Here is a 144,179-nt window from a genome sequence, read left to right as displayed (position 1 = left end):
TCAACTTACTCCTGAAGTTACCCTGATAAGCCAGTAACCCCGCTTCGTAGTACAGGCCCCTGGTATTACTCTGTTCGATGGATCCCGTTGCAGTAGGGAGACATAAGTAAGTCCCTTCAGCTTCCTCCTTTTTCACTCGGGGTCACCACAGCAGACACAAGATGGATTTTCATGTTGATTTGACATAACTGCTCATTACACAGAGATTGATCAGAGGTGGTCTTGAACCAAGAACCTTCCACTGTGGAAACAAGCATACCAACCGCTTGGCCACCACGCTGCCCTCAGATGTAAGTCAGTAAAATGTATTTATGTAGCACCTTTCAAGATACGATTCACAATAACAAAGAATAAAACCAAAATAAAACACGGAATTAAGCAAAATAAAAACAGAAACAATGAAATGTGACTTGAACTTCAATTTTAAAAAGATGAGTCTTGAGCTGCTTTTTGAACAAGTCCACTGAGATGACAAACTGGATCTAAGGTCTAGAGCTGACCTGACTCTGTGACTTGCAGACTTCTTATTCACCTTAGGGACACAAAGTAGTCCTGCACCCTGAGAACGTAAAGCCCAGGCTGGTACGTAAGGTTTAATTAGGTCAGCTAGGTAGGGAGGTGCCAGTCTGTGAACAATTTTATAGACTAGTAGCAGAACCTTAAAATCTGATCTCACTGGGACAGGAAGCCAGTGAAGAGATGCCAAAATGGGTGTAATGTGGTTGTACTTTCTGCTTTGTGTCAAAAGTCTGGCTGCAGCATTTTGAACCAATTGGAGACCCCTAATGCTGGACTGCGGTAAACCAGAAAATAGAACATTGCAGTTGTCCAATCTTGAAGAGATAAACGCATGGATCAGGGTCTCAGCATCAGCCATAGACAGGATGGGACGAATCTTCACTATATTTCGCAGGTGGAAGAAAGCAGTCCTCGTAATATTTCTAATGTGGAGGCCAAAGGACAATGAAGGATCAAAAATTACACCAAGGTTCCTCACTTTGTCAGTGTGATGTATGACACACGAGCCTAGGCTCAGCGTTAACTGGTCAAATTGATGCCAATGTCTCACTGGACCAAAGACCATCATTTCAGTCTTATCAGAGTTTAAAAGTAGGAAGTTTCTAGACATCCAACTTCTCACTGATGCAAATGTGTTTTTAAAACTTGTACCGCTACAAGACTGTCAAAGAGCTCCATGTTATTGTTATTTCTGCATTGAGTTGATAAAACAGAGCAAAACTGCACACAGTTGATGCAAAAAAAAAAAAAACTGGTAAGCAAATGTGTATACAGTACACCGCGACTCTTGTGTAGCAGTAGTTGTGCTGACTGGCTGCTTGCTCCACTGGCGCCAAGCATACAAAACGAAATGCGAGCGATTGTACAATTTAATGACTCAGGATTAATTTATCCACAACCAATCAATCAAAATATGCCTGGATCAGGCCCAATTCCGGCTGCTTCATTGGGCTCATGACATCCTGACTTGACCATATAAAGTTATTTAGCTGAAACATTTCTCTCATTACATGTTCTGTCAATGCAAAGATGCAAAAAAATTTGAAGTGGTCCAGTGGGCCTCAGGGCCTACGTAGAACTGACTGAGATGGGTATCATCTCTACACAGTAGAAGTAAGGACTTGTATTATTCTGGAAAGGAAAGACCTGGATTGCAGCAAGTACACCATGACCCATTTTCAACTGGGTGGACTGGGACAATGCAGAAGTAGTGTTTTTCCAAGTTAGCATGATTGGGAACCAAACCCATGATGAGGAGAACATCAAAATGTGGGCAGAAATATACAGGAGAATGGGAATATGAATAAAAAGAACATGTAGAACATGTGCCTCGTGATGGTCCCAGAACTTTTCTTCTGCACGGCAAATTAGTGACGTCTACCTTAAAGCACTGCCGCGAAGTCTTTCTAAATCTTTGATACACTCATGTTTCAAACAGAAAGAAATACATCACATGATGTGCTGCTACCTGCTGAACACTGTCACCTACTGGATGGTCCAGGAATGTGCAGCCATATCATATTATGAATTTCATATTTAAATTCTACAGTCAACAGAGGCTCGGTCGTGCACTAGCACATGGACTCCTTGCAGATTAGTCAGCTATGTCTAATTCCTTCCTGTGTATTTCTCCTGTGCAGCAGCGCCGTGACTGACTCATCTGTAATTGTCGCTGATGCATAAGATACGAAGTGTTCTATTTATACTTAATGCAGCTCAAATTTTCCTTCCTCTAATAATTCATATTTGAGAGACGTTAAATGGTTTAGTCATTTGAAGTAAAGGTGTACATCATAACATACTATCCAAACTCTGACAGCACTGACATTTTCCATATTGTTCCATCTGAAAGCTGATCTCTGAGCCAGCGAAGCTGACAGATCAGCATCATCTGAGGAGGAGGTGGAGGACGAGGGATGGAGGTGTGAGAAGGTGACGGGGAAGCAGCGGGCGGTGTGTATGTGTGTGTGTGTAGGGGCTGGTTTGCAGTCATCATGATGTGTGGGTGTATGAAGCTTTACTGGTGGCTGTATTTTCTCACTGTCCACCACCTCAGGTTGTGTGACTCCCCGTGCACAGTTACAAACTACAGCACTGCACTCGCATAGAGTGCAAACCTCCGCAAACACTTGTTTCCAATTCCACAAAATTTTATCTTGGAAAAAATTGAAGCTCAACGTCCTGTTAGAATAAGATAAGATAAATTAGATGTGATCAAATGTCAGAAGGATGTATTTCATTCATGCACTTGAATCAAAGGTTTTTTGTAGTGTTCTCTGGGGTTTTTTGTTTGTTTTTGTTTTGTTTTGTTTGTGCTTTTTCAGTTTCTGAATTCTTTTTCAGATAATTTTCATATTATGATAATTTTCACAGAACATGCACCAAATGGACTTTTCAATGTTAAATTCCAATGTCCACAAAATCCACAATCTGGATCAGATCCAGATCAGACTTTGTCGGGTGATAATGAGTGCCAGTGTGCACATCACTTTCAAATATGAGAGTGATTGGGGCATGTTTGATTAAGATATAATGTAAAATATACATTAAATGGGGTTTTCAATGTTAAATTTAAATGGACACAAAATCTGTCATCTGGATCAGATCCGGATCAAACTTTGTCAGTCGATAAAGGATACCATCCTACAAAATGCTCCCAAATATGAAAGAAATTTGATCTTTTTTGACAGAGTTATGAATTTTTTAATATTTGTTCAGTGTTAAAGATAGGGATTTTTCCAAGATTTTTCCTGGTTTTTAACCTATGACCTTGAAAACTGAATCAGGTCTTGCCTATGAGGTTATAAATCTTCAATAAAATTTCAAAACGATATATGAAAAATTGTGGGCTACAGGCTGTTCACTAACAGACAAACAAATAATCAAACAAGGGCGAAAACATTACCTTCGCCATCTTTGAGGACATTTCTGACGTTAAACATGCTGCTGAAATGTGGTTTGAGGGCCAACCAAAGGAATTCTATTTGAACGGCCTAGAAAAGTTGCAACAGCCCTGTGCCAAGTGCATTAGTCTCAGGAGGTAATATGTTGAATAAATGTGTTATTTCATAACTCTGGCTCGCTTCTTTCTGGGCAAAGCCAAGAACTTATCACCACCCCCTCATACATAAACGTACCAAACAGCAAATGTCAGCTCTCCCCAGTTTCTGCCTGATCGAAGCCATACACACGCACTCACTCACACACACACACAAACACACAGAGGCCACTTGGCTAATTTAATATAGCCAAATGTTAATTTTAATGCATCAAATGTAATCATGCAAAATGTGAATTTTATAATGCATCAAATTTGCATGAAGGACTGATTTTGAAACAAACTGTTGGATTAAATTCTCACAATTCTGTGAAATGTCAAAAGAGGGAACTTTTTGATTTGTCCTGTTAAAGGGAACACTGAGTGGATGGGACTGACATGAGTGTGTGTGTTGATGTGTGCAGGGAAGCTGTAAGTCTGTGTGCAGAGAATGAGATAAAATCAGAGCTGTGATCATGTGAATGACTGTGAGGCATTTCACTGGTTCCACATAGGTTTAGTCCCCAACCTGCAGGTTCGGTCCCACGGCTGCTTAGGGAGTCCACAGTCACAGCAAAGACCACACCCACTCCACGGGAGAGAACACGCACAGCAATACAACCAGCAGAAGTGGCCACAGTGACCTCAGCCCAGCAGCTCAGCAAGAGACAGCTCCCAGTCCCCCCCCCCACACACACACATAAGCCGGATCAAACCAACCCTGTGATCACAATGACCCCAAAACAGCCCTCTTTTTCATTCATGAAAGAGATCAAAGTTTGAGTCTCCCGTGTGCCTTCTGGCTCACTGTAGCTGAGAGTTTACATCATCTTATTAAGAAAATCCTTCTCTGTAACATTCCATCACAAAGCTGTAACTGTTGATGTGCCAGACAAAAGTTGCACTGTGCGCAGTTTCTCCAATCACAGCCACAGAAGCCTATAACTAGAAAATACTGTATATACGAGGTCTGTCAATAAAGTAACGGTCCTTTTTATTTTTTCAAAAACTATATGGATTTCATTCATATGTTTTTACGTCAGACATGCTTGAACCCTCGTGCGCATGCGTGAGTTTTAACACGCCTGTCGGTGACGTCATTCACCTGTGAGCACGCCTTGGGAAGGAGTGGTCCCGCCCCCTTGTCGGATTTTCATTGTCTGGAAATGGCGGAATGAAAAGGACTTTTTTTCCATCAGAATTTTTTCAGAAGCTGTTAGAGACTGGCACCTGGAAACCATTCGAAAAATTTATCTGGCTTTCGGTGAAAATTTTATGGGCTTCACAGAGAATAAGGTCTGTTACTACAGCTTTAAGGACCCCTTTAAGGACGGTCGGTGCGCCGTGCTGCGATGATGCGGCACAAGCCACCGGACCATTTCTAAACGGATGGCTCTGTGGATACGAGACCATCGTGTGCACTTTCTCTGGTTATCACAAGAGCTGGACATCAGCCATTTTCCGGCAGATTTCACTTTTAACAAGAGATTTTGTCATGGAAAGCCGCGCGGAGGCTTCGCGCATAAAGACCGATTCGCTTTGGAAGCGAGACAAAGGAACACCTCCGTTTCGGCGTGTCAGAGGACAAGTTTGGACATGTCCAGCTCTCCACAATTTCACTGATACGTACTGGACTGGTCATTGAAAGCCGAGATAAACATGTCCAAACTTGTCCTCTGACAAGCCGAAACGGAGGTGTTCCTTTGTCTCGCTTCCAAAGCGAATCGGTCTTTACACGCGAAGCCTCCGTGCGGCTTTCCATGACAAAATCTCTTGTTAAAAGTGAAATCTGCCAGAAAATGGCTGATGTCCAGCTCTTGTGATAACCAGAGAAAGTGCACACGACGGCCTCGTATCCACAGAGCCATCCGTTTAGAAATGGTCCGGTGGCTTGTGCCGCGTCGTCGCAGCTCGGAGCGCGGCGCGCCGACCGTCCTTAAAGGGGTCCTTAAAGCTGTAGCAACAGACCTTATTCTCTGTGAAGCCTGTAAAATTTTCACCGAAAGCCAGATAAATTTTTCGAATGGTTTCCAGGTGCCAGTCTTTAACAGCTTCTGAAAAAATTCTGATGGAAAAAAAGTCCTTTTCATTCCGCCATTTCCAGACAATAAAAATCCGATGCGGGGGCGGGACCACTCCTTCCCAAGGCGTGCTCACAGGCGAATGACATCACCGACAGGCGTGGAAAAACTCACGCATGCGCACAAGGGTTCAAGCATGTCTGACGTAAAAACATATGAATGAAATCCATATAGTTTTTGAAAAAAATAAAAAGGACCGTTACTTTATTGACAGATCTCGTATAAACTGTGCAAACCTAGATGAGAGTATAGGTTGTCTTGGTGGCTTTCATCACTCATCTACTTCTTGCACTGTGAAAATTTAAAAAACAAAATTAAATTTAAAATTAAATTAAATGATTTTCTTTAAAACATGTGATGTCAACTGGTGATTATTAATTTATTATCATGGTTTTGGTTAAAAAAAAAAAAAAAAAAAAAAAGCAGGGTGAGCCTTTCAGGAGCAAAGACAGGCAACGGATCTCCAATTTCTCTACAAATGCATAAGAAAATGATTGAAATGTTTAAAAGCATTGGTCATCAAAGAAAGTTTGAAATTAATTGGCATATTCTTCCTCTACAGTGCAATATCATTAAATAATTAAAGGAATCTGGAGGGATTACAGTAAACAAAGGGCAAACCTAAGATGAACACCTGAGATCTCCGATCCCTCAGACAGCACTGCATCAAGAACCATCATTCATCAATAGCTGATATAACCACATGGGCAAGGGAATACTTTGGAAAACCTTCATCAAGTACTACAATAAGGAGTTACATTCACAAATGACAAAACTTTTCTGTGAATAAATGAAACCTCACACCATCATTTGTCCAGAATGGGTGCCAACTTCCTCTGGGCTCAGACACTTCTGGGATGGCCCATCACACAGTGGAAATGTGTGCTGTTGCTTTGATGAGTCAGTATTACAGATTGTTTGTTTGTGTGTGTGTGTGTTTTTTTTAAGAAATGGACACTGTGTGCTCTGGAACAAATACAGTATGAATAGAACCATCCAGCCTGTTATCAGCAACAAGTCCAAAAGCCTGGGTCTGTTATGGTATTAAGTCGTGTCAGTGCACTTGGCAAATGTAATTTACAATTCTGTGACGGCAACACTAATGTAGAAAAGTACAATGAAATATTAGCGCAACATATGCTGCCTTCAAGACAATATTTTTTGCAGGGACATCCATCTATTTCTTAACAAGACAATGCAATGAACTGCAATTCATTCTCACTTTTGGAATGTGTTGCAGGTGTTAAATGTAGGAATGGATGTATATTAACAAATGAAATGAAGCTGACCAGAAAAAAAAAACAGTTCACAGTTACTTGTGATTACTTAGAGCAGATATTGTTGCCAATATTAATACATCCACCTTCAAAGCAGATGGGGGGGGAGCAAAAGCAAACACACAGGTGAGCAGTGACAGATCCGTGCATGACATCAGTGGTGAACAGCAGTAAGTTTGACATAATGTAGGCCAGTATGTTCTAAAATAAAAGTACATCTCGCGGACCATATTTCTTCAGACTTTCTGTTCCATTAACATATTTTTTCCATTATTTTATTGCATGTTTTGAGCATGCTATGGATTGGATTATTCAGCAGTCTGATGCCACATTCACTCTCATTCAGCCTTTCCTCAACAAATTTGAATTTCTTGTAAAGTAACCAGAAATGATGAGATATGCCCAAGAGAGACTGCTGATCCATCAAGTCAGCTGGTGGGGACTTGTGCCTTTCCCAGAGGTCATTGTGTGAGAGGCAGGGTAGACCCCGGACAGGTCTCCAGTCTGTCTCACACACACCAGAAAGTGTCAAACTGACTCCAGAAAGCGCCAAGAGGGTGCAGGTTTTCTTTGTAACCATCAACTCCACCAGGTGATTTCACTGATTAATGTTACTTTGAGCAGATGGGTTGAGTTCATCAATGAAATCACCTGGAGGATTTGGTGGTTACAAAGAAAACCGTAGATTAGCTTAGATAGAACGTTATTAATCCCTTGGGAAGACTCCCTCAAGGAAACTGAAGTTACAGCAGCAATGTGTAGCAGCACACAGGGTAAGAAGCACACAGAATATCAAAAGTAAAATAAAAAAAAACATTTTGCAAATATAAATACACAAAAATATAAATACAAAAATACTGCTCACTACTGGTTTACTAGCTACTACTGTTCCTCTCCTTCCCGTCCTCTGTCTTCCTGTTACCCCCTCCCCCTCCCCCCGACTGAGGAGTACCTGCATCCTCTTGGCCTTTTATGGAGTCAGTTTGACACCTATGACATAGACAAACAATTCACAAACATTCACACTCTCACTTAGTCAATTTAGAGTCATCATTTCACCTAAGGTGTATGTCTTTGGAAGTGCAAACACGAGGCAAACATGCACACCAACCCAGTCTCACAGCAAGTCGTGATTCAGCAGCACGAAATATACATTAATCTGTTGGTTTGTGATACTGTGACAAAAAGCGCCTCATTTTCGCCACGGCAGCATGAATTCATTCTAATTCATTCCGTGATGGCTGTGCAAAATTAAAAGTGAAGCCGGGGTGGGGGGGGTTGTTGGTTAAGGTTAGGGTTGGGGGTAGGAGTAGGATTTGTGAGTTAAAAACAAAAAACCCATCACGAAAATTTGACTCATTTCGTGACGGGAGGACGAAAAAAAAAAAAACATGAGACTGGGCTGGCACACTCTACACAAATAGGACCAAGTCATATTTGAACCCAGGACCTTCTTGCTGTGAAACATTGTGCTACCTGTTGAGGACCTCAGTAATTGAAAAATGTGAGGGGACGCCTGCGTGTCACCTGGATGCAGCAGATAGACGACTACATCTTGGACGTGAGGAGGATGGACCTGTTATCTGCCGAGGTGGCTGTCAATCAAAAACCAAAACCCTGGGTGGTGAAGTGACACAGCGACATGCAGCACCATCTCATGCTTCCACAGACTTTCCCATAAAGCAATTGTGTTGATTTCTCACCTGAAGGAAGTTGTTTTTTAATAATGCCATTTTTCATTATTTTTCAGACCTTTTGTTCCACTGGTAACTTGCCGACAGTTACAAAGCTTATTTTATTCCTTTATTTTGTTGCTTTTTTGAGCATCCAGTGGATTTTACTAATCACTAATCTGATGCTCCATTCATCATCAGGTCATTCTTTCCCCAACAAATTTTTCAAAAATTGATTTCTCTTAAAGTAACCAAATTATGTAGGTTTCTCACCTGTGAGAAGTATGATGTAAAAACTGCCACATTTAATTCTTAATTTTTATTTTAAATAGTTAAAATTTCACATTTTTCATTATTTTTGTAATTTTGCATAAAGTGCATGTGTCTAAAATGTTTATAGAGTGTAGTTTGTAGAGTTTTTATGACTAGAAATATATGATACACTTTTATACAAGTTCTTTTGACTTCTCCCTTTTTGCTCAGTCACCACAAGAAGTCTGGTGCATAGTTTATGCAGAATTCTATTACTTATTACATGGTGAAATGGCACAGGTAGTCTTGAAATCACAACCACACACTGTCATGCACTTCTGCACATTTTTTTTTCTCCACTCCACTGAAAAGTGCCTTTACATCAGATGATTCTGGGTAATTTTTAAGTTTGAGGTTGAAGGTTTTGAATGTAGTTTGGACTTTCAGTAACTCTCCAGTGTCCCCATACCAGTTCCCCCCTCTGACAGAATCATGAACTGGGACTCTGATGTGCCTTTTTATGATATTTTTTGTTACTATTTCTCATTTATTGTTATTTATCTTTTAAGTATTGCCACAGTGATAACAATGACAATAAACTTTGGGTTAATAAGTTCTTACCACCTGCTGTTGCGCTCTACAGACTGCCCATCATGCTAGAATGTTACAGGTCCCTCTGTGTTTATGCATAACATTTTTAATGGCATCGCAAGAGCAGCCTTCACAAAGACAAGGAACATACAGATGAAAAATATTCACCCGAACAAAAGGAAAACCTTACAAGCATCAGAATAACCAGAATGTGCCTGAATATTAAAAACTTTTCTCCAATGCATTTATAAAACTGGCAGTTTTTTATAGATATTTTGGTGCCTTCTTTTTTTCTTAGCTTCAGAGTGATTGTTCATGTTTTATTCCGTATAGGGAACAGTTTAATCTTGCTCTTTTCTGCGCTCCTCTCTTCCAGACTTCAGCTCCATCAGCTCCACCTCGTGCTTGGCCGCGGTCTCCAGAACTTTCTGCTTGTTGTAGAAGATGACAAAGTTGTTGATGATGGGGTGGATGGGTAAAGCGATAGCGATCACCCCGCACAGAAAGCTCACGGCCGCGTTGCACTTGCCCAGCGTGGTTTTGGGGTAGATGTCGCCGTAGCCCACCGTCGTCATGGTGATGATGGCCCACCAGAAGGACTGCGGAATGCTCCTGAACAGGGTGTCCGGGTGGCTCTGCTCCATGGTGTAGGCCAGCGCCGAGAACACAAAGATGCCCACACCCATGTACATGAGGAGCAGCCCCAGCTCCTTCAGGCTCCTCTTCAGCGCGTAAGTCAGAGTTTGCAGTCCGGATGAATGGCGCGCCAGCTTGAAAATACGCACGATGCGCATGATGCGCAGAGCCTGGACCGCCTGCTGGGCATTGGCGAGCTCCATCATGGACGTGGTGCCCAGATAGGTGAGGGAAAGCACCACGTAGAACGGCATGATGGCCAGGAAGTCTATAACGTTCATGAAGGAGAGCGCAAAGCGCAGCTTGTGCGGAGAGGAGGTGAGTCGCAGGAGGTACTCCGAGGTAAACCATAACATGCACACCGTCTCGATGGCCTCCAGCGTGGGGTGCTCCACCTGTTTACCATCTGCGTCCGTGAGTTGGAGCTCCGGGATGGTGCCCACGCACATGACCACCGCCGAGACCAGGATGAACAGGAAGGACGCGATGGCAACGACGCGCGCGGGCAAAGAGGAACCCGGCTTCTCCATCAGCTTCCACAAGAACCTTTGGCACCGCTGTGTGCGCGTAATGCACCGATCTGCCTCCAGATCATCCAAAATCACCTTGACCTTCGTGGCGATCTCCCTGAGCTCCTCCTCCTTCTCACTTAAGTAACTTTTGCAGCACTCGTCCAAAACGCTCTGGTCTATTCTCCAGAACTCCATCTCCTTGATGAAACAGATCGGACAAATGCCTGGTTTGATGTGGATCTCGTCAAAGTAGTAAACGTCGACGATGCACTTGAAGGCATCGGGGTCTCGATCGAAATAAAACTCCTTCCTGCCGGGGTCGAAGTCATCGCACAGAGACGAGATAAGGTCGTGATTTTGAGTTGAGCAGTTCAACAACTCCGCCAGTCTGCTGTCCGGGTACCGGTTCAGAATGTCACCGAGGAGCACCGCTCTGACGCCGCCGATGTTCACAGAGATTTCACCCTCTGAGCATAAACCACGTCGGTATTTCGGTCTCGGAACGGTCCACATTTTACCAAATATCTGTTCCGTCCTGTGGTGTGAAAGGAACGCGCACTAACCGAACTGGACGCCCATAACGCCTGTGCGTAAAATGTGCTCTCTTTGGATGCGGCACAGCGTTAACGTTTCTCACCCCCCCCCCCCCCCCCCTCACTCACTCACTCACTCACTCACTCACTCATGCATTTTCTAGCCTATTTGATTACCAAAATTACAATTCAGCCTGTCGGTCGTTAAAGCAGCGGTGGCATCAAAACTGCCATCAGAAGTTAAAGGCATCAAAATGACGCTCCACACATATTATTTATGACGTCATAGAAAAGATTTGTATCTGAGATGCTGCTGAAATAAAACAACAGGTCATGAAAGAGCTCTGTCAAGTTCGTCACGCTGCATTTCGTATAATACAAAAAATGATCTTGATATCACGCATTAATCTATGATCTATTGATTTCCTAACACTAGATTTATTTTTTTTTCCTTTTCTTTTTAAACTGCTTAATCTCTCAGTATTCTAAATTGGTCATCTGTTAGGTAAACTGAGGGCTAATAATATAACTGCTTTAATGCAGACCATGAGGAGAGGACCGATACACCACATCACTCTTACAGTCCACTACATTCTTCTTGATGGGAAGATGGTGAACCGGATCCTGACCACAAGGTGGGTGGTGACTGTCAAGTCCAGTGACATCAGGACTGTGGAGGGAATCCTTCAGCTCTCTGTCTTTCAAATCAGATCATCTTTATTTACATGGAGTATAAAATAAATATTACAAATTACTTCATAAAATTGGGTAAAGTATGGAAACATGTAGAATATAGTGCAACAATAACAAAACATGTCCCAGGAGCAATACAAGAAGAGACAAATCTAAATCAATCCATGTGTGGGTCGAGGCCCCTCACTGTACGTCAATGTGTGGGTCGTGGCCCCCTCACTGTACGTCAGTCTGTGGCAGGCAGCTGCTCTCTGTGTCGTCCTCCTTTAACAGCTGAGGGATTTGATAGATTAAGGAAATCATTTTGTATTAATTCAAACTTTTCAAAATATATTTCTCCATTTTTTTTTATCGTGGTATATGTGTATTAAGCATATGTGTGTAAACACTGTATGTTTTGTCCTAATATTGGACTATTTTTTCCATTCAATTTCAATTTATTTTCATTTATATAGCGTTAGCCCAGGCAGCGCCACACACTGAAAAAAGACAAACAACTGAACCAACTTAATTGAATTGTTTCAATTGGTAACATCTAAATGATATTAAGTTATTTGATATTAAGTTAATAAGTTAGATTAATACAATTGACTTAAATCACATACACTTAATAATTCAGTTGCTCTCAAATCAATATTTTGCATTAATCCAACTTCAAATTAAGGCAAGTCAACTTAAAGTTTTCAGTTTTTCAAACTCAATAATTTGCATAACTCAAAAGTAAAATATTACCCTTTTCTAATCTAATACTATGGTTTCAGGTAAGTTACTTTTTATAGTAACCTTAAAATGAAATTGTAGTTTGTTTAGTTGAACTAAAAGTACATTTTTAAGTTGGGTGAAAATATATATATATAAAAACTCAAGTTGATTTTTTAAAAAATATAGTTTCTTGTATAAATGTAATGAACGATTAAATTTATGGCCACCAACACATCACATATTTGCCCTTTTTAAAACACAGATGTCAAACTGCACAAGTAACTGTCAGTAGGACCACAAAGTTATTTTGTCAGCAAAGTGCCAAGTAGTGCAACAAAGTATTACATAAATATGCCAAACAATCTCAACATATACGGTGTTATCACAACTATGAAAATGTGTGAAGAGTAGAAGCTTCTTTAACCAGCTATAGCTTATGAATATTAGGCATCTGAACAGCTGATCAATGGGGATGAAAAAATATGAACACTTCTTTTAGAGTTTTAAATCATACTGTTACAACAGTTAGTTGTATAACTGAAACCATTAAAACTGAAATACACTAGAGGTGGGCAGATCGATCCGAATATCGATAATATCGATACTAACACTGGTATTGATACTGAACGATCCTCATGTAAAAAGATCGATACTCAAGGTTTTTTTTCTCTCCTGCACGCACTGACTGCTGTGCACGTAAATTCATCAAAGTCTACTCTCTGTCTGTAAGAGCAGCGCTGCGCTGTGTCACACAACACGGAGCAGCGTACCCTTGTATTGTGGTTTGTCAGCCCTCTACCTCAGGAGATTTAAGTTGTGTTGAGTGATATTTTTTAAACAAAAATGTTGACTGTGATAATAAAGTATTTTGTTGTCATGTACAATATTTAGCAAAATTCTATTCTTGGTCTTTTGGATCCTTTTGATCTTTGAAGCTTAAATATGAAAAAGTAGCGGTATCGGTATCGATATTGGCGATACTGGACCTGTATTTACTTGGTATCGGATCAATACAAAAATTCCTGGTATCGCCCACCTCTAAATTACACCCTTACAAACAAATATGTCTGAAAACAACAATGACAAAAAAAAAAACTGTTAAAAAATTAGTGTAAAAGTATTTCAAACTGTGGTTTGAGGAATATTTGTTGAGTGTCTTCAATGTCTGTTGGAGCATAAAAAAAGCCCAACATCCAAAAGAGAGATATATACACTCTACACCATGCATCCGGAAAATATTCACAGCGTTTCACATTTTTCCACATTTTGTTATGTTACAGCCTTGGCAGTGGTGGTGGATAAGTGGTTAGTGAACTTGGTTTCAGTGCGGAATGTTCCCGGTTCAACTCCCACACCTGTCAAATTTTTCCATGTAATGTGGAGTTGCGTCAGGAAGGGCATCCGGTGTATAACTCTTGCCAAATCAACATGCAGATCCACCTTGGACCTGCTGTGGTGAAAACAAGGGAGCAGCTGAAGGGTTTCAGTTTTACTGTTATATTACAGTCTTATAACAATATGGATCAAATTTTTTTTTCCCTCAAACTTCTACACAAAATACCCGATAATGACAATATTAAAAAAAAAAGTTTTTTTTTTTGGTTTGTCTGTTTTATGCAAATTTCTAAAAATAAATAAATAAATCACATATACATAAGTAGTGACAGTCTTTGCCATGAAGCTCAAAATTGAGTTCAGGTGCCTCCTGTTTCCAATGATCATCCTTGAGATGTTTCTGCAGCTTAACTGGAGTCCATCTGGGGTAAATTCAGTTGATTGGACATGATTTGGAAAGACACACACCTGTCTACATATAAGGTCCCAAAGTTGACAGTCAGATTACAAACCAAGTATGAAGTCAAAGGAATTGTCTGTAGACCTCTGAGACAGGACTGTCTCTAGACACAAATCTGGGGGAGGGTACAGAAACATTTCTGCTGCTTTGAAGGTCCCAATAAGCACAGTGGCCTCCATGATCTGTAAATGGAAGAAGTTCATATCCACCAGGACTCTTCCAAGAGTTGGCTACCCATCTAAACTGAGTGATCGGGTGAGAAGCACCTTAATCAGGGAGGTCACCAAGAACCTGATGGTCACTCTGTCAGAGCTCCAGCATTCCTCTGTGGAGAGAGTAGGACCTTCCAGAAGGACAGCCATCTCTGCAGCAATCCACCAATCAGGCCTGTATGGTAGAGTGGCCAGACAGAAGCCACTCCTTAGTAAAAGGCACATGGCAGCCCACCTGGAGTTTGAAGGACTCTCAGACCAGGAGAAACTAAATTCTCTGGTCTGATGAGACAAAGACTGAACTCTTTGGCATCATGAGGAAACCAGGCACCATCCCTACAGTGAAGCATGAGGGTGGCAGCATCATGCCGTGGGGATGTTTTTCAGCAGCAGGAACTGGGAGACTACTCAGGATTGAGGAAAAGATGAATGCAGTAATGAATAGAGACATCCTGGATGAAAACCTGCTCCAGAGTGCTCTTGACCTCAGACTGGGGCGAAGGTTCATCTTTCAGCAGGACAATGACCCCAAGCACACAGCCAAGATATCAAAGAAGTGGCTTCAAGACAACTCTGTGAATGTCCTTGAGTGGCCCAGCCAGAGTCCAGACCTGAATCTGACTGAACATCTCTGGAGAGATCTGAAAATGGACGTACACCAATGCTCCCCACCAAGCTGATGGAGCTTGAGAGGTGCAGCAAAGAGGAATGGACAAAGACATGAGGCTGTAATTGCTGCCAAAAGTGCATCAACAAAGTATTGAGCAAGGAGGATGAATACTTATGTAAGTGATTTCTTAGTTTTTCATTTACAATAAATTTGCAAAAAAAACAAAACAAAACAAAAAACAAATAATAATAATAATTTTGTCATTATGGGTTGTTGTGAGTAGACTATTGAGTGGGAAAATTTTATTTACTCCATTTTAGAATAAGGCTGCAACATAACAAAATGTGTAAAAAGTGAAACGCTGTGAATACTTTCCAGACTCACCGTACGTCCAAACACCATTGTTCTTTCACAATATAGCACACGGTCATTTGTTGGATCAGAGGAGGAATATATCATTGTGTGTAGTTACTGTGAGCTTTGAAGTTTGCTCCAGGTTTTAGACTTCTTGTGCTGATCAAGCTGCATAAAATTTTTTGAAGCACTTCAAAAGTGAAGCGAAAGGGTTTTGGAGAAGCTATGCTGAGTGCATCAATCAAACCTAGAAGCAGGGCACAAGCTGAGGCAACTGAAATCAGTTCATGCAACACTTCCACACCCTCAGTGGTGATGCCAACGTCTTCAGGTGGCTCCTGCAGTCCCTCTGCTTCCTTCGGAATCACAAACGCTGCCATAGTGAGCTGCTCCAAGTCCCTCTGAACATCATTTGCTCCACAGACCTACAGAGGGGTGCAGGACACAAATACAAACTATCACTGGCCTCATATTTTACGGTGATGAAGTTTGTGGGTGTTATGTGCTGGGCTATATTTCTTGTCTGGGTGTCATCACACACCACAACCACCAGACGTAAATCAAACTGACCATCTAAGTGTAATTAAGAAAGATAAGATTTCCCAAAATGTCAAACTATTCATTTGAACTTGTGCTTTGCAAAAGTTTTTGGCCCCTTGGTATTTTGCACATTTTAATTTATTTATGCCATTTCCAATACCAAATTATCTTCCTTAAACTCAAACTCAAAGCAAATCTCTACAAGGTGATCTAAATTAATTAAAGATATAAAATCCAAGATGATGGGTTGCATAAGTAATGGGCCTCTTTGGTATAATACCTGTAAATAATCAGTTTTATTGACAGTTTTCTTCAGACAAGTCAGGTGATGGATACATGAACATTTCCACTTCACTAAATATGTCTTGGACTTTATTTAAATCAATTATAAAGAAATACAAACATTATGGCACTCTGTGGCAAATCTGTATGGAGCAGACAGTTGTCAAAAACTGAGCGACTGTGCAAGAAGAGATACAGATTCTTTATCGTCATTGTAACAAATACAACGAAAGGTAAGGTGCAGCCTTTCAGTGCAAATAACCCGAGTAACCATACGCAGACTTTAAAGGTCTGGGGATGAAACAAAAATGAACATAAAATTTAACACAATGAAAAAGTAATTTCCAGAGTGCATAAGAAAAAATTATAAGTACGTAGTTGCAAAAAAAAAAAAAAAAAAAATTACACATAACGTAAGACAAAAGTATGTACAAAACTGGATATTTTAGTGGCAGTGGATATTGCACATAGACAAATATTGCACTCATTTCAAGTGTGTCATGTGACCTGGCTGTTTGGTTCCAGTGGCATTCAAAGCTCTAAGAGCAGTTGGGTAGAAACTGTTTTTCAGTCTATTTGTTCTTGCTTTAATGGCCCTGTACCATCTGTCTGATGGCAGCAGCTCAAACAGAGAGTGTCCAGGGTGGGACGAGTCCTTTAGGATGATGTTGGCTCTCCTGAGACAGTAAGAGCCATGAAGGTCTCGCAGTGTGGGTGGAGGGCACCCAATGATCTCCTCTGCCATTTTGTCAACCCTCTGGAGCTGTTACCTGTTTGCCCCTGTGCAGCTGGCAAACCACGTACAGAGGCAGTATGTGAGGATGCTCTCATGGTAGAGCAGGAAAAAGACGAGCAATCTCTGGTTAATGTTATTTTTCCTGAGGATTCTCAGAAAGTGGAGTCCTTGCTGTGCCTTCTTTACCAAGTGTGTGGTATTTCTGTCCCAAGTCAGTTTCTCATCTATGTGGACTTGCAGGAAACAGAAGTCCCTGACTCTTTCCACACAGGTCTCCCCGATGATAATGGGCTGAATTAATGTTTTGTTTCTCCTGAAGTCTATGATCTGCTCCTTGGTTTTGGTTGTGTTCAGGAGCAGGTTATTTTCTCTACACCACACCTTCAGCTGTTCCACCTCATCCCAGTAAGAGGACTCATCTCCTCCAGTGGTACAGCTGACCACTGTGGTGTTATCCGCATACTTTATGAAGGTGTTGCTGGTGTTGGTAGGGGTGCAGTCAGAGGTGGGGGGGACTGCTGAGTATAAGACCTGTGGATACATGAAGGCCAGTCCTGACTCTCCGTGAGCCATCTGACAAAAAGACATGTGGAATGAGTTAGACCGAGGTTCAGCAGTTTCCTCACAAGGCCTTGTGGGAGGATGGTGTTGAATGTTGAACTACAATCCACGAAGAGAAGACGGGTGTAGTTACCCTTCTGCTCCAAGCAGGTCAGCATGGTGTGGAGGCCAACGATCACAGCATCTGCTGTTGCTGTTGGCCTTGTAAGTGAATCATGAGTGAGGAAAGCCACGAAGAAGACACCCAGACAACCCAAAGAAGTTATAGGCTTCTCTGGCTGTGATTGGAAAAATTGTGCATAGTGCATGTTTTGCATTTTGTATCCCCAGTTCTACAACATCATGATGAAGTGGCAAAGCGGAGGATGTTCCTTCACCAAAACATCAAATCGAGGCTTGCATCTCAAACTTTCCTTTTCGCTAAGGCTTATAGTTAGGGCTGGATCGGGTGACCCTGGACCATCCCTTGGTTATGTTGCTTTAGACGTAGACTGTGTTTCATAATTATTGTATGGCCTTGCCTTGCAATGTGGAGCGCCTTGGGGCAACTGTTTGTTGTGATTTGGCGCTATACAAGAAAAAAGTTGATTGATTGATTGAAATGCACCTTCTGGCAAATTGTAGCTGAACTTGCAGATCTTCTTTTTAGAAAGAGATGAATGAATGAATTTCATCCCTTTTGAAATAACACACAGGCCCACGTTGGACCATGGCCTAAATCTAAAATTAAATTATGCTTGTTCACTTGTATACGAGGTCTGTCCAAAAAATATCAGACCTTTTTATTTTTTGCAAAAACCATATGGATTTGAATCATGTGTGATTGCATCAGCCAAGCTTGAACCTTCGTGCGCATGCGTGAGTTTTTTCACACCTGTCGGTTGCATCATTCGCCTGTGAGCAGGCTTTGTGTGAGCAGTGGTCCACCCCTCTTGTCAGATTTTTATTGCGAATAAATGTCTGAACGATTTGGAGCTTTGCTGCATCAAATTTTTCCAGAAACTGTGAGAGACCTCCAGCTGGACACCATTCGGAAAATTTAGATGGCTTTCAGCGAATATTTTATGGGGATTACACAGATTAAGGAGTGCTCCAGCCGGTTTAAAGACCACCCACAGCGTCTGAGAGTGCGCCGCGCTCTGAGCGCCGATCGACAGGCTGACACCCCGCTGAAACAACCAGATCATTTCCAACATGAAGGCTTTGTTGATCCGGGATGTCGTCTGACTTTCACAAAAAAGGCAGAAGGCGTGGACATCAAGACTTTTTCGGCACATTCCACTGTTACAGGAGTTTTTTTCATGGAAAGAGAAGCGGAGGATTGCCCCACCATGCTGCTCATCACGCGGCACAAACCACCTCCGTGTTGGTCTCACAGGATGGCTTTCAGGTGGCTTTCAGACGGCTTCCGGTTGCTTTTCAGTCATGTGAGTATCCGAGAAATTGTGCATAAGCTGGACATGCCAGAACATGTCCTGTGAGGCTTCGACGGCGTTGCTTTGCGCCATGCGGCTCCACCGCGCCATGCGGCTCCGCTCCTCTTTCCATGACAAAAACTCCTGTAACAGTGAAACGTGCCATTCATTTCTAAATTGGACGCTGTCTTGATCCGGTATGTCGTCTGACTAGCACAGGAATTGCGGAAGACGTGGACATCAGCACTTTTTCGGCACACTGAGACAGACGTGCGGAGGAATTCCGTGTGTCGCGGCGGAGCCGCATGGCGCAAAGCAAAGCCGTGATGAAGCCTCACAGGACATGTTGGGGCATGTCCAGCTCATGCACATTTCTCGGATACTCAATCAATCAATCAATTTTTTTTATATAGCGCCAAATCACAACAAACAGTTGCCCCAAGGCGCTTTATATTGTAAGGCAAGGCCATACAATAATTATGTAAAACCCCAACGGTCAAAACGACCCCCTGTGAGGGATGGTTCAGGGTCACCTGATCCAGCCCTAACTATAAGCTTTAGCAAAAAGGAAAGTTTTAAGCCTAATCTTAAAAGCAGAGAGGGTGTCTGTCTCCCTGATCTGAATTGGGAGCTGGTTCCACAGGAGAGGAGCCTGAAAGCTGAAGGCTCTGCCTCCCATTCTACTCTTACAAACCCTAGGAACTACAAGTAAGCCTGCAGTCTGAGAGCGAAGCGCTCTATTGGGGTGATATGGTACTACGAGGTCCCTAAGATAAGATGGGACCTGATTATTCAAAACCTTATAAGTAAGAAGAAGAATTTTAAATTCTATTCTAGAATAACAGGAAGCCAATGAAGAGAGGCCAATATGGGTGAGATATGCTCTCTCCTTCTAGTCCCCGTCAGTACTCTAGCTGCAGCATTTTGAATTAACTGAAGGCTTTTTAGGGAACCTTTTAGGACAACCTGATAATAATGAATTACAATAGTCCAGCCTAGAGGAAATAAATGCATGAATTAGTTTTTCAGCATCACTCTGAGACAAGACCTTTCTGATTTTAGAGATATTGCGTAAATGCAAAAAAGCAGTCCTACATATTTGTTTAATATGCGCTTTGAATGACATATCCTGATCAAAAATGACTCCAAGATTTCTCACAGTATTACTAGAGGTCAGGGTAATGCCATCCAGAGAAAGGATCTGGTTAGACACCATGTTTCTAAGATTTGTGGGGCCAAGTACAATAACTTCAGTTTTATCTGAGTTTAAAAGCAGGAAATTAGAGGTCATCCATGTCTTTATGTCACACGACTGAAAAGCAACCGGAAGCCGTCTGAAAGCCACTTGAAAGCCGTCCTGTGAGACCAACACGGAGGGGGGATTCCACAGTGAATATTGGCTTTTCCTTCATCGCTATCATGCAGACTGACTGCAGGAGGAAACCGTGTGCGTTTCGTGAGGTTTTGAGATTACCTATGACTCAGAATTTATGTTAACATCCATATTTCTTTAAAATCACTTCCAACTCTTCCAAATGTTGCTCAGAACATCTGATCCCTTGAATCTCTCACCCTCAATTCTAAATTGTTTCCAGACAGCATGAATTTTTGATCATATTGGCAATATCACGTTATAAATCCTTTATCTAAATGCTAAGGAATAAAATTATAGTGGTGCCAAAGAAAATTATTTTAATGACTTAAAGCTTAAAAAACAACAACAACAAAAAACAGTGACACTATACCTTTAATGTAAATAAATTGACATTAGATTCATGACATTATTTTGCAAAGAAGTTCAAGGAATTCTACATGCTGTGGTGACCACAAGTTCAAACAAGGGAGCAAACGTGATTATCTGGTCAGAATTTAGTTTCTCCTCCACACAGTCCAGTGGTGGTGGTAATGTCCCAGTGAATTAAACATAAAGAAGAAGACCAATTAACTGACGTGGGCCACAGTGACATCCCTTGTACACGTAACATAACATAAGGGCCACACGCAAATGGGAGATTTCTGTTAGTTCACATTTGTCTGTTGAAGAAGAAACGGATCGAGTCTGACTCTGATGAAGCGGAGCTTGATTCCACTTCGCTTACAGAGCAGAATCTGATTCCTATGAAGCATTGCTTCATTTCGCTTACAGTAGAGATTCGGTGTCAGATCGGCTTCATTTAAGTGTTGAAGCCATGAAGCCTTTAAACGCTTCATTATGAAGCTTCTGCTCCATTTAGTTGTATTGATTCAATGAATCATTATTTAGTTGACTTTAACCTTATTTGAAAATTAGCAACTGACTTAAGCCCTGGTCCCACCAAATAATGAAATGATGAATCATGTGCCACATAGCATGTTTTTTTTTTTGTTTTTTTTGGTATGAGTCCAGTTATTCAACAAATGTGGGAGAACAGTGGCTCTGAGAGGCAGAATATTCGGCTAAAGAGGCTCATGTCTGAGTGTGGAGCTAATTTCAAGAAGTTGAAATTTTAGCAACAACAGCGTGGGGCAGTTTGTGTATGAGGTACTACAAGGACAAAGAGGCATGTTTGTGGTGAGGGCAAGGCTGTTAGAAGGCCATTATCTGTATACCTGGTGGCTCCGAGGACAGGACAGGCTATTTTGGACAGGCTCAGCCCTCTTGCGGACTACAGTTCCAACTGCTTTGTGTGCTGGATGCTGTATATAAAATGATTATTTTGTAGCAGATTAATCATTTTCCGTCATAGCTTGGATGTTGAAAACACCTCTAATCTCTTCTGGAATCACAGAGGACCATTTGGAGCTTTTTCCCTGTCTCTGTCTCATGCGCTAAGGTGGAAATCATTTGGAACAGCCTAAAAGGTAATTATTTGTAATGTTTACATTGTAATAACTTGGTAAAACAGTTGCATGTTCATTCCTTCTTTATAAGCAGCTGTAAAAGTATGTTTATGATAGATTTAACACCTTGTTATAATGGATCAGATGAGGGAACCCCTCTGTTAAACTCCTGAAGTTTGCAAAAAACACCACCATCATTGGACTCATCCAGAATGGTGATGAGGCTGCATACAACCTGAACAACCTGAAGCTGAACCCACTCAAGACTGTACAGATGATAGTAGACTTCAGGAGGAACCCACCTTCACTCCCCGCCCTCCATCCTCAACAACAGTGTGCCTACTGTAGACACTTTCTGGTTCCTGGGATCCACCATCTCCCAAGATCTGAAGTGGACCTCCCACATAGACTCCATCAGGAAAAAGACACAGCAGAGGATGTACGTCCTCAGGCAGCTCAGGAAGTTCAACCTGCCTCAGGAACTGCTCATCATCTTCTACACAACCATCATCCAGTCTGTCCTGTGCATGTCCATCTGTTTGGTTTCCCTCTGCCTCCAAACATGACAGGCACAGACTTTAATGAACTGTCAGATCTTCAGAAAAAAATCATTGGAGCCAGCCTGCCCTCCATCCAGGACTTATATTGGTCCCGGACCAGGAAGCGAGCTGGTAACATCTCTGCAGACCCCTCACATCCTGGACACACACTGTTTAAACTCCTCCCCTCTGGTCAATGTTACACAGCTCTGTACAACCAGAAACAACAAAACAACCAGACACAGGAACAGTTTCTTCCCACAGGCCATCACACTGATGAACAACTTAACCTGCCAAAAAACTCACTCATTCATAGACCTCATGTACAACTTCAATATGTTGGCTGTTTCACACATTCTTTTTTATCCTCTTATTGCACATTTCATTTGCACTTTTTATTTGTGATTTATTCAGTGTTTAGTGTATATTTATACATGCTCTACAGAGAGAGTGCAGCTCAAACCAAAGTCAAATTCCTTGTGTTCTGCAGATACTTGGTGAATAAAAGCTATTCTATTTTATTCTAATTATTCTCACATGCAGTGACCCTTTTTGTGTAGCCTCCTAGAATCTTTGTGCTGACCTGACTGGATTTGAATCCAATTATTATTTCAAACAATTTGTTTGAACCTGGCCCAACCCATCATGTCCCAGTGGGTCCGGTTCGGGTATCCACACTCTATTCTGCATAAAAAAGACAGAATAATTCAGTGTCAGAAATACTGACAAAGTGCAAGAAAATAACATCTTTTTATCCATGCTATACGTTCATCTGAGTCTTCTCAGGCAGAAGTTGAATCTGCACGTTAGAATGCTTGAAGAGGTTTTACTTTGTCATCTGATGGATAATTATCACATTATTCCCTTTGACCTGTTTGGGGGCAGAGTCAGACTCAGACACACCCAGAATCGATGGGGTCCATTATTGGAAGTAAGGAATTAAACCCTTCTTGTCCACTGTACTTTTTGGAAACCCTTTTTCATCATTACTTAATAATTTCTCCTATCAATCCAAGTCAATTTAGTAATCCTTTAGGTTGTTACTTTGTGTCAGGCCTATTTAAATCCTACTTCCCTTGCTAAGTTGAAGTCGATACCCTTTTCAGTGTAAAAATTACAGTAATACACCTAGTTTTAGCATTACCTCCCCCAAATAAAGTCACATTAATCAGGGTCAAACAGTTCCACGTATCAATATAAAATAAAAGGACAGAACATATCACTAGTATGTAATTTCACATCATGGAAGCCGAAAATAAATAAAAATCCACAATGACACTGGAGCTCGTATCAGTCTGTTGCACCAAACTCACTTTCCACAATGAGCTGAATAACCAATATAAATTCAATTAAACATCTGAGCTTCGTTTGTGCACCGATGGACAGTTGTTCAGTATAAATAATAAAATAAAATAAAAAATGGAAGGAAAAAAAGGTTTCAACTCACCAAATCTCCGTTCAACGTGAAAAAAATATAGAATCAAACTTCCTCCAAAACTTTGGGACAAAAAAAAAAAAAGTTACGGCTTGGTTTGTGTTTGTTGGCGTCATCCTTCATTTTTGTTTAACTTTTCTCCGGTTTTCTCCGTCGTCCGTCGTGTTTTTCCGTCGATGTCTGCCGCTTTTTTTCCGCTCTCTGATTGGCTGTCCCAGCAGCACTCATGAACGGAGCCGTTCACAATAATAAATAAATAAATAAATAAAATATTTTGTCCTTAAAGCTATTTTAACCTGTTATAGGTCATTTACAATATTTACAAACAAATATAACCTGTCTGCATTTATGGGTTTTACAGTCTTTCAAGCTGCGATCACGTTAGTGGGCGGGGCCACAGCGTTACGCATATTAACCCCGCCCATTTGCTAAATCGCTGCGCAAATGACGTCGGAGCTCAGAAGCGTTGTTACAAAGGGTTACCAACTGTCACAAACATTGAAATCCACAAAAGCCAGCAGGTGGCGTTAGTTCATCAGTGTGCAGCAGTTTGTCGAAGAGGAAAGACGTATATTGATCTTCACTGAGAAGAAGTTTGTTTATTGACATTTCAGCAGCATCAGGTTCACGATGGGTTCTGGTGAGACAAATGTTCAAACTCCTGACTTGTTATTCTGAATGTTACCAAATAATCAATAATAAATAATAATTTATTTTTATTTGTTTATTTTGGTGCAGGCTGATGATGAAGAAGTTAAACATGTTATTACATCTGTCAAGGATGGAATAAAATCAGCATTTATTTATTTATTTGTCTGTCTGTTAGCAAGATTACGCCAAAACTACTTCACAGATTTTCACAAAATTTTCACCACAGATAGATATTAGGCCAAGGAAGACTCCATTAAATATTGGAGGTGATCTGGATCCGGATTCTTATTCTGGATCAAGTTTCACATAATATAGGCTTTTAAAGATTATGTCAAAATTGTCACTAAATTTGCAACACAGATAAATATTAGCTCTTGGAAGACTCCACTGAATATTGGATCCAGATCCGGATTGGCGGACGTCAGAAATCTCCAATTGCTCTTGTATTTTACTGTTTTGTGTTGATCTCTGCCTCACGGCTCCTCTCGTCCCCCCACAGATGATTTCCCCGTCAAGGAAGGTGATGTGCTCCAGTCATTTTACATGGTGCAGGAGTTTCTGGGTGAGGGCAACTTTGGGAAGGTGGCCAAGTGTTGACACAAAGTGACCCATCAGGACGTGGCCATCAAAATCTCAAAGAACAAGCCCAGTATTATTAGAGAGACAAAGAAAGAGGTAATTACAGTCACATTCTTTACTTTCAAAGATAGTTTTATTTCAGCCATGAATTGTAAACCTTCATAAATGATTTTTCACGTCTTCCACAGCTTGCCAATCTTGAACTCCTGCGTGCCCTGGACCCAGAGAAGGCCAACATCGTCAGGTGGTACGATGCTTTCACACACGGAGACCTTATTTGCCTCAAATTTGAACTCCTGGTCCAGAGTCTTCATGACTACGTGGATGAGCTGAACTACGACCCTCTTCCCGTCAGTGATCTCCGAGCTGTTGTGCAGCAAGTAAGTTAGATTTTGTTTTTTGATTTAAAAAAAATGTCCACATTATATATGGAACTAAAGTAAGACATTTGGAGTTGTCATCTCTCTTAACAACAATAAATGTTTGTGTGACTGCAGATGGCCACCGCACTGCTCCACCTGCAGACCCTGGGTGTTATTCATTGCGACATAAAGCCCCAGAATATTATGGTGGTCGACCACAATCAGCCGCTGAAGGTCAAACTGATTGACTTCGGATTGGCGCAGCAGATCTCAGAGCCTCCATCTATTGCGGGGACCTTTTGGTACCAGTAAGTCCAAATACTGCAGAGAACATTTGACAGAGTTGTTTGTTTCTGCCCTGAAAATTGATGGAAAAATTAATCCTTTGGTAGACGATGTGTAATGCTGCTCTGTTCCTCTTTGCTCAGAGCTCCAGAGGTCCACTTAGGATTGGCCTACGTGGAGGAGATCGACATGTGGGCGCTTGGTGTGTCTGTGGCTGAGCTGGCTATTGGAACAGCCCTGTATCCCGGAGAACATCCCTATGATATGGTAAGTTCTTTTTTGTCCAGATTGTCCTGGATTTGTTATTAATCCATGGCCTTCGTAAACACAGACACATTTGCTCCTGCAAAGGCAACAATTTGTGAAAGAAACGTCCGTGTTTGTACAGTGAGATTTGAAGTTTTTGTTTGATGTCTTCAGATAAAGTTCATCGTGGAGACTCAGGGTCTGCCCCCAGACCACCTCCTCAGGTTGGGACCACACACCAACCACTGTTTTGAGAGACAGCGTATCAACGGTCAGGACACTTGGACACTGAAGGTACCAACAAATCGTACCATCACATCCATCACATTCATCCATCCATTTTTTTCTGAGTATTAACTCTAACACAGTCTCTTGCAGACTCCTGCACTGGTGAAGATGGAGACGGGACACAAATTCTCCGACACCAGACAGGTTGTGTTGACCTGTCTGGAGGACATCATGGAGGTAGGTGCTCACTAGTGGCCTCTCAGTCTTTCCTTCAACCACCTTCAACAAATGTATGCCTCCAATGTCTAATTCACTGACTGTGTGACCACCAAGCCCCAAACTCTGGTCCTGTTAAATGAAGCAAAATCAATCAATCAATCAATCAATTTTTTTTATATAGCGCCAAATCACAACAAACAGTTGCCCCAAGGCGCTTTATATTGTAAGGCAAGGCCACAGTGGGAAGGAAAAACTCCCTTTTAACAGGAAGAAACCTCCAGCAGAACCAGGCTCAGGGAGGGGCAGTCTTCTGCTGGGACTGGTTGGGGCTGAGGGAGAGAACCAGGAAAAAGACATGCTGTGGAGGGGAGCAGAGATCGATCACTAAGGATTAAATGCAGAGTGGTGCATACAGAGCAAAAAGAGAAAGAAACAGTGCATCATGGGAACCCCCCAGTGGTCTACGTCTATAGCAGCATAACTAAGGGATGGTTCAGGGTCACCTGATCTAGCCCTAACTATAAGCTTTAGCAAAAAGGAAAGTTTTAAGCCTAATCTTAAAAGTAGAGAGGGTGTCTGTCTCCCTGATCTGAATTGGGAGCTGGTTCCACAGGAGAGGAGCCTGAAAGCTGAAGGCTCTGCCTCCCATTCTACTCTTACAAACCCTAGGAACTACAAGTAAGCCTGCAGTCTGAGAGCGAAGCGCTCTATTGGGGTGATATGGTACTACGAGGTCCCTAAGATAAGATGGGACCTGATTATTCAAAACCTTATAAGTAAGAAGAAGAATTTTAAATTCTATTCTAGAATTAACAGGAAGCCAATGAAGAGAGGCCAATATGGGTGAGATATGCTGTCTCCTTCTAGTCCCCGTCAGTACTCTAGCTGCAGCATTTTGAATTAACTGAAGACTTTTTAGGGAACTTTTAGGACAACCTGATAATAATGAATTACAATAGTCCAGCCTAGAGGAAATAAATGCATGAATTAGTTTTTCAGCATCACTCTGAGACAAGACCTTTCTGATTTTAGAGATATTGCGTAAATGCAAAAAAGCAGTCCTACATAATTGTTTAATATGCGCTTTGAATGACATATCCTGATCAAAAATGACTCCAAGATTTCTCACAGTATTACTAGAGGTCAGGGTAATGCCATCCAGAGTAAGGATCTGGTTAGACACCATGTTTCTAAGATTTGTGGGGCCAAGTACAATAACTTTAGTTTTATCTGAGTTTAAAAGCAGGAAATTAGAGGTCATCCATGTCTTTATGTCTATAAGACAATCCTGCAGTTTAGCTAATTGGTGTGTGTCCTCTGGCTTCATGGATAGATAAAGCTGGGTATCATCTGCGTAACAATGAAAATTTAAGCAATACCGTCTAATAATACTACCTAAGGGAAGCATGTATAAAGTGAATAAAATTGGTCCTAGCACAGAACCTTGTGGAACTCCATAATTAACTTTAGTCTGTGAAGAAGATTCCCAATTTACATGAACAAATTGTAATCTATTAGACAAATATGATTCAAACCACCGCAGCGCAGTGCCTTTAATACCTATGGCATGCTCTAATCTCTGTAATAAAATTTTATGGTCAACAGTATTAAAAGCAGCACTGAGGTCTAACAGAACAAGCACAGAGATGAGTCCACTGTCCGAGGCCATAAGAAGATCATTTGTAACCTTCACTAATGCTGTTTCTGTACTATAATGAATTCTAAAACCTGACTGAAACTCTTCAAATAGACCATTCCTCTGCAGATGATCAGTTAGCTGTTTTACAACTACCCTTTCAAGAATTTTTGAGAGAAAAGGAAGGTTGGAGATTGGCCTATAATTAGCTAAGATAGCTGGGTCAAGTGATGGCTTTTTAAGTAATGGTTTAATTACTGCCACCTTAAAAGCCTGTGGTACATAGCCAACTAATAAAGATAGATTGATCATATTTAAGATCGAAGCATTAAATAATGGTAGGGCTTCCTTGAGCAGCCTGGTAGGAATGGGGTCTAATAAACATGTTGATGGTTTGGATGAAGTAACTAATGAAAATAACTCAGACAGAACAATCGGAGAGAAAGAGTCTAACCAAATACCGGCATCACTGAAAGCAGCCAAAGATAACGATACGTCTTTGGGATGGTTATGAGTAATTTTTTCTCTAATAGTTAAAATTTTGTTAGCAAAGAAAGTCATGAAGTCATTACTAGTTAAAGTTAATGGAATACTCAGCTCAATAGAGCTCTGACTCTTTGTCAGCCTGGCTACAGTGCTGAAAAGAAACCTGGGTTTGTTCTTATTTTCTTCAATTAGTGATGAGTAGAAAGATGTCCTAGCTTTACGGAGGGCTTTTTTATAGAGCAACAGACTCTTTTTCCAGGCTAAGTGAAGATCTTCTAAATTAGTGAGACGCCATTTCCTCTCCAACTTACGGGTTATCTGCTTTAAGCTACGAGTTTGTGAGTTATACCACGGTGTCAGGCACTTCTGATTTAAAGCTCTCTTTTTCAGAGGAGCTACAGCATCCAAAGTTGTCTTCAATGAGGATGTAAAACTATTGACGAGATACTCTATCTCACTTACAGAGTTTAGGTAGCTACTCTGCACTGTGTTGGTATATGGCATTAGAGAACATAAAGAAGGAATCATATCCTTAAACCTAGTTACAGCGCTTTCTGAAAGACTTCTAGTGTAATGAAACTTATTCCCCACTGCTGGGTAGTCCATCAGAGTAAATGTAAATGTTATTAAGAAATGATCAGACAGAAGGGAGTTTTCAGGGAATACTGTTAAGTCTTCTATTTCCATACCATAAGTCAGAACAAGATCTAAGATATGATTAAAGTGGTGGGTGGACTCATTTACTTTTTTAGCAAAGCCAATAGAGTCTAATAATAGATTAAATGCAGTGTTGAGGCTGTCATTCTCAGCATCTGTGTGGATGTTAAAATCGCCCACTATAATTATCTTATCTGAGCTAAGCACTAAGTCAGACAAAAGGTCTGAAAATTCACAGAGAAACTCACAGTAACGACCAGGTGGACGATAGATAATAACAAATAAAACTGGTTTTTGGGACTTCCAATTTGGATGGACAAGACTAAGAGTCAAGCTTTCAAATGAATTAAAGCTCTGTCTGGGTTTTTGATTAATTAATAAGCTGGAATGGAAGATTGCTGCTAATCCTCCGCCCCGGCCCGTGCTACGAGCATTCTGGCAGTTAGTGTGACTCGGGGGTGTTGACTCATTTAAACTAACATATTCATCCTGCTGTAACCAGGTTTCTGTAAGGCAGAATAAATCAATATGTTGATCAATTATTATATAATTTACCAACAGGGACTTAGAAGAGAGAGACCTAATGTTTAATAGACCACATTTAACTGTTTTAGTCTGTGGTGCAGTTGAAGGTGCTATATTATTTTTTCTTTTTGAATTTTTATGCTTAAATAGATTTTTGCTGGTTGTTGGTGGTCTGGGAGCAGACACCGTCTCTACGGGGATGGGGTAATGAGGGGATGGCAGGGGGAGAGAAGCTGCAGAGAGGTGTGTAAGACTACAACTCTGCTTCCTGGTCCCAACCCTGGATAGTCACGGTTTGGAGGATTTAAGAAAATTGGCCAGATTTCTAGAAATGAGAGCTGCTCCATCCAAAGTGGGATGGATGCCGTCTCTCCTAACAAGACCAGGTTTTCCCCAGAAGCTTTGCCAATTATCTATGAAGCCCACCTCATTTTTTGGACACCACTCAGACAGCCAGCAATTCAAGGAGAACATGCGGCTAAACATGTCACTCCCAGTCCGATTGGGGAGGGGCCCAGAGAAAAGTACAGAGTCCGACATTGTTTTTGCAAAGTTACACACCGATTTAATGTTAATTTTAGTGACCTCCGATTGGCGTAACCGGGTGTCATTACTGCCGACGTGAATTACAATCTTACCAAATTTACGCTTAGCCTTAGCCAGCAGTTTCAAATTTCCTTCAATGTCGCCTGCTCTGGCCCCCGGAAGACAATTGACTATGGTTGCTGGTGTCGCTAACTTCACATTTCTCAAAACAGAGTCGCCAATAACCAGAGTTTGATCCTCGGCGGGTGTGTCGTCGAGTGGGGAAAAATGGTTAGAAATGTGAACGGGTTGGTGATGTACACGGGGCTTCTGTTTAGAACTACGCTTCCTCCTCACAGTCACCCAGTCGGCCTGCTTTCCCGGCTGCTCGGGATCTGCCAGGGGGTAACTAACGGCGGCTAAGCTACCTTGGTCCGCACCGACTACAGGGGCCTGGCTAGCTATAGAATTTTCCACGGTGCGGAGCCGAGTCTCCAATTCGCCCAGCCTGGCCTCCAAAGCTACGAATAAGCTACACTTATTACAAGTACCGTTACTGCTAAAGGAGGCCGAGGAATAACTAAACATTTCACACCCAGAGCAGAAAAGTGCGGGAGAGACAGGAGAAGCTGCCATGCTAAATCGGCTAAGAGCTAGTAGCTACGCTAAGCTAGCGGATTCCTAAAAACACGCAAAGTGAATAATGTGTAAATAATTTAGAGGTGATTCAGCAGAATGAGTGCTTTAGTTAAGGCACGTAAAGATTACACTGGGAAACAAATCGTAATCTAGATAACTGGATCAATCTAACTGCGCAGATTAAACAGCTAACAGATACAGAAAAACACCGCTGTGCTCCGGAACAGGAAGTTATACAATACCGCAGTGAGAGCCAACCACCAGTAGAGGCAAGCAAAATCAAAAATAACAAATCATGCAATTCCTTGAATGGCCACTTGAGGCTGGCTCCTATAGCGAGTCACTGTCCATTGAGCTGCATGTTTAACTGTCCAATTTTCAAGCAGAAAAAAAAAATGTTAAAGCAGTTTTGGCCTCTATAGTTTGTTCCCGATTCATCAGTTTATGAATAATTAGCAGAGTGGTCACTTTGACTGACAGCTGTGTCCAGAGCATTTTATTCCAAATATCTGAGATCATGTGGATTGTTGTGCTGTTAATGGCACAAAAAAGACCATATAAGAAGTTTGTGTCAGCATTTCTGTCCAGGTTTCTCTTTATTTCATTTGTTTAATAGCACCATTAGCAGGTTTGGGCAGCTTGGTGAGGTTGGTGCCACAGATATTCCAGGTTACTGAGACAGTAAGCTTGTCATAAGTTTTAATATCAGCTCAAAAGCCACCCATCACGAAACCCACCACCCAGTCCCTAAAATATGCATTAATAAAAGACCCAAACCAAGGTTAGCCCATTAGCTTTGGCTTGTAACTCGAAGATGAAAACATTTTCAGGCTTTATTCATCCCAGCCTGGTACTGCATGGTCTTGCTCCACCTCAGGACCAGATGCACGCTCCCCCCACCCCACCACACCCCACCCACCCTATCATTGACCAAAAAACTTGCTGAACACTCTATTCGCAACAAGTAAAGATAAATTTGTCCCAGAGCATGATTCATTAAGGCCGCTCAGCTTTTTCAGTCAAACACTTCAAATATTTTCTGTTACTTATTATAACATCATAGAATCACATTCAAGATTGTACAAGTTCAAATTAATAAAAAAAAACAGGTTATAAAGTAACTCTTCTCTGTGACTGCATTTTGTGGATAAAATATGCAGAAAATGGCCCCTAAAAATTTAAATTTTATTAGGGGCCATTTCCTGTATTTTGTGGCACCAAAATGCAGGAAATGGCCCCTAAAAATCCTGAATCTGCCCCTGCACCTCTTCATCCATTAATGGTCTGAGGTTCAGTAAGAACAAACAAAATGGAAATATCAAAAGCCACATGATTTGAGCTTCAGAACCCCTTTAAAGAAAACATGTTGGTGATGTCACAGAGGGTTTGTCCAGGATCTATGGGGTTTCTGATGACCTCCAGGCATTTGGCTCATGTGACATGTCTTTCTGACTTCTTGTTTCACCAGATGATGGACACAAACACGACAGAGAAGGAGGGTCGTGAGTTTGTGGACCTTCTGAAACACATGATGAACCTCAACAGTGAACAGCGGATCAGACCTGCCGACGTTCTTAAACATCCCTTCCTGGAAGAGAACCATCTGGAGAAGGATGTGGAAGAGGACACTCTGGAGAAGAATGTTCAAGAGGACAGTCCAGAGACGGCTGTGGCAGATGAACCTGTTGTCTGGGCCGATGAAACTCTGGACCTGATTGAGGACCTCACCCCCATCATACCGGAGGAAGGAGAACCAGCAACCATCCAGCCTGGTGAGTCAGATGTTCCACAGTTCCCACAGTGTTTGTATCTTTATTGCTTTATTCAATCTAACAAAATATTTCTGTGATTTTTAGAGACGCAAGCAGAGACCAGGACCACCTGGAGGAGATGCCTGACTCAGGCTCTCAGGAGCAGCTTCTGCCTCTGCTGACCCCAGCGTCTGTGTGTCCCGTGTGTATGTGTGTGTGTGTGTGTGTGTATATATGTACAAATAAATATGTACATTGTATTATGATTTTGTATTTCTAAGTAAAGACTTTAAAATTCAAAAGCTTTGATGTGTGAAGATTTTTTTCATACTGCTCACGGTGTCATGTGGACTCTTAAAACTGAGACAATCCAGGACTTAACAGACTCTACATCTAGATTTTATCCTCATTGATTTCATGTTGTCTCCTACAATCATTTATGCATCTTCTCTATTATAACATGTTTGAACATCAGCAGAAATCCATCCATCCATTCATTTTCTATACCTGCTTACTCCAATCGATCCTGAACACGAGGACTTTATTCACATCAGTTATGAAGAAATACAAACAGTATGGCCCTCTATGGTAAAACAGTGTGGAGTAGACAGTTCTCAAAAACTGAGTGACTGTGCAAGAAGGGGCAGAGTGAGGAAAACCACCAAGACACCCAGATAACTCAGAAGAAGTTACAGGCTTCTGTGGCTGTGACTGGATAAATTGTGCACAGTGCAAATTTTGCATTTTGCAAATATGTATCTAAACTTCTATCTTTTTGAAAGAGTTATCAATTTCTGAAAATTTGTTCAATGTAAAAGGATAGAGATTTTTCCAATTTTGCAATATTTCTCTCAACTTTAACCTTTGACCTTGAAAACTGAATCAGTTCTTGACTATTGGGATATGAATCCTGTGTTAAAATTTCATAATGATATATAAAAAATTGTGGTTTGCAGGCTGTTCACAAACAAACAAACAAACATGGTTGGAAACACAACCTCCACCCAACTTTGTTGGCCGAGGTAAAAAAAACAAAAAAAACATCAACAGCTGCTCAGTGTAACTAATAAAGTAACTAGTAATCTAAGTTGGTTATTTTTAAGATTGAGTTCTCAGAAAAGTAACTATTAGTTACATTGCTGATGAGTTACTTAATCAAGTGAGATTACTAGTTACCTTAGTTACTGTTACTTTACATGTTAATTACAAGTTGTCGGCAGCTCCTAATGAAGTAACTGTATAAAGTAACTAAAAAGTAACAGTAACTTTTCAAAGTAACTGTGGCAACACTGCTACAGAATCACTGTTTAGAGTCCCACATTGCCTGAAAAAGAATCAGAATCAGAATAGCTTTTATTCGCCAAGTATCCAGAGAATACACAGACTTTAACTTTGGTTTGAGCTGCATTCTGTGCAGCATGTATAAATATACACTAAATACTGAATAAATCACAGTAAAAAATGTGCAAATGAAATGTGCAATGTGTAAAATAAAATGTGCAATAAGAGGAAAAAAATGTGTGAAACAGACAACACACTGAAGTTAAGTTGTACATGAGATGTATGAATTAGTGAGTTTTTTTGGCAGGTTAAATTGTTCTTCAGTGTGATGACCTGTGGAAAGAAACTGTTGCATGAGATCTGTAACCTCCTTAATAGTGGGGCTGTTAAACTGTGATTATCATAAGAACTGTGCACAAAATGAAAGAAGCATGAAACTTTCAGGATTTGCTCTTGATGACATAAGCTTTGATTTTGTTATGTGGGCCGCTGAAGAGGAGGTACTGCTGGCCCACCACCACCAGAGGGCGCCCTGCTTGGAGTGCGGGCTCCAAGCACGGGAGGGCGCCAGACCCAGAAGAAGTGACAGCTGTCACTCATCTACACCACTATATAAGCTGGACTGCAACTCCACCTCCCCGCCAAGAAATCAACTACCGAAGAGGTAATTTTCTCTGCTGACTCAAATCGTTGAGTGATAATCTGAACTTCTTTTGCAGTCGTTATCCTGTGGTGTTTGTCCTTATCTGTGGGATTGGCGTTTGGTGTGATCAGCGACGGCTTCGCCTCACACCCCAAACCAGATAAGTGGTTAAACAGGAGCTGCATGAGTGTGTGATTGGAGGTGGAGGTGCTCCCTCCTAACTGAGTGCAGACTGTGGATTACTGAGTGTGCGACTTCACACTCATCCATCCTGTCTTGTTTTCTGCCAGCAGTACCAGGGTCGACAGCTTAAGACAGAGGCCACCTGGGGACTCGGGACTTGGCGGCTCCGGTGTTCTTCAGGCCGTTGGTGGTGGAAGCCGTGTGGGACGCGGCTCATCTCTCGTCGGGGGTCTTCTATCTTCGAGCCTGCCCACACGTCAGCTGGTGTTAATTGACTATATATATTTTGTGTGTTTAGTTGTGTGTTGTCACAACATTAAATTGTTACTTATTGGCTTATTCATTGTCCGTTCCTTTGCGCCCCCTGTTGTGGGTCCGTGCTACGACACCTTCCCAACAGATTTAAGATGTTGAGGCATTTGCAGTTTGACCCCTGGAGTCAACTATGTTTTAAATTAGAAAGTGATGTGACTTAGTATCTAAATGTGATGGACATGAAAACTAAATGTATATTTCTATGTTTCTGAGCATGAAAAACTCATTTCTGATATGTCCAATACCCCCAGAAGTTAATAACAGTCACTCTCAGGGATCAAAGGTCAAGGTTGCTTGAAAAGATCCCACATTTTGGTCAATATAAATATACAGCTCCTTTGTGTTTTATCAACCAATTACATGCAAAAATGAACCAGGCAAAAGAATAGACCTATGAACATGGATACAACAAAAATGCACAAAAAATAAAGGCGGAACCTCAACATGTCAGAAAAAACAAACTTGAACTCATCAATCAATCAATCAATCAATTTTATTTATATAGCGCCAAATCACAACAAACAGTTGCCCCAAGGCACTTTATAATGTAAGGCAAGGCCATACAATAATTACGTAAAAACCCCAACGGTCAAAACAACCCCCTGTGAGCAAGCACTGGGTGACAGTGGGAAGGAAAAACTCCCTTTTAACAGGAAGAAACCTCCAGCAGAACCAGGTTCAGGGAGGGGCAGTCCTCTGCTGGGACTGGTTGGGGCTGAGGGAGAGAACCAGGAAAAAGACATGCTGTGGAGGGGAGCAGAGATCAATCACTAATGATTAAATGCAGAGTGGTGCATACAGAGCAAAAAGAGAAAGAAACACTCAGTGCATCATGGGAACCCCCCAGCAGTCTAAGTCTATAGCAGCATAACTAAGGGATGGTTCAGGGTCACCTGATCCAGCCCTAACTATAAGCTTTAGCAAAAAGGAAAGTTTTAAGCCTAATCATAAAAGTAGAGAGGGTGTCTGTCTCCCTGATCTGAATTGGGAGCTGGTTCCACAGGAGAGGAGCCTGAAAGCTGGGGTGATATGGTACTATGAGGTCCCTAAGATAAGATGGGACCTGATTATTCAAAACCTTATAAGTAAGAAGAAGAATTTTAAATTCTATTCTAGAATTAACAGGAAGCCAATGAAGAGAGGCCAATATGGGTGAGATATGCTCTCTCCTTCTAGTCCCCGTTAGTACTCTAGCTGCAGCATTTTGAATTAACTGAAGGCTTTTCAGGGAACTTTTAGGACAACCTGATAATAATGAATTACAATAGTCCAGCCTAGAGGAAATAAATGCATGAATTAGTTTTTCAGCATCACTCTGAGACAAGACCTTTCTAATTTTAGAGATATTGCATAAATGCAAAAAAGCAGTCCTACATATTTGTTTAATATGCGCTTTGAATGACATATCCTGATCAAAAATGACTCCAAGATTTCTCACAGTATTACTGGAGGTCAGGGTAATGCCATCCAGAGTAAGGATCTGGTTAGACACCATGTTTCTAAGATTTGTGGGGCCAAGTACAATAACTTCAGTTTTATCTGAGTTTAAAAGCAGGAAATTAGAGGTCATCCATGTCTTTATGTCTGTAAGACAATCCTGCAGTTTAGCTAATTGGTGTGTGTCCTCTGGCTTCATGGATAGATAAAGCTGGGTATCATCTGCGTAACAATGAAAATTTAAGCAATGCCGTCTAATAATACTGCCTAAGGGAAGCATGTATAAATTGAATAAAATTGGTCCTAGCACAGAACCTTGTGGAACTCCATAATTAACCTTGGTCTGTGAAGAAGATTCCCCATTTACATGAACAAATTGTAATCTATTAGATAAATATGATTCAAACCACCGCAGCGCAGTGCCTTTAATACCTATGACATGCTCTAATCTCTGTAATAAAATTTTATGGTCAACAGTATCAAAAGCAGCACTGAGGTCTAACAGAACAAGCACAGAGATAAGTCCACTGTCTGAGGCCATAAGAAGATCATTTGTAACCTTCACTAATGCTGTTTCTGTACTATGATGAATTCTAAAACCTGACTGAAACTCTTCAAATAGACCATTCCTCTGCAGATGATCAGTTAGCTGTTTTACAACTACCTTCATAAGTCATAACTCATAAGAAGGTTTACAACTTGGTGTGTCCACAACATGTGTCAGCATAAATGTTGTTTTCTAAACATAATTCAGGAGGAGCCCGTAAGATGATGGGTGGAAGCGGACACCATTCTCTGTGATCTCCGCTTCAAACACGCTCGCTTACATCACATCAAACAGTTAGCATTGTGAACTAGTAGAACTAGTGAACAATGTTTTAGACACTGCAGTCACCAGAACATGTGCACAGTGTTGTGCATTTTAATTCCGGCTTTTTTACATTTACAGTGTCCAACACAGCCCTTTTTGCAACCACAGTACACAAGTTCATAGCAACCTGTGATGCTGCAGGGAGAGTTGTCCAAAGTGGCTGCCAACCAACATCGGTGTCAATCCATCCCCAGTCTGAGGGACTGGGCAAATGTGGTGGAGGAACCAAGGCAAGGTTCCATATGTTAGCTTGGTACATTGCTCTTTTGATGCGTTGTCTCAAAGCATCTTGTGTCGGGGGGATGTTTTCCAGTGATCTTGACCTCTCTGTGAAAAGTATCATCAGTACAACAAAACGTTCAAGCTGAGACAAGGAAAGATCACTCAACTCTTTCATGGAAAGCCTCTGTAACCTCTGGATATACACACCATGTATCCCAGGCAGTCTTTTTACCACAGCCACAGAATGAAGAAGTTGTATCACAGCCAGTAAAAGAATGAAATGCTCGAGGTGCAGAACTAGTGGAAGGACCCAGTGCAGCAACCACCTTGTGAATGGCTATATAACAGAAACCGCTACCATCTCCAAAAGCAATCCACATTTCCTCCAGATTGACTTTCTTGAAGACATCCACTGCCAAGATGACCACATCACATCATTTTCTTGGTTCCCTTGGCTGCATCCACCACATGAAGAAAGAGACGAGTATCAGCTTCATCATGAGTGCATGGACACACGAGACTCCACGTCCCAACCCCCAGGAGAACAGTATTATTGTTTGTGGCATACACTTCTTTGTCTAGATGTAATGGAGTATTAACCACTTGAATAGAGAGAAACTGAAATAGCTCAGTTTTGTTTTCCTCCACAGACAAGAAATCTTTCCAATTCTTTGGCATCAGAGTGCCTGGTTCCACTCTTCTCCGAGTTCCCTTTCCTCTCCTATGTCTTGTCATGGCTTTTAGTCTATTATTTTATGTTTATTAGACCCCATTCCTACCAGGCTGCTCAAGGAAGCCCTACCATTAATTAATGCTTCAATCTTAAATATGATCAATCTATCTTTATTAGTTGGCTATGTACCACAGGCTTTTAAGGTGGCAGTAATTAAACCATTACTTAAAAAGCCATCACTTGACCCAGCTATCTTAGCTAATTATAGGCCAATCTCCAACCTTCCTTTTCTCTCAAAAATTCTTGAAAGGGTAGTTGTAAAACAGCTAACTGATCATCTGCAGAGGAATGGTCTATTTGAAGAGTTTCAGTCAGGTTTTAGAATTCATCATAGTACAGAAACAGCATTAGTGAAGGTTACAAATGATCTTCTTATGGCCTCAGACAGTGGACTCATCTCTGTGCTTGTCCTGTTAGACCTCAGTGCTGCTTTTGATACTGTTGACCATAAAATTTTATTACAGAGATTAGAGCATGCCATAGCTATTAAAGGCACTGCGCTGCGGTGGTTTGAATCATATTTATCTAACAGATTACAGTTTGTTCATGTAAATGGGGAATCTTCTTCACAGACTAAGGTTAATTATGGAGTTCCACAAGGTTCTGTGCTAGGACCAATTTTTTTCACTTTATACATACTTCCCTTAGGTAGTATTATTAGAAAGCATTGCTTAAATTTTCATTGTTACGCAGATGATACCCAGCTTTATCTATCCATGAAGCCAGAGGACACACACCAATTAGTTAAACTGCAGGATTGTCTTACAGACATAAAGACATGGATGACCTCTAATTTCCTGCTTTTAAACTCAGATAAAACTAAAGTTATTGTACTTGGCCCCACAAATCTTAGAAACATGGTGTCTAACCAGATCCTTACTCTGGATGGCATTACCCTGACCTCCAGTAATACTGTGAGAAATCTTGGAGTTATTTTTGATCAGGATATGTCCTTCAATGCGCATATTAAGCAAATATGTAGGACTGCTTTTTTACATTTGTGCAATATCTCTAAAATTAGAAAGGTCTTGTCTCAGAGTGATGCTGAAAAACTAATTCATGCATTTATTTCCTCTAGGCTGGACTATTGTAATTCATTATTATCAGGTTGTCCTAAAAGTTCCCTGAAAAGCCTTCAGTTAATTCAAAATGCTGCAGCGAGAGTACTGACGGGGACTAGAAGGAGAGAGCATATCTCACCCATATTGGCCTCTCTTCATTGGCTTCCTGTTAATTGTAGAATAGAATTTAAAATTCTTCTTCTTACTTATAAGGTTTTGAATAATCAGGTCCCATCTTATCTTAGGAACCTCTTAGTATCATATCACCCCAATAGAGCGCCTCACTCTCAGACTGCAGGCTTACTTGTAGTTCCTAGGGTTTTTAAGAGTAGAATGGGAGGCAGAGCCTTCAGCTTTCAGGTCCCTCCCTGAGCCTGGTTCTGCTGGAGGTTTCTACCTGTTAAAAGGGAGTTTTTCCTTACCACTGTCGCCAACTGTCGTTTTGACCGTTGGGGTTTTTCTGTAATTATTGTATGGCTTTTGCCTTGCAATATAAAGCGCCTTGGGGCAACTGTTGTTGTGATTTGGCGCTATATAAATAAAATTGATTTGATTTGATTTAGGCTATTTGTTTGGTACACATCCCAAACAATGTCCATGCGTCTTGTGCCTGTCAACTGTGATACTATGTATGGTATAAAAACACTGTCAGCATAGTCCTGAAACGTTTGAGCAGTGCCTGGCTTGAGCATGTAGCACCATCAGTTAATACAGCTTCAACATAGCCAACAGTGGTTTCTGACAAGCTAATGTGTGTGGGAAAATTTTGTAGAACATGTTCACCTCTGCATGGTATGATGCATGGTATGGAAAAAAAAGTCTGACTGTGCCTCCAAACTATGCCTATTATTTAGATTAGATAGCATAGATATTGTAAGGACAATACACTAAATGAAAGAAAATGAACAAGAAACTATATTTTCAGTTTGGGTGATGGATAACATGGCATTGTTTGCTAAAATACAAAGAAGCTGTACATTATATATTTAGATTGACCAAAATGTGGGATCTTTTCAAGTGACCTTGACCTTTGACCCCTAAGAGTGACAGTTTTTGACCTCTGTGTCACTTGGACTCATCAGAAATGGGTTTCCCATGCTCAGAAACATGGAAATACACATTTTGCGCACATGTCCATCACATTTACATCCTAAGACACATCAATTTCTAATTTCATACAGAGAAATTTCATATCCTAGAGCTGACCCCAGCTAGCTGACCCCAGAAAAAACTACAGAGGATCTTCAGACAGCACAGAATCCCAGTTTACTTTAAACATGTTAACACCTTGAGACAGAAATTAGTTCACCCTAAGGACAGGATCCCTAGTTACAAACAGAGCAATGTGGTGTATTCTATCAGATGTCAGGAAAACTGTAATGAACACTACATATGTGAGACTAAGCAGCCATGCACAAAAGGCTATACCAGCACCGCAGAGAGGGCACCGGTGGACCTCAGTCTGCAGTTCATCTCCACCTTAAAGACACTAACCACACTTTTGAGGACAAGGAAGCTATTTACAATGGGGTACACAGGTCAAAGCAGTTTCAGTTTTTTCTTCATGGTAATGAGTCATTCACGTCATCAGGAGAATTGTCAGGAGAGACATCAGTCCCATCGTTAGGAGGGACAGCTGCCCTGTCATTAGGAGGGTGCTAACTAGAGCACAATAGGTGCTAATTAGAGCAATTGTTAGTCACTAGCCAATAGCAGTCTGAATCTCTGTAGGAGGGTTCTGGTTAGGTTTAATAACTCCAGCTTTTGCTGGCTTTTGTTATTCGTCTCTACAAGAGTCAAGACAGAAGTCAGACTACCAGAGCAAGAATTTTAACTGAGGAAGCTTCTGCAATTAGAAGTGAAACATCCTCGCATCAAGTAAGCCAGTCCAGTCGAAGATTCAAGCTTCTCTACTATTTTTGTATTTTGTTCTTTTATTTCTTTCATGTCTCATCATCAATGTATCTTCTCAGTAATAAAACTATTAATCATTACCCATATTGTCAAAATCTCAGTCTGTTTGTTTGTTCCTGTACATATGTAAATCAATCTGTGAATATTAAGCCAGTTCTTTGTCTTGTGTCCTGTTCATCCTGACAGATGTTTAACCCTACCACCTGCCTCATTTTGGCTTGTCAGTATCTCACAAATAAAAAGTGATATTTCCCATCGATGGGATATACAGGCTTAGAAAATCAATCGTGTCCAGAACTTATTAATTTCAGCTTTTCCAACACTTGCAGGTGCTGCCCCTTTCAAGGTACTTAATACCATTTCATATTTAATTAAATGTTGTTTTAATTTATATTGGTTACACCTAATACACACCATAAATAGTCCTACACATCAGCCCCAAAACACCACACTCGTGAAGTTTGGAGGTAGAACTGTTTTTTGGTCATTCTAATTGGTCATGATGATGTATTGAGGCACTGTCCAAATACTTATGGACCTGACTGTAGTCACAGCAACACTGTGTATTCGTAAAGACGAAAAGCGGTCAGACATTCCACTTATTAATAATTACTGTAGAATCTGATATATTTATTAGCTTTTCATTTATTTCTAAAAGGTTTGAGGGGAGTCGTGGGTTCCACACAATGGTTCCGTACATAGGTCTATATTTCGATTGTTCCGTATTTCTACCCGGACTGTTTTCTGAAGGCGCACATCCTGTTTTGAAAGAACGTGTCGAGTTTGCAGTGTGAGCAAGTTATGTGTTGGCAAAGGCTTTATCTGTAGTTACAATGCAGATATCCAGTGTGAACGATGTGAAAATCTACAATTTAAGCTACGGAAAGTCTCTCCCAGAGGTGAGAAGTTTAACTTTGCTGTTGTTTACTTTGAATGGGGTTAGCTTGCTAGCTCAGATAGCTGCGACAAGAGAACTCATCTTACTGTGTTTGTTGTTTTTAAATTTGTTATTCCACAACATAACGTCCTCCAGAAGTCCCATCTATTGAGTTCTTGTTATGTTTAGACTTACATGTGGTTCCGCTGATCTGCCTGCATGTAGACAGAAATCACTGGTGGCTTTCGTCTCATTTCGTTTCTCCTTCGACTTCGTGTTTTTGCTTCTGATCCTAACCGCCACCTCGCTGATTTGATCACAACCAGCACTGTTTCTTGCAGCGAATCCTTTCTTTCTTGAGAAACGAAGTGGCTGTGTAGCCGCGTTGATAATGCACAATTCCAGACGTATGTAGCTGTAGTCATAATGACAGTATAGTGATTCTATTAGTGCATGCTTCTCGCTCATTGGTCGCTAAAGGTGACGTGATCATAAGGCTTGGACATGTATTGATACATTCAAAAACTACATTAACCACAACCATTAATTCTAACCATAACAATAACCCCTAACCATAACTCCTACCCTAACAAGACTGTGCTACCTATGAAGAGAATTTAGGGTGTCTGGAGACCTCGGAACCACACAACCTCGGTACCAGTGGCACCGATGTGTTCTCGGAACCCACAGACTGGTTACAGTAACTTAGAAGTTGGTTAACTTTCTTATATTGCATCGAATATTTGCATATCCCTGTCAGAACCTCCTAAGCTAAGCTTGCATCCCAACAGCAGATGGAAGCACAATGTGAAACACTAAAAGAGAAGCCACATTTTGCACAAGTTCGGAACCAAAATGTATAAACAACTCTGTGTGCTGAATGCGCTCACCTCTCCTCCACATCCCCCCTCTCTTCTTACCTGCAGTGGCTGTCAGATCGGAAAAAGAGGCAGCTACAAAAGAGTGATGTTGGTGAGTTGACGTGTGCTAACTTTCACCCCCACCAGCTGGTAAATTTGCTAAAAAATGCATATATGAATTTGCTTCTTAATTACCTTCACTTGTAGACATCCAGCGCAGAATCGAGCTTATTCAGGACTTTGAAATGCCGTCAGTCTCCACCTCGATCAAAGTGTCCAGAGACGGGCAGTTCATCCTAGCAACAGGTAGCAGGGGCTCTGCACATCAGCGTGTTTGATTGGTTTTTAAGATGATTCCGGTGTCTTACTGTCACCCACTGGCTTGTATTCGGCCCCTTGGTATTTCATACAAAACAGTACTGTACTCTTTGGTAAATCTGTATGGAGTAGACAGTTCTCAGAGTTACTGTGCAAGAAGGAGATGAGTGAGGAAAAGCACCAAGACACTGAGACAACCCAGACTAAGTTCTAAGCTTCTGTGGCTGTGATTGGAGAAATGGTGCACAGTGCAAATTTGACATTTTGCATCACCATTTACAGTGCATCCAGAAAATATTCACATTTCATTTTTCCCACGTTTTATATCACAGCCTTATTCCAAAATGGCTGAAATTCATTTTTCCCAGAAAATTGGACACACAATACCCCATAATGACAATGTGAAACATGTTTTTGAGTTTTTTGCAAATTTATTAAAAATAAAAAACTAAGAAATCACATGTACATAAGTGTTCACAGTCTTTGCCATGAAGCTCAAAACTGAGCTCAGGTGCCTCCTGTTTTCTTTGAGATGTTTCTACAGCTTAGTTGGAGTCCACCTGGTGTAAATTCAGTTGATTGAACATGATTTGGAAAGACACACACTTGTCTACATATAAGGTCCCACAGTTGACAGTACATGTCAGAGCTCAAACAAAAAGTATGAAGTCAAAGGAATTGTCTATAGACTCTTGAGACAGGATTGTCTCAAGGCACAAATCTGGGGAAAGGTACAGAAACATTTCTGCTGCTTTGAATGTCCCAGTGAACACAGTGGCCTCCATCATCCATAAATGGAAGACGTTCAGCTCCATCAGGACTCTTCTAAGACCTGGCCGCCCGTCTAAACTAAGTATTCGGGAGGTGACCAAGAACCTGATGGTCACTCTGTCAGAGCTCCAGCATTCCTCTGTGGAGAGTAGAAACTTCCAGGACAACCATCTCTGCAGCAATCCACCAATCAGGCCTGTATGGTTGAGTGGCCAGACAGAAGCCACTCCTTAGTAAAAGGCACATGGCAGCCTGCCTGGAGTTTGCCAAAAGGCACCTGAAGGACTCTCAGACCATGAGAAACAAAATTCTCTGGTCTGATGAGACAACGATTGAACTCTTTGGCGTGAACGCCAGGTGTCATGTTTGGAGGAAACCAGGCACCATCCCTACAGTGAAGCGTGGTGGTGGGATGTTTTTCAGCAGCAGGAACTGGGAGACTCGTTAGGATTGAGGGAAAGATGAATGCAGCAATGTACAGAGACATCCTGGATGAAAACCTGCTCCAGATCGCTCTTGACCTCAGACTGGGGTGACGGTTCATCTTTCAGCAAAACAGTGACCCTAAGCACACAGCCAAGATATCAAAGGAGTGGCTTCAGGACAACTCTGTGAATGTCCTTGAGTGGCCCAGACAGAGCCCAGACCTGAATCTCGTTGAACATCTCTGGAGAGATCTGAAAATGTTTGTGCACCGACGCTCCCCATCCAACCTGATGGAGCTTGAGAGGCGCTGCAAAGAGGAATGGGCAAAACTGCCCAAAGATAGTTGCACCAAGCTTGTGGCATCATATTCATGAAGACTTGAAGCTGTATTTGTCTCCAAAGGTGCTGCCGAAGCCAGCGCGCTGTCCTCCCTTTGCACAAGACCTGCCGGTACCATAATTGCTGCCAAAGGTGCATCAACAAAGTATTGAGCAAAGGGTGTGAATACTTATGTACGTGTGATTTCTTACTTTATTTTTTTTAATAAGTTTGCAAAAATAATAAAAAAAAAAAAAAACTTTTCATGTTGTCACTGTGGGGTGTTGTGAGTAGAATTTTGAGAGGAAAAAAATGAATTTACTCTATTTTGGAATAAGGCTGCACCATAACAAAATGTGGAAAACGTGAAATGCTGTGAATACTTTCTGCATGCACCATATGCAGCTTCCCAATGAAGTGGTGGAGAGGAGGATTTTCTTAAAAAGAAGACCTGAAAGTTCTGCTACAGTTTGCCAGAAGGTACATCTGAGATACAAGTCGAGATTTGATGTGTTTTGTTGACAGAAAATTCTCCTCTATATCACTTCATCATGAAGCTGTATAACTGAGATACAAAATGCAAAACATGCACTAAGTACACGTACAGTTTTTTTCCATCACAGCCACAGAAGCCTATAACTTCTTCTGAGTTATCCAGGTGTCTTGGTGGCTTTCCTCACTCTTCACCTTCTTGTACAGTCACTCAGTTTTTTAGAGCTGTCTACTCCACATAGATTTACCATAGCGTGCCATACTGTTCGTATTTTTTCATAATTGGTGCAAATAAAGTCCAAGACATATTCAGTGACTTGTAAATGTTCATGTATTCATCCCTTGACTTGTCTGAAGAAAACTGCCAGTAAAGCAGATGATTCACATGTTACACCAAATGAGACCATTGCTTATGCAACCCGTCATCTTGGCTTTTATATTTTTTATTTCATTTAAATCAAGTTGTAGAGATTTGTGTTGAGTTTAAGGAGAATAATTTCAGAATTTCTTTTATATTGAGAGGCCTGATTTACTTTTTGTATTTGAATTGGTATAAATAAATTAAAATGTGTAAAATACCAAGGGGCCAAATACTCTTTCAAGGCGCTATATATCGGACCAAAATGATAATTTGTGATATTGTTCCATTTTTCCTGAACTGCAGGTACTTATAAACCCAGAATTCGCTGCTATGACACCTACCAGCTATCTCTGAAGTTTGAGCGTTGCCTGGATTCAGAAGGTGAGTCAATAAACACATCTGTTTGTTTGTGTGTACGGCTATGGACGACTGAATTTGACCTGTCTGTCTTCTCCCTCCAAGTTGTCGCTTTTGACATCCTGTCTGATGACTACTCCAAGGTAAGAACCCTGAGAGCGGATGTGATGTGTGCTCTTCAACGCAAAACCTTTACTGACTGTTCGTCTGTGAACTTGGATTAGTGATGTTTCTGACTTTGAAAACGGCGTATATTGGTGCCATCCTTTAACCAAATGCTGTCATGTGAAGCACAGAGGCTGAGCTGATCCAGCCTATTCAATGTCATAGACCATAAATTAAGCACAGTGTCTTATATTTGCTTGCTTTTCACTCTTCTGCAAAAAAGTTAGTTATGTGTTGCATATTTCAGGCGTGTGGACCAGGTTGTTATTATGCAGTGCTGTAAAGATGTCATTATAGCTAAAGGCAACACTGTTGCTGCAAATAAGGTGAGAGAGCAATGTTGGCAGAAAAAAGTTGCTGATTGTGTAGTTTGTAAGTTAATATATTTATATATTAACTATTAATATATTTCTTTTTACCACTCAATGAACTCTCGTTGCCCCCTGCTCTCAGAGCTCTGTAACTTTATACCTGATGCAGCACATTTAAAAAATACTACACTGAAATAATGTATTTACAGTTAGAGTTTGGCTCTGACTGTGTCCCATAATGTAGGTTAAGTGGAAATACGTTTTTGGCCGAATCAAAGTGAAAGCAATTTATAGGTTGAATGTTATGTGCAGCAAACACCAAGAGAGACAAAGTCCCATCCCACAAATAACCAGCTGCACCATTACCAGGTTCCAGTGTAGAATATCAACACCATGGTAAGTGTGATAAAAGACCAATCAGTACTGTAAATGGAGCTCCTGCAGTTTTTTATCCTCCCGTTATGAACTACGGGGGATATAGCGATCAGCATGTCTGTCTGTCCGTGTTTGCTCATTAGCGCAATATTTCAAGAACCAGTTGACCATTTTCATTCATATTTAGCATAAGGGTGTACTTGGGTGATCACTGACACTTTGTATTACTGATTTGTGGGGACTGGGGGATATTTCATCTCCTGATTTACCACAGTGATGTAACCAGTTAAAAAGACGGTCACATTCATGTTTCTGTAAACTCTAATGCCCCTATTCCACGGGGTGCCTTTGTATTACACTTGCCCACAATCCCAAAAAAGTGCAAAAACAGGATGAAATGGCTTCAACAGGCTTGCCTCTTAACATGCTGGCTTATAAAATGCAGACCTGGCAACCCGCCCAAAAATGAAAGCAAGGAGCTGCGGAACCGGCAAGAACCAGCAAAAGTGCTGCTTGTATTTCAAATTTGTACCCAGATGGAGCATGATCATACAAGTTTCAAGATGTACCTCGTTTAAAGACATCTGAACGTGATTGAAGCTGACTTTGAACACCTGGACGTTACCACGCGCTAGAGACGATTTTGCAAATCATGACGGACTTTTTAAACAATTTAAAAATTTGAGCCAGATTAAAAATATTTGGTTGCAATGATGGCTACTATGTATACACAGTGTCCTCAAGATTAGTGCAGCAGATAACTGAAACAATCATGCAAATGGTGATTAAAAGCATCAAATTCGGTAGAAATACTCCTGAGACACTCCTCTTTTGAAAAAAAGATTGGCAACTTGACTCTTCAGTCGGTCAGGTCGGGGTCAATTGAAGAATTACACAGAGGTCAAAATTAAAAGATGCTCCAATCGTATTGAAAAATATTCCATATTATTTGCCTGATCATAAAGATTCCAAAAAGGTATAGTTTGGACTATCTGTGACTGAATTCTGTGGAGTTATGGGATAAAAAACAGCAAGAATGGTGATAAAGCTCAGTTTCATTTTGTACAGCGGTCAAAAGTTAAAGTTGCTCCAATTTTGGTAAAAAGTGATGCAAATTATTGGTTGAGCTAATAGGATTAATAAATGGAATAGTTTTGACAGTGTTGAATGCTTGGTCTCCAAAGTAAATGTCAAACAAGGTCTACTTCTATTGGATTCTATGACATGACATATGTTACCCTGTAACATGATAAGTAAGGATGATACATGGTCCAAACTATTCTTTTTTTAAAACCGTGTTAACTCAACTAGTAATTTGCATCACTTTTTACCAAAATTGGAGCAACTTTAACTTTTGACCCCTGTACAAACCGACACTGACCTTTGTCACCATTCTTGCTGTTTTTATCCCATAACTCCATAGAATTCAAATACAGACCGTCCAAACTATACCTTTTTGGAATCTTTATGATCAGGCAAATAATGTGGCATAGGTTTCAATATGATTGGAGCATCTTTTAATTTTGACTCCTATGTAATTCTTAAGTTGACTTCGACCTGAACGCCAACTGAAAATTCAAGTGGCCAATTGTTTTTTTCAAAAGAGAATTGTCTGAGGAGTATTTCTGCCGAATTTGATGCTTTTATCACCATTTGCAGGATTCCTCTCTAAATATTCTCTTATCTACTGCACTAGATTGACATAGATGGATCAAGAAGTTACTATGATGCTTCCAAACATGTCCCTGTTTGCTATTCGGGATTAAACGGGAAGAAACGATGCACTGTGGAATAACTCCATTAGAGGGATAGATTGTACAAAAAGGTCAGATTGTCATGCAAGCATCAAGTTTTGCATGTGTGTACCTGATAGGCTACTAATTCAAATGAAAATGTTAGCCACCTGAAAATTCAATACGGCTGCCATTTTTGATGGCCATTATTCATCCCATGTTTTTTAACGTTTTGCTCTGTCTTTTATTGAATAGGCCCATTTTTTGACATTGGCATCAGTTTATATTTTTATCTTTCTGTCAATAGTCGGATGTGACGATATACTCAGCTCATAAAACAGGACAGTACACAATGTTGGGTTCACAGAATGAGACAAGATGATATTTTAAGACCATTTTAAAGAAAACTTCAGTGAAGAAGCATATGACTCGAAAAAATACTGTTATTTGAGTAAAAGTCAAAATGCCAAACTGCAGGTGCGTTCTGAAGTGTAATGAATGTCGCTTCAGTTCTGTTTTCTAAGTATGAATTATCATATGCAGTAAAAGAAAGAACAATATGCAAATACTGTTAAAGGTTTCACCACGAACGCAACTGACTGAAAGGTTTTCGTCATTTGTTTTATTTATTTAGCTGGCAAGTTATGTAGAAGCACCAGCAGCACGCACTCTCCCTCCCTTCGTCTGTCTCCTCCTCTTTCTGTCTCTCTCTTGACGCACGTACCCACGCACACTACTCAGTGACTGGTTTTCTGAAATGAAAGTGTGCTACACGCTCTGCTCTCTGCCTTGACGCTCCAGCGAGCAGGTTTTCAAAACACAAGATTACAAACAGTTATCATGCTTTATTTTATATATATATATATATATATATATATATATATATATACACACACACACATAGTGGGGGAAATAAGTATTTGACTCACTGTCAATTTTGCAGGTTTTTCCACCTACAAAGAATGGAGAGGTCTGCATTTTTTATTGTAGGTACACTTCAACAGTGAGAGATAGAATCTAAAAAAAAAAATCCAGAAAATCACATTTTTTAAATAATTAATTTGCATTTTATTGCGTGAAATAAGTATTTGATCCACTAGAAAAACAGACCTTAACAATTGGTACAGAAACATTTGTCTGCCATTACAGTTCTTGACCAAGTTTTCACACACTGCAGCAGGGATTTTGGTCCACTCCTCCATACAGATCTTCTCCATCTTTCATGTTTGGAGTTTCAGCTCCCTCCAAAGATTTTCTCTTGAGTTCAGGTCTGGAGACTGGCCAGGTCACTCCAGGACCTTGAAATGCTTCTTACGGAGCCCCTCCTTAGTTGCTCTGGCTGTGTGTTTGGGGTCATTGTCATGCTGGAAGACCCAGCCATGACCCATCTTCAGTGCTGTTACTGAGGGAAGGAGGTTGTTTAATACATGACTCCATCCATCCTCCCTTCAATATGGTGCAGTCGTCCTGTCCCCTTCACAGAAGAGCACCCCCAGAGTATGATGTTTCCACCCCCATGCTACATGGTTGGGATGGTTTCTTGGGGTTGTTCTCATCCTCTAAACATGGTAAGTGGAGTTGATTCCAAAAAGCTCTATTCTGGTCTCATCTGACCACATGACCTTCTCCCATGCCTCCTCTGTATCATCCAGATGGTCACTGGTAAACCTCAAATGGGCCTGGACATGTGCTGATTGAACAGGGGGACCTTGCTGCCCTGCAGGATTTTAAACCATGACAGCATCATCTGTTACTAATGTAATCTTTGTGACTGTGGTCCCAGCTGTCTTTGGGTCACTGACCAGGTCCTCCTGTGTAGTTCTGAGCTTTCTCTGAATCATCCTAACTCCATGAGGTAAGATCTTGCATGGAATCCTCGACCGAGGGAGATTGACGGTCCTCTTGTTTCATCCACTTTCTAATAAATAATCATAACAGTTTTTGTCTTCTCGCCAAGCTGCTTGCCTGTTGTCCTGTAGTCCATCCCAGTCTTGTGCAGGTCTGCAGTTTTGTCCCTGGTGTCCTTAGACAGCTCTTTGGTCTTGGTCGTGGTGGACAGGTTGGAGTGTGATTGATTGAATGTGTGAACAGATGTCATTAATATGGGTAACAAGTTCAAGCAGGTGCAGTTAATACAGGTAAAGAGTGCAGAATAAGAGGACTTCTTAAAGAAAAACTAACAGGTCTGTGAGAGAAAGAATTCTTGCTGGTTAGTATGGGATCAAATACTTATTTCATGCAATAAAATACAAATTAATTATTTAAAAATCATACATTGTGATTTTCTGATTTTTTTTTTTTTTTTTTTTTTTTTTTTTTTTTTTTAAGATTCTGTCTCTCACAGTTGAAGTACCAATGATAAAAATTACCACCATCTCCAAAACCTGCAAAATTGACAGTGGATCAAATACTTATTTCCCCCACTGTATAAAATATCATTTTCCCCCTCACAACACCCCATAAAGACAACATGAAAAAGTTTTTTTTGAAATTTTTGCAAATTTATTTAAAAAGAAGAAGAGGTCTACAGACAATTCCTTTGACTTCATGCTTCGTTTGTACTCTGACTGTCAACTGTGGGATCTTATATGTAGACAGGTGTGTGCTTTTCCAAATCATGTCCAATCAACTGAATTTACCCCAGGTGGGCTCCAATTAAGCTGCAGAAACATCTCAATAATTAGTGGAAACAGGAGGCACCTGAGCTCAATGGCAAAGGCTGCGAAAACGTATGTGCATGTGATTTCTTAGGTTTTTATTTTTTGCAAATTTGGAAAAATCACACAAATCTAAGTTTTTGATGTTGTCATTATGGGTTATTGTGTGTAGAAATTTGTGGAAACAAATGAATTTCCTCCATTTTGGAATAAGGCTGTAACATAAAAAATGTGGAAAAAGTGAAACGCTGTAAATGCTTTCTGGATGCACCGTAAGAGACATTTACATCCTGCCCCTTAATTTGCACTCAGATTATTCACTGTGTACTTACCAAATATCACTTGCACTTGTGTAGCCAGGTGTTTGACTGCAGTGTTTTAGGAGACACCTCCAGTTCATCTATTTTTGTCTTTGTGTAGCTGGTGTTTCTGCACTGTGACCGCTACGTAGAGTTCCACTCCCAGCACGGACACTACTACAAGACGCGCATTCCAAAGTATGGGCGAGACTTTTCTTATCACTATCCTTCCTGTGACCTCTTTTTTGTTGGAGCAAGGTGAGAACATGTTGAATATTGGCTGTTCAGTCTTCATTGTTATTGTCATTATTTTTATTTATTCATCATCCCTGTTTCTCACCCGATGTGTAGCTCTGAGGTTTTCAGACTGAATCTGGAACAAGGGCGCTTTCTTAACTCACTTCAGACTGATGCTGTGTAAGTACAACAAAGTGACCCAATAACTGTGTGTGTTTGTGTATACGAGGTCTATTAGAAAAGTATCCGACCTTATTATTTTTTTCAAAAACCATACGGATTTGAATCACGTGTGAGTACATCAGACATGCTTGAACCCTCGTGGGCATGCGAGAGTTTTTTCACGCCTGTCGGTTACGTCATTCGCCTGTGGGCAGTCTTTGAGTGAGGAGTGGCCCACCCTCTCGTCGATTTTTTTCATTGTTTAGGAATGGCTCAGAGACTGCTGCTTTGTTTGATCAAAATTTTTTCAAAACTGTAAGGCACAACTGAGTGAACACCATTCGATAAATTCAGCTGGTTTTCGGTAAAAATTTTAATGGCTGAGAGATTTTGGTCTGGTAGTGTCACCGTAAGGACAGCCCACGGTGCCTGACGGCGATCTGCGCTTCGAGGCAAAAAGTCCTAAAGTTTTCAAGTTGAAAACTTCCACATTTCAGGCTCTGTTGACCCAGTAAGTCGCCAGAGAACAGACAACTTTCAGAAGAAGTCGGCATGAGGAGCTTATTCGGACATTCCATTGTTAACGGACATTTTGTAATGAAAGAACGTGCGGGCAGAGTCGCATGTCGGGCCGGACCCGACCGCGGGGGGTCGCGACAGGAAAAACACCTCCGTTGGAAACCTTAACGGGAAAGTTGGAACATGCCCAAGCTGTTAAACAATTTCTCAGTTACTCACTTGTTGAAAGCCATCAAAAGCCGCCTGAATTTTACAAATGGTTTTCAACACGGAGGTGTTTTTCCTGTCGCGGCGCACACAGATTTGCCGAGTCGTCACGGAAACGACTCGGCGAATTTGCGAGCACGTCTTTCATTAAAAAATGTCCTTAAACAGTGGAATGTCCGCATAAAGTCCTCATGCCAGCCTCTTCTGAATCTTCTCTGTTCTCTCACGACGTTCTGGGTGAATTAAGCCTTAAATTAGGATGTTTTCAGCTCGAAACAGGCCGACGACGGCGCCTGGAAGCGCTGCGCGACGTCCCGCTCCGTGGGAAGTCCTTACAGCGACAGAAACACCCCATAATCTCTCATCAGTCGTTAAACTTTTCACCGAAAACCAGCTTAATTTCTCGAATAGTGTCCACTCGGATATTCCTCACAGGTCCAGAAAAAATTTTGATAAAGCAACGCGCGCCGTCTCGAGCAGCGTGTGAAACAAAGGAATTCAGCCGAGAGGGCGGGACCACATCTCACTCAAGGCCTGTCCACAGGGAAATGACGTCACCGACACGCGTGGAAAAAAACTCATGCATGCGCACGAGGGTTCAAGCATGATTGGTGTGATCGCACGTCATTTGAACCCATATAGTTAAAAAAAAAAAAAAAGGGTCGGTTTATTATCTAAGAGACCTCGTGTATATATATATATATATATATATATATATATATATATATATATATATATATATATATATATACATACAATACACAGTGGTCCTTTGCTATAACGTGGTTCACCTTTCGCGGCCTCGCAGTTTCACAGTTTTTAGTGCAATTTTGCATGCTTTTTTTTTTTTTTTTTTTTTTTTTTTTTTTTTCCCCCAACAGCACATTGTGTTCTGCATCCTTATCAGACGGGCCGGTCGCGGCACCAGACAGCATCACCGTGATTGCTCTCACTGCCTCTGATGCGCTTACTGAGTCGCAGGCTTGGTAAACGCAGCAACAGGCCACTCACACCGCCTCCCTGTCTGCTGTGTGGAGCTACGCCACATCTGGCGTATAAAGTGTGTAGTGAGGGGTTTTACAGCCTTAAAACATCTATAATTGCAAAAAATAGCGCTGACTACTTCGCGGATTTCGCTTATTGCAGGTTATTTTTAGAACGTAACTCCCGCAATAAATGATGGACCACTGTATATAAAATTAAATTCAACCAGTATTGGGACAGTTCACCTAATAAACTAGCCGTGAAGTTAGCCTAGCTAAGGTTATCTTTAGTGGATTAGCTTTTCAGCTTACTTTGAAAATCATTCGTGCACCATTTGGCTTACACTACGTTTAGCACAGCTGTAAACCCTAAAACTATATGTTTATTTGTATTGGCGCATCTACACAAACCCAATAAGTGACATTGACACATTGTGAAGGCAATATATTTTTTGATTATTACATTTTTTTTTCACCTAAAACTATATGTTTATTTGTATTGGCGCATCTACACAAACCCAATAAGTGACATTGACACATTGTGAAGGCAATATATTTTTTGATTATTACATTTTTTTTTCAATGTCTAATTTTTGATATATTTATTCTTCATTTAATACTTTTTGTACAGTGAATTAATTGGATGTTGACTGGAAACTGCTTTTTAATGTAATTGTTTTTCATCATTATTTGTCTATATCATTAGCATCATCTGGTGTCCAAAAAATGAGGTGGGCTTCATAGATAATTGGCAAAGCTTCTGGGGAAAACCTGGTCTTGTTAGGAGAGACGGCATCCATCCCACTTTGGATGGAGCAGCTCTCATTTCAAGAAATCTGGCCAATTTTCTTAAATCCTCCAAACCGTGACTATCCAGGGTTGGGACCAGGAAGCAGAGTTGTAGTCTTACACACCTCTCTGCAGCTTCTCTCCCCCTGCCATCCCCTCATTACCCCATCCCCGTAGAGACGGTGCCTGCTCCCAGACCACCAACAACCAGCAAAAATCTATTTAAGCATAAAAATTCAAAAAGAAAAAATAATATAGCACCTTCAACTGCACCACAGACTAAAACAGTTAAATGTGGTCTATTAAACATTAGGTCTCTCTCTTCTAAGTCCCTGTTGGTAAATGATATAATAATTGATCAACATATTGATTTATTCTGCCTTACAGAAACCTGGTTACAGCAGGATGAATATGTTAGTTTAAATGAGTCAACACCCCCGAGTCACACTAACTGTCAGAATGCTCGTAGCACGGGCCGGGGCGGAGGATTAGCAGCAATCTTCCATTCCAGCTTATTAATTAATCAAAAACCCAGACAGAGCTTTAATTCATTTGAAAGCTTGACTCTTAGTCTTGTCCATCCAAATTGGAAGTCCCAAAAACCAGTTTTATTTGTTATTATCTATCGTCCACCTGGTCGTTACTGTGAGTTTCTCTGTGAATTTTCAGACCTTTTGTCTGACTTAGTGCTTAGCTCAGATAAGATAATTATAGTGGGCAATTTTAACATCCACACAGATGCTGAGAATGACAGCCTCAACACTGCATTTAATCTATTATTAGACTCAATTGGCTTCGCTAAAAATATAAATGAGTCCACCCACCACTTTAATCATATCTTAGATCTTGTTCTGACTTATGGTATGGAAATAGAAGACTTAACAGTATTCCCTGAAAACTCCCTTCTGTCTGATCATTTCTTAATAACATTTACATTTACTCTGATGGACTACCCAGCAGTGGGGAATAAGTTTCATTACACTAGAAGTCTTTCAGAAAGCGCTGTAACTAGGTTTAAGGATATGATTCCTTCTTTATGTTCTCTAATGCCATATAACAACACAGTGCAGAGTAGCTACCTAAACTCTGTAAGTGAGATAGAGTATCTCGTCAATAGTTTTACATCCTCATTGAAGACAACTTTGGATGCTGTAGCTCCTCTGAAAAAGAGAGCTTTAAATCAGAAGTGCCTGACTCCGTGGTATAACTCACAAACTCGTAGCTTAAAGCAGATAACCCGTAAGCTGGAGAGGAAATGGCGTCTCACTAATTTAGAAGATCTTCACTTATCCTGGAAAAAGAGTCTGTTGCTCTATAAAAAAAGCCCTCCGTAAAGCTAGGACATCTTTCTACTTATCACTAATTGAGGAAAATAAGAACAACCCCAGGTTTCTTTTCAGCACTGTAGCCAGGCTAACAAAGAGTCAGAGCTCTATTGAGCTGAGTATTCCATTAATTTTAACTAGTAATGACTTCATGACTTTCTTTGCTAACAAAATTTTAACTATTCGAGAAGAAATTACTCATAACCATCCCAAAGATGTATCGTTATCTTTGGCTGCTTTCAGTGATGCCGGTATTTGGTTAGACTCTTTCTCTCCGATTGTTCTGTCTGAGTTATTTTCATTAGTTACTTCATCCAAACCATCAACATGTTTATTAGACCCCATTCCTACCAGGCTGCTCAAGGAAGCCCTACCATTATTTAATGCTTCGATCTTAAATATGATCAATCTATCTTTGTTAGTTGGCTATGTACCACAGGCTTTTAAGGTGGCAGTAATTAAACCATTACTTAAAAAGCCATCACTTGACCCAGCTATCTTAGCTAATTATAGGCCAATCTCCAACCTTCCTTTTCTCTCAAAAATTCTTGAAAGGGTAGTTGTAAAACAGCTAACTGATCATCTGCAGAGGAATGGTCTATTTGAAGAGTTTCAGTCAGGTTTTAGAATTCATCATAGTACAGAAACAGCATTAGTGAAGGTTACAAATGATCTTCTTATGGCCTCGGACAGTGGACTCATCTCTGTGCTTGTTCTGTTAGACCTCAGTGCTGCTTTTGATACTGTTGACCATAACATTTTATTACAGAGATTAGAGCATGCCATAGGTATTAAAGGCACTGCGCTGCGGTGGTTTGAATCATATTTGTCTAATAGATTACAATTTGTTCATGTAAATGGGGAATCTTCTTCACAGACTAAAGTTAATTATGGAGTTCTACAAGGTTCTGTGCTAGGACCAATTTTATTCACTTTATACATGCTTCCCTTAGGCAGTATTATTAGACGGTATTGTTTAAATTTTCATTGTTACGCAGATGATACCCAGCTTTATCTATCCATGAAGCCAGAGGACACACACCAATTAGCTAAACTGCAGGATTGTCTTACAGACATAAAGACATGGATGACCTCTAATTTCCTGCTTTTAAACTCAGATAAAACTGAAGTTATTGTACTTGGCCCCACAAATCTTAGAAACATGGTGTCTAATCAGATCCTTACTCTGGATGGCATTACCCTGACCTCTAGTAATACTGTGAGAAATCTTGGAGTCATTTTTGATCAGGATATGTCATTCAAAGCGCATATTAAACAAATATGTAGGACTGCTTTTTTGCATTTATGCAATATCTCTAAAATTAGAAAGGTCTTGTCTCAGAGTGATGCTGAAAAACTAATTCATGCATTTATTTCCTCTAGGCTGGACTATTGTAATTCATTATTATCAGGTTGTCCTAAAAGTTCCCTAAAAAGCCTTCAGTTAATTCAAAATGCTGCAGCTAGAGTACTAACGGGGACTAGAAGGAGACAGCATATCTCACCCATATTGGCCTCTCTTCATTGGCTTCCTGTTAACTCTAGAATAGAATTTAAAATTCTTCTTCTTACTTATAAGGTTTTGAATAATCAGGTCCCATCTTATCTTAGGGACCTCGTAGTACCATATCACCCAATAGAGCGCTTCGCTCTCAGACTGCAGGCTTACTTGTAGTTCCTAGGGTTTGTAAGAGTAGAATGGGAGGCAGAGCCTTCAGCTTTCAGGCTCCTCTCCTGTGGAACCAGCTCCCAATTCAGATCAGGGAGACAGACACCCTCTCTACTTTTAAGATTAGGCTTAAAACTTTCCTTTTTGCTAATGCTTATAGTTAGGGCTGGATCAGGTGACCCTGAACCATCCCTTAGTTATGCTGCTATAGACGTAGACTGCTGGGGGGTTCCCACGATGCACTGTTTCTTTCTCTTTTGCTCTGTATGCACCACTCTGCATTTAATCATTAGTGATCGATCTCTGCTCCCCTCCACAGCATGTCTTTTTCCTGGTTCTCTCCCTCAGCCCCAACCAGTCCCAGCAGAAGACTGCCCCTCCCTGAGCCTGGTTCTGCTGGAGGTTTCTTCCTGTTTAAAAGGGAGTTTTTCCTTCCCACTGTAGCCAAGTGCTTGCTCACAGGGGGTCGTTTTGACCGTTGGGGTTTTACATAATTATTGTATGGCCTTGCCTTACAATATAAGGCGCCTTGGGGCAACTGTTTGTTGTGATTTGGCGCTATATAAATAAAATTGATTGATTGATTGATTGATGTTAGCATGCTAAACCTTGTGGAAATGTCCATGTTCTTGCTCCAATAAAATTCAGCTCTTTTTCTCTGTTTTTATAGTTTTGGAGCCAAAAAAAAATGCAAAAACTCAAGCCAAAGCTAAATTTAGATATTAAAAGTTGTAGCGGTTTATTGGTTGAGTGGATTAACTGTTTTCAAGGCTAAAATTAAATTTCACTGTGCTGGATTCAATCAGAAGAAAACGTGAACTGTGCAGTGACGTGTGTACCATATTTTCTGGAGTATAAATCGCATCTATTAAAAACAGCCCCCTGACGCGGAAAAACCTGATATGTACTCTTAAGTTGCACTGGACTAAGTCGCAGCTTTTTTTTTTCTCTATTAACTCATTAATTTGGGAGTTTTGTGCATTTTTGTAGTGTTAGTGTAATTCTTATTATTGGCATTTATTTTGTTTTTATGGGACTTTATTTTGTTTAGTGCTGATTCCTGTGAAAGTCCAATATTAATAGTTACTATAATAATAATTAGCAGCAGCACTAGTAGTATTATCAGTAAGAAATACATGATTTTTTTTTTTTTTTTTGGTATATAAGTTGAGTTGTCCTGAGTACAAGTCGCAGGACCTAGAAAACTAGAAAAAAAAAGCACCTTGTACTCCAGAAAATATATTAATCTGGTGTAGAGTGCTGTCGCTGCTCTGTCATGCCATTTTTATTTTTGTCCTGCCTTCCTGACCAGACAGCACAACGTGTGTGACATCAATCCCGTCCATCACTTGTTTGCCACAGGAACCTCTGAAGTAAGTGCCAGAGCAGCCTGTGTGTGAAACCCACACAGTTTGTCTGACTCACCACTAGATGTTTTCTCCTCTCGTTTCTTGATATTGTTTGTCATTAAACGTCACACAGCAGCTGGGCCGGTTAAAAATAAGACTGTCACATGATGTCTGAGTGTTAAAGTTAAACTTTTCCAACTTCCATTGAGAGTATGAGACATTACAGCCTGCAGCTTTTGATTGGTCTGAAATCCATCAGGGGCGGGTGGAGTGCTGGGACCCTCGTGTGCGGAGCCGGGTGGGCACACTGGACTGTGCCCTGAGCAGCGTAACTGAAGGAACAGAGTAAGTATTGAGCTGCCACCAGAGAGACTGTATGACAAACACCTGCCAACTGCGTTGCATTATGGTCCAATGTCAAGCTGTTTCAGATCGTTGCACAAAATAGCACTAAGCTTTGTTCACCAACTGGATTTTTCTGTGAAGGAAAAATCCATTTACTGAATGTTTCAAAGCACCATCAGACCTTACCAGTTGCTCCGTTAGTTAAAGTTCATCTGTTCTGATACAGTTATTGGTTCCTTTTGATGAATTTAAACAAAATCCTCTTTTACAGCTAGTTTTCTGTGGACAAGACGGGATGGATACATGATGTGAAATTTCACTTAACATTTGCCAGAAGGCACATGGGAGACATGAGCTATGATTTGTGTTGTTGCAGTATGTCTCATGGCCAATTTGCTACTTTGCTAACTTCATATCTCCTTATACAATTAATAATAATAACTTCATATATCCTCTGGAATGCCATGGGGGAGGTGATGGTCTAGTGGTTACGGTGTTAGACTTGAGTCCAGAAGATCATGGGTTCAAATCCCCACCTGACTGGAAAATCACTAAGGGCCCCCTTGGGCAAGGACTTTAATCCCCTGTTATCCCGGTGTGTAGCGAGTGCCTTGTATGGCAGCACCCTGACATCGGGGTCAATCAATCAATCAATTTTTTTATATAGCGCCAAATCACAACAAACAGTTGCCCCAAGGCGCTTTATATTGTAAGGCAAGGCCATACAATAATTATGTAAAACCCCAACGGTCAAAATGACCCCCTGTGAGCAAGCACTTGGCTACAGTCCCTTACCAAAAAGTAGTATATGCAAGCATGTTTCAAGTATACTTCTAGTTTACTTTTTATATACTTATCAGTACTATTTTTTGGTAAGGGGTGGGAAGGAAAAACTCCCTTTTAACAGGAAGAAACCTCCAGCAGAACCAGGCTCAGGGAGGGGCAGTCTTCTGCTGGGACTGGTTGGGGCTGAGGGAGAGAACCAGGAAAAAGACATGCTGTGGAGGGGAGCAGAGATCGATCACTAATGATTAAATGCAGAGTGGTGCATACAGAGCAAAAAGAGAAAGAAACAGTGCATCATGGGAACCCCCCAGCAGTCTACGTCTATAGCAGCATAACTAAGGGATGGTTCAGGGTCACCTGATCCAGCCCTAACTATAAGCTTTAGCAAAAAGGAAAGTTTTAAGCCTAATCTTAAAAGTAGAGAGGGCGTCTGTCTCCCTGATCTGAATTGGGAGCTGGTTCCACAGGAGAGGAGCCTGAAAGCTGAAGGCTCTGCCTCCCATTCTACTCTTACAAACCCTAGGAACTACAAGTAAGCCTGCAGTCTGAGAGCGAAGCGCTCTATTGGGGTGATATGGTACTACGAGGTCCCTAAGATAAGATGGGACCTGATTATTCAAAACCTTATAAGTAAGAAGAAGAATTTTAAATTCTATTCTAGAATTAACAGGAAGCCAATGAAGAGAGGCCAATATGGGTGAGATATGCTCTCTCCTTCTAGTCCCCGTCAGTACTCTAGCTGCAGCATTTTGAATTAACTGAAGGCTTTTTAGGGAACTTTTAGGTCAACCTGATAATAATGAATTACAATAGTCCAGCCTAGAGGAAATAAATGCATGAATTAGTTTTTCAGCATCACTCTGAGACAAGACCTTTCTGATTTTAAAGATATTGCGTAAATGCAAAAAAGCAGTCCTACATATTTGTTTAATATGTGCTTTGAATGACATATCCTGATCAAAAATGACTCCAAGATTTCTCACAGTATTACTAGAGGTCAGGGTAATGCCATCCAGAGTAAGGATCTGGTTAGACACCATGTTTCTAAGATTTGTGGGGCCAAGTACAATAACTTCAGTTTTATCTGAGTTTAAAAGCAGGAAATTAGAGGTCATCCATGTCTTTATGTCTGTAAGACAATCCTGCAGTTTAGCTAATTGGTGTGTGTCCTCTGGCTTCATGGATAGATAAAGCTGGGTATCATCTGCGTAACAATGAAAATTTAAGCAATACCGTCTAATAATACTGCCTAAGGGAAGCATGTATAAAGTGAATAAAATTGGTCCTAGCACAGAACCTTGTGGAACTCCATAATTAACTTTAGTCTGTGAAGACGATTCCCCATTTACATGAACAAATTGTAATCTATTAGACAAATATGATTCAAACCACCGCAGCGCAGTGCCTTTAATACCTATGGCATGCTCTAATCTCTGTAATAAAATTTTATGGTCAACAGTATCAAAAGCAGCACTGAGGTCTAACAGAACAAGCACAGAGATGAGTCCACTGTCCGAGGCCATAAGAAGATCATTTGTAACCTTCACTAATGCTGTTTCTGTACTATGATGAATTCTAAAACCTGACTGAAACTCTTCAAATAGACCATTCCTCTGCAGATGATCAGTTAGCTATTTTACAACTACCCTTTCAAGAATTTTTGAGAGAAAAGGAAGGTTGGAGATTGGCCTATAATTAGCTAAGATAGCTGGGTCAAGTGATGGCTTTTTAAGTAATGGTTTAATTACTGCCACCTTAAAAGCCTGTGGTACATAGCCAACTAACAAAGATAGATTGATCATATTTAAGATCGAAGCATTAAATAATGGTAGGGCTTCCTTGAGCAGCCTGGTAGGAATGGGGTCTAATAAACATGTTGATGGTTTGGATGAAGTAACTAATGAAAATAACTCAGACAGAACAATCGGAGAGAAAGAGTCTAACCAAATACCGGCATCACTGAAAGCAGCCAAAGATAACGATACGTCTTTGGGATGGTTATGAGTAATTTTTTCTCTAATAGTTAAAATTTTGTTAGCAAAGAAAGTCATGAAGTCATTACTAGTTAAAGTTAATGGAATACTCAGCTCAATAGAGCTCTGACTCTTTGTCAGCCTGGCTACAGTACTGAAAAGAAACCTGGGGTTGTTCTTATTTTCTTCAATTAGTGATGAGTAGAAAGATGTCCTAGCTTTACGGAGGGCTTTTTTATAGAGCAACAGACTCTTTTTCCAGGCTAAGTGAAGATCTTCTAAATTAGTGAGACGCCATTTCCTCTCCAACTTACGGGTTATCTGCTTTAAGCTACGAGTTTGTGAGTTATACCACGGAGTCAGACACTTCTGATTTAAAGCTCTCTTTTTCAGAGGAGCTACAGCATCCAAAGTTGTCTTCAATGAGGATGTAAAACTACTGACGAGATACTCTATCTCCCTTACAGAGTTTAGGTAGCTACTCTGCACTGTGTTGGTATATGGCATTAGAGAACATAAAGAAGGAATCATATCCTTAAACCTAGTTACAGCGCTTTCTGAAAGACTTCTAGTGTAATGAAACTTATTCCCCACTGCTGGGTAGTCCATCAGAGTAAATGTAAATGTTATTAAGAAATGATCAGACAGAAGGGAGTTTTCAGGGAATACTGTTAAGTCTTCTATTTCCATACCATAAGTCAGAACAAGATCTAAGATATGATTAAAGTGGTGGGTGGACTCATTTACTTTTTGAGCAAAGCCAATAGAGTCTAATAATAGATTAAATGCAGTGTTGAGGCTGTCATTCTCAGCATCTGTGTGGATGTTAAAATTGCCCACTATAATTATCTTATCTGAGCTAAGCACTAAGTCAGTCAAAAGGTCTGAAAATTCACAGAGAAACTCACAGTAACGACCAGGTGGACGATAGATAATAACAAATAAAACTGGTTTTTGGGACTTCCAATTTGGATGGACAAGACTAAGAGACAAGCTTTCAAATGAATTAAAGCTCTGTCTGGGTTTTTGATTAATTAATAAGCTGGAATGGAAGATTGCTGCTAATCCTCCGCCCCGGCCCGTGCTACGAGCATTCTGACAGTTAGTGTGACTCGGGGGTGTTGACTCATTTAAACTAACATTCATCCTGCTGTAACCAGGTTTCTGTTAGGCAGAATAAATCAATATGTTGATCAATTATTATATCATTTACCAACAGGGACTTAGAAGAGAGAGACCTAATGTTTAATAGACCACATTTAACTGTTTTAGTCTGTGGTGCAGTTGAAGGTGCTATATTATTTTTTCTTTTTGAATTTTTATGCTTAAATAGATTTTTGCTGGTTATTGGTAGTCTGGGAGCAGACACCGTCTCTACGGGGATGGGGTAATGAGGGGATGGCAGGGGGAGAGAAGCTGCAGAGAGGTGTGTAAGACTACAACTCTGCTTCCTGGTCCCAACCCTGGATAGTCACGGTTTGGAGGATTTAAGAAAATTGGCCAGATTTCTAGAAATGAGAGCTGCTCCATCCAAAGTTGGATGGATGCCGTCTCTCCTAACAAGACCAGGTTTTCCCCAGAAGCTTTGCCAATTATCTATGAAGCCCACCTCATTTTTTGGACACCACTCAGACAGCCAGCAATTCAAGGAGAACATGCGGCTAAACATGTCACTCCCGGTCCGATTGGAGAGGGGCCCAGAGAAAACTACAGAGTCCGACATTGTTATTGCAAAGTTACACACCGATTTAATGTTAATTTTAGTGACCTCCGATTGGCGTAACCGGGTGTCATTACTGCCGACGTGAATTACAGTCTTACCAAATTTACGCTTAGCCTTAGCCAGCAGTTTCAAATTTCCTTCAATGTCGCCTGCTCTGGCCCCCGGAAGACAACTGACTATGGTTGCTGGTGTCGCTAACTTCACATTTCTCAAAACAGAGTCGCCAATAACCAGAGATTGATCCTCGGCGGGTGTGTCGTCGAGTGGGGGAAAAACGGTTAGAGATGTGAACGGGTTGGCGGTGTACACGGGGCTTCTGTTTAGGGCTACGCTTCCTCCTCACAGTCACCCAGTCAGCCTGCTTTCCCGGCTGCTCGGGATCTGCCAGGGGGTAACTAACGGCGGGTAAGCTACCTTGGTCCGCACCGACTACAGGGGCCTGGCTAGCTGTAGAATGTGAATGTGAGGCATAATTGTAAAGCACTTTGAGTGTCTGATGCAGATGGAAAAGCGCTACATAAATGCAGTCCATTTACCATTTTTATTTACCATGATGCATACTGTTCTTTTGCTCACCACACTACACAGACAAAACACAGTTTTACTTTTGCACATACCCTTTCAGACAATGCAACATGTGCAGTCACTGCATATAAATGTCAAATGCAACATCTTTCAACCAATCACATAACTTTACTGATCCACGATGAGGGCAATGGCCCACCCATCTGGGTGCGGAGTTGGAGAGCAGGCGGAAGAGCAGGCAGAGCACTGTGTGTTCAGCTTGCAAGCTAAAGGACCAACTTTCTGTTCAGTGAAGGCATCTTTTCAATACAACATCTAAAACCGAAGTCCGTTTGCTGTTAGTTTTTGAGTCTTCTGGGAAAAATCAGGAAAAACCGCCCCAGCAAACCTGGTGCCAAAACCCGGGAAGATGTGGGCTTTGTACCGAATCAAACAGGTGGTTCTTAAATGCTGGACTTTCAGGGCCTTTCTGTTATATTGTTATATTGACTTCGTTCCATGTTCTATTTCAACATGAATCTGATGCCAGAGGTCAAAGTTGCAGTCTGCAGTTCCTCACATTACACAAGCCTTTAACTCCTTCAGCATTGGCCTGGGTGTCTTGTTGGCTTCCCTCACTCCTCTCCTACTTGTATATTCATTGAATTTTTGAGAACTGCCTGCTCCAAACAGTTTTTCCACTCAGTAACGTACTGTTTGTGAATGAAGCGCATTACGTATTCAGTGATTTAGAAATGTTCATGTATCCATCCCCTGACTTGTATCATGAAAACTGGCTGTAAATGTGATGATTTACTGTTTATTCATCAAAGGGTGCCAATAACTGTTGAGCATGCATTGTATGTCTTTCCCCCCCCCCCCCCCCCCCCCCCCCAAAAAAAAAGTATTAAAGCACTTTATTGCCTTTGGCCGCTTTTGTAAATATTCTGATTATCTGAAATTGGTTTATTTGCATTCACTTTCAACATATTTGAACTTCTGTTCTTAAAATAAAGGGGTGTAATCATTATGACCAGAACTATACATTGTCAACCTGTTCATATGGTAATTTTGTTGTTTACAGAGTTCAAAGCTTACCCTCAGTCAGTGCGCTGAAGTTCAATGGTTCCCTCACCATGGCAGTTGGCACGAGCACAGGACAGGTAAGCTATACAGACTGTCTTTGGGAAATGCCCGTCTTGTCTCCCACAAGACAGCAACTTGACCTTTTACCTTTGTGATGAGTAGACTCTTTTGGGGAATATAAACTTACAGGTAAATCAGTCTGTTTATAGTCCAGTCATTTTTGAGTTAATATCTCTGTCTGTGTCACAACACAAAATCATCAGTGGTTAGATTTTGTTTTCTTTCTTTAGTCAGCTCACAAAAAACAAACAAAAAAACGCCAGTGTTCAGAAACAGCCACTCAGTGTGGAAGGCAGCTGATAGTTTGATGGCTCTCGAGTGGTTGTTTGTGATTGAAAATGTTGAAACTCATGCAGACACGGAGAGAACACGCAAACTCCACACAGAAAGGCTGGGAAGCGATCACACAACCTTCTTGCTGTGAGGCACCAGTGCTAACCACTAAGCCACTGTACCGTGTATGTATATTTTATTTTTTTATTTATTTGATTTCATTTATATAGCGCCAAATCACAACAGAGTTGCCTCAAAGCGCTTCACACAGGTAATGTCTAACCTTACCAACCCCCAGAGCAACAGTGGTAAGGAAAAACTCCCTCTGAGGAAGAAACCTCAAGCAGACCAGACTCAAAGGCGTGACCCTCTGCTTGGGCCATGATACAGACATAAATTACAGAACAATTCACAGAACAATTCACGGACGAATATACAAGAAATGCTATTGGCGCACAGGAAAGGAGGATCACTAACACAAATACAACTCTCATCTCTGGATGGAGCTGCACCTTAAACATAGAGAAAAAACAGAATCGGGCATCATAAAGACAAAAAATACTGTAAATTTGCCAGCATTAAACAAGAAAAACAGAAATACTAAGGTGATCACCGGCCACTAGCCCTAAACTTCACTAAAAGACCCAGAATTTAGGTAAAGTTGAGGCCGCAGCCCGCTCCAATTACTAATAAATTAATTAAGAGAGTAAAAAGCGTAAAACAAAACTGTACCAGTATGCTAGCCATATGAAAAGGAAAATAAATGCGTCTTAAGTCTGGACTTGAAAATCTCCACAGAATCCGACTGTTTTATTGATGCAGGGAGATCATTCCACAGAACAGGGGCACAATAAGAGAAAGCTCTGTGACCTGCAGACTTCTTATTCACCTTAGGGACACAAAGTAGTCCTGCACCCTGAGAACGTAAAGCCCAGGCCGGTACGTAAGGTTTAATTAGGTCAGCTAGGTAGGGGGGTGCCAGTCCATTAATAATTTTATAGACTAGTAGCACAGCCTTAAAATCTGATCTCACTGGGACAGGAAGCCAGTGAAGAGACGCCAAAATGGGTGTAATGTGGTCGAACCTTCTGCTTCGTGTCAAAAGTCTGGCTGCAGCAATTTGAACCAATTGGAGACCCCTAATGCTGGACTGTGGTAAACCAGAAAATAGAACATTGCAGTAGTCCAATCTTGAAGAGAGAAATGCATGGATCAGGGTCTCAGCATCAGCCATAGACAGGATGGGACGAATCTTCGCTATATTTCGCAGGTGGAGGAAAGCAGTCCTAGTAATATTTCTAATGTGGAGGCCAAAGGACAACGAAGGATCAAAAATTACCGCAAGGTTCCTCACTTTGTCAGTGTGATGTATGACACACGAGCCGAGGCTGAGCGTTAACTGGTCAAATTGATGCCAATGTCTCACTGGACCAAGAACCATCAATTCAGTCTTATCAGAGTTTAAAAGTAGGCTATAGTAGCCTGTATAAATGCATAGGCTCGCCAATATCATCATCATCATTATTATTATTACTATAATCCAGATCCTGTCAGTTCTTTGTGATTTTCTTTGAAGAAGATTTAATAGAAGTACAGAGCAGAAACTGATTTCTTGAAGACAGCAGTCATGCGATGATGTTTTTTCAATCACTGAAATGGTTTTTAATTAATAAAAATTACAGTAGACACAATCGACGCATGCTGTCAGTCCATGAATGATTCACAGCTGCACACATATTTGGCTGCTCTGTTATTTTGATGCCAGGCTACATTTGAAGCTAAAATTAAAATAATTTTTTTGGGGGGGGTGATCAGTGAGTGGGGTAAAAATCAACTGCAGTTGATCTGACTGGTGTAGTGGGGGTGTGAACAGCTCCATGTGTCATGAGTGGAAATTCTCATTGCTCACATGTTCTGACTGGAGCCAGGAATGATTGAATTGAACTAGATTGAATTGAACATTTGACACATTGCATTCTTGGTCTATTTTTGCCTGTATGTGATGGGGAGAATTTCAGGCTGTCAAGGGCACATGTAGATGTTTACCTGAAGATATTTGACTACCACCTGTGCAGCTTTGCAACAAACGTTGATCAAGAGTTAGCAGGAGGTGGTAATGGTAGAAAATATATTTTTTGTCAAATATGCTTACATCCACTTCAGAGATTGTGCATTGTGTAATTTGGGAGATATTTCATATAGGAAGTGGGTGTCTACCATGATAAAAAAAACCCCACCCCATGCAAAAAAGAAAATTGCAATATATACTATAATTTTAACATCTTTCAAAATATTAGAATGTAATTGTTTTGACTTCATGATTAGTTTTGATGAACCCTGCATTGAACACAACATTCAAGTTTATGATATATAATGCTCCTGACTTGGTAGTACTTGTTTTAGAGAAGTCACAAAAGCTACATAAGTACTGATATTATTACACTGATCATGCAATTACACATGTAATTTCAAGTCACAGCATGGCAAGTTGTAGTAAATCAAGTGTCATGGCCAAGCCAAAAACAAGATCTCAGGCTAAAGAATTTGATAAAACCTTTGACAAAGGTTTGTTTTTAAAGTTTTTGAAGAGCATGGCCTCCTCCTAAGTTCTGTTATTCACACAGTGTGACTGAAATAAAACCTTTGACAATGGTTTATGTTTTTAAACTTTTTGAACTCTCTCACAGATCCCGAGCAGCCGGGAAAGCAGGCCGACTGGGTGACTGTGAGGAGGAAGCGTAGTTCTAAACAGAAGCTCCGTGTACACCGCCAACCCGTTTACATTTCTAACCGTTTTTCCCCACTCGACGACACACCCGCCGAGGATCAAACTCTGGTTATTGGCGACTCTGTTTTGAGAAATGTGAAGTTAGCGACACCAGCAACCATAGTCAATTGTCTTCCGGGGGCCAGAGCAGGCGACATTGAAGGAAAATTTGAAACTGCTGGCTAAGACTAAGCGTAAATTTGGTAAAATTGTAATTCAAGTTGGCAGTAATGACACCCAGTTACGCCAATCGGAGGTCACTAAAATTAACATTGAATCGGTGTGTAACTTTGCAAAAACAATGTCGGACTCTGTAGTTTTCTTTGGGCCCCTCTCCAATCGGACCGGGAGTGACATGTTTAGCCGCATGTTCTCCTTGAATTGCTGGCTGTCTGAGTGGTGTCCAAAAAATGAGGTGGGCTTCATAGATAATTGGCAAAGCTTCTGGGGAAAACCTGGTCTTGTTAGGAGAGATGGCATCCATCCCACTTTGGATGGAGCAGCTCTCATTTCTAGAAATCTGGCCAATTTTCTTAAATCCTGCAAACCGTGACTATCCAGGGTTTGGACCAGAAAGCAGAGTTGTAGTCTTAGACACCTCTCTGCAGCTTCTCTCCCCCTGCCATCCCCTCATTACCCCATCCCCGTAGAGACGGTGCCTGCTCCCAGACCACCAATAACCAGCAAAAATCTATTTAAGCATAAAAATTCAAAAAGAAAAAATAATATAGCACCTTCAACTGCACCACAGACTAAAACAGTTAAATGTGGTCTATTAAACATTAGGTCTCTCTCTTCTAAGTCCCTGTTAGTAAATGATATAATAATTGATCAACATATTGATTTATTCTGCCTAACAGAAGCCTGGTTACAGCAGGATGAATATGTTAGTTTAAATGAGTCAACACCCCCGAGTCACACTAACTGCCAGAATGCTCGTAGCACGGGCCGAGGCGGAGGATTAGCAGCAATCTTCCATTCCAGCTTATTAATTAATCAAAAACCCAGACAGAGCTTTAATTCATTTGAAAGCTTGACTCTTAGTCTTGTCCATCCAAATTGGAAGTCCCAAAAACCAGTTTTATTTGTTATTATCTATCATCCACCTGGTCGTTACTGTGAGTTTCTCTGTGAATTTTCAGACCTTTTGTCTGACTTAGTGCTTAGCTCAGATAAGATAATTATAGTGGGCGATTTTAACATCCACACAGATGCTGAGAATGACAGCCTCAACACTGCATTTAATCTATTATTAGACTCAATTGGCTTTGCTCAAAAAGTAAATGAGTCCACCCACCACTTTAATCATATCTTAGATCTTGTTCTGACTTATGGTATGGAAATAGAAGACTTAACAGTATTCCCTGAAAACTCCCTTCTGTCTGATCATTTCTTAATAACATTTACATTTACTCTGATGGACTACCCAGCAGTGGGGATAAGTTTCATTACACTAGAAGTCTTTCAGAAAGCGCTGTAACTAGGTTTAAGGATATGATTCCTTCTTTATGTTCTCTAATGTCATATACCAACACAGTGCAGAGTAGCTACCTAAACTCTGTAAGTGAGATAGAGTATCTCGTCAATAGTTTTACATCCTCATTGAAGACAACTTTGGATGCTGTAGCTCCTCTGAAAAAGAGCTTTAAATCAGAAGTGCCTGACTCCGTGGTATAGCTCACAAACTCGCAGCTTAAAGCAGATAACCCGTAAGTTGGAGAGGAAATGGCGTCTCACTAATTTAGAAGATCTTCACTTAGTCTGGAAAAAGAGTCTGTTGCTCTATAAAAAAAAAAAAGCCCTCCATAAAGCTAGGACATCTTACTACTCATCACTAATTGAAGAAAATAAGAACAACCCCAGGTTTCTTTTCAGCACTGTAGCCAGGCTGACAAAGAGTCAGAGCTCTATTGAGCCGAGTATTCCTTTAACTTTAACTAGTAATGACTTCATGACTTTCTTTGCTAATAAAATTTTAACTATTAGAGAAAAAATTACTCATAACCATCCCAAAGACGTATCGTTATCTTTGGCTGCTTTCAGTGATGCCGGTATTTGGTTAGACTCTTTCTCTCAGATTGTTCTGTCTGAGTTATTTTCATTAGTTACTTCATCCAAACCATCAACATGTCTATTAGACCCCATTCCTACCAGGCTGCTCAAGGAAGCCCTACCATTATTTAATGCTTCAATCTTAAATATGATCAATCTATCTTTATTAGTTGGCTATGTACCACAGGCTTTTAAGGTGGCAGTAATTAAACCATTACTTAAAAAGCCATCACTTGACCCAACTATCTTAGCTAATTATAGGCCAATCTCCAACCTTCCTTTTCTCTCAAAAATTCTTGAAAGGGTAGTTGTAAAACAGCTAACTGATCATCTGCAGAGGAATGGTCTATTTGAAGAGTTTCAGTCAGGTTTTAGAACTCATCATAGTACAAAAACAGCATTAGTGAAGGTTACAAATGATCTTCTTATGGCCTCAGACAGTGGACTCATCTCTGTGCTTGTTCTGTTAGACCTCAGTGCTGCTTTTGATACTGTTGACCATAACATTTTATTACAGAGATTAGAGCATGCCATAGGTATTAAAGGCACTGCGCTGCGGTGGTTTGAATCATATTTATCTAATAGATTACAATTTGTTCATGTAAATGGGGAATCTTCTTCACAGACTAAGGTTAATTATGGAGTTCCACAAGGTTCTGTGCTAGGACCAATTTTATTCACTTTATACATGCTTCCCTTAGGTAGTATTATTAGACGGCATTGCTTAAATTTTCATTGTTACGCAGATAATACCCAGCTTTATCTATCCATGAAGCCAGAGGACACACACCAATTAGCTAAGCTGCAGGATTGTCTTACAGACATAAAGACATGGATGACCTCTAATTTCCTGCTTTTAAACTCAGATAAAACTGAAGTTATTGTACTTGGCCCCACAAATCTTAGAAACATGGTGTCTAACCAGATCCTTACTCTGGATGGCATTACCCTGACCTCTAGTAATACTGTGAGAAATCTTGGAGTCATTTTTGATCAGGATATGTCATTCAAAGCGCATATTAAACAAATATGTAGGACTGCTTTTTTGCATTTACGCAATATCTCTAAAATTAGAAAGGTCTTGTCTCAGAGTGATGCTGAAAAACTAATTCATGCATTTATTTCCTCTAGGCTGGACTATTGTAATTCATTATTATCAGGTTGTCCTAAAAGTTCCCTGAAAAGCCTTCAGTTAATTCAAAATGCTGCAGCTAGAGTGCTGACGGGGACTAGAAGGAGAGAGCATATCTCACCCATATTGGCCTCTCTTCATTGGCTTCCTGTTAATTCTAGAATAGAATTTAAAATTCATTCTTCTTCTTACTTATAAGGTTTTGAATAATCAGGTCCCATCTTATCTTAGGGACCTCATAGTACCATATCACCCCAGCTTTCAGGCTCCTCTCCTGTGGAACCAGCTCCCAATTCAGATCAGGGAGACAGACACCCTCTCTACTTTTAAGATTAGGCTTAAAACTTTCCTTTTTGCTAAAGCTTATAGTTAGGGCTGGATCAGGTGACCCTGAACCATCCCTTAGTTATGCTGCTATAGACTTAGACTGCTGGGGGGTTCCCATGATGCACTGAGTGTTTCTTTCTCTTTTTGCTCTGTATGCACCACTCTGCATTTAATCATTAGTGATTGATCTCTGCTCCCCTCCACAGCATGTCTTTTTCCTGGTTCTCTCCCTCAGCCCCAACCAGTCCCAGCAGAGGACTGCCCCTCCCTGAGCCTGGTTCTGCTGGAGGTTTCTTCCTGTTAAAAGGGAGTTTTTCCTTCCCACTGTCGCCAAGTGCTTGCTCACAGCGGGTCGTTTTGACCGTTGGGGTTTTTACGTAATTATTGTATGGCCTTGCCTTACAATATAAAGCGCCTTGGGGCAACTGTTTGTTGTGATTTGGCGCTATATAAATAAAATTTATTGATTGATTGATTGATTGATTGATTGAAGAGCATGGCCTCCTCCTAAGTTATGTTATTCACACAGTGTTACTGAAATAAACCCTTTGTGAAAGAATTGTGTTTATAAAGTTTTTGAAGAGCATGGACAAACTTTACACGTTTAAGCCAGATAATTGAAAATAGACCATACTTTGTTACATTCAAGGGGTGGGGGGGTTGTTTTCAAGATATAGGATTAATTTTGATGCCAAAATGTTGGTATTAATACTGTGAATCATTTCCCAAGTGGATGTATTGCAATTCTGACTTGTGATTTTACCACCTCCTGCTATCAAGAGTGAACTCAAAAGGCACAGGAATTACTATATGACTGTTCAGACTGAGGTTGCATTGCAAAAATAAAAAAAATCAGACCTATATCTGCTTCACTTTTTGTTGCAATTTTGCTTTTTGTTGTGATATTTAAAATAATTAGAATTTTTTTTTTTTTTAAATTAGAATTTTTTTTTACATGAAAATATGTTCAAATTTATCAAGTCAGACATTAAAGCTATCTCAAGTTAGTTTCATATTTGGTGACATCTGTCTTTACATCTGAGGTCCACTGATATATAAAATAATCTGATATTTCTGGTAATGATGAACAGACTTTTACTGGATCTGCTGTGGCGACTGTGACCAAAAACAGAGGCAGCCGGAACAACGTTGAAGTGACTTTTGTGTGTAATTAGTCCCTGGCATAGACACTGGGGGCGAGTTGATCATTAACGAGGCTTGGTTTTTGAACTTATCAGTTCCAGAAGGTGTTTTGAAAAAGGTCGGCTTTTCACTGTAATCAAAGGATGAAGCGGCAGCAGGGCGATATACTTATACTATATGTGCTGTAATTTTGAATGCTTTGTTTTTCTGAAGGTGTTGTTGTATGACCTACGCTCCAGCCTCCCCCTGCTGGTTAAAGACCACTACTACAACCTGCCAATTAAGTCGCTCAATTTCCATGAGCAGCTGGACCTGGTTTTATCTGCCGACTGTAAGATTATAAAAATCTGGAACAAAGACACGGTAAGACTGACATTTAGCAGTTACATTTGTTTTCATTCTCATTATGTATTAACTAACAGGTGTTGTCATACCCATGAATCCATGCAAACCGTGGCGCTGATCACAGAAACCTTAATTGTGGTTTAATTGTTTAACGAATCCAGTCTAACCTGGTTAGTATAGTTTTGTTGTCACAACCTGTTTTCTTTACCACAGGGCAAAGTGTTCTCTTCCATACAGCCTCAAGCCGACATCAATGATGTTTGTCTGTACCCTAAATCAGGTAAGAATAATGTGTGAATGAAGCACTGCTAATGTGGTCACTGAGGTCATTTGGCAGTTTTTATCTTACATGGATTTGATCCTAATGTAGATTACAGTGGTTATAGAACTGAATTTATTTTTATGAAAATTCATTCATCTTTTCCATGGTCCTCTGTCAGAAAAGGGTGAATTGTCCCCTTTGGGTCAGGTGAGAGTTTTTGCCCCAAGTGGAGGAATTTAATTACCTCAGGGTCTTGTTCGTGAGTGAGAATAAGTTGGAGTATGAGAGACGGATTGGGGAGCGGCATCTGATGTTTTACGCACGCTGACCATCATGGTGAAGAGTGTCTTGCCTTCTGGCAAGATACTCAATTTAGGCTGTAAGAATATACTCGTATAACATATTTTAACCAGATAAAAAGCCCATTGAGATTGAAACCTCTTGTACAGGGGTGACCTGGCCAAGAAAGGCAGGAGCACACATAATAGACAGGTTTACATCATCAAGAGAACCTTAAAAACAAATAAAATACAAACAATATACAGATAAAACAGTCAGCTTGGTCATTGTAACAATGTATAAGATAATACATTAAAATTTAGAAACATGGGCATCTGGAAAGTATTCACAGTTACAGCCTTATTCCAAAATGGATGCAAGTTATTTTTTCCTCAAACTTCTACACGCAATACCCCATAATGACAAAAAGATTTTATTAAAAATAAAAAAACTAAGAAATCACATGTAAATAAATATTCATAGTCTGCCTTGAAGCTCAAAATTGAGCTCAGGTGCCTCCTGTTTCCACTGATCATCCCTGAGATGTTTCGACAGCTTAATTGGAGTCCACCTGGGGTAAATTCAGTTGATTGGACATGATTTGGAAAGACACACACCAATCTACATATAAGGTCCCACATTTGGTGTGTCAGAGCACACACCAAGCATGAAGTCAAAGGCATTGTCTGTAGACCTCTGAGACAGGAATGGCTTGAGGCACAAATCTGGAGAAGCATACAGAAACATATCTGCTGCTTTGAAGGTCCCAATGAGCACAGTGTACTCCATCATCTGTAAATGGAAGACTGTCGAATCCACCAGGACTCTTCCTAGAGCTGGCCGCCCATCTAAACTGAGTGATCAGGGAGAAGGGCCTTAGTCAGAGAGGTGACCAAGAACCCGATGGTCACTATGTCAGAGCTCCAGCAGTCCTTTGTGGAGAGAGGAGAACCTCCCAGAAGGGCAACCATCTCTGCAGCAGTCCACCAATCAGGCGTGTATGGTAGAGTAACCAGATGGAAGCCACTCTTTAGTAAAAGGCACATGGCAGCCCACCTGGAGTTTGACAAAAGGCACCTGAAGGACTCAGACCAGGAGAAACAAACTTTTCTGGTCTGATGAGACAAAGATTGAACTCTTTGGTGTGAATGCCAGATGTCATGTTTGGAGGAAACCAAGCAACATCCCTACAGTGAAGCATGGTGGTGGCAGCATCATGCTGTAGGGATGTTTTTCAGCAGCAGGAACTGGGAGACTAGTCAGGATTGAGGGAAAGATGAATGCAGCAATGCACAGAGACATCCTGGATGAAAACCTGCTCCAGAGCACTCTTGACCTCAGACTGGCGCGACAGTTCATCTTTCAGCAGGACAATGACCCTAAGCATACAGCCAAGATATCAAAGGAGTGGCTTCAGGACAACTCTGTGAATGTCCTTGAGTGGTCCAGCCAGAGTCCAGACCTGAATCTGATTGAACATCTCTGGAGAGATCTGAAAATGGCTGTACACCGACGCTCCACATCCAACCTGATGGAGCTTGAGAGGTGCTGCAAAGAGGAATAGACAAAACTGTCCAAAGATAGGTGCACCAAGCTTGTGGCATCATATTCAAGAAGACCTGAGGCTGTAATTGCTGCCAAAGGTACATCAACAAAGTTTTGAACAAAGGTTGTGAATACTTATGCACATGTGATTTCATAGTTTTTTATTTTTAATAAATTTGCAAACAAATTCTAAAAACTTTTTCATGTTGTCATCATGGAGTGTTGTGAGTAGAAGGTTGAGGGAAAATTTGAATTTCTGCCATTTTGGAATAAGGCTGTAACATAATGGCATTCTGAGTGCAGTCCAAACAGTCAGACACAGTTGTGCGGTCGCCCCAAATGTTGCTCATGTTCAAAACATTTGTGGTGCAGTCGAAGTCGAAAAATATCGAACGCCAGTCGAAGCGTGGCTGACTGCATTCTAAACAATTGGACGGCGTGAAGACGGCATTCGTGGCATTCTGATCGTGTTTGGGGGTGGGGGGTGTCGGTGCAGCATGTTTCTGCCACTTTGAACCTGGCTGAATGTCCCAAATGTGCCTGAATGCACCGCGAGAGCTGCTGCAATATATTCTGCCCAACTGCTATCAGACCGCGATTGTACGGCTTGTAAGTGCGTTCTTATTTGTTCTTACTGCATTCTGGCAGCTGTCCAGGTACCCTTAGTGTTCCACCTATATTTGTGCTACGTCCGGAGGCTCATGCACACAGCATGTACACGACTCTGTCAGGGCGGGGCAGAGCGCAGTCTGGGTATTTGGACGGTTGTCCTCCACAATTCTTATTCTCTCCCAGATTGGCTCGTATTTTGGTTTTTTGACATTCCGCCTGATTTGGCTCGGCTCGTGCTCATAAGTACTAAGTGTGATGGGGCCCCAACAGTTGGTTTATTTTTGGCAAAATTGTAAATGCTACGTGCAGAATAAAGTGATTTTCATTAAATGTCATTGTTTGAATATTAGATTTATTATTTTTCACGATGGAAGGGTTCAATATATGTGGATAGTTCAAGAACTGTTGTAAATTTGAGTATTTGACAGCAGTTTGTTTTTATAGTTTCTGGCTATGATAAATGATGTATTTTATTTATTTAAGCATACATTTCAAACTCTCCAGCAGGTTTGTGAGTTCAGAGGATATGTGGCTGTATGTCCTGACACATATTATAGTTTTGTCGTGCACTGTTTGACTCAGATTTAATGCAGCTTCTAATTGATGGCAGTGGAATTGGGAGAATGTGTGTGAATTTGCAGTCACGTTTACTGTTGGGTCTCCAGAAGTGGTTCTTTTCGGGTATCGTTAAGACATGATTTGATCCACCGATATCAGTAGCCTTTTTCCTTAACGATTCATCGGTCCTTCAGAGAGTTGTTCTTGAGGGTGTTTGTCGGGAAAATGATCATTTCTCAACGTTGATTGTACACCCTGCAGCGGGTCTGTGATCAACCGCTTCTGCAGCATGACTCTGCTTTGAAGCTTGAAGCAATGAAGTGCTCTGACCCGCTGCTTCATTGGTTTTTTGCATTGCTGCTTTTCAGAAGCGGAAAATCCGTTTCTTAACCCCCTCACAAAACCATTAAAATATGTCAATTATGAGTCACTTTTGTGCGGATTAAAGTGACTAACTGGGACTCCTGTCTTGTTGCGAGGAAGAAACGAGAATCATCTTCTGTTCCATCGCTCCAAATGCTGTGCCGCTCCCTACTGAGTCAAGTTAGAACGATAGAGTCCGTTCGGAATTACTAGCTTCAATGCGAATCGCCATTTAAATCAAATGACACCTCTTTCCAAATGTTGTAATACAAACAATAAACTGCAATCAATCAAAATGTTTTTTTTCCTCTCAAAACGAGACGTCCAGCGCTGATGTGCAACAGCCCAAGACTGTGTGGCTGCAGACATGCAGACTCTAGCAGCCGTCTGAGTTCAGCTCAGACGTATGGAGTGACATTGATGCCATTAATGTCTGACTGGAAATGCTTTTAACAAAAACTACAGATTTTGTTTATTTCTATTTATGTTGAGAGATCAAGGACCCAGTGACCAATTTCATATTTATTTACTTTAAGACTCAATAAAATGTTGTTGACATAGAAAACCTGTAAAGCTTATTTTTAGTACACAGAAAATTTACAAGAGGTATTGATAAGGGAATCGGATCAGTAAGCGGAATCAATAATTGTATCGATGTCGATAAAATCTTACCAATACCCATTCCTAGTCATGTTCTCACTTTGCTTGTTCATAGATATTTCTTGACATGATATTGGTTCATTTCTGCTTTAATTTTTCCTCACATTAATTAAACATTCTTCTTCCATCATATCATTGACAGGTATGCTGTTCACTGCCAATGAAGACACCAAGATGAACACATTCTACATCCCGGTGAGTCCAGACATACAGTATTTGCTTCACTTTGAGATTTCCTTCCTTAGGATGGCGTCATTTTTAATGCTTCATGAAACATCATCATCATCATCTAATCACTTCAGGATTTGTAGTCCACACTTCATATCATGTAGGACTAGGGATGGGTATCGAGAACTGGTTCCTTTCGGGTGTCAAGAAATGATTCGATCCACCGACATCAATAAGCTTTGTGCTTAACGATTATGTTATCGGTCCTTCAGAGTGGCCGTTGTTTTGGGGGGTGTTTGTCAGGAAAATGATAATTTCTCTACATTGATTACAGACCCTGCAGCGGGTCCGTAATCAACTTTTCTGCAGCGCGGCTTTGCTTTGAACCTTGAACCAATCGAAGCAGTGGTTCGCAGATTGAAGCAATGCTTCGATCTATTGCTTCGTTTATTCTTTCTTTCTTTCGCTTAATTTTCCCCTGCTAAAACCCTAAAGAGCATACGTCTGTGAGTATTATTTACATTTTCTGTGTTAAACCGACCTGTTATAGTCTTCTGAAACAGTTCATAGATGTATTTTATAACTTAAAAATGGGAGCGATGCTAACGCATTAGCATGTCTGTGGCATTTTCCATGTTAAAAGTTAGCATTAAGCATTTGCAGCTGTCATCACGTTCGGGTACATTTGTTTTCAAATTGTAATATTTCTTAAATTTATTTTTGTTTATATATTACTAATGATTATTATATACAATTTTAATAATAATAATAATTTATTAATTTATATAGCGCCAAATCACGAGTAATCGCCTCAAGGCGCTTCACAAGCATTTAAAAGCAGAATAAAATCAAATAAGATTAAAATACAATAAAAAATTTAACCATAAAAAAATGAAAAGAAGTAAAATAAATAAAATGTATTTAAAAAAGAAAGACACACAATAAAATACTAATGATAAAACAGGGAGAAGAGAGGTGTCTTCAACCTGGCTTTAAAAGTCTCCACAGAGTCCGACTGTCGTATTTGTGCAGGCAGATCATTCCACAGAGCTGGAGCGCGGTGATAAAAAGCTCTGTAACCCGCTGACCTTTTCTTCACCCTCGGCACACACAATAGTTCTGCACCCTGTGAACGCAGAGCCCTTGCCGGCACATAGGACTCAACCAGGCCGGCCAGATAGGGGGGCGCCAGTCCGTGAACAATTTTATAGGCCAATAGTAATACTTTAAAATCCGATCTCAAAGAGACAGGAAGCCAGTGAAGGGATGCCAGAACCGGCATAATATGGTCAAACCTTCTGCTTCGCGTCAGAAGTCTGGCAGCAGCATTTTGAACCAGCTGAAGACCCCTGATGCTGGACTGTGGTAAACCAGAAAACAAAGCATTACAATAGTCCAATCTAGAAGAGACAAACGCATGAACCAGAGTCTCAGCATCAGCCATAGACAGGATGGGATGAATCTTTGCTATATTTCTTAAATGAAAGAAAGCAGTCCTCGTAATGTCCCTAAAGTGGAGGTCAAAGGACAACGTAGGATCAAAAATTACCCCAAGGTTCCTCACTTTGTCAGTATGATGTATAACACATGAACCCAGGCTAAACGCCAGCTGATCAAATTGATGCCGATGTCTTGCTGGACCAAGAACCATCATTTCAGTCTTATCAGAGTTCAATCAATCAATCAATCAATTTTATTTATATAGCGCCAAATCACAACAAACAGTTGCCCCAAGGCGCTTTATATTGTAAGGCAAGGCCATACAGTAATTACGTAAAAACCCCAATGGTCAAAACGACCCCCTGTGAGCAAGCACTTGGCGACAGTGGGAAGGAAAAAAACTCCCTTTTAACAGGAAGAAACCTCCAGCAGAACCAGGCTCAGGGAGGGGCAGTCTTCTGCTGGGACTGGTTGGGGCTGAGGGAGAGAACCAGGAAAAAGACATGCTGTGGAGGGGAGCAGATATCAATCACTAATGATTAAATGCAGAGTGGTGCATACAGAGCAAAAAGAGAAAGAAACACTCAGTGCATCATGGGAACCCCCCAGCAGTCTAACTCTATAGCAGCATAACTAAGGGATGGTTCAGGGTCACCTGATCCAGCCCTAACTATAAGCTTTAGCAAAAAGGAAAGTTTTAAGCCTAATCTTAAAAGTAGAGAGGGTATCTGTCTCCCTGATCTGAATTGGGAGCTGGTTCCACAGGAGAGGAGCCTGAAAGCTGAAGGCTCTGCCTCCCATTCTACTCTTACAAACCCTAGGAACTACAAGTAAGCCTGCAGTCTGAGAGCGAAGCGCTCTATTGGGGTGATATGGTACTATGAGGTCCCTAAGATAAGAAGGGACCTGATTATTCAAAACCTTATAAGTAAGAATAAGAATTTTAAATTCTATTCTAGAATTAACAGGAAGCCAATGAAGAGAGGCCAATATGGGTGAGATATGCTTTCTCCTTCTAGTCCCCGTCAGTACTCTAGCTGCAGCATTTTGAATTAACTGAAGGCTTTTCAGGGAACTTTTAGGTCAACCTGATAATAATGAATTACAATAGTCCAGCCTAGAGGAAATAAATGCATGAATTAGTTTTTCAGCATCACTCTGAGACAAGACCTTTCTAATTTTAGAGATATTGCATAAATGCAAAAAAGCAGTCTTACATATTTGTTTAATATGCGCTTTGAATGACATATCCTGATCAAAAATGACTCCAAGATTTCTCACAGTATTACTAGAGGTCAGGGTAATGCCATCCAGAGTAAGGATCTGGTTAGACACCATGTTTCTAAGATTTGTGGGGCCAAGTACAATAACTTCAGTTTTATCTGAGTTTAAAAGCAGGAAATTAGAGGTCATCCATGTCCTTATGTCTGTAAGACAATCCTGCAGTTTAGCTAATTGGTGTGTGTCCTCTGGCTTCATGGATAGATAAAGCTGGGTATCATCTGTGTAACAATGAAAATTTGAGCAATGCCGTCTAATAATACTGCCTAAGGGAAGCATGTATAAAGTGAATAAAATTGGTCCTAGCACAGAACCTTGTGGAACTCCATAATTAACCTTAGTCTGTGAAGAAGATTCCCCATTTACATGAACAAATTGTAATCTATTAGATAAATATGATTCAAACCACCGCAGCGCAGTGCCTTTAATACCTATGGCATGCTCTAATCTCTGTAATAAAATTTTATGGTCAGCAGTATCAAAAGCAGCACTGAGGTCTAACAGAACAAGCACAGAGATGAGTCCACTGTCTGAGGCCATAAGAAGATCATTTGTAACCTTCACTAATGCTGTTTCTGTACTATGATGAATTCTAAAACCTGACTGAAACTCTTCAAATAGACCATTCCTCTGCAGATGATCAGTTAGCTGTTTTACAACTACCCTTTCAAGAATTTTTGAAAGAAAAGGAAGGTTGGAGATTGGCCTATAATTAGCTAAGATAGCTGGGTCAAGTGATGGCTTTTTAAGTAATGGTTTAATTACTGCCACCTTAAAAGCCTGTGGTACATAGCCAACTAATAAAGATAGATTGATCATATTTAAGATCAAAGCATTAAATAATGGTAGGGCTTCCTTGAGCAGCCTGGTAGGAATGGGGTCTAATAGACATGTTGATGGTTTGGATGAAGTAACTAATGAAAATAACTCAGACAGAACAATCGGAGAGAAAGAGTCTAACCAAATACCGGCATCACTGAAAGCAGCCAAAGATAACGATACGTCTTTGGGATGGTTATGAGTAATTTTTTCTCTAATAGTTAAAATTCTATTAGCAAAGAAAGTCATGAAGTCATTACTAGTTAAAGTTAAAGGAATACTCAGCTCAATAGAGCTCTGACTCTTCGTCAGCCTGGCTACAGTGCTGAAAAGAAACCTGGGGTTGTTCTTATTTTCTTCAATTAGTGATGAGTAGTAAGATGTCCTAGCTTTACGGAGGGCTTTTTTATAGTTCAAAAGTAGAAAGTTGCTAGACATCCAACTTCTCACTGCTGCGAGACAGTCCTGTAAAGATTTTATGTGGACAGGATTTCCAGCAGCTATCGGCATATACAACTGAGTATCATCAGCATAGCAATGAAAAGCAACCCCAAAACGCTGCAAAATGTTCCCAAGGGTGCCTTATACAGGGAAAAAAGCAGGGGACCCAGAACGGATCCCTGCGGAACCCCAAACTTCATGCCCTTAAAGTCAGAGGTAGTGACGTTGCACAAAACGCAGTGGGAATGACCAGACAAATAAGACATCAGCCACGCAAGAGCAGTCCCAGTAATCCCGAAACAGTTTTCTAGTCTATCAAGTAGAATATGATGATCAACTGTGTCAAATGCAGCACTGAGATCCAACAACACCAATACTGTAGTAGTATCCGAGTCCGCTGCTCGCAGAAGATCATTAACTACTTTAATAAGTGCTGTTTCTGTGGAGTGATGTCTTCTAAAAGCAGACTGCAGTGGCTCAAAAAGGCCATCCTCAGTAAGATAGTCCACAAGCTGCCGTGAAACCACCTTTTCCAGAATTTTAGAGCAGAATGACAGATTTGATATCGGCCTATAATTTTTCAATACACCAGGATCAAGATTAGATTTCTTGAGTAGTGGTTTAACCACGGCAGATTTAAAACAATGTGGAACAGATCCAGAGTTTAAAGAAAAGTTAACAATTTCCAGCACAGTCGGCCCAAGAGTGGGCCAAAGATCCTTAAACAATTTTGTTGGTGTAGGATCAAATAAACAGGTTGTGCTTCTAGTAGACATCACGAGTTTCGTCAGCACACCTTGTGAGATACTGTTAAATTCCTTGAATCTAGGTAGCACCTCAGTAGTAGTCCCCAGCTCAGTAGCTGGATACAATGACTGGACCAAAGTATGCTGAGATGTGCTCAACCTAATATCTTCTATTTTCTTTTCGAAATAGTCCAGAAAGTCCTGTGCTAAAAAAGGAGAACGGCCAACAGGTGGCTGGCCATGAATAAGAAATGCCACCGTATCAAACAAAAACTTTGAGTTATGCTTGTTTTTGTTTATCAATTCAGAGTAATAGGCCTGCTTCGTAGCCAATAAAGCATGCTTATAATCTAAAATAGCTTCACGCCACGCAAGGTGGAACACCTCTAGTTTCGAACTACGCCATTTCTGTTCCAACCCTCTAGCCTTCTGCCTAAGGTCATGCAAATAACTGTTAAACCAAGGTGTCTGTGCCTTGGGAAGGCATGGCCTTAATAGAGGAGGTGCAATATTATCAAGTGTGGTTTTTAGCACTAAATTCAGGCTATCCACAAGACTGTCTACCGACTGAAAATTCATCAAGCTTGAAGTTAAGATTCCTGGTAGTCTCGCTTCGAGTTCAGTCAAAGTTGAAGGTTTAATTCGTCGCCGCAATGATAGGCAAGGTTGTTGCTCCACTAAACGCGGCAGCGTAATTGTAAACCTAATAAGCGAGTGGTCAGAGACCACTGATGCAAGAGGCAGGATGTCGATATTTGTGACAGCAAGGCCACGTGCAAGAACCAAATCCAGAGTATTGCCACTGATATGCGTTGAACCATGAATGAACTGCCGAAATCCTAGTGCATCCATGATTTCCATAAATGATTTACCGAGGGGATCAGAGGGCTTATTTATATGAATGTTAAAGTCACCAATAATCAAAATATTGTCTGCGCTAGTTGAAAGACTAGAGATGAACGCGCCAAATTCATCTAAAAAATCAGAATATGGGCCAGGAGGCCTATAGACAGTGACAATATAACATAGCTGATTTCCAGTTTTATGACCTTGGCAATACTTAGCATCATGGGCATATCGGAGAATCAGATGCTCAGATGAATTATATTTATGACCCCCAACAGTTACTAAAGTAAACCTGGATTTATAAATAAAAGCAACACCCCCGCTTTTCCTCACATCACGTGAAACGTGACTAAAAGTGTACTCCAGTGGGCGGGCCTCATTCAGAGGAAGGACAGCTGTGGATTTAAGCCAGGTTTCACATAATCCAAGCATATCCAGATGATGATCCACAATTAAGTCATTAACCAGCAATGACTTCAGAGACAATGATCTGATGTTAATGAGACCCAAACTAAGGATCTCGGTGGGATCAGCATATTTTAACAAAGTCATGCGGAAGTTCAGCTCCTCAGCAGCCAGTGACGTAGCGTGTTTCACCGGCCGGAGGAGCTCAGGTGAAACGCCGCGTCTGCGAGCCCGCAGACGACAGCACCGGCATAAAAACTCCGCAGCCCGGCAAGAGGCAGCAGCAGGAAGCTGCGGCACAGACGGGCATAGCTTTAACGGAGCCGATCCGGTCATCGGAGGGGACAGTCCAGGAACAACAGGACGAATCCAGTAGCCTCTCGTGCGCAGCGCGCGCTCCCACGCCCAAAAATATTGTCCATCCCAGAGGAGGCGAGCATCAGACCCTCTAGTGAACGCTGCCAGGTAGAACTTAAATTTCACCAATGCACCGCTCCGCCGCCGCGGAGAAAGAGATTTTAGAGAAAGAGACAAAAAGAACCTGAATAGAAACACAACAGAAAATATAAAAGCAACTAACAATGAACATACATAAATAAATACATACATACAGAAATAAGTGTTTCCTGTGAACACCTAGTGACTCTCACACCTCCATTTCATCCCTGTCTTATTTAAGTTTAATGACAATTTGTTCCGGTCAAACCATATTTTCAATGTGTTAATTTCTTCAGTGATTTCCTCCAGAATTTTCTGCCAAACTAGAAAACTGCTACATCCTAGTAAGAGCAGAATACTACTGGAATGAATTTGAATAAGGAAAGTTGTTTTTTTTCTCACTAAATGGATGCTGCACTCACTGCAGTTTATCGTCTGGAATAGTCCCAGATTGCATTTCAGAGCTTCTAGAATTCAAACATTTTTGTGCGGGTGGTGTTGAGGGGTAATTTTGAGTTTCAGCTTTTTTTGTTTTTCACCACTTTCATCCCTGAATGAGTCACTTTTGTGCGGATTAAAGTTGCTAACTGGGACTCCTGTCTTGTTGCGAGAAAGAAACGAGAATCTTCCTCCGTTCTGTTCACACAGCTCCAAACGTTGCGCGGCTCTCTGACGAGTCAAGTTAGAACGATAGAATCTAGTCGGAATTAATAACTTCAAAGCAAAACACCGTTTTGTTTATTTTTATTTATGTCCAGAGATCAAGTATACAGTGACCAATTTCATATTTATTTACTTTAAGACTTGGTGAAATACATCGAAAACCTGTAAAGCCTACTTTTAGTACAAAATTCATGAGGAATCGATAATGGCATCGATATCGATAAAATCTTATCAATACCCATCCTTATGTAGGACTTTATTTCTGAGTAGGTTTTGGAGATGAACATGGATTGATGGTGAAACCAACAGTAGATGGTGTCACAGCACATGAAAAGTGACAGCTGACTGTAGATTGATAAGGTGAGGTCGACCTTTTTAAGCACTGTTTCATCTTTGTTTTTGGTTCAGATTCACAGTAGGGTTGGGTAGGCCTGTGCGGTTTAGCCGGTTTATCCAGTACACGCTATAATTTTGGCCAACGGTAGAGATTTAGACTCCACCAACTAATCACGATAACGCCGAGTTTTTAGATCCAGGAAAAGTCGTGTGTGTGTGTATATATATATGTATGTGTATATGTATATATATGTATGTGTATATGTATATATATATTATAATTATACGTGTGTGTGTGTGTGTATCTAAAAAAATCTAAAACAAAATCTGCAAATCACAATGTATGATTTTTTTTTAATAATTTATTTGTATGTTACTGCTGCAAATAAGTATTTGAACACCTGTGAAAATCAATGTTAATATTTGGTACAGTAGCCTTTGTTTGCAGTTACAGAGGTCAAACATTTCCTGTAGTTCTTGACCAGGTTTTCACACACTGCAGCAGGGATTTTGGTCCACTCCTCCATGCAGATCTTCTCTAGATCTTTCAGGTTTGGAGTTTCAGCTCACTCCAAAGATTTTCTATTGAGTTCAGGTCTGGAGACTGGCCAGGCCACTCCAGGACCTTGAAATGCTTCTTATGGAGCCTCTCCTTAGTTGTCCTGACTGTGTGTTTGGGGTCATTGTCATGCTGGAAGACCCAGCCATGACCCATCTTCAATGCTGTTACTGAGGGAAGGAGGTTGTTTGCCAAAATCTCGCAATACATGACCCCATCCATCCTCCCTTTAATACGGTGCAGTCGTCCTGTCCCCTTTGCAGAACAGCACCCCCAGAGTATGATGTTTCCACCCCCATGCTTCACGGTTGGGATAGTTTTCTTGGGGTTGTTCTCATCCTCTAAACATGGTAAGTGGAGTTGATTCCAAAAAGCTCTATTCTAGTCTCATCTGACCACATGTCCTTCTCCCATGCCTCCTCTGGATCATCCAGATGGTCACTGGTGAACTTCATAGGGGCCTGGACATGTGATGGCTTGAGCAGGGGAACCTTGCTGCCCTGCAGGATTTTAAACCATGACAGCATCATGTGTTACTAATGTAATCTTTGTGACTGTGGTCCCAGCTCTCTTCAGATCATTGACCAGGTCCTCCTGTGTAGTTCTGAGCTTTCTTAGAATCATCCTTACCCCACAAAGTGAGATCTTAAAGAAAAATTTAAAGGTCTATGAGAGCCAGAATTCTTGCTGGTTGGTAGGTGTTCAAATACTTATTTGCAGCAGTAACATACGAATAAATTATTAAAAAATCATACATTGTGACTTCCGTTTTTTTTTTGTTTTTTTTTAAGATTATGTCTCTCACAGTGGACATGCACCTAAGATGAACATGTCAGACCCCTCCATGATTTCTAAGTGGGAGAACTTGCAAAACTGCAGGGTGTTCAAATACTTATTTTCCTCACTATATATATATATATATATATACACACACACACACACACACAAAATCCTCATTTACTTGCTGTCTGAGTCACATTATCGCCTGCTATGGGTTCTACATTTAATCTTAGTAAATCACTTCCAATACAGTCTCCAAAGGTTTGTTTTTTTCCCCACGCAGGTGATCAAAGGTTTGGGTTTTTTCCCCACGCAGGTGATCAAAGGTTTGTTTTTTTCCATGCAGAATGGCACTCATTATCTGGGATCTAGGTAAATCAGGCCCTTAGACTTTGCTGTACCGGTGTTTTAGCTCTGTCTGCCTCCAGCATTAGGTTACATGTCAGCATGAGCCCCTGTTTGATTTTGTTCAGCAGATAAATGACAGGTTTGGTTCTCATTCAGCAGTGTGTTTGTTCTCAGGCCCTTGGTCCTGCACCTCGGTGGTGCTCCTTCCTTGACAATCTGACAGAGGAGCTGGAGGAGAGTCCAGAGAGCACCGTCTACGATGACTACAAGTTTGTCACCAGGAAGGATCTGGAAAATCTGGGTACGGGCTTGATGCATGATTTTTTTACTCAAAACCTCTTCTGTGCATATTCAGTAATTAAAAAAACAAAGAGAGACCACATAATTTAGAACAGAAAGGAATACAAAAGGCATTTAATTTCACCGCCTGACACTTAGAGCCAAAACTATGAATCATTTGGAGACTCTTTGTCGCCTGTGCATTTGCCACAGGTGTCGAGACAAGCTAAGTAGGAGTCTCAGGCATAATTGAGAGACTTTAGATGTATTTAGTGATGTGTGTGCAGTGTGCATGTGGTGATGATGGGTGGTGGGCGTGCAGTGGAAGGGTTGAATGATCATTGGAATGCAGGCGCAGCATTAAAGAGAGAAAATGACAAGGAGCAGGGAGGTGGTTGGCTGCGAGGAGACAGACTGTGTTGGTTTACAGGATTATGTAACACTGAGACATGTTGGACTGATGCAGCAGAACACCAGTGACCGTTCTTGGTATTTGCTCCATCCTCATTCCATCTCACTGCGTGCACGCACATCCTCACAGGCGGGGACGCACACAACACCAATAACTAGCCTTGTGCTGCATGGCGTTCCCTTTTATGTGTGAGTGCAAGCCAACACGGTGTGTTTCACAGCTCCATCCTAAATACAACTTGATATTTGTACACTTCGCGCGCCACGCTCAGAGAGGAGCCTCGTTAACTGAAGATAATGCCTCTAAGAGCCACTCTGAGCCACTATAATGCCATGATAGCTCACGAAACAAAAAAAAAACAGGGTGCGTGGCTCCTTCTTCACTCCTTCTTCACTCGGTGGGACAGAGGCTTTAGACTTTCCACCTGAATCCCTGTGGGCTCCCCCAGGGCGACCCCGGAAGGGTAAACAAATGCAAGCAAATGCATACAGGTAACTTGCAGATCATGACTTTCACCTTATTTGTTCAAAATGACTGTTTCTTTGTCCAAAGGACTTCAGGGTCTTTTGACGCTTTTATTTACTAAAACCTGTCGGTAATACTAAACGTTAGACTTTATTCTCGGCATTTTGGGTTATTGAAATTGAAAATGTAAAGTTGTTTTTCTCCCTTACCTTTAATGTGGCATTTAAACACAATCCCACTAGTAACCCTAAGAAATTACACCATTACCAATTTACAATATGACACATCAAAGTACAGGAAATAAAATACTAATAAATTCTCCCATCAGTGTTTGAATAGCAGATTTAAGATGAGCATTTGAACATAATCTGCTCTGGGCCAGGTTTAGTACTTTGTAAGTTACATTTATGTCCCTAAAAACATTGCTTCAGGCTGAACAGCCCTCACTGTGATCCTTGCTTTGTAATAGTCTCCTCTATTGTCTAAATTCCTGTTGGAGACGCTGTCTTTCCTCTGCATTTCACCTCAGCAGATGGTTCTCAAGCTCTGTAAATTATTGTCAGTGTACATCCACACATCCAACTTGATTGTGTGCAGAAGAGAAATTCTGTATGTACCCTAGCTGAGCCTAGACGTAGAAGCACTTGGTAAGCCTTGACCACGTTTCCTTAAATATTGCATGTGTTTCTCTTATTCATGTCAGGTTTGTCTCATCTGATTGGATCATCTCTTCTGAGAGCATACATGCATGGCTTTTTTATGGACATCAGGCTCTACCACAAGGTATGGAGGTGTAGAGTTGGATCATGGTCTTGTTGATACAAAAAGTCTTTCAAGCTTCTGTTTTCTATATATCATTTCTGTATGTAGAAAATCTCCAAATATAATACAACCCCAAATCAGAAAAAGTTGTGATGAAAAGGGAAAAAACAATGATACAGTTTAACTCGTATTTCACTGCAGACAGTTCACTGTGTTTGTTAATATATGTCCATTCCTGCATTTACGGCTTGCCGCACATTAAAAAAAACGGTTGGGTTGGAGATACTTTTGCAGGTGAATGTGCAATTTATAGCAGGCAGTAGGGATGTGAATCGTACAACAACTCACGATTCAATTCGATTCCGATTCTTGGGGTGATGATTCGATTCAGAATCGATTTTTGATTCAAAGAGCTCTGAGAAATATTTATATTACTTAAAAAATGTTTATGTTTAAGAAAATGCAGCTTTACAAGGTTAATCAAGTGATTCTAAAGATGGAAATTTACTTATCTGCTTTGCTCGTTCGGAGTTGACTGGCAGTTTAGTGAAGTGCTGGTCAGTAGTCGGCAGAGACCGCTGCTCCGCTCCTTTTAGCTCCGGGTGATGACGTAGCATGTGGGCTTGCGGATTTGAAATGTTTCCGAAGTACTTAACTTTCATTTTGCAGATTCTGCACACTGCATAAGTCATGTCAAGCTCCTTCTTACGCAACAAATAATAAAATCCAAAATGCGCCCAAACATTTGCCTTCAGCAAAGACGGTGCTGGCTGAAATAGCTCTTCATCCGCCATGCTAAGCTTCAGCTCACAAATGTTTGAAGCACGCCGGACCCCCCCCGCCCTCGCGGAGACGCTGTAGTACGGAAGCCGTTGCCTGACAAACAGTACACGCAGCGAGTAAGCAAGGAAATGTTTAATAAAATGCTTTTTAAAAATCGATTCTTGGACATTTTGGATCGATTCAGAATCGTAATAAATAAGAATCGCGATTCAGACGTGAGTCGATTTTTTTTTTCCAACACCCCTAGCAGGCAGTATTGTAACATACAGTGCATCCAGAAAGTATTCACAGTGCTTCGCTTTTTCCACATTTTATGTTACAGCCTCATTCCAAAATGGAGATAAATTCATTTTTCCCCTCAAAATTCTACTCACAGCACCCCATAATGACAACATGGAAATGGTATTTTTGAATAAAAAGTAAGAAATCACATGTACATAAGAATCAGAATCAAATTTATTGCCAATTAAGTTCTCACGTATAAAGAATTTGATCTTGTGTTACTGGTACATAAACAACAATAAAAGAAAAGGAAAATACTTCTGTAAGAAGTAAAGGGGTCAAATAGACAAACAGGCAAAATAATGTTCACTGTTAAATAAAACTAAAATAGGGAATGGGGCTGTGCAAACATGCTGTTTTTACCCCATAACTCCATAATATTCAGTCACAGATGGTCCAAACTATATCTTTTTGGAATCTTCATGATCAGACAAATAATGTGGTAGAGTTTTCAACATGATTGGAGGATTTTTAAATTTTGACCCCTGTGTAATTCTTAAATTGACCCCTACCTGGCTGCCTATTGAAAATTTAGGTGGCTAATATGCTTTAACAAAAGAGTAATGTCTAAGGTGTTTGTGTGCCAATTTTGGTGCATGTTTCCAGAAATGAACAATTGTTAGTTATCTGCTCCACTATAAGAGGTTTTACGTTGCCATCTGATGGTTAATAATCACGTTATTCCCTTTCATCGGTTTGGGTGTACAAAGTCAAACTCAGACACACTGGTGTCAGGAGGTGATTTTTTTTTTTTTAGGACCTTGTGCAATTTATAGTGAAATAATGTTGAATTTATTTGGAACTGATGGTTGTACAGAAGCTTCAGAGATCTGTTGCTGAGATAGATGATGACTGGAGTGACGTTTTAAGCAGAAACGAGGCGATAATCGCTTAACGCCGTTGTCTCTGACTGACTTCTGCGTTAGAGAGGAGGGCTGTCAATCAAACCTCGCATGTGGGACCGAAGTCATGTCCGTGATTAGAGCTCAACCATTTATTTTTTTTCAAACTGAGCTCCGTCTCGGACCAGCAGCCTGATGTGCACCTGTTAAATCAGACACAGCAAAAGGCTGATTTGACACTCTTCCCTCTTATATTTTAATAGGTTTTGCAGTGCACACGCTGAATACATTTCGATAATGGATCAAATACATTTGGCAGAAAAGTTTGCAAATTTACAACACAGAATCAGGAAAAGAGGAAATTGTTCACCTTACCTTTGAATTGGAAGTTGATTCGAAAGAAAAGCTTGTTGAGGGTCAAATTAATCCAGAATAAAGCGTAATCCAGCAACGGAGACCTTTAAAATTGTCATGCACGCCAGTGTCATTGCTTGACACAGAGTTACAGCTGTTGCAGAAGCATAAATCAGGCTTTGAATAAATCATCATAAATTGCAAATTTGATAGCTTAGCTATTTTTATATTTAATTTGATAGTACCTGTACCTGGATGTGTTAACTGATTTTAAAAAAAATGTTGAAAACATAAACATTTCATTCAGTAGTTCAGCACAGTTGGCCCCTAAATAGTGCCGTGTTCTCAGGTGGCACTACTCTTTCAATAAAGGGACTCTATTTTGTAATAGTTGCATTTAATTGTTTTGTTTATGTTAGACGATTTCACAGTACAGCTTGGTTTAACCACAGGTCAAAAGCATGGCAAATCCTTTTGCCTATGAGGAGTATCGCAAGGATAAGATCCGACAGAAGATCGAGGAGACCAGGACCCAGAGAGTGCAGATTGAGGTGAGAACTCTTGACTAAATGTGTCTTCTTTCAAATAAATTAATATATCCTTCATTTAATCATCCAGTTTGATGACTGGAATTCTTCCAAATCACCGCACACGATTGATGAAATGATACAACTCGCATTATGGCTTTTTTATTTGACACTTGAATATACAAAATAGCAAAACTTAGAAATTTGTTTAAAATTTGTGCATCCAAGTTACTAACTTATAGTGCTCATTTTGACTTGCAGAACATCTTTTCCACAAAATCATATCTGTTGCAGTTAGGGATTGCTATTGATAAGATTTTATCTATCGATTCCACTTATCGATCCAATTCCTTATCGGTTCCCTTATCGATACTTCTTGTGAATTTTCTGTGTACTAAAAGTAGGCTTTACACGTTTTCTATATCAACATTTTATTGAGTCTGAAAGTAAATAAATATGAAATTGGTCACTGATCCTTAAACTGTGGACATAAATAAAAATAAACAAAATCTGTAGTTTTGGTCTAAAGCATTTCCTTTCAGACATTTTGGTATGAATGTCTCTCCGTACCTCTGAGCTGAACCCATCAATGCAGGATGTCTCATTTTGGGAGGAAATAAAAATGTTTTGATCGATTGCAGTTTGTTTGTATTACAACATTTGGAAAGATGTGTCTTTTGATTTATGAAGTTATTAAGTCTGATTGGACTCTATCGGTCTAACTTGACTCCACAGAGAGCCGCACAGTGTTTGGAGCTGTGTGAACAGAAAGGAGTACGATTCTCGTTTCTTTCTCACAAGACAGGAGTCCCAGTTACTTGTTCGTTTGTTTGTCTGTTTGTTTATTAGTTTATTTAAGTGACAATGTACAGCCTCATTAAGCTCAATGAGACAGAGATGAGATGCACCAGATTATAGCTAAATAGCTCATTTCCATCCACAGTCCCTGGGTACAACAAGTAAATTAACAATGTAGTGACTTTAACCCGCACAAAAGTGACTCACGATTGACATATTCAGGGATGACAGTGGTGAATAACAAAAAAGCTGAAACCCAAAATTACCCCCCAACACCACCCGCACAAAAATGTTTGAATTCTAGAAGCTCTGAAATGCAATCTGGGACTATTACAGACAATAAAGTGAGTGCAGCATCCATTCTGGTGAGGAAAAAACCCAACTTTCCGTATTCAAATTCATCCCAGTAGTATTCTGTTCTTACTTAGGATGCAGCAGTTTTCTAGCTTGGCAGAAAGTTCTGGAGGAAATCACTGAAGAAATGAACAAATTGAAAATATGGTTTGACTGAAACAAATTATTAAACTTAAATAAAACAGGGATGAAGTGGAGGTGTAAGAGTCACTAGGTGTTCACAGGATACAGTTATTTATTTCTGTATTTATTTATGTTCATTGTTATTTGGTTTTATCTTTTCTATTGTGTTTTTAATCAGGTTCTTTTTGTCTCTTTCTCTAAAATTAGATTGTAGCATTATTAGTTATTATTACTATTATTGTTGTTGTTGTTGCTGCTATTATTATTATTATTAAGACATAAACAAATATAAACTTAAAAAAAATATTACAATTTGCAATACATTTGACTCTTTTACGACAACAAACGCTAACATTGAAAATGCTATAGACATGCTAACGCGTTAGCATCGGTCCCGTTTTTAAGTTATAAAATACATCTATCAACTCTTTCAGAAGACTATAACAGGTCGGTTTAACATTAAAAAAAGTAAATATTACTCACGGATATATGCTCTTTAGGGTTTTAGGGGGGAAAAATTAAGATAAAGCGAAATAAAACGAACCAGCGACGCAGGGGGTCAGATCAATGCTTCATTGCTTCAAGCTTCAAAGAAGAGCCGCACTGCAGAAACGGTTGGTTACAGACCCTGCAGGGGTTCTGTAATCAACGTAGAGACATGATCATTTTCCTGACAAACACCCCCAAAAACAATGGCCGCTCTTTAGGACCGATAAGGGAATCGTTAAGCAAAAAGGGTATTGATGTCAGTGGATCGAATCATTTCTTAACGATACCCGAAAAGAACCGGTTCTTGATACTCAACCCTATTTGCAGTAAAGCAGCTGTGAAGCTTTGTTTTTTTTTTGTTTTTGTTTTTTTTTTTTTTGTTGTTTTTTTCATTTCCTGAAATACCTTCTACAGGGATCAAAGTTGTCCGTTACTATGACAGATTTCTGTCAGTTGGCCTGCCAAAAGGCAGTGTTCACGCTGACGCTGTCCTTACACAAAAATCAAGGCTGGACGCACAATATAAAAATGTACTGCGTTCAAAACATTCAAAAATTGATTTTTTTGACTAATGTCTCTGTTTGATTTTTTTTTCTCCTGGCAGCGAATCCTCATGTCTGTTCCTCGGTGTCCTCTCTGCAGACTGCAGGAGGGCAGAGGTGTGTTTGAGTGTCTCAGCGCATTAAGACTCAGCGATGAGCAGAGTCCAGAGTTTTTCAAAGTCTGCTCTGAGTGTCGCTGTGAGTGTCCTCACTGTGGTTAAACTAAAAACACAGCTGCAGACCTGCGACGCGTTAACAACAAACACGAATGCTATCTCCCCCACCGTCACGTCCAACCACAAAAAATATGGCTAAATTCTCTTTCTGATGACCAGAAACCCAAGGCACTCCCCCCACCCTCAACGCCCCTTCAGTAAAGATCCACTTTTGAAGACATTTTTCCTGCTATTACTACTTTTATTAATATTATTTATAATAATCATAACTGTAACAACTAAAATGTTTTAATGAGTATTACTCTGGGCCTAAGTTTTACTATAGTTCTGGACTAAGTTTAATTGATGAGCCATATAAAAGAGTTAAGTTAGTTTAACGGTATTACTGGGTCTGTGTGGTGTTCTAGCTTTAAAATCAGGTTCATTAGGATGAGGGAAGCCAAAAATATGAAAATTATTATGGCTCTTTAAATAATGTGGAGGTTAAAGTTCATGTAAATGGGGAGTCTTCTTCACGGACTAAGGTTAATTATGGAGTTCCACAAGGTTCTGTGCTAGGACCGATTTTATTCACTTTATGCATGCTTCCCTTAGGCAGTATTATTAGAAAGCATTGCTTAAATTTTCATTGTTACGCAGATGATACCCAGCTTTATCTATCCATGAAGCCAGAGGACACACACCAATTAGTTAAACTGGGAATGTCTTTCAGACATAAAGACATGGATGACTTCTAATTTCCTGCTTTTAAATTCAGATGAAACTGAAGTTATTGTACTTGGCCCCACAAATCCTAGAAACATGGTGTCTAACCAGATCCTTACTCTGGATGGCATTACCCTGACCTCCAATAATAGTGTGAGAAATCTTGGAGTCATTTTTGATCAGGATATGTCCTTCAATGCACATATTAGGCAAATATGTAGGACTGCTTTTTTTTGCATTTGCGCAATATCTCTAAAATTAGAAAGGTCTTGTCTGAGAGTGATCCTGAAAAGCTAATTCATGCATTTATTTCTTCTAGGCTAGACTATTGTAATTCATTATCAGGTTGTCCTAAAAGTTCCCTGAAAAGCCTTCAGTTAATTCAAAATGCTGCAGCTAGAGTGCTGACAGGGACTAGACGGAGAGAGCATATTTCACCCATATTGGCTTCTCTTCATTGGCTCCCTGTTAATTCCAGAATAGAATTTAAAATTCTTCTTACTTATAAGGTTTTGAATAATCAGGTCCCATCTTATCTTAGGGACCTCTTAGTACCATATCACCCCAATAGAGCGCTTCGCTCTCAGACTGCAGGCTTACTTGTAGTTCCTAGGGTTTTTAAGAGTAGAATGGGAGGCAGAGCCTTCAGCTTTCAGGCTCCTCTCCTGTGGAACCAGCTCCCAATTTGGATCAGGGAGACAGACACCCTCTCTACTTTTAAGATTAGGCTTAAAACTTTCCTTTTTGAAAAAGCTTATAGTTAGGGCTGGATCAGGTGACCCTGAACCATCCCTTAATTATGCTGCTATAGACTTAGACTGCTGGGGGGTTCCCATGATGCACTGAGTGTTTCTTTTTATTCACCTCTTTTTGCTCAGTATGCACCTCTCTGCTTTTAATTATTGGTGATTGATCTCTGCTCTCTTCCACGGCATGTCTTTTTCCTGATTCTCTCCCATCAGCCCCAACCAGTCCCAGCAGAAGACTGCCCCTCCCTGAGCCTGGTTCTGCTGGAGGTTTCTTCCTGTTAAAAGGGAGTTTTTCCTTCTCACTGTCGCCAAGTGCTTGTTCATAGGGGGTCGTTTTGACCGTTGGGGTTTTTCTGTAATTATTGTATGGCTTTTGCCTTACAATATAAAGCGCCTTGGGGCGACTGTTGTGATTTGGCGCTATATAAATAAAATTGATTTGATTTGATTAAAGTCTTTCTACAATATGATGCTACATTAGAAAAGAGCAGCAATGGTTAGTGAGTGAAATATAATCTTGTTCAGCAGAACACTTTTTCTTAGCGGCCTCCGCCCTATTTTACCTTAAACACTCTGATGTGATCACAAAAGGGTTTCTATAAGAAGGTAGATGATGAACATCTTATGATTTGGGTGTGGAAAAAAATTTCAGTCGGATTTTTTTGTTTTTTGTTTTTTGTTTTGCTTTAATCCCTGCCTTTAGCCAGTGATGTACTGATGACAACTTGCTACAGTAAACAAGTTGATTGTGTTACATGGTGTATTTTCCGTTTGTGACCAAAATGTTCAATTTGTTCAGAGACAGAAACTGCCCAAAGTGAACAAAGAACTGGCTCTCAAGCTCTTGGAGGAGGGAGATGATACTGCCCAGATGGCGTCCAGGAAAAAGAAGGGCAAGGTAGGAGACCATAGGCTACAGAATTATAGTGTTCGTCTCCACGTTCTGTCTGTTCGGGAAAAATCTTCAACCTAAACTACTGAACACAATTAGATGAAATGTGCCAGATTTTGAACTATGTACTTGTCTTGTAGGGGTTTGAAGTCGTATTTTGTGCTCACATTTTTAGCCGAGTATTTCCATAGGATTGGCAAGGCGGCTGCCAGTACCTCCAGCTATTGCTAAATACAGTAGTGTTCAGATTAATAGTAGTGCTGTGTACTAAAAAGATTAATCCAGGTTTTGAGTATATTTCTTATTGTTACATGGGAAACAAGGTACCAGTAGATTCAGTAGATTCTCACAAATCCAACAAGACCAAGCATTCATGATATGCACACTCTTAAGGCTGTGAAATTGGGCTATTAGTAAAAAAAAGAAGTAGATAAGGGGGTGTTCACAATAATAGTAGCATCTGCTGTTGACACTACAAACTCAAAACTGTTATGTTCAAACTGCTTTTTTAACAATCCTGTGAATCACTAAACTAGTATTTAGATGTATAACCACAGTTTTTCATGATTTCTTCACATCTGCGAGGCATTAATTTTGTTGGTTTGGAACCAAGATTTTGCTGGTTTACTAGTGTGCTTGGGGTCATTGTCTTGTTGAAACACCCATTTCAAGGGCATGTCCTCTTCAGCATAAGGCAACATGACCTCTTCAAGTATTATGACATATCCAAACTGATCCATGATACCTGGTATGCGATATATAGGCCCAACACCATAGTAGGAGAAACATGCCCATATCATGATGCTTGCGCCACCATGCTTCACTGTCTTCACTGTGAACTGTGGCTTGAATTCAGAGTTTGGGGGTCGTCTCACAAACTGTCTGCGGCCCTTGGACCCAAAAAGAACAATTTTACTCTCATCAGTCCACAAAATATTCCTCCATTTCTCTTTAGGCCAGTTCATGTGTTCTTTGGCAAATTGTAACCTCTTCTGCATATGTATTTTATTTAACAGAGGGACTGTGCGGGGGATTCTTGCAAATAAATTAGCTTCACACAGGCGTCTTCTAACTGTCACAGCACTTACAGGTAACTCCAGACTGTCTGTGATCATCCTGGAGCTGATCAATGGGTGAGCCTTTGCCATTCTGGTTATTCTTCTATCCATTTTGATGGTTGTTTTCCGTTTTCTTCCACACGTCTCTGTTTTTTTTGTCCATTTTAAAGCATTGGAGATCATTGTAGATGAACAGCCTATAATTTTTTGCACCTGCGTATAAGTTTTCCCCTCTCCAATCAAGTTTTTAATCAAACTACGCTGTTCTTCTGAACAATGTCTTGAACGTCCCATTTTTCTCAGGCTTTCAAAGAGAAAAGCATGTTCAACAGGTGCTGGCTTCATCCTTAAATAGGGGACACCTGATTCACACCTGTTTGTTCCACAAAATTGACGAACTCACTGACTGAATGCCACACTACTATTATTGTGAACACCCCCTTTTCTGCTTTTTTTTTTTTTTTTTTACTAATAGCCCAATTTCGTAGCCTTAAGAGTGTGCATATCATGAATGCTTGGTCTTGTTGGATTTGTGAGAATCTACTGGTACCTTGTTTCCCATGTAACAATAAGAAATATACTCAAAACCTGGATTAATCTTTTTAGTCACATAGCACTACTATTATTATGAACACTACTGTAAGTCACGTTCTCCTGGATATGCGTCACACTTCCCATTTCTAGCTCAGGTGTGCTGTAGTAAAGAGTTATAATGTGGAACTGTTGACCATAAAATTTTATTACAGAGATTAGAGCATGCCATAGGTATTAAAGGCACTGCGCTGCGGTGGTTTGAATCATATTTTTGTAATAGATTACAATTTGTTCATGTAAATGGGGAGTCTTCTTCACGGACTAAGGTTAATTATGGAGTTCCACAAGGTTCTGTGCTAGGACCGATTTTATTCACTTTATACATGCTTCCCAAAGGCAGTATTATTAGAAAGCATTGCTTAAATTTTCATTGTTACTCAGATGATACCCAGCTTTATCTATCCATGAAGCCAGAGGACACACACCAATTAGTTAAACTGCAGGATTGTCTTTCAGACATAAAGACATGGATGACCTCTAATTTCCTGCTTTTAAATTCAGATAAAACTGAAGTTATTGTACTTGGCCCTACAAATCTTAGAAACATGGTGTCTAACCAAATCCTTACTCTGGATGGCATTACCCTGACCTCTAGTAATACTGTGAGAAATCTTGGAGTCATTTTTGATCAGGATATGTCCTTCAATGCGCATTTTAAGCAAATATGTAGGACTGCTTTTTTGCATTTGCGCAATATCTCTAAAAATTAGAAAGGTCTTGTCTCAGAGTGATGCTGAAAAGCTCATTCATGCATTTATTTCTTCTAGGCTGGACTATTGTAATTCATTATTATCAGGTTGTCCTAAAAGTTCCCTGAAAAGCCTTCAGTTAATTCAAAATGCTGCAGCTAGAGTGCTGACAGGGACTAGAAGGAGAGAGCATATTTCACCCATATTGGCCTGTCTTCATTGGCTCCCTGTTAATTCTAGAATAGAATTTTAAAATTCTTCTTACTTATAAGGTTTTGAATAATCATGTCCCATCTTATCTTAGGGACCTCATAGTACCATATCACCCCAATAGAGCGCTTCGCTCTCAGACCTCAGGCTTACTTGTAGTTCCTAGGGTTTGTAAGAGTAGAATGGGAGGCAGAGCCTTTAGCTTTCAGGCTCCTCTCCTGTGGAACCAGCTCCCAATTCGGATCAGGGAGACAGACACCCTCTCTACTTTTAAGATTAAGCTTAAAACTTTCCTTTTTGCTGAAGCTTATAGTTAGGGCTGGATCAGGTGACCCTGAACCATCCCTTAGTTATGCTGCTATAGACTTAGACTGCTGGGGGTTTCCCATGATGCACTGAGTGTTTCTTTCTCTTTTTGCTCTGTATGCACCACTCTGCATTTAATCATTAGTGATTGATCTCTGCTCCCCTCCATAGCATGTCTTTTTCCTGATTCTCTCCCCTCAGCCCCAACCAGTCCCAGCAGAAGACTGCCCCTCCCTGAGCCTGGTTCTGCTGGAGGTTTCTTCCTGTTAAAAGGGAGATTTTCCTTCCCACTGTCACCAAGTGCTTGCTCACAGGGGGTCGTTTGACCGTTGGGGTTTTTCTGTAATTATTGTGTGGCTTTTGCCTTACATTATAAAGCTCCTTGGGGCAACTGTTTGTTGTGATTTGGCGCTATATAAATAAAATTGATTTGATTTGATTTGAAATGCTAACGTGAGTGCTCAGGCTAGCTAGCTTTTATTTTTTATTTATTTATTTATTTGTTTATTTATTTATTTATTTTTTTTCGTCTATAACAGAACCAGTCCTGTGGTGGGCGCAATGAGTACAACATTGCCATTACCGTATTTTTTGGAGTAGAAGTGGGAGGTGATGGTGTAGTGGTTAAGCGTTGGGCTTCAGACCTGAGGATCCTCGGTCAAAACCCCAGCCTGACCAGAAAATAACTCATGGCCCTTGGGCAAGGTTCTTAATCCCCAAGTTGCTCCCAGTGTGTAGTGAGCACCTTGCATGGCAGCACCCTGACATCGGGGTGTGAGTGTGTCTGTGTGAATGGGTGAATGTGAGGCATAATTGTAAAGCACATTGGGCATCTGGTGCAGATGGAAAAACACTATATAAATGCAGTCCATTTACCATTTATAAGTCACACCTGTTAAAAATGCATCTTGAAGAGCAAAAACCCATATATATATATATATATATATATATATATATAAGATGAGATTTATTGTCATTACATGAGTGCAACAACAACGAAATTACGTTTACACTCCAATTACCTCAGACTGACGGAACCTACCCAGCGAGACAGAGTGTGACATGCGTGGCTCCACTCTGTGGAAGACGTTGAGGGTTTATTTCTATTAGCTTTTATGGTGGGAGGTTTGGCGCTGATTGGTTTGTGTGCTTCCCTGATCCTCAGGAATATTAGCAAGACGGCTGCTTCCATAATCTCGTCCCTTCATCTGTCCGTCATGATTAATGAGTTAATGCTGTGTAATCTCAGACTGCATGAACTCTTGAACTCAAACACAAAATAGATACCATCTTGGAGCATATAGCTGCATTGCAAAGGAATGTGCCGCTGAGGTTCAGAGAATATTCTTCATAAATTTGGACTCTGTACAGTCAGAGGTGCAGTAAATGGAATTCTTTATCTCTCCGCCTAACATCAACATGGCATCTTTATCGGCTCCTGAAGGCTAAATTCCCTGCTCTTCCGCCAGAAGGATCTACGGCCTTGGTACAGAAATTCACCTCTCCCTTCTTATGTCTACCCAACCCAGCCTGCTGTTGCCTAGCAATGTCAGACTTCACACACACACGGACAGAAACTGACAGAAATTTAACTCATCTGCACACGACGCATGTCTCCATCCCTGTTATACACACACACACACACACACCCCGTGTCTCTCCACTCCCCTCAGCATGGCTATGTATATATATATATGACATTTATTGTCATTGTCATTACACGAGTGCAACAACAAAATTACGTTTACACTCCAATTACCTCAGACGAGATACAGCAATCAATCCACAATTATTGCTTCTTTCCAGTAATAATGACACGCATCAGAATTAAAGACAACACATATACATTTGAAATTGTTTATGTGCACTAAACTTGAAGCAGTCCGTCATCCGAATTGAGGCAAAGTAGGTGAAGGCTGCCCAGCTTGGGGAGTTGAAGGCTGCAGCAGTAAAACCGCGCTGCCTTTGAGGTAGCAGGGAGGAAGCCAGGGTGAGGGGAGTGGAGAGACACGGGGGTGGGGGTGGGGGGTAATAGGGATGGAGAGAGGGAGACGTGTCGTGTGCAGATGAATTAAGTTTCTGTCAGTTTCTGTCCGTGTGTGTAAAGTCTGACGTTGCTCGGCAACAGCAGGCTGGGGGGGGTAAGAAGGGGGAGCTGAATTCCTTCACCAAGGTCGTAGATCAGGGGTGGCCAAGTTCGGTCCTCGAGAGCCACATTCCTGACACTCTTAGTTGTCTCCCTGCTCCAACACACCTGTATCCAATGAAAGACTCGTTAGCAGACTTTTAATGAGCCTTTAATTGGATTCAGGTGTGTTGGAGCAGGGAGACAACTAAGAGTGTCAGGAATGTGGCTCTTGAGGACCGAACTTGGCCACCCCTGTCGTAGATTCTTCTGGGGGAAGAGCAGGGTATTTGGCCTTCAGGAGCCGATAAGGCTGACATGTTGATGTTAGACGGAGAGATACAGAATTCCTTTTACTGCACCTCTGACCATCTCGAGACCAGATTTATGAAGAATATTCTGCGGTCCTCAGCAGCACATTCCTTTGCAATGCAGCAGTATGCTCTGAGATCGGATACATTTTGTGTTTGAGTTCAAGAGTTCATGCAGTCTGAGATTGCACAGCATTGCCCAACTCATTAATCATAGGATAAGTCGCACCTTTCTTTCTGTATCATTAGCTCTTTAGTTTGGGGTTTTCTGAATTGTTGTAATGTTGTTTTTATTATTGCCATTTATTTATTTGCTGTTTATTGATTCACGGGAAGTCCTTTATAAATAGTCATTGGAATTCTTATTCTAATCCAATTACATTTTTTCCATGTATCTGATTGGTTAATTGTGTGGCATATCAGGCGTATAATATCTTTGGAAAGGTGGCCAAAGATGTATTACTCCGCCCCCTGACCGGTGTTTGGTGAATGTCATTCCAGTCCTCTGCGCGCAACAGCGCATGCACAGTATTGTCGGGACGCAGAACTGTCGGGACGCACATTTCGTCAGAACACCGGCTGCGCACGCTGCTAGCTGTTAGCCCTGTTAGCGCAGAGTGAGAGAAAGTCGCGTGCCACGCCACCACTGCCAAATTGGGTGGATTTAAGCTACCGCACAAAAGTATTGATGTGGATTCTGATACAAAATTACCATTTCACGTTTGATGGATTTGATGGATTTTCACATTTGATGAGTTACTCCACGCCCTGACCGCTGTTGGAGAGATGCTCACTGCTTCACGGTAAACCTTGCCGACCGAATTACCTACAGAAAAATAAACCGTGCAAACGCTGCAGATAAAGCTGTGCGTTCGGCCGTATAACCCAGCATGAATGTCCGCCCATCTTCAGACACAACAGCGTTATTCCTTAATTATCAATGAAAAATGTGACTTTTTTCGGGTGGGGTATAAGTCACACCAGAGCATAAGTCACAGAAACTAGAAAGAATTAAAAAAAAAAAACTGGGGTTTACACTCCAGAAGTACAGTATGTTTGTTTTCTGAGTAACATTTATTTAATTATTGTCCTTTTTTAATGATCCCAAATATAAATGGTTCTGTCCCATTTTTTACCTCCGCCAAGGAGGTTATGTTTTTGGTGGCATTTGTTTGTTTGTTTGTCTGTCTGTCAGCAGGATAACTCAAAAAGTTTTGAACAGATTTTGATGAAATTTTGTGGAGTGGTTGGAAATGACAAGAGGAACAAGTGATTCAATTTTAGTGGTGTAATGCGTTAGCATGTCTCTGGCATTTTCAATGTTAAAAGTTAGCATTAAGCAGTTGCAGCTGTCATCACATTCAGGTGCATTTGTTTTCAAATTGTAATATTTCTTAAATTTATTTTTGTTTATATATTAATAATCTAATGATTATTATATACAATTTTAGAGAAAGAGACAAAGAAATAGATCACTGTGCAAAGAAGGGAATCTCTTTAGGGTCAGTGACCCTATGGCCTTGTTTAGAGAAGTGTTTCATAAATGTTAAAAAATTAATATATTTGCAGTTTAGTTAAATAATAAATTTAATTTTGTCTCATTTGTTTTTGTCTATAAGCACGTGCAATATCAATATCACTGCTCAGATGACAGTAGCTTCTGGGAAAGGTGCAAGTTGCAATAAACTGTGATGCCAAGCACTAAGGATACATGCTATCCAGTCACAGCAGATGAAACTTTTTTTTACTACTAAGCAAACATTGTTAGACTTTTTTAGGTTCAATGATTCCACAGCGTGTAGGTGTTATGGCGTCAGTGACCCCCATGGCCTTGGCGGAGGTTTGCACTCTGAGTGCTTCTAGTTCAAAATTTATTCAACTTCAATTAATTTTGTACATAAAGCAACTTCATATTGTGAGGTTTCAGTCCTACAGACATTTTTACAGTTGAGTGATTTTTTTTTTATTTTTTTTTTATCCACTATTCTTTTCTTCTTCAGGCACTTCCCAGCATCCTGGGCGACGACCGCTTCAAGGTGATGTTTGAAAATCCTGACTACCAAGTGGACGAGCAGAGCGAAGAGTTCCGCCTGCTCAACCCGATTGTCTCCAAGGTTGGACAAAAGAGGAAGAAGAAGCTGTGTTTGTTGGCTCAGCAGGCTGCTGCTGCTCAGCAGGTAAATCTTCTGGGCTGTTCATCGCTCCTCACACAGAGAAGTGGAAACTCTGTGGAATTTTAGTAGATTCTGTGACGTTTGATGTATAGATGGAAAAATTGACTACATTTAAGAAATCAGCATTCTGCTGCCACCTTTTGACCCTTTACCTTCAGTGTCCAAGTAAGTAAACAGTAAATGGACTTAATTTAAGGCGTCACGTTGACGTTGTCGCACACTGATGAACCTTAGTGGTGGTAGTGAGAGTGACCCAAATATTTTATTTTATTGATCTGGTAGAGCACGTCGCTGAGGGGGTAAGGAACTGGCCTGCCAGTATGTAGATCTGGGTTCAAATCCCACTCCTGCTTCCTGTCTGTTCTTGGAGACAATCTAGTCCCACTCCACTCAGCTGTATGGGTTGTGGTTGGAAAGGTTCACCGTTCCACCCATCTTCATGCCACGGAATCTGGAAATAAGCACCAACAGGCCTGTAGCTTATTTCTCTTTACTGACCTGGTTATTTTATTTTCTGTGTTTCTCTGCCAAAAGATGATCAGGTCATTCAGGTGTGTTCAGCCAATCCACAGGTAACAGACACCTGACTGAGCCAATCAGCTGTGGGTGTGGCTGGTACATTACTCATGTTACTCCATTGTTCAAGCTGTCACACCCAAAATGGGATGAATCACAGCTTTAATCATGAAATTTCACAAGTTCGGGTGTATTGTTTCCAGTTGGCCGGGCTTTGTTTTGTAATTAATTGAACCCTCTATTGCAGTAAAATATTTTACCCAAGAATTGCCAAAAAACATGTTTTGTGCTTTGTTTTAGGCAGCAAGATTTTGGATGCTTTCCCAGTGGTCAACATGCAGAGATGCACGTGAATGAATGATTGATGCAGCTTGCAGCATTGTTATGAGTGTTTTTCTGCTCCATTCTCACAGGCTGCTGCCGGTCAGCTGGACTTCTGCTTCCCGGCTTTTGTTGAGCCTGGTTTGGGATGATCTTCTAAACAGTAATTCTGCTCCAAACATCTCTGTGTAGGTTGCTGAGGAGGAGCAGGAGGAGCCAGAGGGGCAAGCCAGCTCCGAGGAGGAGAGTTCAGATGACGACAAGAGCTGGGTGGAGGAGGTGAGGGAGCAGCGGAGGCTGCTGCGGCAGGAGGACCGACACCGCCGGCGGGAGGAGAGGAAGCAGGCTGACCGGAGCACTGTCTTACTGGAGAAGGAGCAGAATACCCGAGAGAAAACTCCAAACGTAGTCGACGGCAAGAAGACTAGTCAGCCTCAGTTTTATCAGATCAAAGCCGGGGAGGAGTTCCGCAGTTTTAGAGACGTGGCCCAAAAGCAGAAACTACAGAAGTATGTTTACAGAAACATGTGGTATCCAAACTCCTACGAGTACATGAGTATTAGCTTGTTGCACTTAAACACTTACAGTGTTGTGAAGAAGTGTTTGATCCCTCGACCCTTTACATGTTAGATTTTTTTTTTAGGACATCAAAAAACAAAACAAAAATTCAGGCCTTGTATATTAGAATTTCCAAAATCATGCTCTTTAAACTCACAGTGAAAGTAAATCTCTACAGTTTGATATAAATGAATAAAAAAATCTAAAAACTAAAATGATGGTGTGAATAAGTAAGTGCCCCTTGAGTATAGCACATGTAAGCCATCATTTTTAAATACGGGGGATGGATACGTGAACATTCCCAAGACACTGACTATGTCTTGGACATTATTTAAATGAATTATGAAGAAATAGACAGTTCTCAAAAACTGAGTGACTGTATAAGAAGGTAAAGAGTGAGGAAAGACACCAGGACAACCCTGAAGAAGTTATAGATCTCTATGGCTGTGATTGAAGAGATTGTGCATACATACTTATTCACACCATCATTCTGTTCTTGCACAGGGAATTCCTGCTCTCTCACTTGAAACTTATGGCACTATGGGGGAGGGAACCAGGTCGACACTGGTTCTGCTGTGATTGATTGTCTCTGGAGAGCGACATTTGATTGACAGCTCTCCTCTCTGACGCGGAAGTCAGTCGGAGACAACGGCGTTAAGCGATTATCACCTCGTTTCTGCTTAAAACTTTACTCCAGTCATCATCTATCTCAACAACAGATCTCTGAAGCTTCTGTACAACAATCAGTTCCAAATAAATTCAGCATTATTTCATAATAAATTGCAGAAAGTCCTAAAAATCACCTCCTGACACTCGTCTGCAGACTGACTCTGTACACCCAAAGCGATCAAAGGGAGTAATGTGATTATTAACCATCAGATGGCAAAGTAAAACCTCTTAAATCACGTGCAAACCATGACGCCACCACCTCCCTGAAGAAGACAACGGTGTCTCCTTTATTTATTTATTTAAATCCAAGCAAAACAGGTCCTGTACAAAATCCTGAAATAGCTGCATACATGAAAATACAAATACAAGGGCTTATTGAATACTATTTACAAATAATAATAGAAAAGAAATTATAGAGCAACCAAACATTTACAAGTTCAATTTGTCTATAAAAGAAACTAGTTTTTAAACATTATTAGTTTCAATCAATGATAGAGACTTATAATTATACATGCCCAGATTTTTTATTTTTATAAGTGGAAAAAGTTGCATTCGTACCTTTGAGATTTTTTTTTTTTTGTGAGTAGAAAATGACAGTGATACACTTCGGCAACAATTGTTGCCAGTGGAGCAAAACGGGTGAAGTTTAAACTCATTTCTCCAATGAGTAATGTTTGGTTTTCTCTGAGGGGAAAAAAAAGAACATTTGTGTGTGTAATGTTTGCTTAGTAAAATGATATTATTAATACCAAAGTCAATACAATGAATATTCCAAATTTGATGTCTGGTGGTTTGATCACCGATCCAAATTCCTTTAGAGACAATCCATTGTTGAAAGTCAAACCAAAAGCATTGTTTCACACAAAAAGAAACGATGGTCCAGCAGGTCTTCAGTCCAGTCTCACAAAAGCCACAGTTACTGACATCCATTTGGAATATCTGTTTTAAAAACTCGTTAGACTGGAAATGTTGAATATTTACATCTAATCTTTTGTATTTCCTCCTTTCCAAAATCTTTAAGAATATAATCTCTTACTAAAAAAAGGAGACGCCGTTGTCTTCTTCAGGGAGGTGGTGGCGTCATGGTTTGCACGTGATTTAAGAGGTTTTACTTTGCCATCTGATGGTTAATAATCACATTATTCCCTTTGATCGGTTTGGGTGTACAGAGTCAGTCTGCAGACAAGTGTCAGGAGGTGATTTTTAGGACTTTCTGCTATTTATGATGAAATAATGCTGAATTTATATGGAACTGATTGCTGTACAGAAGCTTCAGAGATCTGTCACTGAGATAGATGATGACTGGTGTGAAGTTTCAAGCAGAAACGAGGTGAGACTTGCTTAACGCCGTTGTCTCCGACTGACTTCCGGATCACAGAGAAGGGCTATCAATCAAACCTCGCTCTCCAGAGACAACCAGTCACAGCGGAGCCAGTGCTGACCTGGTTCCCTCCCCCATAGATCCAAAATCCAACCCCCATAGTGCCATAAGTTTCAAGTGAGAGAGCAGGAATTACCTGCGCGAGAACAGAAATCAACTTAGAGTGGGCGGGGGGAGCGCTGGTCCTCACACGCAGTTAATATCTACGTATGAACGCATTTTTTACGTGAGTGTGGTTTTGGCACTGATCTGATGCTATAATATGGTGCTTTAATGTGACATTATGGGACTAAAAACTCATTAATCGGATGTGATGATGCAATTTTAGTGACGGTTTTAATTGGTGACTCTACTGGAGGTGCACCGCTTGAGAAGTCTACCTACGATTAAAAATTACAGACCTCTCCATTCTTTATTGATGGGAAAACTTGCAAAATCAACAGTGGATGGGCTGTGTGCTGCCTCTAGGGGTTGGTAAGGTCAGACCTTACTTATGTGTAGCACCTCGAGGCAGCTTTGTTGTGATTTGGTGCTATATAAATTAAATAAAATTGGATCAAATACTTAATTGCCTCACTGTCAGCACGTGTTTGTTTGGCTGTTAATTCTGTCATGTTGTGTCTGATGGTTCTGTCGTGGGCTTCCAGGGCCTCTCTGGAGGAACGTCTGAAGTTGGAGGAGAACTTTAGGACCAGCAACGTGTCGGACAGCACAGTGGGCAGCAAACAGCTCACCTTCACTCTGAAAAAGGTAAACCGCTCACCCTCTGGCCAGTCCTCCTCCCGCCGTATAAAGTCACAAACTAAGTGTAGAAGACAAAGCCTCCCACACGCTGTAAATCAGCACTGTGGCTAATTGTCCAAATTATGGAAAAAAAATAGTGAAGTGTAACAAGACAACTTTCTGGGAATGCTGATGTTGCTTAGCTCACAGTAGCAGCCTGCAGGGATGTTTGAGAGCGTCTGCTTCTTCCTTTTTTGTTTTTTTGTTGTGTTCTGGAAGGAAGTTGGCACCAGCGTGAAAATTAATATCCTCTAAGGGAGACATGAAAGATTGAAGCACAGCCAAAGCTGGAGAGTTGGCGTGTGGTTTGAAATCGCATGGTTGACCCCCGCCAAAAAAAACCAAAAAAAAACCTGTCTGCCCTCAGTGCAGGTTTCAGAGATTCTTCACCAGTGTCACAGACCAAACGCCCCCCCCCCTTCAAATTGGTCCACTCTGTCTTCACTGTGCATGCGTCATTTGGGACCACAGCAGTACGTCTGAGTCTGACTCTCGACACCTAAAGCAGTCAAAGGGAATAATGTGATTATTAACCATCAGATTACAATGTAAAACCTCTTAAATCATTGTAAAGTCAGTTTTAAGCAGAAACGAGGCGATAATTGGCGAGTTGTTATTGACGCTCTGAAATGACGTACAGTAGTGTTCAGAATAATAGTAGTGCTATGTGAGTAAAACGATTAATCCAGGTTTTAAGTATATTTCTCATTGTTACATGGGAAACAAGGTACCAGTAGATTCTCACAAATCCAACAAGACCAAGCATTCATGATATGCACACTCTTAAAGCTATGAAATTGGGCTATTAGTAAAAAAAAGTAGAAAAGGGGGTGTTCACAATAATAGTAGCATCTGCTGTTGACGCTACAAACTCAAAACTATGATGTTCAAACTGCTTTTTTAGCAATCCTGTGAATCACTAAACTAGTATTTAGTTGTATAACCACAGTTTTTCATGATTTCTTCACATCTGCAAGGCATTAATTTTGTTGGTTTGGAACCAAGATTTTGCTGGTTTACTAGTGTGCTTGGGGTCATTGTCTTGTTGAAACACCCATTTCAAGGGCATGTCCTCTTCAGCATAAGGCAACATGACCTCTTCAAATATTCTGACATATCCAAACTGATCCATGTTACCTGGTATGCGATATATAGGCCCAACACCATAGTAGGAGAAACATGCCCATATCATGATGCTTGCACCACCATGCTTCACTGTCTTCAGTGTGAACTGTGGCTTGAATTCAGAGTTTGGGGGTCGTCTCACAAACTGTCTGCGGCCCTTGGACCCAAAAAGAACAATTTTACTCTCATCAGTCCACAAAATATTCCTCCATTTCTCTTTAGGCCAGTTGATGTATTCTTTGGCAAATTGTAACCTCTTCTGCACATGTCTTTTATTTAACAGAGGGACTTTGCGGGGGATTCTTGCAAATAAATTAGCTTCACACAGGCGTCTTCTGTCACAGCACTTACAGGCAACTACAGACTGTCTTTGATCATCCTGGAGCTGATCAATGGGTGAACCTTTGTCATTCTGGTTATTCTTCTATCCATTTTGATGGTTGTTTTCTGTTTTCTTCTACGCGTCTCTTTTTTTTTTTCCATTTTAAAGCAATCAGATTTTTAATCAAACTACGCTGTTCTTCTGAACAATGTCTTGAACGTCCCATTTTCCTCAGGCTTTCAAAGAGAAAAGCATGTTCAACAGGTGCTGGATTCATCCTTAAATAGGGGACACCTGATTCACACCTGTTTGTTCCACAAAATTGACGAACTCACTGACTGAATTCCACACTACTATTATTGTGAACACCTCCTTTTCTACTTTTTTTTTTTTTTTTTACTAATAGCCCAATTTCATAGCCTTAAGAGGGTGCATATCATGAATGCTTGGTCTTGTTGGATTTGTGAGACTCTACTGAATCTACTGGTACCTTGTTTCCCATGTAACAACCTGGATTACCGTATTTTCCGGACTATAAGTCGCACCGGAGTATAAGTCGCACCAGCCACTTTATCCTTTATAATGAAAAATAAACCATAAATAAGTCGCACCGGAGTATAAGTCGCACCAGCCACTTTATCATTATAAAGAAAAATAAACCATAAATAAGTTGCACTGGACTATAAGTCCCATGGACATACAGGTATGTTAACTTAACATGAAAAGTTCAGATGATAATATTGTGACGGCTACCGTTTTCAGATGCATATTTCACCAGTCGTAACTTACAATCTGCAGAGTATGATTTTCTTTTTGGTGGCATTTTTTCAGGCCTTCTCCGTTGTCTTGTTAAGTTATCAGTAACGTTGAAATTTTTATTTTTCTATGGTAGTCAGAAGTCGCAGGAACAGTCACACAAGCCTTGAGTGCCCTCTCGTGAGCTGCATTTTACCTACAGATATGTTTGTATTTTGCGGACCACATTGCGAGCCGAACCATGCAGCACCTACCTGCGCAGCTCATGACCACCCAGCGTTGTCGATCCAGCTCCTTCCAAGTGGAGACGCTAATCCTCCGCCGTCGCTCAGTGCTCCCATGCAGCTCTCAGCGTCAGCTCTGCTCACACTGATATCCAAGGGTTGAAGCTGTTTTGTTAGCCGTCCCGGAATAAACACCATGTTCGTCTGCTTCAAACGCTATTCACAATCTTCGACGCCAGCTCCTTCCAAGTGCACACACTAATCCTCCGCCGTCGCTCACCCGGTGCTCCCACGCAGCTCTCAGCGTCAACTTAAACACTCTGCTCACACTGATATCCAAGGGTTGAAGCTGTTTTGTTCGCCATGCCGGAATAACAGCAAGCACCGTATTCGTCAGCTTCACACGCTGTGGGTGAGGTGAGGAATACGCGTCCAACGTTCTGTTCTCTGATTGGTTATCGCGACCAGCGTGACTTACAGGACGGCCGCCATACTACAGTGTCCATGATGCATTGCATTTCCTTTTCTGGTGGCCATTTTAAAACATAGATCGACTCTGTCACATAAAATTGTTTTGTTACAGTAAATTAATTGAGATCCTACCGGTATATTTTTCATTTATAAGTCGCACCGGAGTATAGGTCGCACCCCCGGCCAAAACATGTAAAAAAGTGCGACTTATAGTCCGGAAAATACGGTAATCTTTTTAGTCACATAGCACTACTATTATTCTGAACACTACTGTAGGCGCCGCAGCAGCTGCAGTGTTCTCTGATCAGACTGCCATCTTTTATTACGAAATAAAACTGAATTTATGTGGACATGATTGTTGTACAAAAGATTCAGAGATCTGTCGCTGTGATAGATGATGACTGGAGTGCAGTTTGAAGCAGAAACAAGGTGATAATTTATTGTTTTCTGGTAACGTTCAGAAATGACGCATGTGCAGTGATGGCAGGGTGGACCGAATTTTTAGGGGGGACTGTTCAGTCTGCGACACCGGTCCCCCATGTGGCTCCACAGGTGGTTCGATGACTGAATGTTCACTGTCATCTTTCACAGTCGGAGCAGCAGGCGCGGCGGCAGCAGGCAGAGCGGGAGCATCACAAGGAAAGGAAGAAGCTGCGGCGCTCGGCCGGGCACCTGAGCAGCGCCCGCGGGAGAGGCAGGCATGGCAGCAGAGGAAGAGGAGTGCGTGGTCGCCCTTTGTCCTGAGTCACCCGATCCGCACCGCTGTAGAACACTGAGCACAGACCTGCTGCTCTACAACGCTCCCTGATTACAGAGGATCACTCTCTGGGTGCATGTGTCATTATCCAAAACTTCTTGGAGCACATGAAGTGTGCTGACTGTCGGTGTGGGTGGTCCCACGAGGGATTACAGATGTGAAGAACTCAGAGGTCTGAACCTGCATCTTTATTACAGCTGATCCTCAGTGCAGACTGCTGCTTTGTTGAAAAAAGTGTATTTTAATGCCTTTTCTACCATAATATTAAATAAATTTGATATTTAAACCCAGTGTTGCCATTGGTAGAGTTGGTCATTGGTATTTTTAATTGAAACAAAAGTTGTAAATTAATTACTGAAACTTTTTTTTTTGTTGTTTTATATAAATCATTTTAACTCATTTTGCAATTTCCAAAGCAAATGTACGAGAACCAGCGCCCATGAAATGATAAAGTGAGTTGGTATTACTTGTGGCCTTCAGTTCACTGACTTTTATCATTCTGCTCATAAATAGGGTGTCAAAATCCGTGAACAAACGTGGTATACGTGGTAGTTACGACCATCATCGGCACCAGTTTTGAATTTGAAGTCAAATTTTCAAGCTTTGCAAAGATTTCGTCCATCCATTGCGTTCCATCGGATGAGTAAACATTTGAAGGAAAAGCAGCATTTGTTTTACTTTTGTTTTTGAGCAAGTTGCCAGGTATGCGATTTATAAACCAGTAAGTTTCCAGGTCTGCACTTTATAAGCCAGCCTGATAGGAGGCGTGATGGACACATATAAGCCGTTTCATCTCATTTGTGCACTTTTTCTGGATCGTGGGGGATTGTAATAGAATGGCACTCTGTGGAATAGGGGTGTTACCAAGAATCTATTTGCGATACAGGCTGCTAGTTGACCTGAGAGTTGTCACTGCCTGACGTACCGCACACCACTCCCCGGCACAGTGATACTCCCCTTACTATAAGTATTAGGGCTATCATTTTTAACATTTTACTTTTGTATGTTCCATTTACTTAAATACCTCCACCCCCTCCATTAAGCTTCTCTAGTCCCGCCCCTGGAAGCCTGCATCATGTTGTGAAATTCTTTCTGGAGGTGAATGAATGAAATTGTTTTTTTTTTTTTTTTTTCCCTGGATATCATTTAATTATGACTACAACTAAACTAAATGTGCTTTAATTCATCAATATTGGCTGAGTCTGGATCTGGAAGCCAGTCTGCTCTGTGTGCGTCTGATCCCGTCAGATCCTAGAAGCTACGAAGGTCCTGATTAGTACACCGATTGGAGACGTTTATGGGAGATTATTGTGGGCGGCACGGTGGCTTAGTGGTTAGCACTGATGCCTCACAGCAAGAAGGCTGTGGGGTTGCTTCCCTCTTTTTCTGTGTGGAGTTTGTATGTTCTTGTGTCTGCATGGATTTCCTCCGGCCACTCCGGTTTCCTCCCACAATCAAAAACATGCTGTGGAACATCTACCAGGGACAGCAGATGGAAATTAGCCGGTGGCTATAATCTGACTTGTTTACTTCACTGTGTGGTGATGTACATGAACTTACTCTGTTCCTTCACAAATAAATAAAAACACAGGGCTCAAATATATACAGTTGTGCTCAGAAGTTTACATACCCTGGCAGAATTTTTGCTTATTTGGCCATTTCTAAGAGAATATGAATGACAACACAAAAACTTTTTTTTGTTTCACTCATGGTTAGTGGTTGGTTGAAGCCATTTATTGTCAAACAACAGTGTTTACTCTTTTTAAATCATAATGACAACAGAAACTATCCAAATGACCCTGATCCAAATTTAAACATACCCCTCTTCTTAATACTGTGTGTTGCCCCCTTCAACATCGACAGTTTGGAGTCTTTTGTGGTCGTTGTGGACGAGGCTCTCTGATGGTGAAGCTGCCACTGAATATGTTTCGGACTTTATTTACATCAATTACAAAGAAATACAAACAGTATGACACTCTAGTGTAAATCTGTATGGAGTAGACAATTCTCAAAAACTGACTGTGCAAGAATAGAATAGTGAGGAAAGACACCCAGACAACCCAGAAGAAGTTATAGGCTTACATGGCTGATTGGAGAAATTATGCACAGTGCAAGCTTTGCATTTTGTATCACCAGTTATCCATCTTCATGATGAAGTGGTATAGAGAAGGATTTTCTTAAAAAGAAGACCTGAAAGTTCAGCTACAAATTGCCAGAAGGTACGTCTGAGATGCAAACCTGGATTTGATCTGTTTTGGTGAAAGAAAATCCTTCTTTGCTCTACTCCACTATGAAGCTAAGAGTAGTGATGCAAAATGCAAAGCTTACATTGTGCATAATTTCTCCAATCACAGCCACGTAAGCCCATATCTTCTCTTGGGGTGTCTTGGTGGCTTTCCTCACTCTTCTTCTTGCACAGTCACTCAGGTTTTGAGAAATGTCTACTCCATGCAGATTTACCATAAAGTGCTATATTGTTTGTATTTCTTTGTAATTGATGTAAATAAAGTCTGAAACATATTCAGTGGCAGCTTCACCATCAGAGAGCCTCGTCCACAATGACCACAAAGGACTCCAAGCTGTCATTGATGTTAAAGGGGGCAAGCAACACACAGCATTAACAACAGCGGTGTATAAACTTTGGATCAGGGTCATTTGGGTAGTTCTCTTGTCATTTTGATTTAAAAAGAGGAAACACAGTTGTTTGACAATAAATGGCTTCACCCAATCACTAACCATGAGTGAAACAAAAAAAGTTTTTGTGTTGTCATTCATATTCTCTCAAAAATAGCCAAAAAGCAAAAAATTCTGCCAGGGTATGTAAACTTTTGAGCACAACTGTACCTGCTAGGGAGCCCAAGGGGTGTGTTTGTTTGACCAGGTAACATTGGTGTTGGGTCAGGGAGGGCGTCTGGTCTGATAGTTTTTAAAGTAGCCTGGAAGTTGTGACGGTCGACGGGAGCTAGTGAAACCCCTGACTACACCATGTCCTCAAAATAGCATCGAAGTAACACGAGTGACCAACTTTGTAATGTGATCATGGGAATTACTCCCGAGAGATATTCTTACACTGGAAAAGTCGCTGCCTGAGTGAGTCCAAACCCTTCGTGTTTCATTCGATAACTCAAAAATAATAAATGCTATCATCCTGTAACTCACCACATTAAAAAGGCATGTAATAAGGACAAACACTTCTAAATCTGGTGAGCTTTGATCCACCAGATCAAATTTTGTTTTGCATATGTACTTTCCCATAGACATGTCCGCCACTTTCCGTGCGGAAAGGATTTTGTTGGAATGTCGCCATAGCAAGCCATTCTAAATTCTTTAACATGTGGTTCTTGTAGGTTGAAATGAGCTTTTCATGTAATTTCTGGTGGCCACCAAGACACCACCGCTTATTTAATTTAAAAAAAAAACATCCAGGATAATCTTAGAGGTTTAATTCATACAGATGCCATATTGATCTGCGTATATTTGCTTTTCAATGGTTTATTGGAAAAGCAAATTTTAAAACTGCTGTAACTGGTGAGTAGAGAACCAATAAATTAACCAAGGTTGTTAAAAAGTGAATTGGACCTTTAATTCAAATTTCTACTCAAAATTGCTGAATAATTATCATGTTTGTTGAATTAGATCAGTTATTACAACAACAACAAAAAAAAGGCCAAGTGAAACTCCACCCCCATCTGACCCTGCCAGTTCTTGGGAGCATTGGGACTGTTTTGCTCATTTCCCCCCCAACACGCTCATGGAATAATGGAATGAACATTCCTCACTCTTAAGGGTCATGGGGGGAGGGGGGTGCTGGAGCCCATCCCAGTGGCAGGGGCGGAGTGAGGAAATTTTAAGTGGGGTGGCCAGGATGGAACCAGCGATCATTTTGGAGTGGCATATCTATTCCAAAGTGTCCCAAGCTGAGTATAAGTTCTCAGTGCATCATCAGGAATTCAAAAACACAGATACATCATTTAAAAAAGGGTTGTTTTTTTCTTTTAGCACAGTATTTTAGCTGTTCCTAGGATGACAATCTTCTGGACAGAGATCTCTGATGTTGTGCCTGGAATCTGATGGTGCCACTGTTCCAATTTGGGGGTTACAGCTGCTAGTGCTCCTGTTACCACTGGGGCCACTTTGGACTTTACCTTCCACATCTGCTCCAGTTGCTCCTTCAGCAGTTAGAACTTCTTGATTTTCTTGTGCTCCTTCTTTCTGGTGTTGCTGTCAGCTGGGATTCCCTCATCGACCACAACTGTAGTTTTCTTTCCCTTGTCAACCATCACTATGCCTGGTTGGTTGGCCAGCAGCTGCTTGCCTGTCTGGAATTTGATGTCCCACAGGGGACTTGGAGACTTCTAATCCGTATGTGACACAGATGTTCCTGTATACGATTCTCAAGATTTGGTTGTGCCTCTCAGTGTATGCTGTCCCAGTTTGCATCTTGCGTCCTGATACTATGTTCTGGACTGTCTCTGGGGCATATTTGCACAGCCTGCAGCTTAGTTCCTGTTGGCTGTGGTAGACTCCTGCCTCTATGGTTCTGGTGCTTAGAGCTTGTCCTTGTTCTGCCATGATCAGAGCCTCTGTGCTATCCTTTAGGCTGGCTTTTTCTAGCCGCTGGTAGGCCTTCTTGATGTCAGTCACTTCTATCTGTCGATGGTGCAACCATGTAGGGCTCTCCTCCTGTTCCTCATCACCATCTGTCTTCAGCTGTGTGAGGCATTCTTGTATGGCAGCTGATCTCAGGGGGCATCTTTCTGATGTATTCATGGATGCACCTCATCTCATCCTGGGGTGTCACTAATCCTCGCCCTCCCTCCTTGCATTGCTCAGAGAGCGTCAAGGTGCTGGACTTGAGGTGGAAATCTCTGTGCATTGTGAGGAGTTTTCATGTCTTGACGTCTTTCTCCTCCTGTAACCAACTTACTGTCCCAGCTTGGTATCTGATGACTGGTAGTGTGTATGTATTGCTGGCTCACATCTTATTCCTACCATTGAACTGGCTTCTCAGCACTTGTCTTAGCTTCTGGAGGTATTTTGCTGTGGCTGACCTTCTTGCATCTTCATCATGGTTCCCATTGGCTTGTGGGATTCCCAGGTACTGTAGCTGTCCTATATGTCCCTTATTGTGCCTTCTGGCAACTCCACCTCTTCAGTCGGATCACCTTCACCCTCTTTGCCACCATTCGGCCACATTTATCCAATCCAAATGACATCCCAATAACCTCACTGTAGATCCTGGTGAGGTGGATCAGTGAGTCATGTCTCGCTCACTCTTGGTGCACAGCTTGATGTCATGCATGTACAGGAGGTGGCTGATGGTTACTCCACTCCTGAATCGATATCCGTAGCTGCTCTTTGTGATGAGTGGGCTGAGGGAGGTTGAGTCCGATGCAAAACAGCAGTGGAAACAGTGCATCACCTTGGTATATTCCACAGTTGATGGTGATTTGTACGATTACCTTGGAGTTGGCCTCCATTGACATCTTCCACAGTCCCATTGAGTTCCTGATAAAGGTTATCAGTGCACTGTTAGCATTGTATAGTGCCAAGCACTCCAGTATCCATGTGTGAAGCACTGAGTCATAAGTCTTCCTGTAGTCAGTCCAGGTTGTGCTCAGGTTGGTCTGCCTGGTCTTCGAGTTCTGGTGTACTGCTCGGTCAACCAGTTGCTAGTGCTTCGACCCTCTGGTATTGTTCCCATTGCCCTTCTGAGCTGTGTTCATGTGTTAACAGATGGTGCAAACTATTCCTTTTTAATAGCTCAGTCAATAATTTCCATCAGTCTTTACCAAAATTGGACCAACTTTAAATTTTAACCACTGCACAAACTGAAATTGAGTTTTGTCACTTTTTTCTGTTCTTACACCATAGTCAGAGCCCAAACTATGATTTCTTGGAATCCTTGTGATAGGACAAGTAATTGGCATACTGTTCAATGTGACTTGAGCTTTATTAAATTTTGACACCCCTACCTGCTTGTAGCTGCCACTCTGTGAGCATTATCATATATTTTTGTGTTTCCCATAGTATACTGAAACTGGATTGTTGTTTTGTTACCTTAAGTGGTGTCAGTTAAGTCAAAATTTACTATGATGCCACACATCAATCAAGACCTGCCTGATTCAAATGATTTTTTTCAGGAAAAATAAATAAATTATAGCTGAAATATAACAGTTTATACAAGTAATAGACCTATATAATTGTATTTTGTAACCAAAAATAAATAAGTTATATATATAATGTATATAATCTCGTTAAAATGTACAGTCAGGTGCATAAGTATTTAGATGACACAATATTATTTTTCTCTGCATTACTGTAATGCAGTTGTGAGACCATCAGGCTGTGAATTTCTTGTAGATAGTCAGTTTTTATTGAAAGGGTTTTGCAAAATTATCACATTAACAATTAATTGCAGCCATTGGTTCATAATTCTTCCGTTTTCAGAGCCCAAGTGTAATTGGCCAAATTACAAATATAGTGTTAATACAAATCATCACTTTTACAGCACATTTTCCTTAAAAACTTCAGTGGATAAAGATTTCTAAAGGAATATTTCCTGGACTTCATTTATATCAGTCACGCACACAGTGTGGTCCTGTGCAGTAAATTTGGCAGATACGGTGGCCTGATGGGGAAGACAAATCTGAGGAAGCTTTTTTATGTGGAGAAACTGTGCAGCTTTTGTCTGTTGCATATTTTATTTAGTGATTAATTCTGACTTTTGTTCTTAAAGGTTTGGTAAGTTCTAAGGAGCTGGACCTGTGTGTTGTTGGCTCCCTCACCTTCTGCAAATCAAACAAAAATGGTCTCAGTTGTTTGTGTTGCAAAAACAATTTTGGTTTGTGCTGCTTTCATTTTAAATATATTAATGAAAGTTAAATGAGGTCATTAAAGGTCAGCCAGCTTCCTCACATTACCCAAATCAAACAAAAAAGGTGCCAATTATTTGTGCTGCAAAAGCTTTCATTTGTGCTGCAGTCATTTTTAATGTATAAACTAAAGTTAATTAATAAGGTCATCAGAGGTCAGCCAACACTCCACATCATCCAGATCAGTTAAAAAAAAAGGTGTCAGTTGTTGAGACGTGTAACAGGTGGACTGTAGTTCTGTGCTTTTCTGTGATGAGCACACGAGCCTTTTTTGTGTGAATCCTCATCATACTGTCATTCGATGTATTTTAAAGTAACTTTCACATGAAGGCTTTTGTGAAAACTGGTTTAAAAATGTGTTTCTGTAATATATAGTGCACAGAACCAAAATAAACCATTAATCAAATTCCGCTTGGTTAATTTTGTAGTCACATTTTGTCCACAAGACAAACACACATCTGTCCGTCTGTCTGTCTCATCAGTGTGTCTGATCCCAGCTGATGTGATCCTTTCTGTCTGCATAAAGTGCAGAGAAAGCACTTCTGCACCCACAGTTCTCTGTGTTCCACCAGCAGAATGCAGCATAATTACTGACAAGTTTGCTTCAATATCATCAATGGATCAATGAATGAATGAATGAATGAATGAATGAATGAATGAATGAATGAAAACTGTTTATTTCGAACATTTGATACAACAACAATTACAAGATAGATCAGTAAAGACAACAATAAAAAAGTTCCTACTGTGTACCCAACATGTCCGAAAAGGGGTAGGGTGAAGCATCAGCTTATTTATCCCTACCCCTTCTTCCCCACAACCAGTAATACCCTTTGCCACATATACACATAGATTCCTACACACCTAAACCGATATCAATATATATATATATATACATATACATACACATACACATATATATATATATACATACACACATCAACATACATACACATATACACACATATATACACATATACATATACACACATATATATACACAAACATAAATATACACCTACACATACCTACTTACATACAAAATACTATATATTTACAAGCCGAAGCAAAAAACAAAAACACCCTAACCCTCATTACCCTTCCTCCTCCCTATACCCAGAAAAAACCATATTTTTGTACCGCTGTTTGAACTGGGTCATGCTTGGACATTGCTTGAGCCCCACTCCCAATCTGTTCCACATCCTCACCCCACAGACAGAAATACAGAAACCTTTTAATGTTGTTCGTGCCCACTGATGCTTTAAATTAAATTTCCCCCTCAGACTGTAATCCCCTGATCTGTTAAAAAACATATTTTTAATATTTGCTGGAAGTAAATTGTTTATTGCTTTATACACAATTTGTACTGTTTGAAAATGAACCAAGTCTGTGAATTTTAAGAATTTGGATTGTAAAAATAGTGGATTTGTATGATCTCTATAGCCAGTATTATGAATAATTCTTATAGCTCTTTTCTGCATTACTGATAGTGATTGTGTTGTACCTTTATAAGTATTACCCCATACCTCTGCACAGTACTGTAAATATGGTAAAACCAGTGAGCAGTAAAGAATGCGGAGTGAGTTGTGGTCCAGAATATGTTTCGCTTTGTTTAGAACTGAAATGCTTCTTGACAGTTTACTTTGTATATGTTTTATATGAGTCTTCCAGTTTATCTTATCATCTATTATCACCCCCAGAAACTTATTTTCATGTACCCTTTCAATATCTACCCCCTCGACTTGTAACTGAACCTGTATGTCTGTATTACAATAGCCAAATAACATGTATTTTGTTTTACTTAAGTTTAATGATAATTTGTTTCTGTCAAACCATATTTTCAATTTTCCCATTTCTATACTGATCCTCCTCAGTAACTCCTGCAAATCCCCCCCTGAACAAAAAATGCTTGTGTCATCTGCAAATAATACTAATTTTAATATTTTGGAAACATTGACAATATCATTTATATAAATTAGAAACAGTTTTGGACCCAATACTGACCCCTGTGGGACGCCACAAGCATTGTCCAAGCATGATGATGTATATTCCCCCAACTTCACAAACTGTTTTCTGTTACTTAAGTAGCTTCTCACCCAGTGCAACACCAACCCCCTAATCCCATACTGTTCAAGTTTATTGATTAATATGTCATGATTAATTGTATCAAAAGCCTTTTTAAGGTCTATAAATATTCCAACTGAATGTAATTTGTGGTCTATGGCGTTTGTAATCTCCTCAACTGATTCTATTAATGCAAGTGATGTTGAACTATGTGCTCTGAATCCATATTGACTATCAGTAAGTAATTTATGTTTATTTATGAATTTGTCTAATCTATTATTGAATAACTTTTCTAATAATTTGGAAAATTGTGGAAGCAAAGAAACAGGTCTATAATTTGTGAAGTGGTGTCTATCCCCAGTCTTATACAGCGGCACAACCTTAGCTATTTTCATTTGATTGGGAAATTTACCGGTTTGAAATGATAAGTTACAGATGTATGTTAATGGTTCTACAATCCATTCAATGACCTGTTTTACCACCACCATATCAATTTCATTTAAATCAGTAGATGTTTTATATTTACAATTATTCACAATGTCTGTAATTTCATTTCCATCCACTGCTGTGAGGAACATTGAACAGGGATTTCTTTCTATAAGATTATTATCCCAATCCTCAGATTGGGAATTGGGAATTTTTTCTGCCAAGCTTGGTCCAATATTTACAAAAAAATTATTAAAACCGTTGACTACCTCATCCTTATTTTCCTTCTTGACATTATTATCAATGAAATACTGAGGGTAACTCTGTTTTTTATTACCATTTTTGATAATGCTATTTAATATATCCCATATTCCTTTAATATTGTTTTTGTTATTATATAATATGTTACTATAATATTCCTTCCTACATACCCGTATAATATTAGTTAATCTATTTTTGTATTTCTTATATCTATTTTCTGCCTCTTTAGTCTTTAGTTTTATGAATTCTCTATACAGTGTATTTTTCTTATTACATGCATTTCGTAACCCTTTCGTCATCCATGGTCGAGCTTGGATTTTTTGTTTTCTATAGTCTTGTTTAATTGGACAATTTTTATCATATAATGATGTAAATATTTGTAAAAAAGTTTCATATGCACTATCAACATCACTTTCACTGTATACCTTTTCCCAGTTTTGCTCCTGTAAATCCTTCTTTAGTGTGTTCACGTTTTCCTCTGTCCGCACTCGCCTGTATTTTATTTTCTCCTCTGGCTGATTCCGCCGATGGTTTCTATTATAAACGATGAAAACTGGTAGATGATCACTAATGTCATTGATTAATAATCCACTCACAGTGTTATTCTCAATATCATTGCTGAATATATTATCAATTAAGGTGGCACTATGGGATGTAATTCTGCTTGGCCTGGTGATTTTTGGATATAAACTCATACTGTACATTATACTGATAAATTCATCTGTTATTTTATGCTTATTTGGATTGAGCAGATCAATATTTAAGTCACCACAAATGAACACAGTTTTTTGATTAGTTTTTGAGAACATTTTTCCCATACAGTCAGTGAATGTTTCAATACTAGATCCTGGTGCTCTATATATACAGCTGACTAATACATTTTTGCTTTTTTCTTCACATATTTCAATAGTTATACATTCTAATAAGTTATCAATCACAGTTGTCATATTGTCTACTATTTTATAATCCATGTTCTTATCCACATACACAGCCACTCCTCCTCCACTCTTATTTTTTCTGTTTACACAATTAAATTCATATCCATCCAGTTCAAAATCCATTCCTTTATCTTCATTGATCCATGTTTCTGATATAGCAATTATGTTAAATATTTTTTTAAACTGACTTAAATATTCTTTAATGTTGTTAAAGTTTGCATATAGACTTCTGCTGTTGAAATGGATTATTGATAATTTGTTATCCGTTCTAATGATCCGATTAAACTGTTCATCTGTATAATAGCAACAACTGTCATTGATATTTGTAGTTATAGTTAAATGTCTAAAATAGTAGATAGTTTTTTTGTCTTTTTACTTACCCAAGGCAGCCAAAACATGGCTACGGGGTATTATGAAGGCCTTGCGTCCATCCGTCCGTCTGTCCTTCTGTTTGTGCTCGGCAGACGTCTTCAACTTCACAGGGAACATTCTTGGGACACAAACCTTGGACAAGTTCAAAGATGGCTAACCTTGACCTATTTTAAGAGGCCAAAAGGTCAGTGTGTTTCCTATTTTTCTGCTCATACAGCTGAGGGTATTTTAGCGTTGTGTTATATTTTTAAATTGTCAGTGTGTGAACACGCTCAGTTATGTGGCAGATATGAAGACTGTTTTACGGTCATTAACACATGCAAAATCCTAATTTTCGTACAGCTGTTTACGCCATGTTACCACCTGCTGTCATAGTTGCAATTCATCTTAGTAAATCGCCCACAAAACGTTCTCCATCCAAATGCAAAAAAAAAAAAAGTTTGTAAAGCTCACACAATTTATTTGGGATGTTGGTAAATTCAGCACTAAATGTTTAAGATGGCATTGTTGTCCAATGACGGTTGAAAGGGTGAATATGAACGGATTAACTGTTTGATTTTGAATGTGACCTGTGCTGATTGCGGAAGTGATGATGGCATTTCAGAAACGAAGCAGGCGGCACCGTCTTCAGCCGTGTGTTGCCTCCACAAAGATCAAAGGTGTGAAATGTGCCGAAACAAGCTGCTCACCGAGCTCCAGGCCAAACCAGGAGAGCGTGAAAGATGTTCGAGTGACCGTGGGATTACTTCAGCCTCCACTCTGTTGAATGTACACACTGTAGACAGCTCAACCCTGAGAGAAGAGTGTGCGATGAGTCAGCAGAAAACCAAACTCAGCAGAATCAGATTCTCGGGGAGGCCCAGAGCTGACGGAGCTCACTGTGCTCAGCCCAGAGCGAACTCAGTTGACAAACCAAGCATGAAGTCAAAGAAATTGTCTGTAGACCTCTGAGACAGGATTGTCTTGAGACACAAATCTGGGGAAGGGGACAGAAACATTTCTGCTGCTTTGAAGGTCCCAATGAGCACAGTGGCCTCCATCATTCATATATGGAAGAAGTTCGGATCCACCAGGACTCTTCCTAGAGCTGGCCACCCATCTAAGCAATTGTGGGAGAAGGGCTTTAGTCAGGAAGGTAACCAAGAACCTGATGGTCACTCTGTCTGAGCTCCAGCATTCCTTTGTGGAGAGAGGAGAACTTTCCAGAAAGACAAACATCTCCGCAGCAATCCACCAGTCAGGGTTGTATGGTAGAGTGGCCAGACAGAAGCCACTCCTTAGTAAGAGGCATATGGCAGCCCACCTGAAGTTTGTCAAAGGGTGCCTGAAGGACTCTCAGACCATGAGAAACAAAATTCTCTGGTCTGATGAGACAAAGACTAAACTCTTTGATGTAAATGCTAGTCACCATCCATACAGTGAAGCATGGTGGTGGCAGCATCATGCTGTGGGGATGTTTTTCAGCTTCAGGAACTGGGAGACTAGTCAGGATTGAGGGAAAGATGAATGCAGCAATATATAGAGACATCCTGGATGTAAACCTGCTCCAGAGTGCTCTTGACCTCAGACTGGTGTGACGGTTCATCTTTCAGCAGGACAATGACCCTAAGCACACAGCCAAGATATCAAGGGAGTGGCTTCAGGACAACTCTCGGTATGTCCTTGAGTGCCCCAGCCAGAGCCCAGATCTGAAACCGATTGAACATCTCTGGAGAGACCTGAAAATGGACGTACACCAACGCTCCCCATCCGACCTGATGGAGCTTGAGAGGTGCTGCAAAGAGGAATAGACAAAACTGTCCAAAGATAGGTGCACCAAGCTTGTGGCATCATATTCAAGAAGACATGAGGCTGTAATTGCTGCCAAAGGTGCATCAACAAAGTATTGAGCGAAGGGTGTGAATACTTACGTGCACTTGATTTATTAGTTTTTTTATTTTGAATAAAAACGTAAAAAAACATTCATTATGTTGTCATTATGGGGTGTTGTGAGTAGAATTTTGGGGGGGGGGGGGGGGACTGAATTTACTCCATTTTGGAATAAGGCTGCAACAAAACAAAATGTGGAAAATGTGAATACTTTCTGGATGCACTGCACATGCTGGTTGAAAGACACTTAGCTCTAAAAATCTGAGTTAAATGGGCCATTCCAGACACTGTTCAGAATAACAGCATACTTTGATAAAAAGTTGATCGTAGAGCAGAAAATACATGTAATGAAGTGAAGAAAATAATCTCAAATGCTTTAAAATGGTAACCAAAATCAGAAAGACGTGGAAGAAAACTGAAAACTCCCATTCAAATGGATCAATGAGTAGCCAGAATGACAAAGATTCAGCCAATGATCAGCTGCAGGGTGATCAAAGAAGATCTAAAGTTACCTGTGAGTACTGTAACAATTATTAAATTAAATATCTTGCTTTTGTGGTGTATTCAGTTGAATATAAGTTGAAGAGGATTTGCAAATCATTGTATTCTGTTTTCATTTACATTTTACACAACGTCTGAACTTCATTGGAATTGGGGTTGTACATCAAAATACCTGAAGAGGTCATGTTGCCTTGTGCCAAAGAGGAAATGCCTTTAAAATGGGTCTTTCAACAAGACAATGACCCCAAACACACCAGCAGGAGAGCAGCATCTTGGTTCCAGACCAGCAAGATTAATGTTATGGAGTGATTGGGCGGCCCTGAGACGGGACCCCCTCACTCGATACTCCTGCAGCGCCTCCCACAGTATCTCCTGGGGTACCCAATCATTGCCTTCTTCAAGTCCACAAAACACATGTCGACTGGATGGGCATACTCCCAGGCCCCCTCCAGAATCCTTGTGAGAGTTAAGAGCTGGTCGGTTGTTACACAGCCAGGATGTAACCCACATTGTTCCTCTGTGCTGCCCACCGTGCTCTTCAACACAAGGTTTGATTATAGGCCGAACCCTCCTTTCCAGCACCCTGGAGTAGACTTTACCAGGGAGGCTGAGTAGTGTGATGCCCCTGTAATTGGCACGTACTCTCTGATCCCCCTTCTTAAATATGGGGACCACCACCCCAGTTTTCCACTCCTTAGGCACTGTCCCAGACCTCAACGCAATGTTGAAGAGATGACTCATCCAAGACAGTCCCTCCACATCCAGGGTCTTCAGCATTTCTGGGCGTATGTCGTCAACCTCTGGGGCCTTGACACTCTGGAGTTGTTTGACTACATCAGTGACTTCCACCAGGGAAACTGATGATGATCCTACATCAGCTTCCAGCTCTTCCCCTACTATAGAGGGTGCTCTGGTCTGATGCAGAAGTTCCTCAAAGTGCTCCTTCCAGCACCCAGTTACCTCTTCAGTTGAAGTCAGCAGAGTCCCATCCTTACTGTAGACAGCTTGGATGGTTCCCCGTTTTCTTTTCCTGAGATGCCTCACAGTCTGCCAGAAGCATCTTGGTGCCAACTGAAAGGCCTTCTCCGTGGTTACTCGGAAGTCCTCCTGTTAGATAAATTATACTGTAAAAACATGTTTATCATTTATTATCATCTATTACTTCTGCTCATTTTAAATTGTTCTTTCTGTATCTTAAAATCTGCAAACTGTTTCTCTCAGATATTCACAGCTGCAGCCTGTTTATAGTTTTTTAGCAAGCTTCAGCAAAATCGCTCACTCTGTACCTAAGATTGGAATGATTCAGTTGTCACTCTGTACCTAAGATTGGAATGATTCAGTTGTTTGCAAACGTATCTGCACATGACTAATAGCACAGTCTCTTTAAATTGTGAAATCATTCATTTGCACCACACCTGTTTGTGTTGAACAACGTAACTGGAACGATACATTAGGTAAGATCATTCACCTTCTCCGGGAGGTTGAAGTAATGATACTTTCCAGCTAAACTGTTGACCAAACAGTAAAAGGGGAAAATAAATTGTCTGTTTAGGATTCCCTAAGAATCACCCTCACAGACGACCAAAATGGGGAATACACAATCATGCTGCTATTGTTGCACAAAAAAATGATTCACTTGAAGGTGATGTCAAATTTATGATAAAATGCGATCCAGAAGGACAGAAATATGTGGAAAAATGGAAGAGAAAACACGACTTCAAGAGCAAACTGATTGTGTCGGAGTGTGAGACACTATCAGACAAAATAACTGCGGAGGCAGCAAGAAAGAAGGAAGGGGTGAGAAGAGACAGAAAGCTGACAGAATAAAAAAGCGCCAAGAAATGGTTAGAGCAAGCTAACAAATGACAGGATGCAATTAAAAACAAAAGACTTAAAAGAAAAACAGACACTTTATTTGTGAGACCAGAAGACAATGAGACTGTGGTTAAACCAAGACAACAACACCAACAACAAGCAGCAGCTCAGGTCCTCCCACCGCCGCACGACCTGCCTGAACAACAGGGCCAGGCTGCGGGCGGAGACAGCCAACCGCCACTTCAGGGAGGCCCTTCACAACACACGAGGCTCAAAAGAAACAGGACACAAAGCAAGAAAGTGAAAACATGTATCATGGGCATGGTAGGGTCCCAGAACAAGGTCGACCAGGTTATACAGAATACATATCACCACCGGGCCCGTATTCAAATTTGTATCCATCATTAAAAGGCATGTACCCCATGGTTCAAGTACCAAATCCCCATGGGACAGCAGGAAATCCATTCACATATGTCTTTTGTCCTTGGACAAAAGACGAAGCCCATAATTCTACCAGTTCCCTCATTGACCCAAACGTCGATGTGGACGAATGGATCGCCCAATTCAATGATCTGGTTCGAAGCTACCGATTAAATGGACAAGAAATTGGGGAAGCCCTTCAATGTGCTCTTGGATGGAATTGGGTGCATGTCCGAGGTACATACACAGGCTGCAATGCTCAGGGCACTGTATGTCAATATACTGACGACATGGCTGAACCACTAAAGGCTCAGTTTGACGCAGTCATGGCCAACATGAAGACAAAATTCAAGCCAAAAGCAAATTATGAAAAAATAACTGCAGTAAAACAGAAATCTGATGAGGACGTAGATGATTTTCTAGTCCAATTAGAAAAAAGTGTTCAGAGTCCACAGCGGCATTCCACACTCAGATGATGCAGATGGGCCATATCAGAATCAATTGAAGCAAGTTCTGATGCGAAATTTTAGTCCCACCATCAGCTCCTACATTATTAAACATTGTGTGGAAATGGACTCAAAGAATGTTTCAGGAATTATGGATTGGGCACGACATGCTGAAAAATTATACAAAACCAAGAAATTGAAAAATACTCCTCCTGTTACTGTATTCTACAGCAAAGATGACATGTCAATCAAATCAGATAGTAACAGTGAGATCTACTTCCAAGGAGGCTTCACTCCTGGACGTGGACGTGGTCGTCTCCGCAGACGCGGAGGCTTCCAGGCGAGAGGTCGGGGTAGATCAGCACCACCCCCAGACACCTCCAGAACATACAAACCAAATGATGTATGTTACAATTGCGGAGAACCAGGACACTGGGCACGGGATTGTCCCAAGCCACTATCTGCAGGCAAGCGTGGTCCAGCCCGTCCTTCAGCACCTCCCTCCATATCCACAATGGCTAGAAGGTCCTGTAGAGGCTTCAGTGGATCACCAAAATGACAACCAATCACAGCATAATCCTACTAACTGTGTAAACATATGTGGTGCCTTCTTTCTCCTGGGCCTGAAATTTAAACCAGTGATTACTCTGACTCTAAATGGCACAAACATAGAGTTCCTTTGTGACACAGGGGCATGCCACACAGTTGTCAATTCAATGCCCCATAAAGGAACATATTCGGACAAAACCATCTGGGTAAAATCTGCTGATGGGTTAGTGAAAGAAGAAAAAAAATTCTAAAACCTGTGCACATCATGGACCCAATAACACATCAGGAGCTGTTCAAACCAGTAGTTTATGCTCCCACATGCCCAACCAATTTGTTAGGAAGAGATTTGATGCAAAGTTTGAAAACTGGAGTCCTACCCACGACAGAAGGCATGAAGGTGGTCCATGTGACCCCTTCCCATGTTCTATAGCAACCTCACCTGTTACTTTGCGATATTCTCTGGATCTTGCTGATCCAGAACAACAGGAATGGTTAATTGACAAGGCAGAGGCCCATGTGACAGAAGAAACACCGCATGATTCCATTGCTAGCACCTGATTTGCACATCACAATGAATTACACTAACTCTGATGATCCCAGATATGATTCTGATTTTGTAAACATGACACCAGAACCACAGAACATTCACCGTTTCTACACTGATCGGTCTGCCACTGCTGTGTGTGCAGTTGATTTGTCACCAACCGCCTTTAAAATGTTTAGTGGTCATTATCCCCCACACATCTCGTTGTGCAAACCACCTGGGGCTGAGTGGCAGGATTTGGGACTGATTGTCCTGAATCTGCAATTGGCCACAGATTGGGAAACTGCGGGTCCACAATGGGATTTCAGTCCCTCTACAGGCTTTTACAGACAGCTGTTAAACACTGCAGTATCAGTCCATCCAGTTGTGCATGAAACTGGCTCTGAAAAGACTTGACAAAATCCTTCTCCTCTTTTCCTCTCGGAAACTGAGGAAAAAACATTGCTCTCCAAAGTATCACCACAACTTTGGGTACACTCACCCACAGATGTGGGGCTACTTGATTGTACAGATCCTGTTCAAATCACACCAAAATCTCAGTGGAGACCCTGTATTAAACAGTATCCACTGAAACCACAAGCAGAAGCAGGAATTAGGCCTGTGATTGAAGAATTATTGCAAGCTGGAGTGAGAGTGGAATGCCCTGATTCCCCATTCCTATTTTCCCGGTGAAAAAAGCAGACAGGGTGAATTGGCGAATGGTACAGGATCTGAGGGCAGTAAATGCAGCAGTGGAAAACCGAGCCCCATTGGTTCCAGATCCACATACGCTGCTGAATTCTTTACGCCCTAATAACACATTCTTTTCTGTGATTGACATAAGTAATGCTTTCTTCTCTGTTCCAATACACGAAGACAGTCAATTTTGGTTTGCATTCACCTTCCAGGGAAAAAAGTACACCTACACACGCCTTCCACAGGGATACGCTGACAGCCCCACTATTTTCACTCAGGCTATCACTCGTTGTTTGTCATCCTTTGATCCACCGCCTGACTCACAGATCCTTGTTTACATAGACGACGTACGCAATCCACGTTTTCCCTTGCATGTGAACAAGCCACTCTATTGCTTTTGCAGCACAGGGAACAAGGTCAAACAATCAAAACTGCAGCTTATCTCACCACAAGTGAACTATTTGGGTCACACACTGTCTGTAGAGGGAAAACGGTTGCAAGACACACGTAAACAAGCCATAAAACAGAACATTTGAAACAAGAACTAATTGATTCCACCGTTCTCTCTCTGCCAGACTATGCTAAATCTTTCACCCTCATGGTGGATTCTTTAAATGGTTTTATGTCTGCCGTCCTGCTACAAACACATGGAGGCAAATAAAAGCCTGTGGGCTATTATTCCCGCTGTTTGGACGCTGTAGCCCGAGCTTTGCCTCCATGTGTACAAGCCATTTGCGCAGCTGCTATGGCAGTCACGGTAACTGCAGACATTGTGTTGTTCCACCCACTCATTCTCAAAGTCCCACATGTAGTTAGCATTCTGCTACTGCAATCTAAATTAACCTTTTTGAGCCCAGCCAGACAAATAAGCTACACAGCCATTTTGCTCTCACAACCCCATATCACCATTGAAAGATGTTCTACTTTGAACCCAGCCAGCTTGTTGCCAACAGCTAGCTGTGGTGTACCACATGACTGTGTGGCTGAAACCACTCAATTGCAACTTCCCCGACCAGATCTTACTGATGTCCCTCTGCAAGAAGGTGAAACATTTTTTGTTGATGGCTTGTTTTAAAAATGGAAAAGGTGAAACAAAAGCAGGATATGCTGTTGTAAAACCGACCACATTGTTGAAGCACAACAGCTGCTGTCACACATGTCTGCACAAGCTGCAGAACTGATTGCACTTACAAGAGTCTGCACACTTGCACAAGGACAACCAGTCACTATTTACACTGACAGTCAGTATGCTTTCTCTACTGTACATTTCTCTGCCAAACAATGGGAACGCCGTGGTATGGCTACCTCCACAGGCAAACCCGTCACACATGCCAAACTTTTAACTGATTTGCTGCATGCGATCACTCTGCCTTCTGCTCTTGCACTTTGCAAATGTGCAGCTCACACTAAAGGTACTGATTATGTTTCCAATGGCAACCACTTAGCTGACTTTGTTGCAAAAGAAGCTGCTACTGGCCATCATGGTGTTTCTAACATCTACTCTAGTACCCTAACATCCACACCATTCATTGACCTTCCATCCATCCATCCATTTTCTTCCGCTTTATCCGGAGTTGGGTCGTGGGGGCAGCAGCTCAAGCAAAGCCGCCCAGACCTCCTGATCCACACACACCTCCCCCAGCTCCTCCGGAGGAACCCCAAGGCGTTCCCAAGCCAGCCAAGAGATGTAGTCCCTCCAGCATGTCCTGGGTCTTCCCCGGGGCCTCCTCCCAATGGGACATGCCCGGAACACCTCTCCAGCGAGGCATCCAGGGGGCATCCGGAAAAGATGCCCGAGCCACCTCAACTGACTCCTTTCGACGTGGAGGAGCAGCGGCTTGACTCCGAGCTCCTCCCGAGTGACCGAGCTCCTCACCCTATCTCTAAGGGAGTGCCCAGCCACCCTGCAGAGGAAACTCATCTCGGCCGCTTGTACTCGCAATCTCGTTCTTTCGGTCATGAGCCAAATCTCATGACCATAGGTGAGGATCAGAACGTAGATCGATCGGTAAATCACGAGCTCTGCCCCCTACTCAGCTCTCTCTTCACCATGACGGTCCGATACAGCGACCGCATCACTGCAGATGCTGCACCGATCCGTCTATCGATCTCACTCTCCATCCGTCCCTCACTCGTGAACAAGACCCCAAGATACTTAAACTCCTCCACTTGAGGCAAGGACACTCCACCGACCTGAAGAGGGCAAAGCACCTTTTTCTGGTCGAGAACCATGGCCTCGGATTTGGAGGTGCTGATTTTCATCCCGGACGCTTCACACTCGGCTGCAAACTGCCCCAGTGCATGCTGAAGGTCCTGATTTGACGAAGCCAACAGAACCACATCGTCCGCAAACAGCAGAGACGAGATTCTGTGGTTCCCAAACCAGACCCCCTCTACACCCTGGCTGTGCCTAGAAATTCTGTCCATAAAAATAATGAACAGAACCGGTGAAAAAGGGCAGCCCTGGCGGAGGCCAAAGTGCACTGGAAACAGGTTTGACTTACTACCGGCAATGCGAACCAAGCTCCTGCTGCGGTCGTACAGGGACCGGATAGCCCTTAGGAAAGGACCTCGGACCCCGTACTCCCGGAGCACTCCCCACAGGGTGCCCCAAGGGACACGGTCGAACGCCTTCTCCAGATCCACAAAACACATGTGGACTGGTTGGGCGAACTCCCATGAACCCTCGAACCCCCCCCCTACAACGGGAAGCCTCCCGGCGACCACACAGACCTGTCCAGAGAACGGCCCCCCCCCCCCCCCCCAGGGTCCATGGCAAGAAACAGGCGGTGCAACACCCCAGGGTCCACAGCAGGAAACAGGACAAGGCAGCGAGGGGACAAGGCAACGTGGCCAGAAGGTCAGCTGGCAGCAAAACAAAAACAGACCCAAACACCCCAAAAGAGTCCCACAGTACAGTCCAACATAAAGCACAAAAACAAACAGACCCCCCCCCCCCCCCAGAGGAATCCACAATCAAACCCCAGGGGCGCAAACAGGGGGACAAAATAAAACAAAAAACAAACAATCACCTCAACACCCAACCCCCCCCCCCCAGGGGACCGTCCCATCAAACCCCGGGGAGAAAAAGAAAAAACACAATCCCAAAAACCCAACAGAGCCCCATCAACACAATTCAAACACAATCTCCATAAAAGAAAAACAACGTAACCCCCCTCCAGACGACATGTAGAGCCCAACACCCCCCAGAGGACATCATCGCCAGCTCCAGGAGTAATAACCATAGCCGAGGTCCCTCTGTGATCCAAAGTCATATACGGGAGCTTAGCGCCTCCCAGAGGACCGTCCCATCAAACCCCAGGAGACACCCCCATGACCAAGCAACCCAGCCCCGGCCACACACGGCTAGTTGGCCCCACAGTCAGTTCCCCCCCAGAGGACAGTATCATCAAACCCTGAAGGTGGAACTTGGGAGGAAAAATAAACAACACAAAAACCCCAAGTCCCCAGTGGACATACACAAACAACCCTGGGGGCAAATAAAAACAAACGGAAACCCTGTTGCCTCCCCCAGAACCCCGGGAGATCCTGAAAAACCCCCAGAGCCAATCGTCAGCTAATGTCTTGGTGAACGACACAAAACAACTGACTCTGAAGGAGAAAACAGGAAAAACTAACCCAATCCCAACCCCAAGCGCAGAGGAAAACCGGAAGTACGTCCAGTGTCACCATTGTGACTATACTTAGTCTAATGGGAGGGGTGGAACAGCGGAAATGGCGTATGGCTCAGATTGGCACCACCGCTCCGACTGTCAACCAGCTATCAGCTGAAGTACATTCCCACTGCACTAAACCTCAGCTACGCCGATGGCGAACGGTCAAAGGCGCGCTGAGGCTGGAGTGGAACCGGGAATCAGCAAAACAGAAAAAACGACCCCTAAGTCCCCCCCAGGTGCAGAGGTGTTCTGGGAAACGCCCAGCGTAATCAACCTGCACCACCCCACAACACTAATGACGAACGGTACAGAAGTGAGTGAGGTTGGGGTTAGGGGACAGGGAAATAAAAAACAACAAAACAAAACGACCCAATCACCCCCCCCCCTTTCATCACCCCCCAGAGGACATTTGCAATCAAACCCTGGGGGGTGGGACTAACAAAAAAAAAAACAGGACTAACAAACAATAAAACATACAATCACCTGAGTCCAACCGAGTTCCAGTCTGCCTGTCTGTCCACTCCACCAGGACCGCTGGAAATGCTATCACCCACAAAAAACATATTGCAAACCCCCTAATGACATTATTCAACAAGAAAATAAAAACAGACCAATAGTAAAAAACTAGTGGTCTGTCATTTCTAATTAAACCATGAGTTTTTTTTTTTCCTTAACACGTGGAGCTACATCACTTATATTCCCGACGCCCGTTTGACCGGGGCAATATGGATGTCTCAACCCTACCGAGCTGCATTGGCTCCTCCACTGGGGGAGCTAGAGTCCCAGTCGGAGGAGTCTCAGTGGAGCGAAGAAGAGACGGTACTGGTCTGTGTCGGGGAAAACCCCGAGACGGCAAGGCCCGTTCAGACGTCCTCCCTCTCTCACGCCCACGCTCCTTCATCCGATCATCTAGACGGATAACCAAAGATATCAGTTCGTCTAAATCCTTTGGCTCGTCTCGGACTGCTAGTTCATCTTTAAGGGAATCATTTAGACCCTCAATAAACAACCCCTCAATGCTGCAGCATTCCAACCAGACTGTGTAGAAAAGATACGGAAGTCAACGAAGTAATCCGCTGCCCTCTGCCTCCCCTGTCTGAGACTGAGCAACCGTTGAGTAACGGTGTTTGTTTTTATCGGATGGTCGAAAACCAATCGGAATTCCAGGGAAAAATCCTCGAAGGATTCAGGCAGAGGTGACTTATTGCTCCACAAAGCAGTGACCCAAGCCAAAGTGTCACCTCGAAGCAAATTTGTCACATACGAGACACGGCTACTTTCAGAAGAGAAAGACGACGGTCGCCGAGCAAAAACCAGAGGACATTGCATCAGAAATGGAGCGCAGGTTTCAACATTTCCCGCATATGGCTCCGGATGACAAATAACTGGTTCAGGAGCCGAATCCCTTGAAGACGGATTTGCCTGCACCGGTACCGGTGGTGCCGCAGCTAGAGCAACAGGACGCGGAGTGGCTTGCGCAGCGAGCTCCGTAATATGAGCGTCTGCTTGTTTTATCTGGGTTGAGAGGATCTGCAACTGCTCCCAGATTGTCTCCAAGTGTTTTTGGACCTTTTCTTGGAACTGAACCGCCTCTGCCGCTGGGTCCATGCTGGTTGGCCGGAGACTACTGTTATGCATTTGGATGCGGGTTAGAGGAACCGAACCAGCGTCTGACAGGACCCAGCGTTAAAAGAACAGAGAGAGGTTCCAGAAAACAGATTTATTATCCTCAGTGCAATAAAACAACATAATTTTAGCGGCCTGGCGAGGTGGAGGGCGGCACGCTCTCAACAGCACCAAATGGACCGGAGCCCCGGCAGTTCTGGACTCAGGAACCCTGCCGACACCCCCCCCCCCCCCCCCCCAGGTGGTCGTGACAAGAACTGAGCCTGTGAAGGACGAGAAGGTGAGGTAAGTCCACACTATTTTACACAAAATGCTACTCAGAGGTACACACCATCAGCAAACACATTCAGGCTTAATTTCAGGCTTAAATTGAAGGGGCAGCTCCTCACAGCAGGTGAAGGACCAACAATCCACATGCCACAGTGGTGAGGAGCTAATCAAACAATTGTTACAACAGTTCAAATAGAGATGCGTGGGTAAACGCCAAATTACTGTTGTTAATTACTAAAGTCATTCAAAGCCACAGTTACCTCTGAAGTGTGCTGATGGATCATGACCCTCACCCATCCTCCTTAACAGACACGGTGTGTCAAACCTGGAGCGGTCCTCAGTGTCATAATGATAAACATACGGTCGTCACAAGGTCGAGTCTCCGGCAATTCTGCCCTGAGCATTCATGGCTTAAATGCAGAGTTTCATCAGAATATTCACTTCAGCTGAGAGTCCTGTGGATTTGCATGTGAGCTTAATCATCAGGATATTCACTTCAGCTGGAAGTCCTTTGCAGGAAGTTGGCTTGATGAGGGTGAGGGACGCTTCAGCTCAACACATTATACTCAGAGTAGAGCCACTAACCACCTGGGGAGCAAACAAAAAGAAAAGGCAGTACCAAAAATCCAGCCAAACCCCCCCCCCCCCCCCCCCCCCCCCAACACACAACAGTTATGTAATAAGAATTTTACAGTCAACTTGTTATTGCTTGATTAACTGATAGGAATGCTGGACATGTCTAATTTCCTGCTGAGCAAGTGACCAACAAAACAAATAAAGTTTACATTGTTGTCAAAATTCTAAGGTGCTAAAACATTTGCTCAGCACTGTACATTCTCAGTTCATATGTGGATATCTGTGCCTGGTCAGCTGATCATGGAATTCACCTCTTGCTTGCCTCTACTGGTGGTTGGCTCTCACTGCGGTATTGTATCACTTCCTGTTCTGGAGCACAGCGGTGTTTTTCTGTATCTGTTAGCTGTTTAATCTGCGCAGTTAGATTGATCTAGTTATCTAGATTACGATTTGTTTCCCAGTGTAATCTTTACGTGCCTTAACTAAAGCACTCCTTCTGCTGAATCACCTCTAAATTATTTACACATTATTCACTTTGCGTGTTTTTAGGAATCCGCTAGGTTAGCGTAGCTACTAGCTCTTAGCCGATTTAGCATGGCGGCTTCTCCTGTCTCTCCCGCACTTTTCTGCTCTGGGTGTGAAATGTTTAGTTATTCCTCGGCCTCCTTTAGCAGTAACGGTACTTGTAATAAGTGTAGCTTATTCGTAGCTTTGGAGGCCAGGCTGGGCGAATTGGAGACTCAGCTCCGCACCGTGGAAAATTCTACAGCTAGCCAGGCCCCTGTAGTCGGTGCGGACCAAGGTAGCTTAGCCGCCGTTAGTTCCCCCTTGGCAGATCCCGAGCAGCCGGGAAAGCAGGCCGACTGGGTGACTGTGAGGAGGAAGCGTAGTCCTAAACAGAAGCCCGGTGTACACCGCCAACCCGTTCACATCTCTAACCGTTTTTCCCCACTCGACGACACACCCGCCGAGGATCAAACTCTGGTTATTGGTGACTCTGTTTTGAGAAATGTGAAGTTAGCGACACCAGCAACCATAGTCAATTGTCTTCCGGGGGCCAGAGCAGGCGACATTGAAGGAAATTTGAAACTGCTGGCTAAGGCTAAGCGTAAATTTGGTAAGATTGTAATTCACGTCGGCAGTAATGACACCCGGTTACGCCAATCGGAGGTCACTAAAATTAACATTAAATCGGTGTGTAACTTTGCAAAAACAATGTCGGACTCTGTAGTTTTCTCTGGGCCCCTCCCCAATCGGACCGGGAGTGACATGTTTAGCCGCATGTCCTCCTTTCATTACACTAGAAGTCTTTCAGAAAGCGCTGTAACTAGGTTTAAGGATATGATTCCTTCTTTATGTTCTCTAATGCCATATACCAACACAGTGCAGAGTAGCTACCTAAACTCTGTAAGGGAGATAGAGTATCTCGTCAATAGTTTTACATCCTCATTGAAGACAACTTTGGATGCTGTAGCTCCTCTGAAAAAGAGAGCTTTAAATCAGAAGTGTCTGACTCCGTGGTATAACTCACAAACTCGTAGCTTAAAGCAGATAACCCGTACGTTGGAGGGGAAATGGCGTCTCACTAATTTAGAAGATCTTCACTTAGCCTGGAAAAAGAGTCTGTTGCTCTATAAAAAAGCCCTCCATAAAGCTAGGACATCTTTCTACTCATCACTAATTGAAGAAAATAAGAACAACCCCAGGTTTCTTTTCAGCACTGTAGCCAGGCTGACAAAGAGTCAGAGCTCTATTGAGCTGAGTATTCCATTAACTTTAACTAGTAATGACTTCATGACTTTCTTTGCTAACAAAATTTTAACTATTAGAGAAAAAATTACTCATAACCATCCCAAAGACATATCGTTATCTTTGGCTGCTTTCAGTGATGCCGGTATTTGGTTAGACTCTTTCTCTCCGATTGTTCTGTCTGAGTTATTTTCATTAGTTACTTCATCCAAACCATCAACATGTTTATTAGACCCCATTCCTACCAGGCTGCTCAAGGAAGCCCTACCATTATTTAATGCTTCGATCTTAAATATGATCAATCTATCTTTGTTAGTTGGCTATGTACCACAGGCTTTTAAGGTGGCAGTAATTAAACCATTACTTAAAAAGCCATCACTTGACCCAGCTATCTTAGCTAATTATAGGCCAATCTCCAACCTTCCTTTTCTCTCAAAAATTCTTGAAAGGGTAGTTGTAAAACAGTTAACTGATCATCTGCAGAGGAATGGTCTATTTGAAGAGTTTCAGTCAGGTTTTAGAATTCATCATAGTACAGAAACAGCATTAGTGAAGGTTACAAATGATCTTCTTATGGCCTCGGACAGTGGACTCATCTCTGTGCTTGTTCTGTTAGACCTCAGTGCTGCTTTTGATACTGTTGACCATAAAATTTTATTACAGAGATTAGAGCATGCCATAGGTATTAAAGGCACTGCGCTGCGGTGGTTTGAATCATATTTGTCTAATAGATTACAATTTGTTCATGTAAATGGGGAATCTTCTTCACAGACTAAAGTTAATTATGGAGTTCCACAAGGTTCTGTGCTAGGACCAATTTTATTCACTTTATACATGCTTCCCTTAGGCAGTATTATTAGACGGTATTGCTTAAATTTTCATTGTTACGCAGATGATACCCAGCTTTATCTATCCATGAAGCCAGAGGACACACACCAATTAGCTAAACTGCAGGATTGTCTTACAGACATAAAGACATGGATGACCTCTAATTTCCTGCTTTTAAACTCAGATAAAACTGAAGTTATTGTACTTGGCCCCACAAATCTTAGAAACATGGTGTCTAACCAGATCCTTACTCTGGATGGCATTACCCTGACCTCTAGTAATACTGTGAGAAATCTTGGAGTCATTTTTGATCAGGATATGTCATTCAAAGCGCATATTAAACAAATATGTAGGACTGCTTTTTTGCATTTACGCAATATCTCTAAAATCAGAAAGGTCTTGTCTCAGAGTGATGCTGAAAAACTAATTCATGCATTTATTTCCTCTAGGCTGGACTATTGTAATTCATTATTATCAGGTTGTCCTAAAAGTTCCCTAAAAAGCCTTCAGTTAATTCAAAATGCTGCAGCTAGAGTACTGACGGGGACGAGAAGGAGAGAGCATATCTCACCCATATTGGCCTCTCTTCATTGGCTTCCTGTTAATTCTAGAATAGAATTTAAAATTCTTCTTCTTACTTATAAGGTTTTGAATAATCAGGTCCCATCTTATCTTAGGGACCTCGTAGTACCATATCACCCCAATAGAGCGCTTCGCTCTCAGACTGCAGGCTTACTTGTAGTTCCTAGGGTTTGTAAGAGTAGAATGGGAGGCAGAGCCTTCAGCTTTCAGGCTCCTCTCCTGTGGAACCAGCTCCCAATTCAGATCAGGGAGACAGACACCCTCTCTACTTTTAAGATTAGGCTTAAAACTTTCCTTTTTGCTAAAGCTTATAGTTAGGGCTGGATCAGGTGACCCTGAACCATCCCTTAGTTATGCTGCTATAGACGTAGACTGCTGGGGGGTTCCCATGATGCACTGTTTCTTTCTCTTTTTGCTCTGTATGCACCACTCTGCATTTAATCATTAGTGATCGATCTCTGCTCCCCTCCACAGCATGTCTTTTTCCTGGTTCTCTCCCTCAGCCCCAACCAGTCCCAGCAGAAGACTGCCCCTCCCTGAGCCTGGTTCTGCTGGAGGTTTCTTCCTGTTAAAAGGGAGTTTTTCCTTCCCACTGTAGCCAAGTGCTTGCTCACAGGGGGTCGTTTTGACCGTTGGGGTTTTACATAATTATTGTATGGCCTTGCCTTACAATATAAAGCGCCTTGGGGCAACTGTTTGTTGTGATTTGGCGCTATATAAAAAAATTGATTGATTGATTGACTTGTCAACTCTGTCAGTTCTAAACATATGCAGTGCTGGACCTCAACCACACAGATAGCACTAAGAATGACTGGGCAAATGACAGCAGGTGGTTGTGTGACAAACAGCAGTATGCAAACAGGGATTTTGTGTGTGTTAATGACTGAAAGCACAAAATGAAATTTAATCAGCCACTTGCAAAATAAGTCAAACATGCACATCTTAACTGAATATTTCCTTTATTGAACATTTACCAAGTCAAAATTAAATGTGCTTTGAAAATGGTTTGTCACGGGATGCGCGCAGTGTTTGGCACAAGTCCACACACAGTGCCACTGAGCAGCAAGTAGTTGGCACTAAATCCTGTTAAGAATGACCTGTGTAAGTACCTGGAACCTTTATAGTTGTTCCAATCTGATGTAATGATCCCTGACTCCCAGATAATGCAAAAATTGTTTACATTGCCAGCAGTAGTTCTAGCCATCTTGAAAGACTTCAGCCCAGTCTTCAACTGTTTAATCCCATTTACTATGACATGAATGATGGTTCAGAGCTGGCTGGAAGATCAGCCACAAAATCCCTGTCACCCAAGATCTCCATCTTCCTGGCAGGAGTATCAACTTCATATCGCCACTCAAAGTAACTGGTCCAAAATGACAGTCCAACAGAGTTGTCCATCAGTCTAATCAAGTCTAGGAGCATGTGCTGGCCCCCCGAGTCACCACATCCATCACACCATAGAATTGCCCCACATCCTAGATGGCAACCACTCAGGAAGACAACCAATCCATCCTCACCTCTTGAAAGTAACCGTCTACCTGACACATCCAGGCAAAACGTAGGCATCCCCTTGACCTTCATCAGCCAATGGGGTCCTCATCACTGAGGATCCTACATGCTGGATCATTCAGAGAGAAATGTCCAAAATGTCACTGATGTTCTGTCACAGTGCAACTGATAGTTCTCTTCAGGGCACAGGTGTCAACCTGACTCCAGAAAGGGCAAAGAGTCTACAGGTTTCTTTGTAACCACCAACTCCACCAGGTGATTTCACTGATTAACAGCAGACAGGATGAGTTCATCAATGAAATCCCCTGGTGGAGTTGGTGGTTACAAAGAAACCTGCACCCTCTTGGCCCTTTCTGGAGTCAGATTGACACCTATGCCAGGGATTCCCTTAGTAACCGCTTGTTTGACACAAAGTCATTCCCACACTACTCAAGGATCTTTCAAAGAGATTAACAAAACCAGTACTAGTACCAGTCATCACCTTAGGTCACAGGTTAACGTCCACATCACATAATCAATCAATCAATCAATCAATTTTTTTTATATAGCGCCAAATCACAACAAACAGTTGCCCCAAGGCGCTTTATATTGTAAGGCAAGGCCATACAATAATTATGTAAAACCCCAACGGTCAAAACGACCCCCTGTGAGCAAGCACTTGGCTACAGTGGGAAGGAAAAACTCCCTTTTAACAGGAAGAAACCTCCAGCAGAACCAGGCTCAGGGAGGGGCAGTCTTCTGCTGGGACTGGTAAATCCATCATGACGCGCAGCCTCCGCTCAGCTTTCCATGACAAAATCTCTTGTTAAAAGTGAAATCTGCCGGAAAATGGTTGATGTCCAGCTCTTGTGATAACCAGAGAAAGTGCACACGACGGTCCCGGCTCCACACAGCCATCCGTTTAGAAATGATCCGGTGGTTTGTGGCTCTCGATGGCAGCACGGTGCACGGCGCACCGAGCATCCTTAAAGCTGTCCTTAAAGCTGTAGTAACAGTCCTTATTCTCTGTGAAGCCCGTAAAATTTTCACCGAAAGCCAGATACATTTTTCTAATGGTTTCCAGCTGCCAGTCTCTAACAGCTTCTGAAAAAATTCTGATGGAAAAAAAGCCCAAATCATTCCGCCATTTCCAGACAATGAAAATCCGCCAAGGGGGCTGGACCACTCCTCACTCAAAGCCTGCTCACAGGCGAATGACGTAACCGACAGGCGTGGAAAAACTCATGCATGCGCACAAGGGTTCAAGCATGTCTGACGCAATCACACGTGATTCAAATCCATATGGTTTTTGAAAAAAAATAATAAGGTCGGATACTTTTCTAATAGACCTCGTATAACAGCTTGCAGTCTCTGAGGCATGGACTTAATGAGTGACAAACAGTACTCTTCATCAATCTGGCTCCAACTTTCTCTGATTGCTGTTGCCAGATCAGCTTTGCAGGTTGGAGCCTTGTCATGGACCATTTTCTTCAACTTCCACCAAAGATTTTCAATTGGATTAAGATCCGGACTATTTGCAGGCCATGACATTGACCCTATGTGTCTTTTTGCAAGGAATGTTTTCACAGTTTTTGCTCTATGGCACATGCATTATCATCTTGAAAAATGACTTCATCATCCCCAAACATCCTTTCAATTGATGGGATAAGAAAAGTGTCCAAAATAACGTAAACTTGTGCATTTATTGATGATGTAATGACAGCCATCTCCCCAGTGCCTTTACCTGACATGCAGCCCCATATCATCAATGACTGTGGAAATTTACATGTTCTCTTCAGGCAGTCATCTTTATAAATCTCATTGGAACGGCACCAAACAAAAGTTCCAGCATCATCACCTTGCCCAATGCAGATTCGAGATTCATCACTGAATATGACTTTCATCCAGTCATCCACAGTCCACGATTGCTTTTCCTTAGCCCATTGTAACCTTGTTTTTTTTCTGTTTAGGTGTTAATGATGGCTTTCGTTTAGCTTTTCTGTATGTAAATCCCATTTCCTTTAGGCGGTTTCTTACAGTTCGGTCACAGACGTTGACTCCAGTTTCCTCCCATTCGTTCCTCATTTGTTTTGTTGTGCATTTTCGATTTTTGAGACATATTGCTTTAAGTTTTCTGTCTTGACGCTTTGATGTCTTCCTTGGTCTACCAGTATGTTTGCCTTTAACAACCTTCCCATGTTGTTTGTATTTGGTCCAGAGTTTAGACACAGCTGACTGTGAACAACCACCATCTTTTGCAACACTGCGTGATGATTTACTCTCTTAAGAGTTTGATAATCCTCTCCTTTGTTTCAATTGACATCTCTCGTGTTGGAGCCATGATTCATGTCAGTTCACTTGGTGCAACAGCTCTCCAAGGTGTGATCCCTCCTTTTTAGATGCAGACTAACGAGCAGATCTGATTTGATGCAGGTGTTAGTTTTGGGGATGAAAATTTACAGGGTGATTCCAGAATTGAGTGAGTCCATATTTTTTCCCTCTGCTTGGTCTAAAAAAGTAACCATTACTGACAGCCACAATTATTTTTCCTGATTTCTTATAGTGTTTCTTAAAGCCAGGAAGTTGCCATTTGAAATGACTTTAGTTTTGTGTCATGTCTGTGATCTGCTTTTTTTCTACAAAATTAAACAACTGATTCCATAATTATTGCCAGGGGTTGTAGACAAATTGTGTGTAATTATTGTGAATTGTTTTAGATAAAACTGTCAAGGTCACAGTTGCTGGCTCCTCAAACATTTTATAGTGTGGAGTTAAGATACTGAGAAATAAGTGCACATTAATCAATTTTGTACGTGTATATGAGTGTGAGTTGGTGTCCAGTGACAAAGATAGAGTATTTTGAGGGAGAATTCTGAAATAGATCTTTTGATGAAATAAAACTTTTCGGCTTGTTAAGATGATAACTCAAAGACAATAAATACGTCTTCCTACTTTACATATTGAATGATCATGTAACTGGGATGAAGTGGTTAAAATATGGTTGATTTTTGTACACTGGATAAGGTGTAAAAGTTGGTTAGTTTCACCTACTTAACAGATTTTAAGCAAAGCTGATCAAGATTATATTTCAGTAGAGTGATTAATGATTGGATTTATTGTTGTGTGATATATTTTTGTGTGGTGTTGGTTTGAAGTTTGTGTGGGTTGATTCTTTTCTGTCTGGGGGAAAAGAAGAAAGTTCAGACTGACTGCTTCAATTGAACATTGCAGTATTTGGCCAGTCTTGCCTCAGTAATCATGAATGAGTTACTGTGGAACTGACCACTTAGATCAATGAGTTCCAGCGGGTATTCATGAACTTGCTGGAAACAGGCTTATCTAGGCAATGAAGACTTTGGGTTATAAAACATTTCTGTGAATCAGGTCCCCAGTATACATATTAAATACTGCTAAAAGATTGAAAAATTGTTAATTGACTGATCCATTAATTTTTTGATGGCACATAGCAGACAGAAGGGAGCAGTGGTTGTAGTAGATTCTCTGAGGACTATTAAAAACTGAGGGTAAGACTGTGACTGCATACCCGGTTCTTGACCTCCGGGCCCCAAACAGCCTGACAGAAGGTTGGCGAAAGAGAAAAAAAAAAAAGTCTCCTATCAGTCCACTGTAATTAACAGTTCCGTTGAGTTATACTCGTACGTGTCTACATGTGTGTAATACGAGGGCTGTCAATAAAGTTACGGTCCTTTTTATTTTTTTCAAAAACTATATGGATTTCATTCATATGTTTTTATGTCAGACATGCTTGAACGGACGGCCAATCGATCCGGGGATTGTGTTTTAACATCCAGGGGAACCCTAAAATCACACGGGAGGTAGCAGGAGTCACAAAAAACTCGATCTC

The 144,179-nt window shown here is 41.2% G+C and overlaps 3 protein-coding genes and 1 long non-coding RNA gene across 6 annotated transcripts; 3 read left to right on the top strand and 1 right to left on the bottom strand.

Annotated features, from left to right (window-relative positions):
* Window positions 1-9,699: 9,699 nt before the first annotated feature.
* kcnf1b (potassium voltage-gated channel, subfamily F, member 1b) lies at window positions 9,700-11,189 on the bottom strand. The gene has a single exon (XM_034159800.1). The coding sequence runs from the start codon at window positions 11,089-11,091 to the stop codon at window positions 9,772-9,774; it is 1,320 nt and encodes a 439-aa protein (XP_034015691.1). The 5' UTR covers window positions 11,092-11,189; the 3' UTR covers window positions 9,700-9,771.
* Window positions 11,190-24,867: 13,678 nt separating this feature from the next.
* On the top strand, window positions 24,868-25,623 carry LOC117532320. Its single transcript, XR_004566837.1, has 3 exons — window positions 24,868-25,131; window positions 25,224-25,415; window positions 25,533-25,623. It is a non-coding gene; the product is annotated as an uncharacterized LOC117532320 (long non-coding RNA).
* Window positions 25,624-25,799: 176 nt separating this feature from the next.
* Window positions 25,800-32,558, top strand: LOC117501048 (homeodomain-interacting protein kinase 2-like). The gene is made up of 5 exons (XM_034159850.1): window positions 25,800-25,949; window positions 26,103-26,222; window positions 26,307-26,393; window positions 32,312-32,485; window positions 32,520-32,558. The coding sequence occupies exons 1-5, from the start codon at window positions 25,800-25,802 to the stop codon at window positions 32,556-32,558; spliced, it is 570 nt and encodes a 189-aa protein (XP_034015741.1).
* A 9,427-nt stretch (window positions 32,559-41,985) lies between these two features.
* Window positions 41,986-112,081, top strand: nol10 (nucleolar protein 10). Of its 3 annotated transcripts, none has more exons than XM_034159624.1 (21): window positions 41,986-42,153; window positions 43,058-43,103; window positions 43,199-43,297; window positions 45,981-46,058; window positions 46,140-46,177; window positions 51,696-51,832; window positions 51,926-51,991; window positions 58,778-58,838; window positions 59,074-59,159; window positions 65,230-65,308; window positions 73,199-73,348; window positions 73,544-73,610; window positions 77,752-77,804; window positions 87,054-87,180; window positions 88,739-88,818; window positions 91,511-91,609; window positions 96,321-96,419; window positions 103,707-103,883; window positions 104,910-105,226; window positions 107,973-108,075; window positions 111,598-112,080. In XM_034159624.1, exons 1-21 carry the CDS (start codon window positions 42,088-42,090, stop codon window positions 111,748-111,750), a joined length of 2,181 nt encoding a protein of 726 aa, XP_034015515.1. In that variant the 5' UTR covers window positions 41,986-42,087; the 3' UTR covers window positions 111,751-112,080. The 3 variants fall into 3 exon arrangements, with proteins under 3 accessions (XP_034015515.1, XP_034015516.1, XP_034015517.1); XM_034159625.1 differs by having other exon boundaries at window positions 96,327-96,419; window positions 111,598-112,077; XM_034159626.1 differs by lacking the exons at window positions 58,778-58,838; window positions 59,074-59,159 and having other exon boundaries at window positions 111,598-112,081.
* The last annotated feature ends 32,098 nt before the right edge of the window (window positions 112,082-144,179 follow it).

This window comes from Thalassophryne amazonica, chromosome 19 (genome assembly GCF_902500255.1).
Source record: "Thalassophryne amazonica chromosome 19, fThaAma1.1, whole genome shotgun sequence".
Taxonomy (NCBI): Eukaryota; Metazoa; Chordata; class Actinopteri; order Batrachoidiformes; family Batrachoididae; genus Thalassophryne; species Thalassophryne amazonica.
This window is presented reverse-complemented; position numbering and strand designations above follow the sequence as displayed.

Bases quoted from the DNA above. Each gene is read 5' to 3' on its own strand.
- kcnf1b (XM_034159800.1), bottom strand. From the start codon at position 11,091: ATGTGGACCGTTCCGAGACCGAAATACCGACGTGGTTTATGCTCAGAG.
- LOC117501048 (XM_034159850.1), top strand. From the start codon at position 25,800: ATGCTGCTCTGTTCCTCTTTGCTCAGAGCTCCAGAGGTCCACTTAGGA. The intron at 26,223-26,306 runs GTACCAACAAAT...AGTCTCTTGCAG, and splicing joins AGGACACTTGGACACTGAAG to ACTCCTGCACTGGTGAAGAT. The intron at 32,486-32,519 runs GTTCAAGAGGAC...CGGCTGTGGCAG, and splicing joins AGGACACTCTGGAGAAGAAT to ATGAACCTGTTGTCTGGGCC.
- nol10 (XM_034159624.1), top strand. From the start codon at position 42,088: ATGCAGATATCCAGTGTGAACGATGTGAAAATCTACAATTTAAGCTAC. The intron at 51,992-58,777 runs GTAAGTACAACA...CTTCCTGACCAG, and splicing joins TCACTTCAGACTGATGCTGT to ACAGCACAACGTGTGTGACA. The intron at 65,309-73,198 runs GTAAGCTATACA...GTTTTTCTGAAG, and splicing joins TTGGCACGAGCACAGGACAG to GTGTTGTTGTATGACCTACG.